Below are 110,859 nucleotides of genomic sequence, written 5' to 3'. Positions count from 1 at the left end.
AGAACGTACCGGTGCCTCCCTTGTACGACGCCCTTTTAGCACTTCCCGTGGAAAATGCTTCCCCAAACGGATTTGTCTGGGCTGTGAGCATGTTCACATAAAACTGCCGTTTGTTTTTATGTTCTAAAACCCTTTCTCCAATGAGGGGAGTTCTTTTCAAAACAGTCGGACATTATTAAAAGACTGAAGTCAGAAGCTAGCCAAATTAAGGAAACTCGTGACGGCATATCAGTTGTCATTACCTCCGCTGGTGTCTTTAGAGGTGACTACTACAGAGACTAATCAAGAACTGGCAGCAGCGTCCTCCGTGTTACTACTGCAATCTACAGAGATCATAGACCAGTCTTCTGCCCGGTGTGGTGGGCCATCTCTCCTGCAGGTAGTATTGATTGGTGAATCTACCACAATTGACCACAAAATACTGTTCATTACAATTGTATCAGCAAGGCTAGCATGGGCAGGAGACAATGATCTCTACCGGGAAAGGATACAAATCTTCTGCCACAGCTTTACGTTTGGCGCACAAGTGGAAATAATATCCAATTAATATTATATGTGTAATAATAAGCGGGGGTAAAATTCTCACATTCTATGTTCCCGTGCTTTAGTAGGTAGACATGTTTATTATATATAAAATTGATATCCCCTGTCAGGAGATATAAATTTTGTCTGCCGTCTGCCTGAAACACTGACGTTTACAGTAGATATTCAAGGCCTTGGCCTAAAGATATTTTTTATCACAAAATCTGAATCAATAATCTATAATCACTCTGAACCGGCTAATCTGAACCGATTTTGACTATTATTTTTCATTAAAAAGGCTATTATAATATCATTAGTTATGTTGATAGTTGATAGTTTGCAGAACCTTTCTTTATCTATCGGTTGAGTACCTATCCCACCGAAGATATTTTTCGGTAATTGAGAAACCCTTACGCAAAGAAAAGTGGATAGTACGTAGTGGGGAGTAAAATAAAAACAGTTCGCAAATTTATGTAATAGTTTATTTTCAAGTATTGTGTGCAGATATACTTAATTAATAATGTGGTAGTGTTAGATTTACATTGTTAAACGATATATTTCTTTTTAACATAATTTTTGACTGCTTATGTCGGAAGGTTCATGTGATAAAAAAAACAAAAATAATGAGTTACAATTTTATTTATTGAATAAAATCAAGAATCGCGTTATTAAAAATTGATTACAGATATTATATAGGTTATTAAATTATGTTAAAATTAGCTATCGCAAATAAAAGATGATAATAGTTTGCGAAACTGATCATATTAGGAGTACGATTAGCTAGCATGGCCAATAAAATAAACTGATTTATCTAAACTCATAAAAATAGCAGTTCCTATTAAAGATGTCTAAATTATAGCTTCATAATTTTTATTGCTTTTTATAAAAAAAAACATATTTTTAAATAAATATATATTATATATTTAACAATTTAGAGATGTTCGATAGTTAAGTCATAACGAATTACAAATAAGAGCTAAGATAGATATCTTAGCTCTTATTTGAGTGAGCATGTGATGATTGACTGATTCTATGTATTCATTTTAAAGAACGTAAAGACTTATTTTGTATATATGTTTATAAACATAACATTAATACATTAATAATGAAAAAACTTATTACTTATCATAGCGATGACACTTTATAGCCTTAGCAAGTCAACTCGCACGCAAATACTTTCCTTGACCTAATCCACACGCATTTCCATTTATTAAAACACGCATGATATGTAATGTGCGACCAGCTTAATAAATTCGGCAGAAAATGATTTTGGTTTACTAGCACCATCATCTCAATTGCTTTTCAACGACTATGCGGACGTAGTTCGCTTCATAGCTGTTCCTACCTCTATACTACCTAATATAAGTCGTTTTAAATATATATATTTATAGATTATAAAGCTGAAGTGTTTGTATGTCTGAACTAGCTTATCTCAGGAACATTGCTTTTGAGTATCGGTTTGGATACTACCCGCGGGGCAAAGATAGCAGGTACTTAAAAATAACATGACAATATTTTGACCCACTGGGGATTTAATTATTTTTATTGGATTATTTATGAGTTATGACAAACTATAGTGCATTGTAAAAAACATGCATGAAAAGAAGGGATCAGTTATGATTTTTTTTTTTATTTCTATGCTAATATAGACAAACCTATTTATTACAGATAGCATTTAAATATTTTTTAATTTTAAACAGTTATATGGTTATTGTTTTCCAACTTAAAAATGGAGGCAGTTCTGTTTTATTGAAGGTTTGATGGCTGTTTATGGATATTAACTGATGTCTTCCTCAGTTGTGGACTAATTTAGAAAATTATTTTATTGATTGAAAGGAATACACTTTTATTCTTCTTTTCGTATTTGACCAATCACCGTCCACAGACATATTAATGTCCCACAATGTTACTTTGTTCGCTTGCTGTGAGAATATTTAAATGAAATACTTGATAACTCGCAACTCTTAACCGGTACGATGTATCGATAGAGTAAGTAAGTAGTAATTTAACCTGTTACCGAAATTAAAACTTGTCAGTTTAAACGAAATTTTAACAGTGCAAATAAAACAGTATCTGGGTTTTAAAAAGATTATATTCATAGTCCGTAAAAAGTACTTGAACGAATGTATCAAAATTTACCGCGTAAAGGTTTTTCAATGAAGAAGAGAATTAGGTCTAGATATTTTCAAATCGTTTTAGTGTAGATTCAATTTTTTTTCTATAATTTTAAATTTCATCAGATTAACACACACAACCAAAATGAAACCATGAGCTAATTCGATGATATTTTATACATATTACATCATACACTTCACTAATCACCAATATAACTTTTTATGTTTTATTTAAATCCATAACTTGTAAACAGAGCTTATATCTATGCATACTTTAAACGCTGCCGGATAATACTGTAAAAGAAAATATCTCGCATATCCTACACTATAATTATGATTATGTTCTAAAGCGTAAAAAAGTCCCGTGAGAAACTATAGCAGGATACATGTGTAATTGAATACCTGTAGGTTATTTTACATATTATTTTATGTATTATGTTATAGACATGATGAAAGTTATTATGGGACAGTAAACCCGGGCAATTTTAATATGACAGATTGGTTATATGGTTACTAGTATAGAATTGTCTGAAAAATCGACAACGATGATACGCGGAAGACAAAACCGTGGTTAAAATCAAAAGTGTTATATCTAAAGACCGATCCTTCTTTAAGCCTTTGCAGTCCTCAGGCTACAGCGGGCAAAATTACCAGTAATATTTCCAATGCTTATTATCATATTTCCCGCATAGTTTCATTCATATTTTCTGGGCATAATTAATCATTTTCCTTCAATACCATCACCTTAATTCCTAATAAACATACATTACTACACAACCGATCATTATCGACAAAGGAAATATCATAAGAAATCTGTCAGTAGATTATTATTTCTTAAAAAGCTACGCGTTTAGTTACAAGTGAGGCACTGCACATATAAACATCTGTATCGACCGAAATCGAAAGATCACACAACTCTGATAAACATTTAAACCGCTGACCCTTTTAATAAGTTTTACGAATTTTAAGTTCGGTAATGTTATGTTCGATTTATTTTATGTACAAATCGATTTGATTCCAAGTTTGGTGTGTGTGGCATTTTACTAAGTGGGCGTTATCCATCAAAGAAGTACGCTGTTTCTAAAGCACATTTAACCGGCAACATTACCAAACTTAAAAGACGAACTGCCAAAATTGTCATCCTTAGTCTGACAAAGCGTCATATTAAAAATTTTGTATTCTGGACGTTAAAGGTTCACAACTGACAGCGCCAAAATGGCGCTAATCATATAGAATTACCACTACATCATTGTTTATATATTTGTAACTGTTATTCATTTTATATCAGTCTGTGAACGATGGTCTGATAATGACATAATAATTTACAGTTGTCTCGCAGTGATCCGGCTCCCGTCTTATACAGCCTGAAGTTAGTCTCAAATTATTAACGCAAATCTTTTTTAGCCTTCTGGTTCAACGCGAATTGTATTTTATATTACTTTGAATGAATGGCAGTATCTTATACATAGAACCTTACTTGGATTTGTAGTTGCTCAGTTTACAAGGTACACTATCATCAGCCTATTAACGTCCACACAACTCCGATGCGGGTAATGTAAATCAAATTTTAGTTAAAAAATCGGGACCGGGCTTAACCGTGCATGATACGAGTTGGACAAAATCAATTTCAAAACTTTGTTTTTTTTAGCAGAAAAACCTGATACCTAACAATTCCAAATTCTTTTCAATCCCAACCCGAAAACGGTCCCGTGGACGTCGCGAACCCAAGCTAAACAAAAGCCAATCACTAAGGAGGAAGGACGTTTACAAGGAAAAAAAATATTGCACGACTCATGATGCGAAGCATCAGAGAGTGCTTTACGATCGAAAAATTTTTTATTAAAATTTCGAGACTGCAGGCTTATTTGGCTATAATGGAGTAGATAGATTTTTTGGGGTGATAGCAGATCCCAAAAAAATATATCTGACGAGGCCTACAATTGGTAATCCGACCAAGATTACCCCCGCGGTAATCTTGGTCGCGGTAATCTTACAAGTGATTAATTTTTTTTCTTTTCATATATTTAGGAACTACAGATACTTCCATATCAAATAAATAAATATACACAATGGGCTAAATACGATATTGATATGAGCTAGTTGAGTATCATACGAAGTAATAAAGCGCATAGGTATATGTGATATTCGTAACTTTCATATTTTCATATCCTTAAAGCTATAAAATACACATATAATACAAATCGATCTACATAAACAGTACATACATAAATTTTTCTGTACTAGTTCTCAATGAAATAAATAGTTTACTAAAATCATATCTATCTTACCAATTCTACAATATTCGACTAATATGAGATCAAAAATAAAAGAAAAAGATCCTAGATTAAAATTGAAAGATGCAGCTTTTTAATTTGGCCTTACGGGAATAATATACTGCCCATAAAATTAGAAACAGCGAAAAATGAATCAAACCAATAAATATTGGTTTGATTCATTTTTCTTATACAATCTCTCGGTGGTAAGATACTAAATCACAGCAATACGGATATAACTAAACACAATCAGATATCACTGATGCTTATAGAATATAATTTATAGTTAAACGCAAAAATTCACGTATTCAGCACAGTATCAATAAGATTGCATCGAAGCACCAAATGAAATAGAGTTTGATCATCAGAACTGAATACCGCAAAAGCAATTGCTGAAACTTTTTATATTTCTATATTTTCCCTTACTTCACATACAAAATCAATTATAATGAGAAAAATCCTTCAAAATCTATTTATCCTAACAAATGAAGTGAACTCTATGGATAAATATGTTGAAATATGTCTAATATTTTGTATTAAGCTTCTATTTTTATGTTTCTGTTTTCTTGTATAATTCTTTTACTTCATGTGGTGTGTAAATAAAGAATAATAATGATGTGTCCAAACTAAACTTAGCAGCTTGATTGTAAACTAATCATGTAATGTCTATTGTCCATACTATGGATCTAGAGGAGATGAGTCAAAGCCTCAATGAATTCTGGCCTTTAAAAGGGAAATGGGACGGAACTGGCCCTTACACCCGCCAGTCAATCCGGAGGCAACAACGAAGGGATCTTGATTGAATGTTTATTTACTTTATTTGCCACCAATAAAAGGAGTATATAAAAAACGGAGTGCTTCAGAGTTCTTCACTCAGATATTTTCTAGTTATATTCGGGTTAGAGTAAGAAGTAGATTAATTAATCAATTGAGTCGGTCGTGGATATAAATTTGTATATCAAACTTACGTAGATGGCTCTACCACTGGTTCGGAAAGGCCTACCTCCGAGAAGAACCAGCAAGAAACTCGGCAATCTCTCATTTAAAATTGACTTTAGATATGGATTACGGACTTAGCCTATCTAGGATATAACCTCATGACTATATATTGTATAATTATATTGTTAATAATATTATGACATTCATTCTTAAGTAGCCAGACATCGAAGATTATACCTACGTTAACGTGAAAATATGTCACGTAATATCTAAGCAGCATAACTTAAGACCATATTATTTCAAGTGGCTTCGTTGTACGAAGCTCGTATAAACCATAAGAACTCTGAACTGAACTCTCTTTATTCGTTATTTTAATATAATAAATAATTATTAAATTAGACATTTCTTTCAACATGATTTCTTTAAACACGTTTAAAAACATTATACTCTTCGGCAAAAAAGTATTCGGTAAAGATGTAAAGATAACGTACGAAATAATAGTTCAGCTGGTCTTATTGGTAAGACTATTTTACGAACAGGTATTTATTTATACAAAGAAAAGACCGTTTTACACTTTAATTTTTAACAGACCATTTTAAATTCTTATAATACTCCTTAAGCGTTCCGTTTCACGGATTATTTACGCATACAGGATATAATTACTAAACCAAATAAAGCTAAACTATAGAAACTAATAGTAGTAATATTTTCTACGTAGATTATTGTGATGGTCACTAAAAATTAAAATAAACATATTTGAAACTTTACAGTTGTGGTAGTACTGTAATATAAAATAATTGGAATCGAAAGATCAATTCACAAAAACTGTGACGGACTTGATTTATGCCTCGGCTTCCAAAAATGGTTGATCCAATCGCCAGACAGTAAACTCCTTAGTAACAGCCGATTTAATGACCAAACATACATAGATCGTACTGTCTGACAGACGTCGCAGTTATACTTTACTAACACCGCCCAAGACTACCAAGTAGGCGTAATGGTAACTGTCAGAAAGATAGTTCTTATAATTCAAGATCAAACAAATAAATTAACGAAGAAGTATATTTGCTGTCTATACTTTTAGATAAGTAGGTATAATATATTCGTAGTCTATGCCATATTTCTAACGTTTACTGGTAAAAATTGATCGTCCTACAAGCGAAGCGTTCTATATCACTAACATTTTATATTTTTTCTGATATAATATGCTAAACATTAAATACATGTTTTGTAATAATATTAATAAACTTACATGACTGTTCATTTATCATAAGAGGTTATACTGAAAACGCCATGTAGATACAAGATAAGCGTAGAAACAAATTATGTAAGAAATAATACGTTATTTTGTGCGGGATTTTACCACAAATAATTTTATTCTTTCTTTCGAATAAATGAACAGTCCCAATATTTTAAAGCGTCTACGGAATTTTGTTGATAACTTTTTAATGAGATGGAAAAGTGACTCACCTTAAAATAAATAAATATACTAAGACACATCGCTATCTAGCCCCACAGTTAGGGTAGCTTGTGTTATGTGTACTAAAGACGGCGGATGAACATTTTTTTTGAATAATATACATAATACATACAATAATATTCGTAAATACTTATGTATATTATTATAATTACACCCAGTCACTGAAAAACATTCATGTTCATCAATCAAACATTTTCCAGTTGTGGGAATCGAACCCACGGCAGCGACCCTGATTTCTGAGTCTTGGACTCACTCTAGGGTCGCTGCCTACTGCGCCACTGCCGTAAAGTTACCTATAAATAAAATATAAATGACAGAAGTTAATGTCTTTTTTTTTACATTTGAATAAGTCAACATACAATAAATTAGTAAATCATAACATTTAAAGTAATAAATATTTATCAAAATGTCGTGAATATATGCACTGTCAGTATACAAAGTAAAAACAGTACATGTTAAAAACAGTTTGTCTTAAAACTTATGATTTTAATGTCTTTCTTTAGATCAAAAACACTTGAACCACACACAGTACGATCAAAATAAATAATTATGACCGGAAAATTTCAAACGATAAAAATACTTAAATAGGCTTTCAATAATCATTTAGAAACATGTTAACGCAATATTTCTTAACTTTAGAAAACAGAGGCAAAACAAGGAACATTAAAAAAAAATGTTTTTTGATGTTTAATAAATTATATTAGTTTCGAAAATAATTTTAACGGACGAATGTTTTCGATAACGTTTAAAAATGTTGACAAACAATAAACTTTTTGAGAGCTTCCGTGTTTTGCCTCTTTAATTGCTTTTTCGAATAATTATTCATCCAAACTGAGTGGACTATCTTCAACAAAAACTGCATGCGATTTCATGTGAATTAAGAAAGCAAGGAGGCGATCTTTGTCTGCATCACTGCCCCTGTAAGTAAAAAGAGGAATGAAATATTAATTTTAAAAAAAACTAACGAAGAAAAATCCCATCGGGTCAGATCGCAGTCAAGAACTCTCTAATAGAGGTATAAAAAAATTAAGCAAACAGAAATAATCTGGACATAGTTTCCTTATATGTTGAAGTTTAAATACGTACCTAAGTAATAAATAGTATATATAAATGTAACTAACAACGTTTAAGTCATCAAATACATACAAAAATATCAAACAATACAATATAAACAGATAAAGAAATATCTTTTGAAACTAGTTTTAATATTTTTCTTAATACGGCTAAATTATACAACGTGTAACGGAATTTCGTAATACTGTTGAAGGGTGCATAAAGTATGTTTCATAAGGAATCGCACTGTAAAATATTAAATCAAAAGGAGCATATTTGATTTTTCTATTAAAATAAAGTGAAAACATTCTATATGTTGAAGATCAAAGACCGACAAGTGTAAAGTACCTACGCTACGCGACGCGTAGCAAATTAAGTGACCGGAGTCACTTGATTTTACTTTTGCATTTGCTGTTAGGGCTGTATCTGGTTTACTCAAAAACTACTAGAGTTTCGGTTTCACAGATAACTATCAGAGACAATAAATAATGTAGCTAGCTCTACAGCCTCTGTAGAATTACCTCGGTGTTTATTTCGTCATTCTGTTACACGTTGTATAGGATTAAAATACTTTTTAATTAATACCAATTGGACCTTTAATTTAGAAGAAATTTAAAAGATTTAAAGACTACACATAAACAAAACAGCCATTTTTAGAGATACACTATTGGAAAAGTTCAACGTCCGTGTTTAAAAATAATCACTTATTACGGGATGCTTTTAAAAACAAATACAAACGCGGACGACTGCTATTTGTGTATATAATAAAAGGTTCATTGGAATCTATCGAAACAAAATTATACACAAGAACAAATAGTTGATTATACTCACTCGATGTCAATCTCAATCGCCAGTATTGTATGATGTGGCTTTCCTTCTTCATCTAGCCAACTGAAAAATAAATTATTTTTAATTATTAAAGAACTTTATTTTCATCTGTTGCCTAAATTTTTTAGGACGAGAATGAAAAGTTCATTAAGCTATTTTATTTCTTCGAAATTAACTTTAAAGTTATTTGCTGTGGAATTATGTAAAAATGAGAAGAAATAATGGCCCTCCATTATTTAAACAATTCTGGTGTACACAAATCTTTGAACTTATTAATGTTTTAAATAGTGTTACCCTTTTTCAGAGGATGCGGTGTAAGGATAGCACTACTTTTGAACCTTTTAACTGACTGACTCTTCGAACAAGCAAACCAGTACATCAATAAGGCAGTTGGAACCATATCATTACCCAACTTTACCTATGATTATAAATCAATCCTTACTAATATTATAAATACGAAATTGTGTTTGATTGATTGCCCTTCCTTTACGACCAAACTAATCAACAAATCAGCTTGATTTTTGCAAAGAGTAAATGAAAAGGACGGAGAGTGACATAGTCTTTTTGTCCCAGGATAGCAAAAGGTTCACGAGGGATATGTGAAAAACCGTAATAAAAGCGGACGTATCGCGAACAACAGCTAGAGTTTCCATAATTTCTTCTCATAATCTTTAATTTTTATATTATACTTTTGACAAATAACCCTGGGTAGTGGTTTAGTATTTAAAAATTTACTTACATATCTCCTAAAGAAATAGCGTTGGATGGTGAAGAGGCGAGAGATCGCGGACGCTTCGCTACGCCGGTTTCTCCGTTTACAGCCTGCGCGGCGCCCAGTGTTGACCGTGTCATGTGCCAGAAACCCCGTGAAGCCGCGCCAACGCCATCAATCCGCTCAATGCGCACCCACCCTAATACCAGATAATATATAACCACAGATAGTTAAATGCATAGGACCTTGCAAATAAGAGCCATATTGTAGGATGAGTGACAAAACTGTCATTTTAAGACGACGTTAAATTACGTTATTCCAGGTTCATTTTATTTGTGAGGCCCGAAATATTTACCTATAAAGGCACAGTCTTATACTACTTACAATACTGCATATCTACTGGATCTTTGAACGAACGAAATGGCAAGAGTTATGGTGCAAAAACGTTTAAAGAGCACCGTTGATAACGAGCTTCATTCGCGTTCTTCTTATTTAGGATTCATAAACCTTACTGAATACAACAAGCGCTTCTGCAAATTTCGGTATTCTCAAAATAACCGGTTATGATGAGAAAACTTAGTGACATTAATACGAGGTAATTAATTCGTTGTCAGTGATACGTTGCCATTTCCATGTTACCATAAGTTACATATGGTGCTATAAATGGTGTCTCCGCTATCTCAGTTACCTGCCAAAGGAGGTTGCGCTTCTGGTTGGCAATTGCTGCAGTAGCACCTAACTTGGCCCCAGGACACCGCCTGCCTCAATTCCGGATATGGCAGCACCAGATAGTTCCAGTACTTCAACACTAGATGCAAATGTTCACAGCCCTCTCCGAACGCTTCCCATTCGGCCTCCAAACTCTGTCCACCACATTCCTGATCCAAACACAGTATTCGATTTAAATAGTTCAAATTCTCAGCAGTTAACGGCTCCGAGCATAAATCATCGCGCCGCGTGGACTCATCTATGGACGAGGATTGCTCCTCGGTTAGATCTGGCAGATTTCCCATTTCGAAAGTCAATGCATCCATTATTTCATTGTCTAAATTGTCCACGTCGTTTGCCTCGGGATAGCGGTCGTTGTGCCGTATATTAGTGTCGCAGATCTCATCAAGGATTCGGGCATCGTCCCGGTACCCAACACTGTAAGTGAGTCGAAGCGCGTCTGACACTATGAATGAATCAGACATACGACAAAAATCTTGCGTGGAACGACTCCGCTGGACCGTGGGGAACGAAATGTCCCTGTTATCAGAAGGCTGCGTGAGAATTAAACTATGGTGCATGGTGCGACAAGGGCTATGAGTTTTAATTTCTTTGTTTTTCATTTCGTTATTAACAACAGGTCTTGAAGCCGAACTCGGGCCTGGTTGTGGAACCAAAGGCTCGAAGCTCTCCATTAGGTTGTCTTGACTGTACGCTTTGGTTTTCCTCAGTCTGGTCTCAACTCGCTCTATTGCAGGCTGATCTTCATCGTTGTCATCAAAATTAAATTCCATTAAAAATTCTTCCTCTCGGCGATTTTCAGCAATCACAGGCAAGTCTAGCGATGTACCAGTTACGACTGTGTAAGGATGGAGTAAAACTGATACCTGCAAGTTAGCAATGATTTAATTATCAAGGTCGTTGTGTTATCATCAGCTATTGTGATGCCTTACTGAATGTATGTATCATCGATCAAGTAATACATAAACGAGTAAAGACTGATATAAAAATGTGTACGATATAAATGTTCGTGAGTGTATGATGTGTTTGTGTGTGTGAGCGTGCGTGTGCGTTTGTGCAAGCGTGTGCGTTTATGCGTGCGTGTGTGTGAGGGCCTGTCCGTAGGCACGAGTGTGTGATTTCTGCAAAAAAAACAGTGGCAGTTGACGTTTTGGAATACGTCGTATATTTAACTTTTATTAGAAAATTCACTCATAAAACTTTACAAGTTTGACTAGTTAAAAGATTTCGACTACTGGAATAAGTTGATCGATGATATTATCAAGTTCACTGACGTCAACTACAGTAATATTCACTGAATGTACCTGACAAACCCTTCCATAAAGATCTACTAAGGGGTAAACGTGACTGTATGTCCGAGGCACGGATCCGATGACGCCCACCATTGTACCATCGATGTCGACGACGAGTTCACTGTTGAAGCGGAAGTGCAACGTCAACACAGACTGCTCCGATACCTCTTCCAGCTCCGCAGCGATGTGAGTGATTAACTAAAAAAGAAGACATGTCTCGTAATAAAATTAATATTTTTTAGTGACTTGGTCCGAAGGATATCAACGGAACCCTATTACTAAGTGTAATGGCCGGTACACGGCCGGTAGTATTTTAAATTCACTGGCTCACTACTACACAGTCACGAGTGTAGGCGCACGTCCAGTCCGTACCTTGTCCGTCACAAGACTATCCGATTGACAGCTACCCCCTCTGCTTGTGTAAGTGAGACAATGTATGTGTATCTATTTAATAGATGCACCTCATCTCTTCCTTTTAAACAAGTTTTATTTAGGTGTGCTACCTTACGAACTTATTTATTACTCTAACACAATATTAATACTTTATAAGATTGAATAATTTTATTTATCTATATACAAGCTAGCCCTTGCAACTTTGTCTGCAACAAATCGGTTATACCCTTCTTAATCTAAAAAAAATTTGAACCTAATTGCAGCGCCATCTTCCGGGTCAAGTTTTATGTCCAAACTATATTGTACGCGGGCTGCCCGCGGAGTTTTTCTTGCTTTAAGCATTTCTATATCCGTCGTAATTACTAAACGATAGGTCCAATTTGAGTAATTTAAAAAGAAAGAGAATTTGCAGGTACGTAATCAATCCTAATTATAAAACTAATTATGTGGATGAGGATTTATAACACGATAGGAATATCATCTTTCGATTGTTACCGTGTTTTGATTGACAAATTATAACAAAATGCGGTTATTGTGACTTAAGCGATAACAGTTATATCACATGCAGTATATTGCCTAGCGTATTTTATGTAGATAACAATGATTACTTTACACATGTAATAGGCACATTATTTGTATGTATCATTAATCATTTGCGCGACGTACGCCAGCAAAGCTCCAAGGTATGGCATCTTTAACAAAACTCGTTATATTTTTGAAAATTATACAGAAACCATAATAAAATATTAAAACCTACCGCACGAGTCACTCTGTTCATTACTGAAAACTATATGAAAATACGTTCGAGTTTTTCGAGCCCAGACAGACAGACAGATGTGGCTGGGGACTTAGTTTTTTAATGTTAAGATAGTCTGTTCCTTTTTCGACAGCCTTTCATCCTCTTTAATTTTCTAGAACAACTTCCAAAGATAAACGGTCTGACTTCGTTCCCCGAGCACGAACACCCGCTAGGAGGAAACGCTTTTTCAACACGCTTTATGTGAATCACAGTCCTTCGAAAAAGTTATCGCCTCCTGACGAAGTGTGGTGTTGGATTGAATTCAAAAATTCAAAATTCAAAATTAATTTATTTCAAGTAGACCTAATTTATAAACACTTTTGAAACGTCAAGTCAGTCTGTTTGTAGTGACTCTACCACCGGTTCGGAAGCCAGATTCCACTGAGAAGAGCCGGCAAGAAACTCAGCAGATTGCTTTTTTCCAACATCATTCTATAGTTTAACAATCTTTAGAATTTTTCTGTTTTGTGAGAGATGAGAGCGGAGTGGCCTGCTTCCAAGCAGCCTTGTCGTTTAGGAATTCATCAATCGTTTTAAATATATTGTTTAAACTTACGTAAAGGTAGTTCTAATATTACCTTCGGTATCATTTTATAAAAGCATATACCCATCCCCACAAAGCATTTCTGTACTTTTCTCAGACGATATGCAGATATCACTAATTTATGCCCGTTTCTAGTAAGTCGGCTGTTTATATCGACTCTTTGTTTATAATTACTTATGTTTTGTTTAATAAAGATAATATTATTATAAATATATTGCGAGGTTACTGTAAGTATACCTATTTCTTTAAATTTGGCGCAAAGGAATTCGCGTGAGTTTATGTATCGATCGCATAGCTCTTTTCTGTAGTATAAATATAGTTTCTATATCAGCAGCTCTGCCCCACAACAAGATCCCATACGACATTACAATATGGAAGTATGCAAAATAAACAAGCCTAGCAGTTTCAACATCTGTTAACTGTCTAATCTTTCTGACAGCATAAGCAGCTAAGCTGAGCTGAGCTTACCCGCTAGTGTCTCGATATGGGCACCCCACTGTAGCTTACAATCCAAGGTAACTCCTAGAAAAACTGTGGAATTCTCCATTTTTTATGATTCTCCATTTATCATTAGTTTTTTATCAACTTTCTTTACATTTGGTAACATAAATTCCACGCACTTTGTTTTTTTGCGTTCTAAACTAACTTAGTAGCAGTAAACCAGTGAGATACATGCGACATAGCACGGCTTACATCGTCAGAATTGTCTTTACTTCTGTCATTAAAGATGTATCATCTGCAAACAGTACAATGTCACAAGTGTTACTGACATGGTGTGGGAGATCATTTATATACACCAAAAATAGAAAGGACCCAAAATTGAGCCTTGTGGGACACCCATTAGGGTTGATGTACCCTGAGACTTTATGTCTTTTATGCATACCTTTGTGTGTTCGCTAAGATAAGAGGCAATTAAATTAAGTGCAACATTTTTGATGCCGTAGTGGCTTAGTTTAAGTAATAAGGTTTTATGTTGAACGCAATCGAATGCCTTGGATAGATCACAAAAAACACCAATGGAATTTTGCGAAGGTTATTAACATTGAAATGATTCAATAGTTGATGAAGTATAATTTTTCAAAGATTTGTAAGTGCTGGTAAAACTGTAATAGGCCTGTAATTATTTAAGTCATTTTTATTGCGCGATTTAAATACAGGAATAAGTTTTCCATGTTTTCGATTCGTTAAAAATTATGGGCCTACACTTTTCAATTTGTTTATTTTTATTTTTGATTTTTGATAGAAAGTTGTTTTCCATTTGTCCTATCTCAACCCGACTGATGCACTACCATCTTCCTTTTCTTTTGCATCGGCAGTAGCTGATTTGCCGTGTTTGGTTAAATACTTCCAATTGAATGAAAGACTAAATTACCTCTTATTTAAAAATAGTCCAAAACATGTGAATTCAATTAAATGTATTCTTATTAATCCCCCAATTACAAAGCCCCTTCCCATAGAAATCCATAAGTTATTTTCAATTTAATAGAAATCTTAAACTGAAATTTGAAAGATTCGCCCACTTCTAATTTAGTAGAAGTCGATAAGTTTATGTCTAATTTAATGAAAAACTCCAACTTAATATTTAACTCCAATTGAATGGAGCCCGAAACTGAGGCTTACTTCCAATTCGTTCAAACACTTCCAATTAAATGAAAATATATTTGTAATTTAATAGATATCTTAAAATTAAAATTTATCTAAAATTTAATGGGAAACTAAAGCTTATTTTCCATTAAATTAAAATCTGAATATCATAATATCTAATAAGTTAAATATTGAATGAATGAATCAAATTTTATTGTGCACCACATAAACATACGGAAAAATTGTAAATAAAATGTTTACACAGAGTAGTAGTAATAATTTGCCTGCCTTATTGCTACATAGCGATCTCTTCCAGGCAACCAATATAATAATGTTGAAATAAAATAAAAATATTTTTAACAGGATCAACATTAATTTCCATAAAATTCAATCTACTAGATTTAGAAAGATCATAGATATGCTCCACAGCTGCAGACCGCCGTTCAAATCACCATAAATATCGCTATTACCCAGCATATATACAACTTGTCCCAGAGCTAACCGCCCAGTTAGGTTAGCTAGGCGTTTATTGAATATTTAGACAAAAGATTAACAAATAACCTTAAATTAGAGGGCTAATCCATATAGGTTTTTTTACTGGGTTTCTGATTTTTTGTGTAGAGATTCCTGGCTTGGCTAAGCTATTTTAAAATTATTTTTTTTTACTGTTTTTTTCATTCAGTCTTTTTTATTTACTACTTGTTATCATAATTTATCAATTCAAAATATGAAATCTATCTAAAATGAAATGAAACAATTTAAAAAAAAAAAAATTAACTCAAAGTTTAAAGAAAAATCAAAGCCTTTTTTTGTTCGCCTCATAAAACCGAAAAATGTCCAATGAATATAAAATAAATAATGAATAAATGTTTTTTAAACTATTATAAAACTACATAATATTACCTAAAATTTAAATGAAAAAAAAAATGGATTTTCGGAAGCCCAAATGTGTAAATTGCGATAGTTAGTTAGTTAGTTAGTTATTCCAGCCCTGGTGAATGCGGCCCGTACAAAAACCAGTCTCGGTATATTGTCATCTTCTCTTAAAGTTTTGTGCGCGTCGAAAATTTTTTTTTTTTTTTTTTTTTTTTTTTATATTTATAGACGAGCGCTTGACTGCAATCACACCTGATGGTAAGCGATGATGCAGCCTAAGGTGGAGCGCGCTTGCCTAGAAGATGCCTATTCACTCTTGATTTGAAGGTACTAATGTTGTAAGAACTGGGGAAAATGGAAGCTGGAAGAGCATTCCAGATTCTAGCGGTGCGAATTAGAAACGAAGATGCGAAGCGCTTCGTACGCGTCCGCGGTATATCGACCACGTAGGGATGCAGATCCTTCCGGTGCCTCGCGGTTCGATGGTAAAAAGGCGAGGGGGGAACTAGATCAAATAGTTCTTGAGCACACTCTCCGAAATATATCCTATAGAATACCGAAAGGCAGGCAACCTTGCGACGATGTTCCAAACTCTTAAGTTTTTTATTGGCTAGGTCACCGATGAGCCTTCTAGCACGGCGATCAACCGAATCCAGGGCATCAAGCTGATACTTGGCAGAGCCATCCCATAAATGGGAACAGTACTCCATGCACGATCGAACTTGAGCTTGGTACAAGGTAAGAAGCTGTTCAGGCGTGAAGTACCGCTTGACCTTGGCATGGCAGGGGTGTAGTGCTTTCCTTTTTCAGTAAGCGCAACTGTCACTTTCGATGTACCCAGCCTAATTGCAATTCGGCGAATGCTTATCATAGTCAGGTCAGCTGCTACTAACCTTAACACTTCTTCATCAACGTCCTAAGCTGGACTGTGTTGTTCAGGTTTACTTCTTCTTCGATGTAATCCCATTTCACTAATTTTTGGCTGGAGAATGGTCACTTTTCAAGAGTTTGTATTTTGGTACATGTTTGAGACATTGTTCTAAGAAATTGTAGGTAATATTATGTAGTTTTATAATAGTTTAAAAACAATAATATTCATTGGAGTTAATTTGTAAATTTTAAATTGTTTCATTTTATTTTAGATAGATTTAATATCTTGAATTGATAAACTATAATAACAGTTACTAAATAAAATAGACAAATTGAAAAAAAACAGTAAAAACAAAAATAAAAATGCGCCGTAAGTTAGGAATCTCTCCAAAAAAAATCAAAAACCCAGTATATAACAAAAACTATATGGATTAGACCTCTAGTTTAGGGTTATGTGCTAATAATTTTATCCAAATATTCAATAAACGCCGGGCGGTCACTTAGCTCTGGGACACTTGGCCCTGAGAAATGTGTATTCCTGTAAAGAAAAATCACAATTGTTTAAAAACTTTGGTAATATAAGAAATCAGAATAACAGAAATAAACTTACGTTACGTGTTCCTATGTTAAAACTAACCGTGACCAGTAAAAGTGCACACTGTATGGATGCACTTATTAACAACCACTTTCCTAGTGCGCTAAAACTTTCACATGTTGCACAATTCAAAACAGTGTTATTTTAAACTCTTGTGGATAGGCTATCTAAATTAAAATTTCAATACTTATAAACATTGATTACCTCATTGCGTTATATCAATATTTATTTTGTGTGTAATCTGTGATTGTCACTATGGGTATGGTTTTACTGTTGTCATTTTTTTGAGTCGGTTACTTCTTATGGAAATGACTATAATAGCGTTTTCGACCGGAGGCACCGGTTGACCTGAAGTGAGCCTGTGACCGCGCGAAACGGAAACTCGAAAACGGTTCACCGTATTAAAAATTGTTTAAACAAAATTTGTAGAAAATTTTGTATTCTACAATATTGATAATAAATACAAATAGCAAAACCCCATAGGAAATGAGTTATTTACAAAAGAAGCGCAAAAAACCGATTTTTGTTTCCTTTGACCTTGAAATTTAAAAGTTGTTTAATAGTCAACTTTTAGGGTGTCAATATAGAAGTATTCACAGACTTACAGCTGGGTATCTCGAATTCCGAGATTCTTACCTAAATTAAGCTTAGATGACTGGACTATACCTTTCTCTCACGCTTACGGCAGCGATAGGTAGGCTCCTCCACTCTCACTCTAACTTACAGCGTTAGCCCTATATCGGAAGCTTTCTCCAGTAAAACAATTTCAATATTAAAATTTTTAACTATGATTAGTTTTCGTTAGCACTTATAACTTCTTCTTCTTTTGTTTATTTTTCATTCATTTTATTGCACTCTGATGTTGAGTTATTTCCCATTGCTACAATGTATTCAATGGTATCAAAAGATTGCTTGACTCGGTCGTATCTAATTCTACCCATGTCACAGTCGAAATGAATCTTAGCCCTATTACTACAGTTCACAATCATCATCCACTTATATATGTAAATCACAATATAGGTAAGTTAAACCGTTACCTAACATAAATGAAAGCACCGTTGAAAGATATATCTTTTACAATGCCGACTAAACGTAAAAGACTTAGACAATATTTCATACGTAGATTTACTTCAATCCGTGATAATGGTAATTCCATGCTCAGTATCATCATTGCAAAGCACGTCCCAAGGACAACACTTACAAATTTCCACATTTATACAGTAATAAACTTATTTGGATGCTAAAACTTTAAATGAGTAAAATCTAAAATCTACGAAACTCATTAGATATTCTAATTTTCGAATTAAGAACCGTCCTTAATTGCTTAATTAATGAGCACTATAACAGATACATCGAATCAATCGAAAATACCTTGTAAAATAAACCACATATATTTTTTGACTCTCTTAAAACCTTTCAATAATGTTGTTTACTAACCATACATGTGCCAGTGGTCCGCTGACAGGCTCGTGTATGTAGTAACTTCAAAACCCAAGAAATTCTCCAAACTTTACCAAGTAAAAATAATCTTTGAACTTATTGAGAGACATTTCAAGGATTTCATCTGGTAATTTGTTATAAAAAGATATACAATTAACCTTAAATGAATCACTTATTTTATGCATAGTAATAGCCATGTTATAGCCTATTTATAAAAAGGGTGGCTGTGCAAATATTACCAATTACATACCAATCTCTATACTATATAACTTCTCACGAAAAACATAAAGCCGGAGGTATTCGCTTTGTAATTAACTGTATCACCTCTTTTTGACAATTATAAAACATCATCTTAAACATAAAGTATTCAGATTATTATTAATAAAATAATAAATAATAAATAAATATACTACGACAATACACACATCGCCACCTAGCCCCAAAGTAAGCGTAGCTTGTGTTATGGGTACTAAGATGACTGATGAATATTTTTTTTATAAATTATATATACATAAATACTTAGAAAATACATATAAACACCCAGACACTGAAAAACACTTATTGCTCATCACACAAACATTTTCCAGTTGTGGGAATCGAACCCACGGCCTTGGACTCAGAAAGCAGGGTCGCTGCCCACTGGGCCAGTCGGCCGTATTAAAATTAATCACCTCCTCAAGAAGGCACAACTTTAATTTTAATTGTTGTCTATTTAATAATGCATAATTCAAATGATATTTTTATCGTTTATTTTAAATAAACTAAATGTTACTCGCGCAATTAAAAGGTAAACTAATCATCAAATCCAATAATTAGAATGTCTAAAAGAATTGCTATTCGCTTTTAGTATTCAAAATGGAAGCCATTCGCCACAACACCAAAAATTTATTATCATTTTTACAAGCTTTATATTAGCTTCACTTGTATGTTTATAACATTAATTAATCATGTTTACACGCTTTGTATAAGCTACACTTGTATGTTTGTAAGGAGTCCCTAAGGGCGCGATTTTGAACGGACAGATTTAATTCAAACTTTGTACACCTGCCAAAGACCGATTACAATGCAATAATTCAATCAAAATATAAGATTATCCTGATTTGATTCGCCGGGATTCATCGATTTCTTTCCGCATCCTTTGCATGAGAGTAAGGGATATAGAGCGAGTGCGCGAACTACGCATGCGTGCAGTTCCGGAGACTTAAATCTTTGATCGGGCACTCAGCTTAGCACAACCGCGAATGGACTCTTATGGTAGTTGCGTCTTGTACCCTATACATACATAAATGTAGTCACAAATCTAATTTTTGGGCAAGGATAGGTCCATTGATTAGTTTGGTGATAAATTATCAGATATTTAAATCATTTTTATCTCTGGTGCATGTTAAATGCCAAATTTAATTTAATTTTAAATTTGCTTATTTTCTATCTAGGTTTAAATTCAATCATTTTGTGTTCGTACGACTTTTCTATTCTGAAATTTTGCGGATCTCTGCGGAGCTTTAATGTGTGCAAATTCAAGCACACTTGTTCGATTAATTTTAATTAAGCTGCAAGCTAAGAAAGGAAGTAATCGTGGTATGCTTGGATTTTTTCGGTTTTTGACCAAGTACAAATTAATTTCATTTACACCCGCTGCAAAGAAATGAAACAATTCATCGAATTGGGAATTACTCGCTTATTAAATTACTTGGAATCACTTATAATAACGGCAATAGTAGCAGGTGGTAGGCAGGGTGAACAACATTAGAAGCTGGAGAGAAAACTTAACCAATTTCTACCTTACTTGCCTTTTTTATACATATGAATTGTTTGGTTTCTCGTTCGTAATGGCCGGTAATACTTACAATTCACTGGCTCACTACTGCACAGTCACAAGTGTTGGTACACGTCCTATCCGTACCTTGTCTGACACAAGACTAATCAATTCAAGACGGCTACCGCGTCTGCTTGTGAACGTAAGACACTGTGTTTATCTATTTGATAGATACAAAACCTACACTAAGTCCCCGCTGTCAGTCTCTATTCGTCCTTTTGTCTGCCAGCAGGCTTTACCTCATAAGCCGTTATAGCTAGAGAATTGAAATTTGCAAGGAATGTTTATTTTTAATGCCGCTTTATCGGTACATAATAAAAATAAAAAAGAAGATAATTCCATGAGGGTATACCTCATACAACTTACCTATTATAGTGAACGTTTTCACTCAAGTGTCTTCATTGGCAGCCTAGAGATCTCTTTCATAGAAGACGAGAATATTGAAAACAGCCCCACCAAGCAGCTCCTAAGCAAGTTGACTGCTTCCAACTCCTATCATCTTAATATGTGAGTGATAATAACTGGGATCGACGTCTCTAAGTACTCTCCAACGCATGGGCGGCGGAAACCACCAAGTTCCTAACACCGTCCACTGTTAGTGCTGAAACTTTCATGTCGGCAACCCGATACCTTTAAAGCCAAACCCGGAAATTCAAGCTAGCACCTCGCGATTCGCAGTCGAAGTAAATTTTTAGACAAAGTTGCGAAAAGAGTACATTCTATATCTTTTCGAGTATCTGACATACTTACATATTAAGTATGAAATACAAACAGTCCGCCAAATACTCTATTTTGTATGGTTTGCCACTTCGGATTACTTTCAATAGATGGCGTTTCTTTAGGTGGTACGAGGTTAATCGAATAATCTAGTCTTATTGTAATTAAATATAAGGGAAATTTACTAACATTAGTTCCATTGAACTGCAAATCGCTGGAAAGAATCCAGGCTGGTGGATCGAGCCGCATGGCACACTCTGGCACGGAGTCTGTAGGGAGGCATGGCACCCCACCTATGGACAGGCTGCCTTCCCAGCTGTCGTCTAATTTGTCCACTCGGAACTGCAAAATGAACAGTATACTGTAACGATAACACTTCTACACAGCAATGGTTCTTATGCGGTACAGTAGACTTATTTATTATATTTCGTCCAGAAAGCAATCTTACACTCGCGTTGTATCGATTGCCATCGTTCACACTCCGACTCGCAAGCAATCAGAAAAAGTAAAATATAAAACATATGATAAAGTTCAGTTGATTAAAATAATCACCCGTTCGTTTGTTCGTTTGATACCTATGTTTTGCTCAAGCGCTGAATCAATCTTGATAAGATTACAAAAGATGAAGTTTTGATAAAAATCAACCTATATAATATTTCTACGCATCGTAAGTTCAAGTTTACATCGCATCGACCTTCTTGTATTTTTACGGCATAAATACGAAACAAATGTAAATTTAAAAAAAAAAAACTTTATTTTTTAATGAATTTTTGTTCAACTACAGTTAGCGGTTGACACTTAGCGGTTGACTAATAACAATTTCATTCGAAGAGCTTACAACAATTGATCACTGTCTGATGTAAACTTGACTTTTTACATTTTCGCGTAGAGACTAAGAACACTTATACGTTAAACACTTTAAAATATGGAACGAATAATTTAACCCGCCACTTGTGACGTGAATGCCTGTAAGACCGGGTGGTTCAAAATTTCAAATATTTTTTTTGAGAATAGAGTGGTACTATCAACAATGCGCTTCCTCTCCGCGTGCATACGACTTACTGCGTAAGTCAAATAACATTCAAAAAGTCAATTTATCTTACATAGAGAGAAGATGCATGTCCGAAGATCTGTTTGGTGTGGAGTATATAGATTAAAGAAATTATTTTCTCCCGCTTTACGCGGATTATAGCAAATGTATATCAGCACAGTAACGCCTGCTTCTATTCGAGTATTTATGTATTTATTTTAAGTATGAATTTTTGTATTTATTTATCGGAAGCAGTCGTTTTTTACCGTCGTAAGACTGGCAAAGCCTGAATTAACCGTATTTTTTTATTATATTACGTTTACATTTTAATATTACAACCTTTAAGCCTTACAAAATTCTAACTGGTGTGCTATTCTTTTGGATTTATTCATTGAAAGGAGTTCTTTTCTTCTTTGATTTTTATAGTAACTAATGTCATAAGACTGGCTTAGTCTGAATTTGCTATATAAAAAAATATTATTTTGTTATTTAATTTTAACGTAAGCATTAGAAAATTCTTGATAATTTCTAATGATATAAATGCAAAAGAGTTAAGATAAATGCGACCGTCGTCACCAAAGATGTAGGTCTAAATCATGTCTTAAGTAGCGGGTTTTATTAACATTTTAAAACGAATACTTTTCCTTACGACTAAAGAAATGTATATAAATTAGTACTTACATTTGTTCCAAATGTACAAAACCTCATAAAACAGCAGCTCAAATTCACAGCGGCGTCATAAAAAAGCAACAGCAGCGTAATTTCGCACTGCTATATTATCGCAGTAGCAGGCAAATATAAAAATCAAAATTGAAATGCAAAATGACACAAATTGTCATAGACTTTGTACACGCTCAAAAAAATTAAATTTCATTAAAAATATGCATTAATTCAAGTGCACGTAGGCCACGGTTGATTATAATTCAAATATTGATTATTTTAAGTCTTATGATATTTTGGTCATTATTAGAAACAAATAATTATAAGTAATGATTATGCCAAAGAGCAGAAACGATATTCTTCCACTTACACACACAATACAAAGAATTAATTGATTACTTAATTAAAGACTAAGCGGTACAATGACGTTTGTCTTCGTCGTCATAATATCAACCTATATAAATAAATAAATATCAACCTATATAGGGACGTTTATATAAAATTTAAATTTGAAAACTTAACTCTGGGAAATTTGATTAAATCAATTCGAAAGTAAATTCTTTCTTATTGTCCATTGATCACCATTTTTATTAAGTAAATAGTTTACATGAATTAACCGTCATCATGGGAACATCTCACGGATTAGCTGGTCCCACTCTTAAAAAAACACAAGCTAATCCGTGAGTACATTTTAGTAAAAAGAAAAATTTCGCGGTAAGTTCATAAAATTTTGAATTTTTAATGTTACTTTTGTTTTTTAATTGTTTAACTTGTTTGTTTTATGTGACTTTTTATTTTATTTTGTTTTATTTATTAGGTTTACTTGCAAACACTTACACTAATACAAACGTTTTTTAAATTTAACTATTCTATTTAAGTGTAATGTTTCCTTAAAAGTAAAGTATATGAAAATATATAATACAGTTACAGTTATATTATAAATATATAATATTACCATATAATGAAAAGAAATGGTATCGTGAATGAGAATATAATATTAAAATATCTCACATACTATAAAAAAATAGATCAAGGAAACAGAAAGGAAGGCTTAAGTGGTCCATGATAAAAATATCAAGTTTATACGAGTTTAATATTTATTTAGCTCATCTTAACAATTTAATTTGTATAAATGCTCTTTTATAATAGTTTATAGTAGTAGACCTGAAATAATAGTTTTTTTACTCAACTACTGCCATACAACCCATACGTAAGCGCGAGGTTGTCTACGTAGAGGTTATCTTTCGTAGCTTCGGGACTTAGTAATGTTAGCCTTAAGGGAAAAAATATCGTTCTGCTTAATAGCAAGAATTACAACATTGGCAGTAAATGTACAATATTATATCAAAAACAGTGGCGTGCACTGCATACCCTAAAAGGTTTATTGTCGTTTTTATGCAATTTACTGCTGTATGCATGCATACCCTGGTAAGAAACCTAGTGCACGCCACTGATCAAAAACTGTTATGCTTATAAGCAGAGCTAATGTTCCTTCTTTAATTTGGAGTAGGGTTGCAATGTGCCGCGGTTGATAACCCCAAAAACAAACTTAAGCCATTGAATACATTATAAAACACCAAGAATCGAAAATATGGTCGACGCTGAGCTCGTCAACGTCTGCTTGCAAGCATTATCGCCCAGCAATATCATAATTCGGCAATCGCAATACTTATACCTATTTTTTCTTAAGGACTTTCGCAAGCAATAGGCATGATGACTGAATGATGAATTTATCTAATCATATATGATTAATGTATAGTACATTTAAAAACGTATTTTATTTATTTTGGAAGTTAAATAGGTATTATTTTCAGTTACAAAAAGCTAAATCTAGCTAAAGATCATCCAGCTGAGAAGCCGATTTCAAAATTAGTCACCATGCCTTTTATGTAATTTGAAGGTGTTAATGTTTAAAGCAAAATATAATGGAGTGTGTGTGACTCATCATTCGAGTAAGAAGTTTGACTATTTTATCTATTTTTAAATATCCAGTTAAATGCCATACAACTAATGAACCGAATTTTAAGTTACTGGTATTTAAGAACATTTCATTCTTGTAATTATGAACTTTTTTGTGAGGTGAAATATGCTCGAATGCTTGTTCACTTGTTTAAAAAATGTTTTTTTTTGTTATATGACTATTTAACTTATTAAACAGTGTTTGTTGGGCCATTAGCCATGGGCGCCGCCATCAAGTGTCGGCGGCGGCGCGGCTTAGATTTTGGTTTGGCGGCGGCGTGGATGTTTTTGATTATTATCTAACTGGCTAGTTTTTGCTCAATTTCATTCTTAATACACTCTGTATACGTGTCGCAAATCACGTGTCTTTTATTTAAAGTTAAAATAGATGTTTAGATAATAGTTCTTTCGACTATTAAGGATCAGAAGTCTTCCTCGTAAAAAGAAAGAAGAGAATTTCTGATCAAATTTGGGCTCTCTAAAAACACGCTAACGCCATTTTCTTTAGACAGTTGGCGCAAAAGCTGTCAGCAGCGTTGCTGCCGGTGCCTGCAGTATTCACAATTTCTGCATCTACCTTATTATTGTGGCCAATCCCGTTTTAATGTAATTTCATTAAAAAAAAAAATGTAAGAAGAAATAACAGAAGTCCTGAGAACGGTGGTCAAATTTTGGCTCCCTAAACGATCTTTTTCTTTGCGCTTTATTCGCGTCATTCACGTCGCATGACAAGAGGTGGCGGGGGGGCAAGATGGCGGCGCCCATGTCTAGTTGCGTGGCATGTGACAATCAACTTCGACGTATGTCTAGGAAAATAAGTAAAGAGACCTTTTGCTGATTTTCCTATACAGCCATCGAAGAAGAAAAAGTATCTATAAATACTAGACAACATGTATATAAAAAAATACGCCACTTCAACAATAACAAAGTACGGTTCTAATGATTCAATTAATAATAATAATAATGCTTATTTCAATTAACAGTTACACAGTTAATTAAAAATAGTACAAAATAAGGCAAACATAAGGTAATGTGTATCATGAAACCCAAATTCGATAATACTGTGCAAGACTGAGTCGCAGTCATTATCGCCCATTTCTGGAGCGAGAACCATACACTTCCATTAAATCTAGTGAGATGAATAAAAATAGAAACCAAAAAACCTTTTGAATTAAATTGAATTGAAAGCATTGATAAACTCAATTTTTTCTTTTTCTTCATTTACATAATACATCCATCAGATTATTTTTTTTAAATATAATTAATTGTTCTTTAAAAATTTAATATGAGTGTGTGCGTGCGCGTGTGTGTATGTTTATGTGAGTGTGGGTGAGGGTGTGATTGTATGTATTATTGAATTCAACAAAAATATCTTGATAATAAAACATAGTATTGAAATGTATACCACTGAAACTGTATTGATACTAGCCATTATACTTCGCTCTTAAAATACTTCGAACAGAAACGTAATCCACTTGAAGTTTGAGACCATGTGGAGACAGATATTCTGACTGAGACCGACGAAGAACTCGTCTTACACGATCGTTCACCAAACCTTACCTCTAACTCGGTCAAACGAAGCGAGACGCTAGATCGAGACTGATCTTAAACGCTTATGATAGACCGACGGTTAGTAAATAATTGAACGAATCCCTTTACCTAATATTATGTATCTGCAAATTTACAGCGTAAGACCACGCCGGTTATGGCTGCAAGGTCCAGAAGCTTGTGCATTTTACAACGTAACTGCTAAGCCAAAGTTCAACATAATATATTACAAAGTTTCTGCAGGAACGAGGTCTAATATCAATACCTAAGTGTTGTATGACTAAAGCCCTTTACATACTACAATGCAAGTACAAGCCCAAAGCGCCATACATATTAAAATGTTTTTGCAAGACTGCGGCCCAATACACTAAACATATTAAAGCCTGCCCTCAATCTTCTAAAAGATATTTCAGCTAATAAAACGTTAACAAACGTCAATAAAAGAATATTCCTTCAATCTCAAGGGTTAGGTCTGAAAACACCAGCAACTGTTCTAATACAAGTCGATAACACGAAGCAATGCACAATTAACACCCGGGGAAATTTCGGGTAAAACAAAGACACAGAAAGTCCTGATATGTGAAAACACAGACAACAACAAAAAACTCAAAATCAAAACGTTCGACAAATTACGGAATACTATGAAATAACGTGCTCACTAAAGACAGAATCCAGATCCAGACCTAGTAAGAAAAAGACAAAGATTAAGACACCTCTCCAACAGAGCATGAGAATCGGAAAAGGCCGGGACAATGCCAATCCAAGAAAGTCGTGAGGCAGAAAGTTACCAAATTGTGGCATCATTTCTGTCTGTAGGAACAACTCGTGTCTTACACAGCTCTGGTGATCGGAAAGGACAGAATAGGTTTAAATATAAACATAAACAATGACAGGCAGGCAGTACTGAAAGCCTTAGCCAATGGCGCGCGACCTCATTCAAACCATTACTGCACTGTCATAGAGCCTTACAAACTCTAACAAAATCAACCAAAGTAAACCTGAGATGTTATGGTAATGACGCATCCGACAAACTAACAGAGCTAGCCACATCACTGAAAGTGGTAGGATGGGAAATAATCATACAACCCTTCAGTGAATATAAAACAAGGCTGAATAAACACGCACAATCCACACACTCAAGAGCTCTGGACTTAGAGTGGCCCAACGAGAAGCCGTACCAGTGGTACTTTGTACAACGGACTGTTCCATAAAAACACACGTAATCCACACACTCAGAGCTACGGACTAACGCAAATAGGTGTTAACACACAAAAGGAGGCCATACTTGACCTCAATCTACGTCAGACATCTAAACTACTACGCCTAAACCTGGTCAAACTAAGCACAGCCGTAGGTATTGCCAATTTAACAAACACCTTTTTTTCTTTAGGTTTAACCGACCTTAAATAAGAGCTAAGCTTCTTGAGTGCGCTCGATTGGTCAGTGACCCAACGGGGAGCCTTACCTGTGGTAGTGGTGGTACATACAACGGACTGTTCCAGTCAACTAAGTACGGAAATATGTCCAGGAGCAGAAGAAAAAGAAGAACCAGATGCAAATATTATAAACATGAACTGCCTTTTATTTTGCTGGTATACATCAGAATTTATTAGTCTGATTCAAGTGACCCTTGAAATAAAATGTAATAAATCTCGACAGTATTTTGTATTGATCACTATTTGTTTGTACTCTAACCATAGGCGATCAACGTTTTGGCTGAAGCAGTAACGTGCTAATCGGAGCAATACAATCAGAAGAAGTGATGACGGATCCAGCAGCATTAATACTTTTAATGGAAATAAGAAACGCCTAATTAAGACAGCACAGAATAAAAGCTTAAGAAAATTAAGAAGAACAATTTAACAGTGAATTGAACCATCAAACGCAAGCATTATTTATATTAAGCTTGCACACATTTACATACATTCGTATCGCACAGTGGCGTGCATCTCATAGATGCAAATAAGCAGTGCATACCCTGACCTCAGGGCCTCTCAGACCATAAGGACGACTTAAAATTTAAAGATTGAAAAAAAATTCAACAATTTATAGAAAACTATAAAAGCGCCATCTAGTTAAAACCGGCCGCACTTCTATGTAAATCAATGGACAAGTCCCGTGTCATGGTTTAGAACTAAAATATACAAACTGCATAATATTTCGACTATATTTTAATTTTGAGTTGTAAACAGTATCCCTAAATAAAAAATAACGCTTTAAATATAATTTAAATCTCATAAAATTAGCTGGGGTTTTCTCGATTAAGTATCTATTGCCGGGCAAATCGTTTATTCGTCGCTCGAATTAATGCGCTGCGCCGCCGCGGTCTCCATAGAAGCACGGCGATTGAATGCATCTGTCGTTACTTGTGTGCACCAGCACACAAGGAAGTTCTGGTGTGTAGTGATATAATCGCGTGCGTGCTTACACAATATTTGGCTCTTTCTATGTGTGCGAGTTTTCTAGGTTTCCAGTATAGGGGTTTCGCTTGTGTGCAAATCTTAAAAGCACTGCTTACGGAAATTTGAAATCCAAATGTATGCTTTGTTTTTTTATAAGCACAAGTAATTTGCTTTGTTTGTTATTGTTTTAAACGGCAATAATTCTTTTTTGTAGTTAAAAAATTTATCAATGAATTTTATTACATTCAAGTTCTTTAGAAATTTATAAGTACCTAATTTGTTCAAAAAGTATATTAAAATAACCATATTAAAAGTTGCCGAATTATGTTAAATAAATTATTAACGTATACCAGGTGCCATTGGTAACTGATGAAGTAATATTCTTCAAATGACAACTTTTAATAGCATTTGTGTACTAAGAAAATATTACGGACATGTTTTGACTATGATATTCTCATTATCGCTGGCGATCGCTCAGCGCCATTATTGTTTACCTTTTACCTTCTGTCATAACAACTTATATTCACCGAATTAGAATTAATTACTGTTTTTTTCGTTTGCTGTACGGTTGTTTGTAAATAGTTACAATTATTATTGTTAACATTAACCTTTGTGACAGTGTACTGTTTGTAAATGATTGTGAGGAATATTCTTAGTGTAAGAAAGTTCTTATATTCGGCGTGTGATCTGATGGTTCAGTGTGCTTGGAAAATGTAGGTAAGTTTAGAGCTAATTCTTAACTAACGTTTAATTGAGATTATTCGTAAAGGAAGGAATGCACCTACAAGGAGCGGCACGTAAAATGAGCTCTGACTTACTTACAGAAACAGGCGAATAGCAGTGATCAAATGTTTTGTTTCATTATTTATTTATAATAATACCTATGTTTGTTTATTGTTTACACTAAAAAACATTATTTAATGTAATTGCCGCAATGGCAGACAATTTTAAAAACTCGCTAGTCGGTCGTCTCAGAGCTTACTATACCTATTGGAAATAGGAGATGATGAGAAGATCTACATGGGTATCACAAACAATGTTAGGTTAGGTACCTACTCACAAATAAAATTATACAGTAACATCAAAATAGCATGTTCAGTACCTATTTTTTTTATGCATACCCTGACCGAAAACCCTATGCACGCCACTGGTATCGCACTATCAAAATCGCACCGCACTTTCGCATAATGACATAAAATAAAGTACAATTAAGTTCTACCTAACCTAGAAAGAGCAGGGAATATAATATGTAAAAATAGTACAATAGCAAGCAAATACACTTCAGCAATAAATCATATTTCCGAGTAAATAATACAACAAGTAGCAGAAGCACAGGTATCACCAGTGTCATTAAAATGATACTCTGCTTGCGCTCAATCTAAATCAAGTCGTACTCGTAAATATTACAACTAGAGCATCGGAACGGTGTTCTAAAATAACAAAAAATATTCTGTTCTAGGATTTTCTAGACCTTGTCTTAAAACATGAAAACCCATGTTTTTTCGAGTGGCAACATATTCCTTATGTATCTCATGCCTCTGTTGACTTGTCAAAAGTGCTTATTTGTATATTAATACCGGGCAAACGAGCAAGTGGGTCACTTGATGTTAAGTGTTAATACAAAAATAATTATACTGTTCATTCTTTCGTAGTTGTATCAATTCATCTCCCTTCACTCTATATAAATATTATATGAAAAAACAATAACTGTAAGTAATCATTTCTTTTTCAGCACGGTTCTCATGCTGGACTGGTACTGGTATCATCATACCAGTACTTTAAAAATAAGTTCTCGATGCTCTAATTAGAACCATGAAAAAAAAAACTAAAATTAAAATATATATGTTTCACGTTAACTCTTGCTACAACATCAACATCATAATCTATATACAACGTGTAAATGAAAACCGAAATAATACTTCAGAGGCTTTAGCGGTACATTATTTACTGTCTCGGAGACTTATCGGTGAAACAGAAACGCTAAAAATTTTTGAGTAAACCATTGCCATAGTTTTTACTGGAAGAAATCAGATACAGCCCTAACATCACATGCAAAAGTAAAATCAAGTGACTCCTGTCACTTTATTAGGTACGCGTCGCGTAGCGTAGGTACTATGCACGTGTCGATAGGGTTCAATAGGGTTGCCATAAGTAAACACTTAAAATGTTTTAAATTAGTTTCTATGGAAAAATTAATATTCCTCTTTTGATTTCTTATTCTTAAAGGGTGATTCCTCATTAAATATACTGTCACCCTTGAAAAGTATTTCGTAATTCCGTTACACGTTGTATATGAAAACAAAAATCTGATTCATCATTCTGATAAGGGGTTGCATAGTATGTATGAAAGAGCTTCACTTTTTTAAATTAAAGGTACCAACATTCTTTTGATTTTTAAATTGCATGGGAAATCCAAAATTTATCGCGGAAAGTCCCAAAAGTTAGACAACGAATGGGAGATTTTTTTACGTTCAGAGTTTATTACGCCCGTGCGAAACACTCACTCAAAAGAAGGTTTGAACAATATAGTAATTATGTTTCGCTTGATGTTATCGTTACCATTGAATATCAATCCATAGTAAATACTTTCATTGAAAACTTACGCCCAGATAAATAGTCATTTGTTTAGCGTTATACAAAAGTATAACTCCGCGAGGAACTAGTTTGTCACTCATACCAACTTAAATAAACGGGATAAAGACAATAGTTTTGCTGAGCACAATTTTTATTTTCAATGATTATTACTGAATCTCATGTAAATATACAACACTCATCAACATTGTATTTAAAACTAGTGTAGTCTAGAATTTTTACAATATTTTAAAAACGACGTTACGTATGATATGACTTCAAGAAATTTGAAATGCGTTAATGTAACTGTGTGCTCTTATCGTTCTGTCCGATCAATGACCACTAGTACGTCTGTTGTTGTTGGGAGTTTGGATTTTTATAGTGAATTTTTTAATGATTATTTTGTGGGATTTTCTGAAATTCCTCGACTACGTTTGCCTAATCGATACCGCCGGAGTTGTGGCATAGGACATCGTGCATTCTGTCGTATAAAAGTGAAAACGTTTTGAAAGTTCTGAACAAGGTGGGAAATCTATGCTTAAAAGTCCACATAACTCTGTACTATTGCTAAGTTAAGCATTGGCTTAGTATTAGGTTGACTTTAGACGAAAGTAGATGCTAAAGTCAATCTATTTAAGGGAATGTAATGCTTACTTTGCTTAAGATATCGCTTAGCAAAGACAATTTATCTGGGCCTAATAAGCTATGAATTTACCATAAATTTGTATTCATATTATATTGTACAATATTTTACCATCAATGATCCGATCCGAAATAGACAGCAAATACAAACAGTTTTATGGCGATCGGTAAGTTGAGTGTTTCAACTTCGACCTACAACGCCCACTGAAATATAATGGAATTGCGAATTGATACTGAAAGGTATTTAAACACCTGTATGATAACTATTTGTATATAAATCAATAAGAAACGGATTATTGCTGCCAAAATAACTACATAAACTAGCCAAAAAATCGCAGTATTTCCAGATATGAGTTTGTATAATTCATTCCAATTAACTTTGGAGTAAACAGGACGGGAGAAAGCTTAAAGGGAACTTATTATCCGTGAACCAAAAAGATAATATACTCGGTTTTGAAGTGTAAAAACCATTCAACGACCTTAAACCCCACTAAGAACTCAGGCAGCTTTTAGTTTAGTTATAGATTGTATTTCTCACCATAACCATATAATCTTGTAAAGAGTAATCTGTGACAGGTATATTAAGTATTATTGTTTTGATTTGAGACGATTATTGCACCTAGCAGTGTTCTGCGTTTCACCTGCGTTATTTATGGGTAGTAGTGTGATGCATAAATAGCCGATTAGCAAGCTCAAACAAAATACGCGTGAGGGATCGATGGACCTTCCTCAAGAATCTGTCTGTAAGTTGGTGAAAATATGAAACACTGCACCCAGACAGACAGATTATATAGTGTAAGTATGTTCTTTTTATTAAAGCTCAAGTTCCCCTACAAGTCTTTAGCACGGGCTTATATGGAACATTTGTATAACAAAATCTGAAGTAAAAGAATCGCGGATCCTAATCCATTGACATTAGGTCCTTTATACTTTGACGATACACTCGTCGCGTTTGATATGCGAAAACGACTCGATCGCGAGCGGGCAAATTTTGTACCCAGGCTGCTTAGTGTGCAATACGGATTGTGAAACTTAATGTAAAAGCAATTAGTAACTAGCGATCCGCGGCCGCTGGATTATTTTTTCGGTTTCTATGTTTTATTCTATTTTAAGCGTGATATGATACTCGGCGTGATATTATACTTAAATTCCCATACCATCCCCCCTGGATGGTATGGGAATTGAAATACGACACGACACAACAACCGGCCAAAAAAATTGTTAAGCGAAATTACGTAATAAAAGTTCGCGTCCTGTTTGTTCTAAAGAATTTATGAATTTTACCTACAAATTACAAGATCTGTTCAAATCTCACCCTAAACCGATGACCACGTCGTAGAGGCTGGCTGACAATGGCGACTGCATCTTGATATCCCGACGTACGCATTGCCACTGTGTCTGAAAATTTATGTAACATCGAAATAATTACAACACATACTGTTACAACAGATAGTTTTCCTCCCTAACACTTTACAGTAAAATAGGTTATAAATTACATCCATTTTTTAAAATTTATGATTTTTTTATGGTATTAAATTAATTCTTATAAAAACATTAACATAAAAATAATAATGTACACAAACTTTGTCTTTTATACTAGCACTTTTGATTTATTTGAGTACTTTTAGTAATGTTAAACAGTTAAGAAAAGGGATATAATGCAAAAAAATACTATTTCCTGATGTTAAAAAGCTTCTGTTTGTTAATAAGTCAATCTTAATTTGTTTTATTTTTTATTTTTAGGATATTACTCATTTTGAAAAAAAAATAAGAAAACTTCAATTGGCTTTCTCCTTTATTTAGTAAAAGTTACAAACAATAACATCAAAAATTTATATCGAGTGTGATCTCCTCTGGCTGAAATAACTGCTGCAATTCTTCGTGGCATGCTTTGGGCGAGGTTTTTCATGAGTTCCTGGGGAATGCGTTCCCATTCGGCCGTAGTAGCAATTTAAAGCTCCAGCATGTTCTGTGGGGCTGGTTGTATAGATCTAACACGTCGTTTTAGGAAGTCCAATACATGCTCAATCGGATTGAGGTCGGTACTTCGTGCTTGCCAATCCCAACTTCTCTTAAGTAAGCATCTACGTCGCTTGGTTGGTGCGCTCAAGCATTTTGGCTGAGCATGATGAATTAAGAGTTCCATTATGTGGCGTTGTGCATTTGGAGAGCCATTTTCTACGAAAACTAACTCTGTACGATCTTCTGAAGTTATGCCAGCCCAAAACATGACAGGCTCCACGGTACGGCTTAATTTCTTTAAAAAAAGCTCTCCTGGTCTTCTTAACACTTTACAACGTCGGTCCTCACCAAATAAAGAGATTCTAGCTTCATCTGAAAATATAATCTTGCCCTATTCTACGGTCTCTCTATTTTAGAAGTCTTCTCCTGAAAGTGTTGGCGTATGGCAACACTCACATTTCTAACATCTTCAAGATTGTTTTTGATAAACTTCTAATTTCGTAAAGTTTGTCTCACAAGATATCCAGCTTCTCAGTTCAGTACATAGTTTTCTTCTTCGATGATCTCGGTCTTCTTTTCAAAGAACTGGTTTCTTGAAACCTAGTCCAGGTCGGCTGAACAGTGAAACGACCACGCCGAAACGTTCCGATACATATCATTGAGTACAGCATTCTTGGAGAAGAGTCACTACATTACCAGCGATAATTATCTTGTCTCGCATATTACAGCACAAAATTTGTCACGAAATAGCAATTTAGTCAACATTATTGAAATGAAAAAAATCCTTTTTTTTATTTATTTATAGCACAATACCACTTAAACCGCGAGCAATTGCTCTAATCGAGAAGAATATTTTTAAATCACTTGGAACATTTTATTTTACTTCCCAGTACTTTTTAATAAGAAGACAAGTGTTTCTAATTAATTGAATGCAAATAAAACCAATTTTGTTTAAGATTTCTATAGTTGTACAGAAAAGTTTTGGGTGACCGTTTTCTTGCATATGGGTTAGTTATCAACGAACATAGAGTACTGCGGCGCGCCGGTTGGCCATGCAGGGCACGACTCAAAAACTCTTGGTCACAAAAAATCAGAAATCCAACGCAGGCCTAGTCACAGGTATTCGCTAGCACTTTATATCCCAAAAAAACTACCTGTAGGATTTAAAATAAATAACAATAATCACGAATTAAGTTGCGAATAGCAGCTAGTAATGTAATAAACTATAAAGTTGTCTGCTCTATTGTACGGACCAAACGCTACCGGAGTTTATACTTACCAACTTAGTTAATTCAGGAGCTATTTATAAAGAACATGTCTTAAAACGACTTATTCCACAAAGCGTATCTTAGATTATTTTAATGGTATAAATAGCTGTTGCCCGCCTAGTTCGTCCGCGTTTGATTTTGTTTTTAAAGGATATTTTTGTAAAAAAAAACAAATCGGGTGTAGTGTTTAGCTTAGAAAAAGAAAATCAATTATAGCCTATGTTACTTCGTGATTGTTTAGCTTTCTTTTGGCTATATTTAGACTGACTTGACTTTCTTTTAGATATATAAATAAACTAATATATCTTATAGAATGTTTAAGTTATGAAACGAATGTGCTTTAAAGCAATTTCCTAAGGGCAAAGCAAAAATAAGTTTTAAAAAATGACAAAAAATGGACAATCTGTTTGCCTTCTTGCTACCTGTGCGCAAAAACATTTTAAACTAACCTTTAGTCGAGAATCTATGTTCAATGGTTATCACGGCTTGTTGTCGTGGTAAGTTGAAAGTTTCATTTGAAATTGCTTTCTGACAAAATGTCCAAGTAATTTAGTGTAGTGGTTGGGGCTGCATTCCTAAGAGTCCTCCATAATGTTCTCAAAGTTGTTTGAAGTCTGCCAAGGCGCACTTGCCCAGCGTGATGGATTACGGCCCAAACCCTTCTTAAGGCGACCCTTGCCCTATAGTGGGCCGGTAATCGGTTGATGATGATGATGATGGTTTGAGTGTCAAATAAAAAGAAAATACCTGAACTGCAAAGTTTGATGTTCCCTCCATGTATGTAGTGGAAGGTGTAAGGCAAGGCGGGCCTTCTTCGACGTGTCTCGCTGACAGGAACTACGGGAACCAACGAAGAACCCATTTCAGTTGAGTCCATGTTCGTAATTGCAACTTCACAAATCACCTCTTCCACTTCGACGTTCTGTATCAAGTCGTTTGGAACTGCAACATTTTATTATATTGAACGAGATGGTCCGGTGAACTTCATACGACCTGAAGAACGCCCAGCTATTGAAAGTAATCCGAAGTCTCAATTCCCATACAAAATTGCCAATTTAGATTTTTCGGCTATTTATTTGGGATAGTTATTTTTTTTTTTTAATCCAGTTTATTTAGTCCATTAAACAAATCGTAAAATATAATCTTTGTTACTCCATACTTCTAAACTTTGAAAATATTAATTTGGCCATTAGACATGGATAAGACCTAAGGGCAAAATTAACATTACTACCATGTGCCCTTCAAGGGAGATAAATATTATTTGAACAGCAGATTTATATTTTCTAAACTTATTTATTTCCAACAAGCTTTGCAAAGCTCGTCCTGTCTTATGGCCGTCCGTTGGTCAAGAGTTTTCTCCTTCCTTGCCTTTTTTTTGGATTCGATGTATTTTTAAATCGGGCCTCTTGACGTCAACCCTATTCGGGAATGTCCTCGCCGCTGCAACCAACACCTATCTTTTCGAAGCAGCACCGTTGTATTTACCTTTTTATCTGAAAGAACACACCTCCACCGACTAGTCCTGATCCAAACAGGACCTTAATTGGCTTCCAGTGCCTCGTGAGTTCTTACTTCCAACATTAATGGCGCCTGTTAACGAAGGCATCAGTGGCGACGAAGAGGACGACGCATTGAATTTGACACCCCACCCACAGGACCTAGCACCACGACGGGAAAGCAATCCTGGCAATAGCCCACACGAACCGACCATGAGGGTGGCACCGAACAGACGCGGCCTTTTCTGCCCTTTTAAATAAATCTGATCTTCATTTAAAAGGGCAGAAAAGGTCTAGATTGCAGAATCTTCCTGTGAGAGAAAGCTCGGGCAAGGAGACGTAACTTCCGAGGTTCTTACTCACTATTGGTCTAGGGAAAACTTAGAAGACCCGAATATGTATAGCAGAAATGGCTAACAATACATCACTTGTTCAGCTTCAATTTCCAATTTCTTTAATCCTCTTGCGACGTCCACGTGAATATATCGAGCATTCGTTATCTGAAACAGCCACCCAAAAAACTGATTCACTAATGGACACTCACTGGTTAGATATTACTTACTGGTTTGTGGCAAGACAGTAACAGGATTGCCCCTATTGACAGCTTGAATCTTATACACGGCCCCAAATATCTCCATAACAACATAAACTTTCTGCAACAAATGTATAGTATAGTATAGGCCTTACACAGGGTTAAATAAAATATACCAGAAAGCTGACAGCTTGTAGTTTTTTACATTAAATTTAGTAACTTTATTTCTACGTCTTTTTTCTAACTCGCTAGTTTGTGAAACATGAAATATTCATTATTTTACATAGACACTCTACTTTTTACTACACTGTAATGTAACACCAGCAATTTATTTTTGTATGAAACTAATTCATACTGAATGCTGATAAATCGTAGAACGAAAATTGTTAGTTTTAATGGTAAGAACTACAAGGCCGAGAGCTTTCTGGATTTTTTAAACCCTTTTTTTTACTGTATAATGGTAACCGATAATAATTTGATTACAAATGCAAAAGTGTGTTTGTTTATTCTTTTTTCACGCCCTAAATAACCAACCAAACAACTTATTCACTACAGATACCACCTCGGGGCGCAGCTAGTATTACGATAAATAAACTTCTTTAAAACTTACGTCTGGCACCCTTTCAAAGGCAGTGTCAAGCAATTCACAGTTGTAGTAAACCAACACTCGATTGTCTGTGGTCTTTTTTAAACCGACTCTGTCACCAGGCCGCAACCACTCAAAAGATGGCACGAAAGCCCTTAGATCTTGCTCCCTGGTGCCCGGTTTGGAGTAGCGCATGTATTTACCTGTAAAAAGGATTATTACTTATAGTTTAACAAAAAATACTAATTTCAACATAACCAAGGGGCACACTTCACTGACACTGTAATTTTAAATTACTATTAACTGTTTTCTAATTACTTATTACTATTAACTTGTGATGAACGAATTGAAGGTCGCGGTCAACAGCTTATAGTAAAATTATATTGTATATAGTGTAAATTATTGGCGTAAATAATAAATAAATCAGCGCACGTGTTACCCCAGTTAGCATTTTGAGTCCGGTCCCGGGCTCGCCTGTATTTGTATACAAGTCACGCCCACAGGCGCGAGCCCTGGACCGGGCTGGCCGGTCCAGACGATTATAAACTGGATTTTCGTTGTGATAGAGTTTATTTTTGTTTGAACAACTTATGACCATAGAGAAATATAATAACTATTCCTCTCTCAACTCTCAAGACACTCATAAAAAGTAACGAGCCAATGCCGTTATCGAAATTCAAATGCGAATTACGCGAATCGACACATAGGACTCTATCCGTAAGCTGTTAAGGTTCTTCATAAGGGTAAAAATTAGAGTCGCGATTGTTGATGCATTCTTTCCATTTTTATATAATTAATTGTAGACTTCAAGCTTCTGTAAATTACACTTTCACAATGTATCTACATTATTTAGAAAGAATAATTTTTAAACGTATTTCCCTGAAATAAAAAAAAATAAATGGTCAATATTTCTCATTTGTAACCTTATGGCAACTGTTGGTTAAATTAGTTTTGAATTAAATTTGCACTTATATGCACCCCCTGGTTGCACTCTAACACAAGGCACGTGGTCTACTCACCATCAATGTAAGCTGTGTAGTGCGGTAAACACGCAACAGAGGGCGGCAGGCTACGGTTGACGTGCGCGTTCAAAATATTAATATCCGTCACCCCCATACGGAAGCTGCCAGCGTAGTTGTATAAGCATTCGACTATCTTTATCTGGTAACATATAATTGAAGATTAGTCGAGTGTTTCAATTCCTGGCCTCTATTTTTGCCATAGTGTTCTTACTAATTACAATTAGTTATACCGTAATCTGATAGTTTAGCTAATCATAATACGCCTTCACAACTTACATCGCCAAAATGGCGTCATTCAAACATTATTAAACGGAAAAACGGTTTTAAGGTGTTTTGTCACGTTCGGACATTTGAAAGGTCATATTAGTTCAAGTATCACAAACCTCTGCCAACTATTCCGACGTGAGGCCGCTGTTTCACCAGAAACCACCACCAGAAGGGATAGTGTTTGTGTTTGTCTTTTCTTTTGATATTTTATGAATGAACCAGTAATGAATAAAAAATAATATGCAGAAATTTCCTATAAGCTTGCGAATATTTAAGAAAAAAAGTATATATTAACCTCGAATATTTCTCCAATCGCCAGATGAGCAGAACTGAAGGCCAACGCGGCCAGCGGGTCGGGCCTGAGACGCCTCGCGATAGAATAGTCGTGCATTAAGCACATATTGTCGCCACAATATTCAGAGAAGCTCCTGTTAACATTATCAATTGGTAAACACGGTCCTCAAGCAACAGAGAGCAATGCTGTTACCGACGTAGATCAAATAGTCGCGAAGTAGGGCTGGGCACATAGCTCTGAGAACCGATGGACGTTGGTGTTCCAAGGTGTAGGAATGACGACCTCTCAACGGTAAACGCAGCTTAACGTTGGTTACAAATTACTTTTTTCCACAACTCCCTCAATGTTGATATCAAATGAACTAATGACTTGACTATTAGAATAATGTACAGTAGACTGTCTGTTAGTCGGGGGCTTTTTAAATTTTAATTTTTTTTCATTAATTGTCTGTTAGTATTGTAATTAATTTAAAAAAAGAAACTGATTCAAACATATCTTTTTACACGACATTTTAAAAAGTGAATAACTAATATTATCAATTTGAATTTTTTGTGATCTTATCCAAAGCAAAATATTAGCAACCAATTTTGAAAATAAACGATGGCATTTGCAGTGATAACAATTTTGAAAAAAAATCCCGTCCAAATCGCATTGGATATGGGAGTTATTGAATTTTAAAACTTTGTAGTAGCGCTGCTTCCAACCTATTTTAAAGAGAATGTAAGTTAGTTACTTTATTTACAGGTCTTTTATATAATACATATATATATATGGAAAAGTGAGCCTTATGAGGAGTGACCTGGACATTACATACTCTTCGCAACTTTCTAACCACCTAACCCGCTTACCCTTCGTTAGCAACGCGACCATGTGTTGTACCGCCGGCGTTAAAACGGTATTGAAATGATGAGCGAAAGCCTTAAGGACGTGATGCCTTTTAATTCAGACTCACCAATATGGCGGTGGAGGCGAAGCCAAAGCCCTCGAGTTAATTAGCAAAGAGTTGTCAGAATTAGTGCAGCCATTGTAGTTAAATGCTCTTTCTTCGTTCTGCATGATTGTTACCTGTTTAGAGAAAATTTTATGTATCAAGTACTGCTTAAAATATTATGCATAAAAAGATGGAGTGGTAACTGCGTTACCAGAAAGCGCAGCGTCGATACAGCCCCACGGAGATGCTCGGTAACGACGGACAAGTAAATAATGCCTAATCAAAGATTACTCCTAGACATACATTTACCTTTCACCAATCGATTTTCACTAGGCAACTTAAATAAATTGTCTATAGTTCTTGATACCAGGAGTGATCCTTTGTTAGTATTATCATATTTTTCATTTTTCGCATGGATTTAAACAGGCAATTAATTGGTATGGATTTAAGGCATCAAATAAAGAGTTCGAGAATCGTTTTATTACCAGGAATCAACTAGGCATCCGATTATGGAGATTCCTAGGTTTAGTAAAAACGGGAAGGTAAAGAGTTGCATAGAGTCTTTGGTCACTAACAGCACAAGACCGTTTAATATTAAAATCCTAACAAAAAATTATGGCAGAAGACTTTCATTGGTTGATATAATGTTATTCATATCAGACTGCAATAAAGTAAATACTTTAATAAGTAAAGACAAGTAATTATTATAAAATAGGCTCAAATTCGAAGTCATAAGCCTTTAAATATGATTTAATAGACAGAATTTGCATTATAAACGAATCACTCCTGTTTAACGCAAATTGCTAGAGTAAATTATATAGTCAGATAATTTAGTTGTAATAAACATATATCGATAAGTTTCCAGTGGCTTAGCTTGCACTTTTATCAACTAAGTTTACAGCTTTCTATAGGTACAACATATTGGACAAAAATATTTATGATTCCATACACCATACAAATAAACATACTAAATTATTAATTTAACAAAAAAAAAACTAGATCTTTAAGCGAACTTGAATATATTATTGACGGCCGACTGGCGCAGTGGGCAGCGAACCTGCTTTCTGAGTCGTGGCCGTGGGTTCGATTCCCACAACTGGAAAATGTTTGTGTGATGAATATGAATGTTTTTCAGTGTCTGGGTGTTTATCTGTATATTATAAGTATTTATGTATATTATTCATATAATTATTCATCAGTCATCTTAGTACCCATAACACAAGCTATGCTTACTTTGGGGCTTGATGGCGATGTGTGTATTGTCGTAGTATATTTATATTTATATTTATTTATTATTTATAATCATTTCATTTTCTGCTTTAGGAAATATCTGAGTGTAAACTCAATCTTACCTGAGTGCACTGTCCATAAAGGTCAACCACTGCATATATGTTGAGGTGCGGGACATACCATGCTTTGCCCATATCCATGCCATCGAGATAATAGTGCAAACTGCGATCTGCGTGCCACATCATTCCTGTGTGGTGACAGTTTGTGTTTGTACATGGGGGGTGTATCTGAATACTAGTTTGCGACATAATACGCGCCTTCAAAAGTTAAAAAAAAAATTGACAACCTTCGGGTTAAAAATTATCCCATGTCATCACAGGACACTTTTAATACTTATTCGATTTCTTATATGAGCTTTCCTTTGTATGCCTCATATTAGATCGATATCAATTCGTAAAGTCAATCTTCTAATTCATACAAGCGTTTTTTTTTATCCTGCTGTATTGATTGCCGGTATACTGGATGCCAGGTATATATTTGAATCTATTATGTAAATTTATTTTATAAATTACGTAAATTTGTTAGCAAACGCGGACGAAGTCAAGGGGAACTAGGGTTATACTTGATCACATAAACTTGATTAAGACAATAAATGCGACTTACCAACTCGGCTCCCAACTGTAAGCGTGTCAAGATCCAACGGATATCCGCTGCGGACGCACTCGCCATCTTTCATCATCGCCGCACCGCTTAATATGTAGGTGTCCCAGTTCAAGTCTGTAGCCGTGCCCGCCAACCCGTTTGCTTCTAGATCATCGGGCCGGATAGCTGTTACACCTGATGATTACAAATATAATTTTTACTAGATTTGCACGCTTTTGCACGCTTTGCACGCTTGTACTGTTAGTGTACAGTGAATCCCAGCTTCCCTAGTAAGGTTATAAATGAATAAGGGCGACGAAGAACAGTCTCGTATTTATAATGTTAAACGAAATATCTTCTGCCTCCTCCTTAACTTTAAAAATACGTTACAGCATGGACCCACCACGCTACTCCACCGATGGTTGGCAGGATTTAACTATTAGTGATAAAAACCGAAGGTTTATCGTGCTCAGACGCATGATGGTGATCACCAATTTCCTATCTCCTCTGTCGATATGTGAAAGAAGAAGGAACAAAGAAGCAAACTCTCGTGTTTATAATATTAGAAAAGATTTCAACTTTACAGGATGTTCTGAAAAGTTAAGTGTAAATATTTGACGTGTCTTTAAACGCAGTTTTGTCCGGTGGGAGGCTCTGGCCGTGGCTAGCTACCACATTACCGACTGATGTTGCGTGGAAATCGTTTAGGGTTATGTTAGCGCGGGCTAACACTTCTTAGACTGCATCATCACTTACCACCATGTGGGATTGCAGTCAAGCGCTAACTTGTAGTGCAATAAATAAAATAAGAAAAAGTTCGGAATATAAAGAGCCGGCAAGCAACTGGGCAGTTTTCCTTTTTAAAGGCTCTCAATATAATCTCAATATAATTTTAAATTATACATGTACATAAAAACACTTAATGCATACCAATGTCTACTTACAAAAACCTAGCTCGTAGATACAAGTGTCCAGCAATTTCTATTGTAGTATCGTTTCATGTTATTGTTTGAAGTTGCCAACGTGTTAGTGTACCGTTGGGAGTACCCAATTGTGTTTTTTTTTGATTATTCACCATTTCCCGATGGCTTGGATGAGTTGAAATTCATTACGAAATAGTTACCTATTTCCAAACTGCCAATCCAGCAATCAACCATAGAATCAATCCGTAGCTCAAACATGTCACACTCCCGCAGAGCACGCGAGCTGAATAGTACGGCGTCATTGAATTCAGAGTACACTGCCGATCTGGATGCTGTCAGTCGGGTACGGCTTAGCCTTGCGTTTCGCCCGTGTACCCGATGGAAGCACATTTCACTAAAAATATAAAGATTTCTTGAGATGGAATTCTTGAGATTCTTGACATTTATCTATAAACCGTGTGGTGACGGCTGATCAGAATACAGTAGTCACTCCTCTATTTTCACGTAGGTATTGTACGACTAAGGGATTGTAACGGAGAACGGGCATCGAACTTTACGCTACTATTACCAGCTACTGCGATAATAATAATATTTATTTATTTGCCAAATTATGTGTACCTAACAAGTACACATTTCATTAAATAGACCCTTCGCAATCGACTGTCACAGACAGTGTGCAAATGTTTTTTAAAAATAAAATATAAATTACAATTACAAATGTTACAACTTACAAATGGTACGGTAACAAAAGTTAACTAAATATTAATATTACTGTCACTAAGGTATTCTTTTATACCATAATAGTTTTTTTGTAGAGAGTTTCATAAATTGTGACAGTCCGGAAGTTTGTTGTACAAAGTAATAGCCATACAGAAAGAATTGTTTGAGAAGACAGCCAACCTTTTTGCTGGTACCCTAAGTTTTTGAGGATATGGTCTGCCCCTCCTGTTTGGATAAATTTCATTTAATGTAGGAAATAAATTAGGATTTTTCCTCACAAATAGAAATGCTTCGTATATGTAAAGACCGATCATCAACCCATCATCTGCCCAGCGTAGTTATTATAGGCGAACGCTTCGTTAGGGAGAAGTCTTTAGTCCAGCAGTGGAATGGCTATTGATGATAGATGATTTTTTAAATAAATTCGACACTACATTCATCATTTTTATAATATCGTCATTAAATATTCATCTAAGTCAATTGAACTACATCTACGGTCATAGTTACGCCCTAATGTGATAACCTTGCTCGAAAAGCTACACGAGAATACCTCCAGACAGAGATAGCTTTTGTTCAATGTTGCTGGCCATTACAAGAATCTTATGCGAATTTGGTGCTCTTTCGACATTTTTGCACCAAAATGTCGGTGCCATTTTTTTAGTCCAATGGCCCATTACATACGCAGAAATATAATAAGTGTTTACTCACGGATAAATAGTTGTGTTTGATTCGGTGGAGAATGGTGATTCGGGGGAGTAAGCTGGCGGTGGAGAATATGAGTCCACTATAGTCGCTTGCGCCACACGTCCGTACAAATCTGCGTTGAATATCATAAAGTTGTAAAAACTTTTAAACCAATGGAATTAACTTTTTATTCATCTGAAGCGTAGCAATAATTAAGACCACTTTTTCTGCTGATGTAGTATATTTGTTTGTCGGTCGGTCCGTGTGTTCGTATGTCTAAGTGTCAGTTGGTCAGTGTATTTAGTTAGTAAGCTTGTTTCAGTATATCCGTGTTTGCAGTATGTTTGTTTGTCTTTCGGTACGTCTGTGCGGCGGTATGTCTAAGTGTCGGTTTGTTTAATATTTTTTACCTCAATATGACACAATTTAATATTCATATTACCATTTTTGTGATGACCTACAAGTCTTTTACATTGCAGTTCAGTGCATTACACAGGTCGCAACAGGTTGTTTGGTATGTTTAAAGGTTTAAAGGCAATGTTAAAATTTGTTTTATATTATCACCATAATCATATGCATTCCTTTACAGACAAACAAATTGACATCCACTGCTGGACATAGTTATTTTATAGGGAGTCAAAAATCTACGGTTCATGGCCGCATTTGTCCAGCCGTGAACGTCAATCGTTTAAAATCATGCTGATGACAATATTACTGGAGCAAACAATACATACAGCCCTACTCACCAATTATTCCAAAAACGTGTTCAGGGATATTAAAAGCGGCGGGACCCTGGTCCACTCCGTTCACAAAGAAGTGTAGGATACCCATATTCTTTCTCATCACACCGACAGTGTCGCCTTCCTTATAATTAAGAAGAAAAGACATTGTATAGAAGTTATAGCAAAATAAGTCTTCAAATCAGAATTTACAACACGGCTGTGTGCACGGATATACCTAATCGTACACTTTATTTTTCTTACTAGTCTTATAATGTAATACTAGATAGTTCAACAAGGGGTTACAGCCATGTCTTACGTTACGGGCGCTAGAATAAATCTCGAGCGTAGCAAGGGTTTTAGGGGCACCAGAAACGAAGGCAGCTTTAACCCTGATTTGAATACGCTACCTTTCACACCTCGCGAGGAAACGCTATCATACGTTAGAGCGAATAGCTACATTACAATGAACAGATTTTATTCAGATACACCTTGCGCGATGTTCCTTATTCAAATCATAAAAGCTCCTAGGGACTCCAGTACAACATTACTAACCCGCTAAGCCTATATCTTATTATATATGGTATGACTACTATTAATGAAAAGATAATTTACTTTATAAAACACGAAAAAATAAAGTTTAGACGGCCGCGCTGAAAAATTTTTTGCACGGTGTGCATTTTGCACCCTTAAGCCCTATTCAGATTAGACTAAGTTGTGTTCAGCTATCACTATACAACGTGTAAATGAAAACCGAAATAATACTTGTAATATTTATATAAAGCCTGCTGGTACATTATGTACTGTCTCTGGAGTTATCTGTTTTTGAGTTAACCACTGCCATAGTTTTTACTGAAAGAAATCAGATACAGCTCTAACATCACATGCAAAATTCACGCTATTCACGTTATTAGGTACGCGTCGCGTAGCGTAGGTACAATTCGTTTGTATGGAAAAAGAAATATGCTTCTTTTGATTTATTATTTTTACAGGGTGTTTCCATATTATATATACTTATGTATCCTTCAATATTATTTCGTAATTCTGTCACACGTTGTAGAAAAAAAACGCTTTTTCAACAATATGTTACCAATCAATTAACAAATAAATAAATGTAGCAACTTTTGAAGAATCAAATTAAATATAATCACATAATTCCCATTGAATGATAATAAAAATTTACCACTAATCTGGTGAGGTCTCTGACGTACTTTGGTATAATTATAGTCGCGTCTCTTATTATGTCTTCACCAGACATAAGCCAAGTGCCTGATCTGAAAACAATGAACAATATTCACATAAAATTTTTGGTAAAAACACCAACTGCCAGTAACGTAAGCAACAATTTTAATGCGTTATGTACGGGAAAATTAATATCATTTTCTCATCCTATTTCTATGAGATAAGACAAAAAGGCTAGACAAAATTTTATCGAGAAAAAAATTATCGGGGGGCCTCCTCTAAATGTGCGTTTTGAGTAATTAAAATATCACTTGCTTCAACGGTGAAGGAAAACATCGTGGGGAAACCTGCATGCCTGAGAGTTCTACATAATGTTCTCAAAGGTGTGTGGAGTTCACAAATCCACACTGGGCCAGCGTGTTACGGCCTTAACCCTTTCTCATTGTGAAAGGAGTCCCGTGCCCTGTAGTGGGCCGGTAGTGGGCCGGTAGTGGGTTGATATGATGATACAGAGGCATACTCACAATGAAGTGCTCAATTTGAATGGTAATTTTATGTCATTTGAAGTGTGCTGCGTGACTCCTATTTCAATGCTTCCAGCCCACTTGGGGATGACCAGATCGAGTCGCACTTGGAACAACTCGTTAGTACGCAGCGTTCGGTTGGTCATCACTACGCCGTTGTCGAAGTATTCGAAAGCACTGCAATATGCACGTCCATCAATACTTTAGTGGTTAATGTTCGGTCGCTTAGTGATACGCAAAATGCATCCCGTACTCTCGAGACACATACCCGTTTTCACTAACGATGTTTATCGTTAGAAAATGCCTAAGTAATTAACACCTAATCAATGGAGATTCTTAGGCATACAACTATATTTTATTTACTGCATGGTATACTGTTAAGTCTCATCTGAATGATTTGCCAACTTAGACCAGCTTGGCGACTGGCACCTTGAGGGATCAAGTTGGGTGATCCCAATTCACTTATCACCAATGGATTTTTACTGAACAACTCATATAACCTAACTTGTCTATGATTCTTTCTACAAGGTTTGGTATTTTGTATGTATCATATTTTTAATATTTAGTATGGATTTAAGATTATTTAAAAAAAAACTAATTTATGCAATCTCTTCTTTCTACAAGGTGTGGTATTTTGTAAGTATCATATTTTTAATATTTAGTATGGATATAAGGTTATTTAAAAAAAAACTAATTTATGCAATCTGTTCTAAGAGTTGGTGAAACGTTTTATTTCTCTACAGATCACCCAACAAGTAGGCACCGGACTTGCGTTTCCTAGGTTTAGTGAAAACGGGCAAAAATGTCTTTAGTGGGTGCAAGTCGAACATAACCACTCCCATACCCCCAAAAAAGTGGTATGAGCAAGGCAAAAACTGCGGCCCCCGTTTAGAGGGTACCAAGTTTGATCTCCCGCACGTACCTTAAACCTCGTCGCACATAACTCAAGCAAAGCCATTAAAATATAAATTGCTTTGGTAAAGGAAATCGTGAGGAATCCTGCACGCCCGAGATTTCTCCATAATATTCTTACATATATATTACTTATTATGACTAACTTGTCACAATAATAGTTAACGCCCTCCAATATGCATTGGTGCAACCTCCCATTAGATGTTTGTTCATATTAGTGGGACGTTAACGGATTAAGGATTAGAAGTAGAACATTTGTAAACAGCAGGTAAATTCCTATCAAATGAGAGGCATGCACTCTCGCCTATCCTCTCACATTTATAAGCTTACTTGTCAAAAATAGATAACGAGGTGTGTTAAGGCAAAACTTATAATAAACTTAAAAGAGGTAGATCAGTTTAATGAGCTTTTAAACTCGCACGTTGAATCTTTTATTGAAATAAACAAAATACGTCACACACCGTACAGTGGGGAAGACCTCTGTCAGTTAGTTCCGCATAGAGGGCGCCAAATGTTGTTGGTACAAACGCACAATGTTTTGTTGGTACAAACGAACTGCCAGTCTCCTCACCATTTCACCCCCAACTTTTCACTACTTTTTCGATTTATAACAAACAGTGGATCGTTCCGTACGTCACTACAATGCATCCTTTCTATTATTAAATAAATATACTTTGACGATACACTGCCCCAAAGTAAGCGTAGTTTGTGTGATGGGTACTAATGCGAATCTTAATATTTAGAAAGTTTGTTTGTTTTCCCTTCTTTCACGCCCTAATTAAATCAACCAATCGACATGAGTTAGTTGAAAGGACATTGGCTGATTTTTATCCCAAAAAAAGAACACGGGATTTGTATAAGACCGATATAAACGCGGATGAAGAAAAGCTAGTGTATTTAGTAACTATTAAATAACACAATAGTAATTAAATGCCACAGACTAATAACCCCAGACTAGTGACAACTGACTTTTATTGTTGTTTTTTTAAGACCATCAGAATGCCATTACAAGTTTCACATGACATAAAATAAATAAATAAAATATTTGACATCAACAAACTCGTTGATTTTACCAATCTACCTCTTTCTAAGTTTAAAAATCATTGTTCGTATAAAATAAAACGAATACTCACTTAGGCCTATGAGCAGTCTTACCATCGTTAATAATAATAACATACGAATCACGCAGCGTATGAAATAAAAGGCTATCTTCGTCTATCCTTGGCTTGAACCTGCCTAAAAAGGATTAACCTTTTAAAACTCGACTCAAACAATTCTTTAATCGAACTTTAACACTTACTCATAGACAATGTAGAGCTTAAACTTTAAGGTTTATAAGTAATGAGGAATTAAATTTTTACTATGATTCAGGTGTTTGAATTTAAGAATCAACTATGGAATTTGGTTGAATTATATTTGTTCACCATAATATACATATTCTTATTTGCTTTTAATTAATTTATAATTCCGTTGGTAAAATACTGGGAATAAATCACTAGATCCTGAGTCAAGATCGTCCAAGCTTTTGAAATGCATGAATACAGATAAAAAGAGCGAACACAGATTGTTTTTAATCTACTATATCTTATGTTATATGTACAAGAAAAGCAAGGAATTAATACTGTATAAGAAAACACCACTCTTATTGCAAGAGAGTGCACATTATATAGTTTTTAGATTATTTTAAAACAACTTGGTTAATAACACAGCAGTAAGCGTTACAAATGGACTTACTTGGAACAGGCAGTTCAAGTTCAGGTACTGTAGATACTGAGGGTAAAATATCGATGTTGTTATCAATATCCTCGCACAGATCCACAATAGATACCTGAATAAAATACGTATTTTGATAAAGAAGAAGAACACAGTTGTATGAAGGCATTCCGATCTAAAATTAATAGAATTTAACATTTCAAGACGCCTAAACACATCTATTTTTTCTATTGAATTCTATTAAAAAATGTGTTTGTGAATTAATAAATAACTACAGAAATACTGGAGGTCTGAATTATTTTGGCTGGAATGATTATGCAAGTTACAACAGGTCGACTTAGACTAGATGTACTTAGGAGTAGCTTTATCTTCATTTTGGGTGACTTGTGGATTACAACGTTTTTGCATAACTAAGTCCAGTTATACTCTTACAACACGGGGTAAAACCCGGATGTTTGGCAACCTAGGAGTTAGATTCTGTTTTAACGATTTTGTCTCAGTAGTTGGTCAGTAATAAAAATAGAAAATGTACAATATTACTATTAAAATATTATGTGAAAACAATAGTAAACAAGTTTGGTTAGAAATCCGCAGCGCACGCTTTTTTCGATAAATTGTTTGTTATTTCATAGTTTTTTTTTATTTATTAGAACTTTTTGTATCGATTGACCACGAGACACTACTGTAAAAGCAGACTTTGCTCCCTGGGGGGTTTAATTTAAAGGTAAATTTGGTAATTTTTAATTCTGTGACAGCCGCTCGTAACCTACCTGCATATTTATTGAATTAATTATTATTTATTTATTAAATTCAAAACGGAAAAATAAATATTTTCAAGGTTCTTCGCACACATTCGGTTTGTTGTACAATTGTGGTTCAAATATGAGTTTTTTATTTTTATTTTGGTGTATTATTTATAATAATTAATTAAATGAGTAATAAAAGTTGTTTGTTTATTTTGGATTTTATAACATTGCTAGTTCATTTATTAATCTTGGAAGTAATTAATCAATGCACAGCTTTTGTTCCGTTATAGACCTTGTCGTAATGTTATATTTAGAGTAATTATGATAGTTATCGAAATAGTTTTATGTAGTACTTCCATACTTTACAATATTCAAATACTGCTTCATCATAAATTTATCTTAAATTTTTTGAGGTAATAACATTTTAAAGTTCTTTTTTGAATGTTTTAAATTTTATCGAGGATGGATTTGTGATCTTCGTTGTTCGGCATTCTACATATCATATCCTAAACAAAATAATATCCAACACAATTTGCTTACCTTTACAGTCATTCCATACAAGTCAACGACACCCCACACTTGTTGTTCCACCTTGTCAGTGGCAACACCTTGGTCAATGCCATTTATATAGTAGTGCAGGCTTCCATTGGATTTACGAATCATACCCACTGTATCACCCTCCTACAACATGGATATTACATTTATATTTTGAAGTTAGAACAATCTTATGTTATTTAGAATTTTAATTTGAAATGTTTAATAATTAAAGATTTTAAACGATTTTCGTGGTTAATAAACATTTCTTAAATATAAATATAATAAATATAAATATATTACGACAATACACACATCGCCATCTAGCCCCAAAGTAAGCGTAGCTTGTGTTATGGGTACTAAGATGACTGTTGAATATTTTTATAAATAATATACATAAATACTTAGAATAATATACATAAACACCCAGACACTGAAAAACATTCATGCTCAACACACGAATATTTTCCAGTTGTGGGAATCGAACCCACGGCCTTGGACTCAGAAAGCAGGATCGCTGCAAACTGCGCCAATCGGCCGTCTAGATATAGTACAACGGGTACATACCACGATAATATTTTTTGACTTGTCGATATTTCGACACAGTTGCATGGATCGTGGTAACGACGGGACTACGTAGGTACGAAATGTCAAGTTGGATGTCACGGGCAGAATCTGACTACCCGCATTCGTGTTCTTCTTGTCGGTATTTCACGAACTGTTCGACACACTCCACTGACAAGGTAACTTTTAAATTGAGCAGCTGTACGATGCTTTCTTGGTTTGCATAATTCTACCACTGGATACCAACACACTTGTTAATTTAAAACCGTCCTCACGATTGAAGTTTTTGTGCTTCCGAATTTCAATCGCTTCACGAACTAGTCTTGGAATATAGTGACGGTCGGTGGAGAAAACTTTAGGGGCATGTAGTTCTTTCCAGTGCTGGATGCCCCCTTATAGAATATGCTCCGCTATAGCTGACTTCTGTGTTTCATTGTATCTAACCGCTTTTGTATGTTCGTTAACCCAAGTGCCTATGGATCTTTTTGTTTGCCCAATGTAAGAGCTTCCACAACTGCAGTCGATCTTGTGTACCGGTGTGTACAAGATCGTCTGCAGAGCGGTATGTACCCATTGAACTATATTTAAGAAACGTTTAATAGTATCTGTAAAGTCATATCTTCGTAAGTTTGTATTAGCAGCCCACTAGCAAACACGTGCCGCCAAACAATTCCGCGTTCCGGTACCGGGAATAATGTATCCGCTAACAGGTTATCCCGTTAACATCTAAAACTGCATCGTTACTTCCAGGTGAGATTTCAGTAAAGAGCAAAGATCAAATTTGTAAAAAAACAATATAAAATGTTGACAGCCATCCATCAAAATACAGACCCTCAATTCATCCAGATTGAAGTTTCCATACTCCATACAAGTGCCATGTCCGTTCAGGAGGACTTTGCATCCGGACATCATTATAGTACCAGTGTCCATATTGGTCATAGTAGACGGAAATCTCATCATTGCTGGGTTATGAGTTGTTACACCAACCTAAAATAAACAACTTGTCAAAGTTAAAAATTACCATATTTGTTTACAACTCCCTCAATATGTTTATCAAATGAAAGGACTTCAATGCACGCTTTTTTTAAACGAAATAAAGAATACTCTATTTTTTTCTATTTTAGACAGTTTTCATCCACCTGTTTCCAAACAAAAAAAAAAAAAGAGTTGTTTTATAATTTTCAAGTAATACCATTTCACGCGATACCCCATTCGACCTAGTTATCTGAATTTAAAGTAACAACGCCATGACTTCCCCCTCTTTCATATATTTTATTTTTATTTTAGTTATGTTGCTTCAACAACAAGGAAAACATCGTGAGGTGACAAGGGCTTGTGAAGTCCACCAACCCGCACTGCGCCAGCGTGGTCGTGGCAGCCTTAATATATGAAAATATTCCGAATTTAACATCGATGGCTACAGTAAACGAATCAAAGCACAAAATACCCAAACCCAAAATAAAAGCTTACCTCAATACTGCCACTCCATTTATCTACAAGTCTATCGATACGTATTTCGAAAAGTTCATTGTCATACAGTGGCCGGTGAGTCATTACAACACCATTATTGTAATCGTCCAATGGTCGAGCTCTTTCTGCACTCCTACAAATAGAAGTCACATGTTGAATGAATGATTGTATGATTGAATGAATGATTGAATGATTTATTTATTTCTCCACATTACTTACAAGTGTAAGTACAATATAATGTTGCTACACTGTTATAATGTGGGGACTGATGCTTGAACTAGGTAGAACCTGTGTCTCAAGCAACCAGGCCCAGTTAGTTTATTGGTTGCAACATCAAACATAATTGAAATAAATTATCTTAACTCACTTGTTATTAGACGATAGTTTGACTAGAATACCACATCTTGGGTGAAACCGTAAACGATCATGGGCAGCTGGAAACAGAAGCTATGTGTTAAAATGGGAGAGTTTTCAACCATCTCATCTCTCATCAGTAATTACAGTTTTACACGACATACCTCAACCTCGATAAAATTATAATTATAATTCTGAAATGAAACAATCCTACGTGCGATGCGATCTCTGTTCTTTTTTCTTTATCATTCTTTTCGCCCTAACATTAGTATCCCATTCTCGTCCCCAATGAGATAAATGAAAGACCGTTGCACGCGAATACTCGTTTATTATTGGCGACGCGTCAGTGTCGACGCACGTTGGTTAGGTACATTGTGGTAGGTATATTTATATACATCATAAACATTTTGATTTTATGCATAGAGTTTGTCAAAAGGACAGAAAGTTACAAAGGCTTCTTTTTATCCTAGGAAAACAAATGGTTACAAAAGCCAGTTATCAAATAATGCTGTAAGCTATCGTAAGCATGCACATAAGCCCTGTTGGTAAAACATTTGAATTAGATTTTAACAAAGATAGTGACATACCTATGGCACAGGCACCATCTTCTGGTGTCAAAGCAAAAACTTCTTGGTCATCCTTTGGATTTGAAGTGTCAGGGGCTGCATCTTCGCTTGAAGTCAATGTGTCATCGTTGTTAGGGTCGTCCTCAATCTGCATTAAGTTGAACAAATATATTTCAAACTATAAAAGCTATTAAGGAGAAATCTGCTCATCATTGAGAGCTGTTTGATGATGCTCCGTCTGCTGTCAAACACATACATATAAAAACTACAATATTCTCCGAATAAATTTCCACTTGAATTCCGAAAAACTATCCTGTCTTTTAACTATTTGTCTAGTCTTCGAAAGTGTGTTTAAAATAATAGGATTCATTCATGAGTCTGCCCTTTTCTCTTTTATTTATATTTAATGTCTGTGGCTCGCAACTGCGATGAAAATGCATCATTATATTACACTGACTTAGTAGTAGTAGAAGAGCTTTTGTAAGTACTACCGCCATTATTATTTCTCCCCTAAACATCATTGTTGCAATGTTGTGTTCCTGTCTGAAGAGCGGGGTTCCTGTGTTGCTCTGTTTTTAGCGGATGGTTTTCGAAATACCATCAAGTGGCCCACTGGTTTGGTCCTTCAATTATTACTATTAAAATGAAAATTCCAGATGACCTCCTCTTTTAAAAATAGTAAAGCATTCAATTTTAAAGTACAATAAAACAAAACTAACGCACCTGATCCAAACTACTCTCCATTATGGATCGCACACCATTCGTTTGAATGATTGACACCTGCACACACTGCCCATATAAATCAATTACAGCAAACAATCTTGTCGGCAGTTCCCGCGCTGCTGTACCCAAGCATCGGCCATTAACATAGAACATTAACTCCCCCTATCAAAGACATAATAAATTGTTGGGTAAGCCAGTTAAGTTAAACATAATTCTGTATAGTAAAAGTATTTATGTATATAAGGTTCAATATTTTCGCTTTTTGGTCTATTATTAATAATTTTAAATGTCTAGTTTAAATTGGAAAGTAGAACAATAGTAGATTTTACTTTCTAAAATTTGATTTTGCTTTCTAAAATCTAGAGAGCTGCCTACTTACGAAACTTACATACAGTAGAAAAACAGCAAAAAGGATCAGTTATTTTGTGAGAATGTATTTGAAAGTTTATTAGGTTTTTTTCCTCAAAAGTGTGATAAAAATCGTCTTATGAAACATGTATGGTACATTACTTAGTACACTCTTGGCTTCCTTAGCCTAACACCGCCTCTACTGTAAAATGCAATAAAACTTTACTTGACGCATAAACTACAAATGTAAACTAGTGGTCGCCATTACATTATTTACTATTTCAACAGTTTTTAAATAAATGGCAGTAAATTTGTGTTACAAAGCTGTTCTTCAGAATTAGTTATTTATAAACCATAGATCTAAGTAAATGTTATTATTATTTGACTGTAACCAAAAATGATTACCAACCTTGCAAGTTTTCATGACCCCAAGAGTATCGCCTTCCCGTAGGGTATCTAACTCTGGTCCATAGGAATTTATTAAAGTTACTCCATCTTTAACTATAGAACTGCCAGACATTATCTGTAAAAGAAGTATACAATATAATTTGACACATACTTGCTATTAAATACTATATATCACACATAATATTAAAATGTGCAAATAAATAAATTGAGGTCTTCTCTCTACCATGTTTTGCCATTGATTGTCATTTAACGACGAAATTGTGTATATATATATATATATATATATATATATATATCGTCTCAGTTTATTATATATATATATGATATGATTGGCTATAGAAATAGGTCACAAACGATGGAATTTTGTTAAACTGCTATTTGGGAATTATTCTAGAAAGTATACTGAAATTTGAAAATAAATAAAGAAAATACCCAGGCTGTATTCCGCAGTTTGGTGGCCGTTGCGGGAAGCTCCATATATTCGGGATCCAAAGTGGTAACGCCGATTTCGAGGCTGCCATTCCATACATTAACCTTAAAATGAAGAGTTTTTAAAGTAATACAGAATTAATTTAATTTACGACGCCATTACGTGACACCATGGACTACACTACAAAGTATACTAACAACGTCCTTCTACTATTAGTTTGATCTTTTCAATATAACTTAGCGTTTTATGGTCATCATTAATCACGTTGTTACAAACAGTTGCTCAAGAATATACGAAACGAAACGTTCATATTCAACAAAATGCAATCGAATGCTAAAATGGCGTCAAACACTCGATCAATAACTGACTGGAGTTTTCGTTTTCTGAGCAAATGCGTAGTTTTTGTGAATATCGAAAATGAAAATTTAATTTAATGAAGTTCAATAATAAAAAACAAATTTCAATAATCAATAACAAAAAATAATCAAAAACTTTGCGAAACTGAATTTTATTGTTTTGAGGTGTCGTATCGATAGAAAGGTGGTGACTTTTTACAGATTATTATTTTATTATTATTATCAAACTGCTTTTCTTTTTCAGTGGAAATGCGTAGTTTTTCTGAAAATCAACAATGACAAAAAAAAAAATTGAGGTTATTTTGGTTTTAAAAACGCTTAAGCTTAAAGTTTTAAATAAAGTTAAAGTCATTATCGAATCAAGAGGTCTAATAACCCTGCATACACGCCAAATTAATAATCAATTCATTATTATTATGTGTTTGTGCTACTAGGTACCTAAACTTAAAAAAACTAGGTTAGGTTATCTAGAAAGTTATAGAACCACTCAGAGCCGAGTGGAGTAGGGTGACCTCCCCCCGCCCTTCCACCCTCAAATTCAGGGCGCACGATTTAAAAATTTTACCTTGTTCTATAAACAGCTGGAAACTAACAAATGAAAATATGGAAAAACTAAATACTGTATTTAAGTTTATAACATTAAGGGCCAATTTCACCAATAAAGTCGCAACAACCCATCAGCCAACGGGGCCTCAAAACAGGGATGATATCATAATTTACGTTTTACGACATATGTTTGACAGCCCAACAATAAATTATTACTCCTTGGTTCACGGTCAAAAAATATTGGTTTGTTTTTTATTACACAAGTAGGTACTCCAGAAGTGTTTAGCTTACATAAACTTATTTCTTTTTTACATAAATTTCTACAAGGATGGCGGGAAAAATAAAGAATAGCAGATTTGTTTGCTTTTATTTTTTAATAATAAAGCCAGATATATTATTGGTAGGTACAGCTTTTCACGCAGCAACGTTCGCATTACAGTATACAAGTAAGGAAGGTACATGTAATAATCTGCAAGAGCGAAGCTGCGAGTGGGTTTTATTTATATGTGCATCTACGCAGCAACGTGCGCATTTATTTTAGTATGTGTGTAAGGAAAAGTATACAATAATAATTTACACGGACAAAGCAGCAAGTGTGTTTTAATTGGTTTGTCCTTCTTTCAGGCAGCAGAGTGGTCATTTAATCTAGTATAAGACTAAGGAGAAGCGAATACACGCTACACGCGAGCACACGTTAATTCGTTCGTTCGCAACGTTCGCAATTATTACATTAGTATGGAAACAGAGAACTGTACATACACAGCGAGCCGCGAGCAAGAATAGTTACAAAAATAATCAGCTATCTATTAGTAGTTAATAAAAATTCATCTTTTGTTTATTAATGTTCAAAAAACTCAATTAGTCAATGGATTAATTTGAACAACTTTATGAAACAGCAGTACCTAATCGTCTGTTATATATTTAATTGACCTTTATACCAGCAATTACCTTTAGCGGCCCGTCAGGACAGATAATCACTTGTTGGTGCATAGTTGGACACTCATTTACACCAACAGTCTGTTAAAGCACTTAACAAGTTGCTAAAGTAACAAACGTTGGTTGGTGAAATTGGCCCTTAGCATTTGAATATTCTAATAAAAGAAAATAACTGATGAAAATTTGAATATTTCATTTTGTCATTTACCTACCACCTTTTACAATTATCTTAACTGGTACCATAATAGATTATGGTAGATGACATAATTCTGCACATATTGAATAATTTGGGAGCAGAATTATGGGATCTTGTATCCAAAGATAAATAAAAAACCAGGACTAATATGGAGTACATACTAGCTACATATGTGTATATATTTTTTAGATGGGCAACTCCTCAATAGATGGTGTTGTACATAGAGAGGCAATGGATACAATTTAATGTTTTACCTATATTGTAATCTAAATTAATGTTTTATTCAATTATAAATCTGCCATTTTCTGCCATCACACAAGTAGCAGTAGTAAGCGATTATGTAATGCTTACTTTGACTTTGCTAAGACAGACAATTAATATTGAGTGCTATAAAGCATAAAATAAGAGAAAAAAAACTTGGAAGAGCATGTTTGCTAGTTTCACAGGGTTTCTCACCTTTGCCTTATAATATTTGTTATACCAGAGTCCGATCTGAGCTAATTAAGAATTGTAATATACTGAAGTAATTGGTGTTTGTGATTGAACCCAGGACCCTCTTAAATGCAATAGGTAATAAGATAAAAACTGGATGCATTGAATTAAATGTGTTTTAATACATTATTTAAACTGATGCCATGGTAGATTCAAAATTACCTCAAGAATCATATTATGAAAGCATACATACATTAAACCCCACAAATGACTTCTGTAGTCTGTTATTTTCGCAGATGATATGCAGATTATTATTATTATTATATAATAGACTAAACAGCTTTTGCTGATGCTATATAATTTCTTGTGCTCTTTGGTCTTTTTGATGAGTGAAGATGTCACTAATTTATATCTATCCCTTAAATCAGTTGTTTTATCAAGCGCAAGAGCAATATTTTGGCTAAGAGATACTAAATTGTGATAAATATATTATGAAGCTACAGTAAGTATACCTAGTTCTTAAATTTTTTACAGAGAGATTTGCATGATTTAAGTTTATACATTGACCGTACAGCTCTTTTCTTAATCAATATGAATATAGTAACAATATCAGCAACTGTGCCCCTTAATGTGATCCCGTAAGACATTGCACTATTAAAGTACACTAAGGAAACCAACCAACAAATCAAACTTTGACAACACTTTCCCCTTTTATGAGTCTATTTACAAAAACCAGTGTCAAAAAATTATAATGTTAAGTGAAAATTATGTTACAAATTTACTGATTTCCCGAAAATTTTGCCTGAATAGTTTTGGCTATATATTTCTAGTCATCTATAGTTACTATTGCTAAGGTGTTAAAGAAATTTTGTTAAAAAAAAAATCACTTGAGGTTTTCAAACTTTTTTATTTATCTGCTGCCCATTTTTATAAGCAAGCCACAAGGAAGCTATGTTAATAATTAATCATGGTATTGTTATTGTATAGATAGATAGATAGTAGGTATGCCACTTAAGTGATAGGTACAATTATTTGTATTCCACTACTATTTTTGCAAAACATACAGTTTACTGGAGTAGATACATGGAGTATACTGTTACACAGATAAGTGTGAATCTATCTGCTTGAAAAATTGTACTATCACTGTGATAATGTTTCATTATGAGGAATGTCTTATATAATTCCTCATCTTACAGAAAGTAGTTTAAATACTAGAACCACCAGGATTTACACCTGGTTGGGAAATTACTATATAAGCGATGAATGGAAGATAGATCTTTATAAAAGGGTTTTCAATTGGGGTAGGTTGATATTCGCAGCCTTTGACAGCCATGTTGTTAACTGTGCTTATTATGCACTGGGTCATCATTGATTTGATCATCTAACTACTTTCTACATCCATATTTATAAAATTCATAACAACCTATCAGTTCTCAGGGAATGTTTTAACCTTGGTTATCTAAATTCGGCTAGCCAGCTTTCAGCGCCCAATATCTTTAAAATTGGGGATTCTTTGGTCTAAGAAATGCACAAGACAAAACACAGATTTAAGAACATACAGAAACTGACTATACACCTAATATTGAAGCATCAAAAACCACTCCACTTAAGAAGTGTTTCTCAAACAAAAGGTTACTCTCCATTAAGCAGTTGACAGTAACTATTTTACCTCTAATGTTGTTAATGTTTACCATAAAATGGGAAAAAGTTTGTGAGCTTGCAACATTCTACGGATGTAAAGTGAGACTTTTTCTCTATTTTTGGCCACAATGCCCTGCATACAATAATGGCTGAATGAGGATGCTTTAAGTTTCTAATTCTGTGGAATAAAAAAAGGGATTTGCTGCATGGCGGCTGAATCGCGTCCTAGAATATCCCTATCTAGTCTATGAATACCAGTGTTATTCTATGTGAAACATTCTTTGAAATCTGTACAAAGTATTTTAAGGAGTTTAGCAAAGCTTTGTCCACGAGACTTCGCCATTATGATATAATTGAAAGAGCAGACTGCAACACAAAATGATACAACTTGACTCCATCTGAAATGAATTGTAATTAGTGATTCGGAGACTTACCTTTCTATCGATGCAGATTTCAAATAAAACATCATCTGCGATAGGTTCCGCACTCAAAATTAAACCGTGATTGAATTCAACAAAATTTCTAACAGCAGTCGTATTATCGTGCAAAAGTGTCACTCGGTCACCACACCGTCTATGGAACTTCATTTTGCGACCACTTTACAGTTCACGCCCACAAATATGTCTGATCAGATCAATAAAATGCAGTTATGTACAGTCTTGAAACCACTAAATCTAACTCCATTTTGCGACCACTTCACAGTTCACGCCCTCAAATATGTCTGGTCAGATCAATAAAACGCACTTATGTACAGTCTTGATACCTCTAAATCTATCTAAAATTCCTAATGCAATTTACAGGGCGCATTTTGCATTAGTCGAAGCTGTAAAGTGAAAATGTACTGTTGATTTTAACAACCCGTTTTGGTAATAAACTATAAAAGTAATAATACGGGGACATTTTCATTTAATTTAACTTTGAAATAGTGCAGCACGGAAAACGCGAAGTATTAAGTTCTATCTCAACGATTGATTTCACTATGACGATTCACGAATTCAGTCTGGTGCGCGTTATAACACATAACACATAATATAACACATACTAGTTTAATAACAGTATTTCGTTGGAAATTATTTTGGATAGAGCAACATTTTATTTTTCATAACTTTATAACAGCTGATATGAGTTTCGAGTTCAATGTGTGGATAAAAGCTGATAATTCTTTCGTTTGTTTGTTTCTTTTCGTTTTTTTGGAATTGCACATATATTATTAAATATATGTGCAATTTCCAATGAATAATTATTACCACTAGTATGATTTATCAATTGCATTAACAAAGAAATAGAAACATATATCGATCATTCTTGTCTTATCCTTGGCCGAAATTACAGAAAAGGACCATTTAATTATGAGCGTTTAGCATAAAATAAAGTTGAAATAGATTTTTTTGATATTAATAGTATAAAATACCTAATTGTCATGGACTAATGACATTTACAAAACTCGTCAAATGCGAGCAGTTTCATTTCACATAAGAAATCTGCATTTTCTAGGCACAGAATCCCATAAATTGATAATTCAGACAATTTTTAACTAAATCAAGTTCCCAAAATTTTAAAATAATTGGCACATTCAACCCTTGGAGCAATAAAAAATATCTTAATAGAAATGTTGTTCTGATAATACCGACCCTTTATTTCTATAGCAAGATAGATTTGTTATAATCAGGTCAGTAAATAAAAAGAAATGTCTATTTCATAACTTCGACCTGCAATAGTAGTTGTTAGTGAAATGAACAAAGTACGCATGAATTTAACAATCATTTGAAGGTAAAATAAAATTCAAAATTGATATTTAAAATATAAAAATCATAGTTTTAATTTGTTAATTTTAATAATTAGCGTAGATATTTAAGATAAATACTCGTAGATTATAACAGTTATAAATATTAACACAACAGTATCAATGACAAATTATAACAGTTAAGTTCATTTACAAATCACAGCATGCAAGCTGCAGCCTCTGATTTCATGCTGTGGCAGCCAAAGAGAATGTTATATGGCTGCCGGCTCAGTATAGACGTTCGAACAAATACCTACTTAGTACTTGTTTTTGTTTCGATACCTAGTAACTGTAGTATCAAATAAACTATTTACTATATTTATGATTCTTTGGTTAACCGCCTCAGTTAAAGAGGATATAAACACTTGATCGGCTCATAAGCCAATGCATTAAATATAAACAAAGCATACTGTTCGCAACAATTTGGTTATGCTAACATTTTTTTCACTGTTACTTTTAACAAATACAAGTCTTATTTCTGAAATAATAAATAATAGTTTAAAAAAAAACTAAAAAACACGCTTTTTATAGAAAACCGAACTAAAAAGTAGAAAATAAATTTTAATAAATTTAAATTAAGAATAGTGTTAAAAATTTCAATATATATAAATTAATAATGGTGTGCATGGTGTCAATAGTTATAAATATTTTATTGACAGATATGAGCAGAGTGATTATTATTTTGATAATGTCTTAAAAAGCACCCCACGCTTTTTTTTTTTTATTCACACTATTATTAATTTATATTTATTGAAATTTTTAGCACAAGAATAATTTAAACTTATTGAAATTTATTTACTATTTTTTAGTTCGGTTTTCTATAAAAAGCGTGTTTTTTAGTTTTTTTTAAACTATTGTTTATTTTTTACTTTTTAGTTTGGTTTATTTTAAACTGTTATTTGATCTAAAGTTCTAATTATTATTTAAAACAGCTCATTAAAAAGTAACAGCTAACGCCCTCTACCATCTAGTAGCTTAATGTTTTCTGTGGAATTTGTTAGGTACGCGAACGCCATCTGTTGGAAACGCCATAGGTTTTTTACATTTGGGTCTAGATGGCGCTGTCGTAATTGTAATTAATAGTTCGAAAAAAACTAAAAAATCTTATTTTTATATTGAAAATTGGAATAATCTTCTCAGATTAGTGTATTGTCATCGGTCCTCGATATGTCTACAAAGTTTGAATCAAATCTGATCGTTCAAAGTAGGACAAAATCGAGCTCAAAGGGGTCGGTTACAAACATACATACAGGTAAAGCTATTAAAAGCGTGTTAAAAACAATTACAGTTTATAATAAACAAAAAATTCAATCTAAATTAGTTTACGATAATTATTATATTATAAAAAAAACTGGTAATAATGCTGGTAATAATTGGAAAATAAGAACAGACTAGTCCCTAATTGGAGTTTGAAATATAAAAAAAGAATGAGTCCTTAGTGCTGTGAAATAAAGAGTGAATGACAGCAACCATCTTAGTAGATTGTAAAATCGTAAGTAGTTTTTATTCGTGATATGATATAATCTGATCGGAGATCTATGTATAGTGGCAAATGGCAACCGGTTGGCGGCTAATTAACAAAGTTACATAGAACTTTATATTTAGATTTGTTCTACCAATTTACCCAACATTTGTAAAGGAGAAATTTATTGTCCTTAAATCAAATAATACATGATTATTAAACACTGAAGACATGTCTGTACGGTAATAAACCATTGCCTTTTCTTGTATTAGTATAATTCAATGGTATGGCTCAAAGTTTGTTATTTAATCAACATATTTAATCTCGGTTTTTATATAAGCACAACATTCATATTGCAATAATTTTTTAAGTTAATGAAGTTATAGTACCATAATAAACTGTCGAGGTAGTAACCTACTTGAGGTCATTGATGGCAAATATTTGGTTCAATTGAATAATAGGCAGCCAACCACTGTTGGTTTGCTGACTTCACGTCCTAATGCTTTAGATTTGTCTTTTGTTACTCAATCCCTTGCTTTAGTCTGGGACTGGTCAGTACATGATGATTCTCTTTGTAGTTATCATTTCCTTGTAATTTAAAAAGTACTAGTAAGTAAAATTAGCACTGAAGATATAAATGTAGGAAGTAATTTATAAAAAAATCCAATTAACCCACTTAAAATTGGTATTTTTAAAAAAAAAAGTAGAACAATTGTTGTCAAGCTTTATTCTGGATAGAAAGTCATTATTAGAAACAAATAATGAATTCACTAAAGTGTCATATAAAACAGTGGAAAAATGAATCCCTTTTTAAAAACCTCATAGTAGAAATTTAAATAAAACTCAAAAAAAAAATCTTCTTCCCTGGTAGTACAGTAAATACCGATACCGATCAAAATCAAAACTGTAAGCAGACATGTATAAAATTTAAATAAAATCCATGTCAGGAAAATTATTTTACCTTTAAATAACTTCAAGCCCTCAAAAAGATACAGCAGTTGGTGTGAATTATGTCATTCATTTAACCGTAACACTCCTATGACTTTGATATAGACTTACACAAGACAATTTAATGAAACATATAATTTTGAAGAGAAATATAATAATAATAATTATGGGGAATGGATTAAGAAAATATACCCTAGACTATGTAAAGTTTAATAATAGGTTCTAGTTTATAGATAATTATACTAATCCTACTAATAAATTTATATTAAACTTCTTTACACTTATTGAGTTAAGAACAGCAATACACAGCAGAAAAAACATAGCATTTGGTTTAATTAGCAAACCAAATATTTGGTTCTGAAGAATTCGGGCGATAATGGTGCTTGCATTTATAATAACTTATGGACAGCCAAACACATTTGTCAGGAGTGGAAAGTTGACTGTTTGATACCAGTCTTAAAACCTGACAAAAAAGAGTTCCATGAAGACTCTTATTGTCCAATAACCTTAACTTGTTGTATGGATAATATATTTGAACAGCTTTTAAAGCAAAGACTTAATAAATCTTTAAACAAATTTCTTACCAGATAATCAATATGGCTTCAAAAAGGGAAAATCTGCTCAATGGCCCAAAAATCTCTTCTGGTTTCTGTCTTTTTTGATATAGAAGGTAAATTAAATAATGCAAATTTAGGAATACTCTGTAACATACTTTCCAGCATTGTATTACCTGAAAGATTTATTAAATGGATATTTATATTTATATACGTGAAGACAAGTACTTATAAAATGGTAAATAAGTCTGTACAGTCCCCAATATTCTTCCAAAGATGTTTGTCAGGGAGGAATATTGAGCCCTTGGATATATTTACTATACATACATCAATTAAATTTAAATACAGGGCCTTACAGAAATAATTTGATATATACTGGTGATTTAGTAATTTATTTGTCTGAAAATTGTACATATCAATTACCAAACAGAAATAACAAAGACTTAATTCTATATTTTTGTAAATAGTTTAAAGTTGATTATATATATATATATATATATATATACAGTGTAAACTCTTTATAACGTTATCCTTTATAACGATAAACTCCCTATAACGTTGGAGTGAGCCCAAGTTGGTTGGTTTGCGTTAAAACTCACATATTGAAACACTCTTTATAGCGATACGCCATTCTCTATTACGAAGAAATGTGTTCATATTTGTAGACAGTAAATATTTAGTATCGGTATTATTGTTTATGTTATGTTATCAGGTAACAAAAGACTTTGAAGCTCCGAAACATCCGAGGTCGGTCTAGCTTTTGTTATCCTTAATTGCCTTGTACACGTGCAGTATGACGCATTGTTTTCTCGGAAGTGATGGTCTTCGACCAAGCATACTGGGTACCTATCGTATTATCAGTCGTAAACCTACTTTGAAACTGTTAACATGGCCAGTAAACGGAAAGCGATTAGTGTTGACGAAAAAATTTGTGTGATACGTGCGATTGAAAAGGGAGAAAAGAAAAGTGACGTTGGAAGGCGTTTTGAACTAAGTCAATCCACTGTTGCTACCATTTGGAAAAACCAAAAAACAATTCAAGAGGCGGCGCTGGAAGGAAACTTGACTAAAAAATTAAGAAAGCCAAAATTCGAAGACTTAGATCAGGCAATGTTGTCGTGGTTTAACAATCAGCGCCAGAATAATGTACCCATCTCGGGGCCAATTGTAAAAGCTAAGGCTGAAAAGTTTGCCAACCAACTTGGCATAATTGACTTTAAAGCATCTGAAGGTTGGCTCGGATTTTTCAACAATTCAACAAGCCCTAGATGCCGCTAAGTTGGTAGAAATTTTTTTGTTGTTTAATCAAGACGATTCCACCACATATCTAGATATGAATAGGATACATAAAATAATACAAAACAAGTACTGGCATAGCAAAAAACGTCAGACGAAATTATCAGACTATATGTGTAAACAATAATTTATATGTATAAGCATTTATTATCTAAGACATACATACAATTAAAAATTCTTGTATTAAAAATTCTTATTAATATGGTTTTTTTTTGTTCACTCCATATAACGATAACTCTCTATAACGACAAAAAATGCTCAGTCCCTCGAGTTTCGTTATAAAGAGTTTACACTGTATATATATATATATATATATAATATATATATATTAATATTCAAATCTAGGTAGTTAATATATATATATATATATATTAACTACCTAGATTTGAATTTGAATTTGAAAATATCTAAAGTTGTTGTTTTCGGAAAAAGGAACCCTAAAAAAGTTCAAATCTATAATAAAACTTGTTTAACAGAGGCATCAGAGGCAACATTTTTGGGTGTATTATTTACTACTTATATTAGCAAGGGCTTTCAGAGCTTTAAATGTTTTGAAATCATTAGTTAAAACCTACTGGGGAGCTAATCCAAAAATTTTACTTTTAGTTTACAAGTCATTAATCCAAAGTCATTTTGAACATACACAGATCTATATGCTACACCTCTAATAAAACCTTTTTAAAAAAAACTTTGTTTTGTTTTAATTCTAGTTTACGCTTTATAGCAGGTGCCTTCAGAACAACTCCAATTAATATAATGCAAATGGAATATTCCTCCTTAAAGTGCAAGATTTAATTATTTGAAAAATATTTTTTTATATTTGACAAATACTAATGTGTTTTAAGCGGACTCATAAACTTAAACATCAATCTTATTAAAAATATTCTTGGTTCATGGTTTCTCTGAGTGTCTGCAGTTTCTCAAGTCTTTGAACATTAATAGTTTTGTACATTAACTGTTCTGAAGGAACTTATCAAAGCATATATTTTAATGTTAGTACAGAAATAGATCCTTGCATTACCACAAAGGAGTCATACTATGATAAGCTTTCGAAATGGCTTGGTTATAGAATTATATACACTGATTCAGCAAAGAACGCACACAGCACTTCTATCGCTATTTATGACAGATAAGTGAAGGGTTTTAGTGACGAAATTGATCCCAATGCAAGTATATTTTCGGCTGAAGCGCTAGCTATCCTGTAAGCGTTACAACACATTGAAAACCATGAAGATAACTGTTTAGAATGGGTGATTGCCAGCGATAGCATGAGTGTTCTTAAAGCTCTATCCCATATTAAACTAAAAATGAAAACGAATTATGTCATTTACGAAATTAAGAAGAAAACGCATCAACTATATATAAAAATTTAAAAAAAAATTTAAAATTTTTAATTTTTTTTAACTTGGCATACTTCAATTCATATACGCTACATTCATACCATACCCTGTGCATCCACCAGCGCCATTGTGGAGGATTTTTGAACTGTTATTTAGCGCATACAACTGGACACTTTTTCAACTTTTCTCCCATGTAAGATGACTCTCCTTACCTCTACCCTCCATACGATATTCATAAGAATTTGAAAAATGTTGGCAAGAGATACGAAAACTCGCAACATGCTATCAAGATATAATTTAGAAGATGTATATAAAAAGCAGTGGTTATGAAAAGACGAGATCTAGATCAGAAGATATTACTCTCTTTTTGATTACTGATTTGGACATTCCAAGAATGAAAATTATTGACTCTCCATCGTGTAATTTTTAATAGAAATGGAAATCAAACACTAGTCCATAATATATTCTTTTCTTGTACATCTTTCAGCATTTAGCGCCTTATGCTGGTTGATGATTTAATTAACATTTATGAGAAGTTTTCAGACGTTCCGCGTTCGTTATAAGAATTATTCATCGTCATCACTTCAACCGATTGAGATCCACTGCTGGACATAGGTTTTTTGTAGAGAGTTCCAAAATCCACGGTCCTGGGCCACTTGTTTCCTGGGTCTCCCAGCGACTCGCTTGATGTCGTCTGTCCACCTCGTTGGGGGCCGACCAACACTGCGTTTACCTGTGCGGGGTCGCCATTCATTGGTCGTTCCAACACCTTGGAACACCAACGTCCATCAGTTCTCCGAGCTATGTGCCCCGCCCATTACCACTTCAGCTTTGCAACTCGCTGAGCTATGTCGGTAACTCTGATTCTTCTACGGATCTCCTCATTTCTGATTTGATCACGTAGAGATACTCCCAACATTGCTTTCCATCGCCCGCTAAGTGATTCCGAGCCTTCTTATGAGACCCATAGTAAGCGACCATTATTATTATAAAATCCAAATTATAAATATTCGTACAAATTCATCGGTAGTACAGTTCAAAAAATCTACATTAATAAGGCTTTCCTGATCTTTGATTATGCATAGACAAAAAGCATGATGATAGTGAGATATATAAATAAAATACCATCATCTAACAATCTGCCATGACAGGCAGTGGCGTGCAGTTCATACATGCACAAAAGCACTGCCTACCCTAAAATTAAAATATAGCCCGTATAAGAGGAGGATTTTTTCCGTTCTATGCAATTTTCCTGCTGTATGCATACCCTGGTAAGAAACTCAGTGCACGCCACTGATGACAGGTAAACCGCCGAATGTTTTCACGTCGATTTAAACTATAAAGGTAATAAATACCACGTAAAATATAGAAAGTTATAGATCATATACTTCGTATTCATTTTCATATAGAAGCAAGGAAAGTGCCAGTAGTCTTCTGCATTTTAATTGGCACCGACTTAAAAATGCTGTTAAAAATATTTATTGCTTGCTTTTTAGTATTACAGTGGTTTGGTTGGCAAAAATATCTCAGTAATAATAGCCGAAAGTCACCTGCCCATTATCTTCTACATGACATTGCTTTTCCCTAGGCCAGGGCGTTAATACTCCCTGCACTTCACCATCTGCTCCTTTGTTGTAACGAGCATAATAGCTTACCTACGATTTACGACAATACTTATCACTTATTACTGGGTTATACTTATTATTGTGTAGTTCCGGTAGTCATCCGTGGTCTTCGTCATTAGTTTTGACCAAATGGTGCATTTCTATAGCAAACGGTCAAGTTACCTTAAAAAAAATCAACTCGCTATAGGTGTCAATATAATATTTGAAGAGCTTCCTCAATTTCTTCAGGATCCCTTCAGCCTATCTTGACCTGGTGAAAAAGGGACCAAATGGGAAGTAAACAGTCTCAAACATAGAATAATTTTTCAAATCGGTTTATAAATGACAGAGATCTAACAAACAAAAAACACCGAATTGAGAACCACCTCCTTTTTTATAAGTCGGGTAAAATAGCTACCTACTTTGAGCTCTCGAATTGTCACGGAACATTTGAAATTAAATAATTCCCAGGCTATAAAAATATTGTAAGCCTTATTTGCTTGTTATTTCAAATCTGATTTGAAAAATTATTTCGGTGTTGGATAGCCCATTTATCGAGAAATGCTATACACGCTAAGACTTTTATCGCACATCTTTTATATAGCAATACGCGGACTACATCGCGAGGGACAGCTAGTGTCTTATATTTTACTTAAGAATCTATTTTCATTTAATTTCATTTTCGACTTTGGATATCATAAGTTCTAAATTAAGAAATAACCTTCGGCTCTAGCAGAAGTACGGATGGACAAAATGGAATATCGTACTGCTATTGATTCCAGCTTTTGTTATACGCATATAACTATCCGTATAACAAAACGATAATATACAAAACAATTGTAAGCTAAGCTCCGGCGGTTATATTCAATTGATTAAAGTAAATTAGGTATATTTCTCTATACTATTTTGTGTGAATTTTATTTTTCTGTACTGGTTTTAGATTTAAAAAATAAGGGGTAACGAGTTGCAATAGACGGGGGTAAAAATGGAAATAACAATTTAATCTAAGAACAATAATTTATTTAAGGAATAATTTAATTTATTTTTAACTTCTGCACCATAAACTAGTTACTTACAACATCATTTAGTTAAAGTCTGTAATGGAGATCTATTACAGACCATAAACTAGTTACTTGCAAAAATATTTAGTTAAAGTCTGTAATAGAACTCCATTACACAGTGGCGCGCATAGAGGGTATGCACAGGGCATACAGATGATATAAAATGAAGAAAATCAGTACGTATACGAGTTACAAAAAACTAAAGGATAGACATTTTAAGAGTTATTAAAATTCTACCCGTAAGTAATTTATAACTCGTACCGGAGATTTTCTTCATTTTATATCATCTGCATACCCTGAGCTTACCCTCTATGCACGCCACTACTAATTACAGTCTTTAACTAAAAAATGTTGAAAGTTACTAGTTTATGGTCCAGAAGTTTAAAATGTTTTACAGCTAAAGTATATAACTATTTAACACGTTCCCTGTCAGCAATACAAATTTAAAATCGTCCTCTCCAGTGTGGGTGTAACATGCGTGCCGTCTTTGAAGTAGTCGACGCCCGCCTTTTGTCAACCTCCATTTTTAAAGCGAACAATCTATTTGAGATATTGAACTATATGAAGTTCTCTTTCTGTTCCTCATGTTTATATACCAGCGTTCACTAAAAGTCTTAACGCACCGAACAAGAAGATCAAAATGCAACAATCATAATAATCCTTTCTCTTTTTAATATTTGTATATAAGTATACAATAACCCATCTACGTAGCTCTGACCACTGAACTAAGGTAAGTTTGCTAAGTTGGCCACCACCACTAGGCAACCAACACATTAAATAAGTAAAACATAATTCAGGACAGTAGAGACCTCAGTCTTCGCGCGACGAACGCGTAGAGTTGTCGTTGCCTGTGTACTCGCGCGAAAAAAAGACGAATTTCGAAATGATTTTCATTATGGATGTTAGTTTACAATTTTTCCATATTGCTATAGCACCTGCATTGTTTGATTTGCGACTTATTTAAAAAGTATATAGTGGTATAATATTGAACGATGGTACGAAGTCCTTCGTTTGAGAGCCTGACTCTTGGCCGGATTTAATTTCGATTAGTTACTTTTTGTTGTTTAATATTTGATTATGGTGGCTTCTGTAATACGCATAGAATTCCCTCGAGGTTTGCTTTCAAACTAAGTTACTAGTTATGCAGACGAACGCACTAACAAGAGGTCAGAATACTGAGCGTTTAGCCTGCTCTCGTTTTGTTTTTTCTCCAATTTATTGACCTTATTATGGTGCTGTAAGTGGGACGCTGTAATGCGTGAGTCATTCATGAGAGTCATGTAGTGTATAATGGGTTTAAGTTATGGACAGGGAACGTGCTAAAACTTGATTATATTAGGTAGGTTTAAATCTACTTAAGCTGAATATTCTTTGGCAAGTTATAAGATGTAGGTAGGTAGGTACATAAAACTACACAGTGTATTTCGAAACGGTCCAGTCAGCTTACAGTCTGTTCACAAATATTTTTCTCTTCTAATGTTATGATGACATTCGTCATCATAACATACGCCAATCTTACAGCTAGAGGTAAATAACTGTGAAAGAACTGTAGACCAGGTTGAGGCAATTATTTAAGTCACGTACCTACGTAAAATGTTATTAAAATGTCAAATTCACCTATTAGAAAAGATATTAAATAGGTAGGCTCACCTTTTTTTCACGTAACTAGGTACCTATATCCTAAAAAGGTAAGTTGGTTGGTTTCACTAGATTTGGCGGCGTAGTAGCTTTAATTACTGGTATTGAAGTAACACGACAGACACTTTGTAAGTTACCAATGAGTATTATTATTACCTACTTTGATTATATTAGTCAAAGTAGGCGATATTGTTCAAATACCTGCACTTTCTACACCTAATATCACCATGGTAGGCATAATAAAGAGAAAAATATCGTTAATACCCAAGTAAACTTGATATTTTTCTCTATAAATCAACTCAGGTGATATAAATACTACATACGCCACTAGTTTATAACAACTCAACTCATCTATATAATATCAGAAGGAAGTATAGCTTATTGAAGCAAGAAGATAACTCATCCAATACTATGTCTTCCTTTGAAATAATCGCTAATAAAAATATCAAATCAGTTTAGGCCAAAGGACTTCTTATCCTAGAAATAAGAATAGTTAATCCTGATTCCTAGGATAATATTTCGAAACAAAACATCAAGAAATCAAAATAATACAGTTTTCAAGCGATCCTTTAGGCAATTATTTTAAATGTTATTAGCTTATGCAATATATACTTAGTTTAAGACTACTATCGGAATTAGCTATTAAGATTTCAAGAGAAGATTGAATTAAGCTATTTTCTTATAATTTTTTTTTGGTTTATTTTAAATTTTAATTTTTTTTTGTTTTTTTTATTTGCTTCGAAGAATACGTATCCTAAAGATACATATTCTGTAAATGAATAATTCTCTACTAGGTGGGTACACCTATAACTAACAAATATAAATACATAGGTAACCTTTTCATAATATACGTTATAATTGTTCACCTATGTACCTATATTTATATCCTTAACACGTAAGTTGTTTAACTAGATTTCGTGGCGTATTCATTTTACCTAGATATGTACCTTATAAGTGTATATAGGTGCTCTTAAGTCATGAATTATTATTGTTGGTTAGAATTCTTCAATCATGAATTCACGGGTAGTCAAGCTTCGATTGTCGGGTGGGGCGAAAATTGTTATTACCAGCCCCGGTTTAGGAATACATATATCTACCAACAATAATTATGCTTTAAGTTGGTACTGTTATTAAAATTATACGGTAGTTACATTTTAAGTGAAATCACTACACACGGACAGACTTGACGTTTCAAAAGTGCTTGTATTAGGCCTACTTGAAATAAATGAATTTTGAATTTTGAATTTTTTGAGTTATGATGGTATTGTTTCAATTCCTTCAGTTTTTATCATGTTTTTTTATATCTTCTAGTCAGGCACCTATATAAATCAAAAATTGTTTTTATCCCTAGATAATGAATACTCCATGCACAACTAGTTTATAACAACTCAACTTATCCTAATAATATCAGAATTATAGCTATGAATATTGAATTAAGATTATAGCCCACTAGACTTCATAAGCAAGTATTCAATGCGTGTTCGTTATTTTGGTATCGTAAATTCAGTAAAACTTCCCGTAATAGCGACTCTGAAATGTAAAGATTTTAATGGAATAAAAATTTTGGTTATAGCGAGCGATCTAACGAGCTTTTTACCTCTGCTTAATTCTTAGGTATTCGCAGCACCAACACTTCATACGTACCACTGACTTAGCGACACGGCACATAAAAATATACTGATTTGTTAGGTTACATTATCTTCCATAATAAATCAATAATATATAGATATACCAAAATAGGACGTTCATCACTTGACGTGTTAACTGTATTGCATACAGTACTCATAATATGAAATTACTACGCCGCGTTAATAATTGTAGGAGACGTTACCGCTTATCGCAACACTGATGCAGTTTCGATTTCACGATTTGGAGCGTGCAATTCTTCTACTGTTCTTCCATCAAGGCATGATGAACGTACGCTAAATCGAAATATTTTATAAATATTAATATTGCAAAAAAAAAACAAAATATCGAGACATGGTTACTATTTCAACGAGCCAATATTAAAAAAAGGAGTTTTCGTCCGGTCGTTAGTCGCACATATCGCTGAATCGCGACAAGGATGACATACAAAGAATGGATTTTTTAGCTTGTTATAAATATAAATACAGAAAAATAATCGTTTTAGCTACAATGAGAACAGTTCTCAAAGACGTAGGATAAAGGCAGGGGAGAAAATTTTATGTTATTCTCCCCGTTTTCAAAATATTTCACTTCAAAGTTGGAAAATGGTCTCTTGTAAAATTTGACTGTTTGAGAATATGTCATTATTGTCGCAAACAAGCGATGTATATAGGTATCTTATAAATTTAGGTTTCAAATGTAGTTTGACTTGAGCGCTGATTTAAGCCTCCGTGGCGGGGGGCTGTAGTCGGGGTCTGGGACTGCCGGCGTCGGAGGCCAAGCACTGCGTCGCCACTGGTGTTCGGTAGTTGCTGTTGTGGGAGGCTTCACTGGCAAAGGTCGCTTGGGGTCCTCTAGATACGAAAACGGGAGCGCGGCTCCGGAGTTGAACAGCCACGAAGGGGAACGATTGCAAATCCCGCTATAAAAACAGAACAATAATTTGAACATACGAAGCAGAAATTAACTTTTTAACAGTCATGATTGACATAATAAGCACCACCTGATATTAAGTTGAAAACCATCGACAATAAACAGAGCGACACGTCGCAGGGCATGTAGGGAACACGTCTTACAAAATGCCACCCTGTGCTTATCCACCTGAGGCGAGGTGTTAAGCCTCACGTGGATTCATTGGTATACATCTAAATCAATAAGACTCTTTATGCGAGTTACTGCTGCAAAAACAAATAAACTCTTAACCTTTAAAATTCGTCCAACTGCATACGAAAATCATAAATGCGTACCTATTCATTGTTCGAATGTTATATATTAAATTTCATAAATGACTAGCATAAGTAACTATAAACTTACATAATTACATTTTTAATTTAAGTCTCATAATATATAAAATCATTTATTTCTCTCCGTATTCATTCTCTTCTATTCTCTTCTCGAGCGGGTGAAGATCATTATCTACACCCATGTACACCCAACAATAGAATATCATCCTAGTAAATGAAAGCTGTATTTGACAGTTCAAAAATAGGAGTGCTCCGATCGTCACCAAACTTTACAGGATTACTCGCCAGGTCAATCCGGAGATTCCCTGAAAGTTTCATTGAAATCGGTCCAGCCGTTTCGGAGCCTATGCGGAACATACCCACACACTTTCTCTTTTATATATCTAAGATAAGATGACAGACCGTTATTGATCAGGAAATGTTAGAAAAATTATTTAATAGCATCACCGGTCATCTTCACCCACTAAGCTTGTCACATGCAGTTGAATACTGAATGGAGAGGTTTTTTTTATCAATATTGTTATTCTTCTGACTTCTGAGGTATATTATGCCGCCAAGCACATACCTTCTTGTATTTTGTAACTTTTATAACCCTCACTTGCTAACTGTTTGTTACGTAATACATAAAGTACACGAAGTACTGTCATTCTGAAAAAGAGTATGTAGCTTGAGGGTTTGGAAGAAGGGTGAGTAGCACGCATGGTATTAAAACGATAGGTGGGAGATGCTCAAACAAAAAATATTCAGAACGTCATCCAATTGGCAGTGAGCTGAAAATAGAAAAAAAGGCTTTACAAAATTTAATTTCTTGTCTACGTTGAAAAGTATAAAACTGTACTCTATGAACAGCAAACATCGAAATAGTGGATGTCGGTGTTCTGTATATTAAAATATATAACGAACTTACGTTATTAACTATCACATTTGGGCCGCATAGCTAAACGTTTTGCGATGCGTCTTTGCCGCTGTCGTTGTAGCCTGTAGCGGCCGTAGCCTGTAGTTCCAGACCAGACCGAATCTGATCAGGTTATAATGATAAAATTTAAAACCGCACCCAATCTTTTTATATATAAGCGGCCTGCAAATACTATTAACGATATTATCAACAATATTACTTACCGTTTACTGACAGTGTGGCCAGGCAAGACCTGTGTTTTTGAAAGAAATTTGTATACACGATAATACTTAATTACTACTAAAATAGCTAACTATACATATAAAACTATGTTAAATAGCTATATATATACGCATAAAATATAGGGTAGTAATTAAGTAAAATCATGCCTACCCTTAAAAATGTAAATCACATATAAATTATTTATCTGCACTTGGGTCAAAGTATTTTTTGTCAGAATCCAAAGCTTTGTCGAGATTTGGATCGAGGTAGAGCTGACCCTATAGTCGACCAAGCACCGGTTATTGACCACAGCTTTAAGAGTAAATATAAAGATTTCCCGCGATAATATTTTTCTTTTTATATTGCCAATGCCTTGTATCAACAAAGACAAATCATCCAACTACATAGCCGCTACGAAGATCCGAAAAGAAGAAGAAGAAGAAACACTTTATTGCACGTATAACATACAGGAAAAGAAACAGTAAGGAGTATTACAGTACACAATGTAGACATGCAAAGGCGGCCTTATTGCTGCAAGCAATCTCTTACAAAGAAAAGCATAGCTTACAATTGCGTTTAAGGCTTGTCAGTGTCACTAGCCTTTCGCCGCCATTGTAATAAGCAACGCGTTTGTTTAAGAAAATATTATTTTTGAATGCTTATTAGTATGATTTTATGTTTATTTATAGCAATTTGATTGGTAGGCAAATTAACCTTATTTACCTAGATGATCAGTGGCGTGCATAGAGGGTATGCATAGGGTATAAAGATTATTTGAAATGATAAAAATCTCCAGTACCTACGATATAAAATTCAAAATTCATTTATTTCAAGTAGGCCTAATATAAGCACTTTTGAAACGTCAAGACTGTGTGTAGTGACTCTAACACCGGTTCGGAAGGCTTAAGGATGGGCATTGTAAGAGTAAAACCTTTAAGTTTTTATAACTCGTACTGGATTAATATAATTCATTTTATATCATCTGCATACCCTGTGCATACCCTCTATGCACGCCACTGTAGATGATCATAAGTTTGGCCAATTTAACATTACAGGAATTTTGTAATTTACGATTCTCAAATTTATATATCCATCTTTGAAAAAGAGTCTTTGTCACTCTCCGACCTTTAAACTAAATGAGGAGTGCAAAATAAGCGGTTCTATTTCTAATCAAAAAGGCAAACAACGAACATACTTCCGCATTGAAAATATCAGTAGAGATTATTCTGGAATACCGAAATTTATTTTTAGTCTGTAATAATTATTTGTATGTCGGTACGGCACATAATTAAGGTGCGTAGGCGGAGACGTGACGCGGGCGCACTCATAAATATTCGTAGCGAGAATATGTAAATATTTTTCAATTTACACGGTGACTTTGTGATACTGATTATGTTAGCAGGATAGTGTAAAGGGCACTTTATTGCTTATTGATTCGGGACGTAATATATGTTTTTGTTATTGTCTTACACGTAGGTACATCATCATACGTAGGTACAGTTTCTGACGAATTATTCTTTCCCATACAAACCTTCATCCCCGATTCTGCACACTAAAGATCGTTACGTGACCGGATTCGATTTCGGTATCCAATGTTGCAATTTGCAATTGTTATTTAATTTCCACTTTACTTTTTTTTATGTACTACTAACTAGTACTTGACTGCAATCTCTGTTGGTAATAGGTGATGATGCAGTCTAAGATTGTAGCGGGTTACCTGTTCGAAAGTAGGTACGGCAGTAATGTTAAGCCCATATCAATAATTGGTTTCCACGCGACATCGTACCGGAACGGCATATGGCTTAGCTGCACGTCTTTGTTGGTAGGATGGTAACAAGCCACGGCCGGTCACCAATAATAATAATAATATGTGGACAAATCATCATAACTTACTCAGATGTAGATTCTTTCACCGAAACTTGAATGCGACTTGGTTCTTCTTCGCCATTGAAGACCAGATTTGATTGGCCACTGGAAAAGTTTTTTTTTTTATTTAACGACTAATAACAAACAAAATCGTAATCATAATTTTATATTTTTTAATTGTTCCACTAAGAATTAGCCCTTGATTGCAGTTGCAGTAATTATGCAGTCTAATATGGTAACGGGGTAACCTGTTAGGGGGGTATGACAGTTATGTTTCTACGCAACATAGGATTGGAAATCTATGGTGGGACTCTCGTTTCACCAACACAGTCCGTTAAAGCACTTAACGGGTCGCTAAAGTATTTGTTAATTTATTGTTTTTTATTGTCGCTAAATCGGTGCATTGGTTGGTGAAATCGGCCCTAAGAAAACAACAACTATAAAACTCAGTAGTTTGATAGTCCGTGCCATTCACAGATATAATAAATACATAAAAAATATTTGCAATATACAGATAAACACCCAGACACTGAAAAACATTCATGTCCATAACAGGAACAATTTCCAGTTGTGGGAATAAAACCCACAACCGTCGACTCAGAAAGCAGGGTTGCTACCCACTGCGTCAATCGGCCGTCAAATATCGTTTATCTATAATTTATCAGCTCCTAGGTCGGAATCTATAAGTAACATCAACCTATATAATTTATTTTCTGTAGGTGCCTTTGTCACCCAACTCGTCTTAAACAACTGAACCGATTTGGATGAAATTTTGTTACTGAACACTGGGTCTCCACATTTAGACAAATCGGGGATACGGGCCTCGAAGCTATACCTCCTTGCCCAGGCTTTTTCAATCAGGCAGACTCTGCTACCTGGTATTTTTTTCCTGCCCTTAAATGAGGCTGAGGCCGCGCTTGTTCGATGCCAGCCTTGTGGTGTTAATGAATTCCTAAATGGCTTGAGAACAAAAACACGCCCGATAGATGGCGCTGCTTTAACGGCTAGGACGACGTCTGCCGGGTCCACTAGTTATATAATATATATAATAGTTTTGTAAATATAACCTAAAATAAACTATTTCAAACTAAATAAAATCTAAAACGTCCTCGAAACCACCGCAGCGAGGCACAGTTCCTAAGACGCTGGCAGCATGGCCCCTTTGGATGGCCAAACTAATTCGTTGGCCAAGGTAACTGCCCGCTCTAGGATCATCGATAGACTCTATAACCCGTTTCGATAATTCTTTGAAAAGAGCTTAAAATTATATAATAATTTATGACAGCTAGTATAATTGGCACCGCCGTCGGCGGTACTAATTTGATTTACAATTAAATATGTAATGAAATACCTACCCTCTCGGATATCCACTTGCATCGGTACGGTACACCCATGGGTCTCGCAAGGGGCTGAGAATTATACAAAAATTTATATTTAGTAGCTTAATGCATATCTAGCTGATGGGCAGATGCTAGGAGAGGGGATATAGTCCCCGCTGATCCAATGCAGGTCGACGGGTTGCAAGAAGCTTTATTTGCTTAATCTGTGCCGTCTTGCTATACTTAAACTTAAATAGTTAGGTCAGATTTAGCAAGACAGCACTGATACAAGTAGGTATACCTAACTTGTAATTATTTTTATTCGCAACCACCCTTCCTACGAAATATCCTATTTAAGCATGTTTCAGTTTGATAACGTTTGGTTTTCAGTTTAGTTCAGCACATTATGAAGATTAAGCTTAATTTGCTGTAGTTCGCGGAAAGCAGGATAGTTTGTATGGTGTTATTTAAAATTTCTTCCATCTTTATATTACACACCATATTATTGGAAATGTACCCTCTACGCACTTTTCGCTTCGTAACCGCTAGTGAATAATTCTTAATAATTATTAATTGTCAAATCAACATCTCCTGAGGAGATTGAAGAAATTATAAATTACACAATACAGATTCTCCTGCTTTCGCGGAGTATCTACTAAAGCAAATTAAGCTTAATTTTCATAACATATCATGGAATTCCGCAAGTAACGCCTGCTTGTATCCAATAGTCGAGTTCACGTTGCAGGCTTAGGAAACAATATTTAACTTTAAGATTCTTAAGCGAGCTTCTTATTTTATTGTTTTATTTATCCTTATAAAATATAAGATTAAGTATCACTTACCTAGAAATATCAACGACTGATGGTTCTTTTGCAGGTCCAGGCTGTGGTTCATCTTCGCTCAGAATGTTCAGCGAGCGTCTGAAAATATTACCAACATCAATTATATCAATTGCCTATGGTATCCCAACAATGAAATCTTATAACCGTAAACCAAAGTGTATGCCAAATAATTCGATACAATCTTCGACGACGAGTCAAGTAGGTACGGTGTACCTAATAAATAATCTTAATTTTTTATACACCAAACTAACCAAATCCTATTAAATACGCTCTCTAAAAACGTTTCGCTTCTTGCAATTTTTTCACCAATACCACTGCATCATTATGGAATGCGTTCCGGAGGTGAGAGTAGAATGCTTCGGAATGATTACAAAAATAAGTAGCAAATTAAGCGTAGGTAGGTAATGTTTACTGTACCTATATTATAATAGGTAGATAGCTGAAGCTCAGTGAGATCAGCGAGATGACATCTCACCTGTATTACCTGGTATTAACATCGCGAATCACATTGCTGCGATGTCGGCTACCTGTTTAATCAACTTCAACATAAAAAGCCTAAGCGATTTAAACGGTAAGCGAGTCCCAAGTAACTGGCGTTTTACTACTACTACAGCTAGCTAACTACTAGTAACAAACAAACACATTTACTACAACTAGCTACTTAGTAAAAACTTCGAACTCTATCTAAACATAGCTTATGGAAAGGACAAGTCGTAGCGTTAAATCTTCATCCTAAGCGGCGTTCTTTCCATCCAGCGTACGACTATTACAAGAAGCCAGCGTTTCAACAATTCTATAATAACTAGCTATTGTCCATGAATACTTCCGCGATGAATTTTTATGTGTCCTGAAATTAGAAAAAAATCCCTGGACCGCATATCTAAAGAACCATCTCAAAATCAGTTCCGTGATTTATACGTTATCAGGTCACAATCAGACACAAATATAGACCTTCTAGTTCATACTATTAAATGTGATTTATAAAAGATAAAAAAAAAATACTGGTAATGAACTCCTACAAATAGGATATTCGTTGTGTGCACCTCCGGGTGATTTAGGCGGATGCCCGCGAATTTGTCATTGTGGAATTCTTGATTTTTTTATGTTCGTAAGAAGATCCCCTTGTCTGTGCCCTTGTTCAGAAAGAAAGATATCGGTCAATTTCCTCAAGAACTGTCCAACAGTTTATAAGGTAGCTATACCCAGGCGAAGTTCCATAGAATCCATTTATGCCGTATGCTGCTGTTCTTATTTAACCGGCTTAAGTCATACCTTTTTTTTTCTTTATCTACTGGTTCTGTTTCCGAATTTAAAGCTTTCGTCTGTTTTTCGTGCACTCCAGACCTTCTAGCCTTTTTATTCATAATTAACCTAAATGCAAATTTTAGTGCTTCTTCATTTCTAAAACATGGGACTTTCTTAAAAATTTCAACCCCTGTTTTACGCCTTTAGGGGTAAGAAACCTGTTTTCTTACTTTCAGATTTGTAGACTTAGTTATAAAAAAATCACCAGAATCTTTCGTCTCCTATTTTTAAACCCTAAAATAACATGCACTAGGTCGGTGGTTAAATGTATTCATATTTCGATTCAAACTAACCTTAATGCGAATTACTGTATTTCTAACTTTGAAAACATAAGAGTTTCATAAAAAACTTCCAATCTCTGTTTTACCCTTTTTAGGTTTGGATAAAATGTTTTCTGAACTGATCCTTTAAAAGGAACCAATATTCTAAATTTAGGCTTGGGAACTTAATAATATAAAAAGATCAGCAAATTCTTTAATCCCCTATTGTACCACTCTCAACGGGGGCTTTTCCAAAATAGTTTATATACATTTTTATAATTTATAGTTGTTAACTGAAAAGCCGATTTTTCACGTAACTACGAGTTAGTTTCTTCGAACCTTCTTAGGGGGTAATTCCTCAAAACTTAGGTGGCAAACCTGAATAGTTAAATCGCAATAAATATGTCAGAGAAATACAAATTTTATGATCCAACAATTAAACAATTAAACCATTATATGATCAATCAAAATAAAAAAAGACACAATACGTTAAATATTCATTAAGGTCGTAGTTGAATTTTTATAAGAGCCGTTTATTGAGCTTACTCTTAAACATATTTTATATTGTATCTGTGTCTCTCACACGCCTGTCACTGCGCACGCCTACGCACATTTCAAAGCTTTCTGGCGTATCTGAAGCCGTGTTTTTCATAGAAGTTGGTAAAATAAAAAAAAGAACTATACAAATTTCTTTAAGACCCATTTAAAAAAAAAAAGATTTTTATTTGACGCCAACCCTCGGCCAACCTCTTCAATAAAAGACGGTGACGCCTTTTTCTTATTTTCTGTTCCAATAATATTTGTTTAACAAGATCAACCAACCTCCTTTCTTCGAGAAGAGCTAGAATATTACTGAAGCCGCGTCCAGAGTCAGCAAACGCCGGGCTCGAAGTACGGCGTTTGTTTTTGTTGCACTTTATTACAGACCACCAAATTACGGACACGTTTTAGTTTACACGCACCGGCGCGGTCTGGCCTTCACCTCAGACGAGTGAGAGAGACTACATCGATGCATTTCCATAGTAAGCATTCAAAGACCTACAGACCGCGCCGCATTAGCAGCGTTCACGTTTTGTCCTGTAGCCATAGTATACGCTTGAATATGCTTGAACATTGGAGTAAAAAAAGTCTGTGTTAAAGCTCAAATTTGCCTACAATTCTTTAGCTCAGGCTATTGACAGAACATTTGTAAAATAAAGATCAGAATTACAGGATTTTCGACGCAAAAACGAATGGCATTAGCGCTCGCTTTCTTTTAAAATCATAAAGAACGCCGCATAGGATGAAGATGGAAAAAAAACACGGCATGTACTTCGAACAAATGTTAAAAGGTTGCATACCTTTTAACATTTGTTAACCAACAAAATATAACTGAAAAATTGCCGTGCGAGGCAACTAAAAGAATATAACGGAGCCCGCTCTCCGTTATATCCGTTATCCGTCACAGTAGCGTCCTCTGTGCTAATATACCATCGACTGAGATCACCAAACCGTCTACACAGCGGCATGGTGATTATGGGCAATACCACAGAATTAAGAACAGACAGAATCCTTATCAGCCATTATTGTATGCAGTGCATTGTGTCCAAAACACAGAAAACGCCCTGAGCACGACTCACTTCACACCCGCGGAATGTTGCTAGCTCACAAACTTTTGCCATTTTCCCCATTTTATGGTTATCGTTTAGAACTTTGGAGGTAAAATAATTACAGTCAACTGCTAAATGAATGATGTGACTAGCCGCCTGTTCGTGAAACACTTCTAAAGTGGAGTGGTTTTTGATACTTCAATATTAGTCGTGCACACGAACTCTTAATGTTTTTAATCTGTGGACAAAACCTCCCAAGCAGAACAGACGACTGTTCGGTATCTAACGGTAACGAAACAATAAATCGCTTATATTACAGTAACTATAATCACTTGGCGTCAATAGGGTGGTAATTAGCCAAGGCCGAAGTCGCTGAACAGACACCAAACTATTTGCTAAAAAGCAACAGGTTTCAAAATACTAAACAACGACATCAAAGTACAAAAAAAAATTAAATTTCTTCTTTGTTTGGAAGCGATACTACGAAAGAAACAGATATTTCTTTTTGTACACATTACATCACTTACCCTCTGGTGTAACGAACTGATGTGTCCAAACTGCGCGGTGGTCCCCATTCTTCTTCCATTATATTAATCGGAGTTCTGATTAAGAATGTGAAGGTGAATATTCATATAGTTAGGAGGGTACCTACTGTAGATATAGTAATTTTAACTGTTCTAGATGCTAAATAGATACTTACTCATAAGCATTTATCACTCCAAATCGCTGAATGGAATGCTGAAAAAAAAATGTTCTTGTTCTCACAAATGATATTAAAAAGTATAAATATACAATCTATACTTATAATAAAACTGTAACGGGTAGAATTCTGTACCTACATAGAAAATATTTTTTCGAATTTTTTTCAAGGACACTATAATCAATATTGCAGCCAACATTTTTATTGTTAAATTATAATTTTTAGTCATTTTTGTATGTTTGTCTGTCTGTCTTACTGTACCGCGGCCCTGCATCAAACTGAAACTATTGAACTGATTCAAATTAAACTTGACATTATTTGGGTTCATAATACGAGGTAGACATATGGATACTTTTAATCCCGGTATTCAGCACCGTAAAGTGTAGGCCAATTGACTGTGTTATATGATTATAGAAACATATCTAGCATGCAACAGGTAGCGGCGTCCGGCGGCGCTATATCACGTATTTAAAGATATAATATAGAAGTAAAGATGCAGTCAAAGGTGGACGCGCTCGCCTAGAAGATGCCTTTTAACACGCCTTTGAGATGCGTATTAGAAGGACGAAGCAAAGAGCGTCATACGTGTCCAATGGATATCAAATACGTAAACGTGCAGTTCCTTACGATACAATGCTCGAATGATCGTCGGGTCGAAGCTCAGAGAGGAACTAGAAATCTATATACATAAGTAACTCATACTTAGACTTTGTATATAAAGTACATGGGTACTTTATATACAAAGTAATTTACTGTACTTTAAACTTTGTATTTAAAGAAACACAAAATCTTTCTTCGTCTTTTATAATCTCGTGTAAGTGAACACTTCCTTGATAATTTCTTTATTTCGTATATACCTACTAAAATAAAATAGTAAAAATGTTGTGTGCGACTAGTCACTGCGCCAATCGACTATCAAATATCTTCAATGTCGAGAAATTCACAGGTTACAGTTTTATTATAGGTATAGATAAATTTATATATAAAAAAAAATTTACACTATAATGTAAAAAGTCAAAACCTGCGTGGTCTAATAATTACTAACAACAATGGCTCTTTGTTAACCTTTTTTTACACTGTTAGTTTTGGTTATGGTTAAGATAAAGTCTTAAACTGTTGGAGTTATGTTTCTACGTAACCTTTTACTACCGAGGATTTTCGATGTTGTCGTTGAAGAGAAAACTACTTTGTATATTCAAATAAAAGGAGTTAAAAAATAACTTACGTCATCTCCCACGGACTTCTTCCTGTGTTGGCGAATAACCAAGGTTCCGAGTAGAAGGAGAAGCATCAGGTTGACAAAATGGCCCATGTATCCTTTGAAAGCAATCGCCATTAACAGCATCGCCCCCAAGCGGATCATGTCATATTCGTAGTTGGATGGATGGCCAGCCGAATGTGAACCCTGAGGAAATTAATATAATATGAAAGTTACGGTTTGATATAGGTACGGATCGGGCCAAAAATTGTTCCGTGTGAAGTTTATCCGTCAAGAAATTCTCAGTGCAAGCCCAGAGTTAAGGATAACTTTTATCCAGCCCCATGCCTCGGAGATCAACTCGGAGGACTTTTGTGTCAAGTTCAACACAACATCGACACACAGACAACCATTGCACAACTCACCGGCGAAGACTAAGATCACTGGACCTACGTGACGTGACCCGGACTAATCTAAGTCAAACATGTCATCACTCCTAAAACAATTATTGGAGATACGCTGGTGTGGGCAATTGCTTGTAATGCTTTCACCCTTCATCCTCTAGTATCACACCATCAAATATTCTGGGATTTCTTGGGTTTGCAGTACCAGTGCCGGCCAGTCAAGATTGTGCGATGATGAGGTAAAATTTGTTGCCTAAACTCGAAGGTACATACCATCATAATCTTCATAGTTTGAGTGTCTATTCCGAAATGTACGCCGATGGTGAGGTCCACTACAAACATTGCCAGACTGGTGCCAAGGTACGCGTAAATAGTTATGTCGTAATTTTTCACGTTCATTGTCACTGAAATAAAATATAGGGTGGTGAACATCATCAAACCTGTACCCTGTAGACAAAATAATGATTCTACATTTACTAACAATAGAAAACAAAGTTCAAACCAGTTCAAACAAGTCAAAGTTATGTACCCCCAACATTCTTCTGTCATTCAGATCATTCCTCTTTATAATCATCATCATGATCATCATATCAACCCGTTACCGGCCCACCAAAGGGCACGGGTCTCCCACAATGAGAAGGGGTTAAGGCAATCCAATACGCTGGCCCAGTGCGGATTGGTGGACTCCACATACCTTTGAGAACATTATGTAGAACTCTCAGGTATGCAGGTTTCCTCGCGATTTTTCCTTTTTACAAAGTAAACTAATAATAGATTATTCAACATCGGGATAATGCAATGTCTTATGTTAAGGACGCGGGAATAAAGCCCAAGTATAACGAGGGATTTTAGAGTACCTGAGCGTAGTTGTTGCATCTATAATCCTCAGAGTAGCGAAGTTAATGAAGGGGTGTTACAGATATAGACCAAGCACCAACCCTGCGTTGGATTCTTTATTCAAAACAACAAACAAAAATAAATGCATTGTAACAATACAAGTACCTTTACTCCATGGCGAGATAAAGGAGAGTGATAAAATTATAATGTCCAATACGTGCAGTGGCGTGCATTTCATACATCCAAAAAAGCACTGCCTACCCTACATTTTTCATATAACTCGTATAGAAGGAGATTTTTATATAAACCGACATTTCGGCGGCGGCCGTCTTGCGCCAATTGTCATCAAACACAGCTAAGAACACTCAATTATTTCAACTTTGAAACAAAAAAAAACACTTAAAATCTGTTAATCCGTTTGGGAGCTAGGATGCCACAACACACACACACACACACACACACACACACACACACACACACACACACACACACACACACACACACACACACACACACACGCACATGCACCCACACATACACGTGAAACTTATAACCCCTTTCATTTTTGCGTCAGGTGTTAAAAATGGAATTCATACTTAAATACAGAAAGAACTACGAGTAAGTATATCGCGATGCGATTTTACAAACTATTTAATTTGTTTCGTATGTATGTCGTGATAACGCGAACTGTCGCTACGTCTCGATAAAGTAGCCCCACAAGTGACCCACCCAATCTCGCAATGTACATTTCACTATATTTTTCCATTTATACTTTGGTCAACGGAATCTGCGAGGTAACGAAACGATGTTGTAAACGATAATATAATACTTGCTCTTATTGCAGAACTATTCCGCTCGTAAATTTCATTTATTTTGCGGCTTCGAAACACCTTTTGAGAACATTTTTCTAACTTAGAAATTAAGTAATTACTTACTTCTAGGTATAAAACTTACCCGTATGAATCATTATGAACGCGGTCGCCAAGTTGATCAATGCAAAAACCAAGCAGATAACTGCCAGTACATAGACTGAGTCGGCCTTTGTTAGTTTATCATAATGCAGCGACCTGTCACACGTGTAACCTGAAATTATTATTTTTTATGACTTATAGCTAAACCATTCAATGAAAGTGCGGTCTAAATAGTTAATGTGAAATTTGAATTTACTTACGAATGATGTAAGTTCTTATGATGGTCAACACGAAGTACTGATCGCCTCTATGTTGTATGTTGGAAAGATCACATGAAAATCTAAACGTAAATACCAGTACACTTAGGAAAACATTTATCAATGACAGTATCTGAAAAAAGGAAAAAATTGCCGTTATTTATCTTAACTGGAAAACATGTTATTAAAACATTTTAACGCGGGTAGTAATTACAAAAAAAAACAAGTCGGAACAGCCTCTCTTCTAACATATAGTAGTTTATGCATAAAGTAGGGTTATATTGCAATTTACGGTCAAGGCAGAGAGCTAAAAGCGACCCGGAACACAGCAATGCAACAATGCTGACTATAGGCAGAAATAAGAATGGCTGTAGTTCTACCCCGGACAGGCTCTGTCATAGAAAGCTTTACTACTTCTACTAAGTCAGTATAATATAAAGCTGCCTTTGCACAGCGGATGTATGCCACAGACATAATATAAATACAGGAGTAAAGGGCAGACTTATGAATCAATCCTATTATTTTACACTGACATTCTTATCAAAAACTAGAGAATAGTTTAAGGCTATCTTAATTATTAGACTATCCTGGAAAATGAATGAATGAATCTTGGATTATGACCCTTATGCCGAGCCGATATGAGCAAGCGTGATGGTAACTATTATAATATAACTAACTTTATTGTGTTGTTGATTTTTAATTTGTCTCCGTTACACATTAATATTTTTTTTATATACGACGTGTATTGAATTGTACGAAATATTGAATCCTAGATATGATTCGTTAATTCTTTTTTTCAACTAAGCCTCGGAATCATTCGCTGCCTTGGTTTGCAATATAAATGAAAAACTACTCTCTCGAACTGAACAAACTCGAACTTATATTTGCGGTAGGTATGGTACGTATGGTTAAATCAATATTGTATTTCGCTTTGTCAATAATAAGCTTGTGACTTTGGTTAATATAATCCGATTGCACGACGATAATGCGAATTTTAATATGCTTAAAATGTAAAGCGGATTATTTCGGTTAATTAATGTAGTGTTTTGTGATGTCAAACGCTGAGCTCACGCGTTGAAAAAACGTTATACGGCCAACTCTGTGCTGCAAGCAAGAGCAAAGCAACTTTTATGTGTAGGTATACTCACAAATATATAAATATAAAACACATTTAACCACAAGAGGTTGGCAGTGCCTCTGGTACACTGGTCTATTAATGTCCCATTGCAGCAACGCTGATACACTGTGGGTTGGCGGGCATTTTATGGCTAACACCTATCCACGTGACGTCTTTTTTAGCTTTTATTTAGGTAAACTTAAAAAGTAAAACATTTACCATATATACTCGTAATATGTCATTTCAATCGTTACAGCTAAAACGCAAGAGATTTAAAGAAAATCCAAAAAATAATGTTCGGTCCGGGTATCGAAAGAATGTAAGGAATGGTTAGCAAATCACGGAACATGAGATCCTGTAATCCGTTCTCAACAAAACACTTTACAAAATTTAGTCGGAATAATTTTAACGTCAATATGCCGTCTATTTCTAACTTACATCAAAGCTCACATAAAGGACTTATAGATTCGCAACTGGCTTGGCTATATTATAGTCGGTAACGCTCGTTGTTACTATAAAAACTTATTTCATTTTTTTAGGAGATATAATGATTTTTTTTCGATAAAAAAAATCGTGAGCCCCAAGAAAAAACCTACTGAGCCTACTACTTCCTGAGCGCTTCCGGGAGGCCTATTTAATAGCTATGGTTCATTCTTAAAAAAATTCTATAATTATCGTTTTTATTAATACTACATTGCAATAAAATCATTTGTCGTAGGTAAATCTGTACGAATTATAAAGAGTTTGTTTGTTGTTTGAATGTTTCCTTGTTTGTTTGTTTAGGCGAGCTAATCTCTGAAACTACTAGCCGGATTAAAACTACGGATAGGAAGTTATACCAGCAGGAGTTGGCCAAGGGGCAAGCGATGTGCGCAGTGGATTTAGGAAGAAAGTTTGTAAAATACTTAAACGTTGCTTGCAACGGAGGAGAATATATTATATACTTTTATCACACATACCCGGAAATATTTAAATTAAATTCCACCACACCGGCCTGAGAAAATTATAACACAGGGCCTTTCCACAAATTCCACTTATAAGATCACACCAATTACCACCGCGCCAGGGAGGATGACATCGGAGTATATGAATCGAAGGTAAACAGTTACCAGCCAACTGTGAGGCTAATGTAAACATAGGTTCGAATATTTGTAATTTCAATTATTTTTGGACTGTGGTTCCTAAATCGGTATGTGGTAAAATAATATTCGATACAGATTACAGCGGACTAACTGAAAGCTTATGAGATGGATATCGATTGATATCAATAAGCGGTGGTTATTTCAACAGCCTAGTTGGTCTTGTGGTTAGTTTGTTCGTCAAATGTCAAATGGAAATGTAGATACGTTTCCGCCTGTTGGTTTGTTGTTCAACACTCCCGTTTTTGTTGTTTGCTTATCCTTTAGGTTTGGTAGTATTTTTTTTTTAATTCGTACCATAACCTGGTAGTTTATACCATGGTAGTTTTATTGACAGCCGATTGGTGCAGTGGGCAGTGACCCTGTTTAATGAGTCCAGGGCTGTGCGTTCGATTCCCACAACTGGAATAAGTTTGTGTGATGGTTTTCAGTGTATGGGTGCTTATCTGTATATTATAAGTATTTATGTATATTTTTCATAAAAACATTCATCAGTCATCTTAGTAGCCATAACACAAGCTACGCTTACTTTAGGGCTAGATTGCGATGTGTGTATTGTCGTAGTATGTTTATTTATTTATTATTACCTGAGTGAAAAGTGGCTTCATTACGGCCGATCAAAATAGGATTAATTCTGCATGAAAACGATATGAACCACATAGTGCGGGATGGTGTAGAGGCAGTTGAATTAAATATGTCCAGAACATCAAAGACAGCGAAATAGTAAATAACGATATCAGAAAATTTAAAATTATATGTTGAGGTATGAACATTATATACCATTTGCAGACTTTGTACTGGAAAATGGTAACTGTACAAATATTGTACCAATTACTAAATTGCCTTGTAAATCGCAAAAACATGCTTCGCGGAACTAAAGACAGACATTTGACAAACATGCAAAACAGTTTATTACCCACGACACTCTAAACCGAGTTATATTAATAAATCAATCAATCAGTATTTAGAATGGAGATCTTACTATAATTGTCGTGGCATTATATCCATTGATTTAATATCTGATTATATCCTTAAGTTAAAATATAACAAGACTTATCAGACTTTTTTAACTCACAGAGAATGTCCTGTATGAAATCCTTATTTACCATCAAGGCTTTCACTGTGCCCTTTGTAATGTTTCCCAATGTCTAATCGAGTTAATCGAGAGTATTAAGACAAAACTTCGCTCTGAACCCTGGTTTTTAAAATTTAAACGACCAAATAATAAATTAATGACCTGCATCAATTTTATGAAGGGGTATTTATATTTGGTCATGTACTTATGCACTCTGGTATTTCTGAATAAAATCAGTGCGAAATTGCTTGCTTTGTGAGTGTGGTATTGACAAAGGCACAATAGAGTATATAATATTCTTCAATCGCAGCAAATATTCAACACCTCTATGATATGCTACGGCGGTATCCCGCGTCCAAACTATTTTCCATTGTTCCCTATTTGCCGAAACTCTGAAATATGTTTTGTGTAATTATGTTAATTTGATATTATATTATGATATTAATATGTTTGCAGATTTAGGATCAAGAAAATATTTTTTTTGGTAAGGTGTGCCAATCTTGGGACCAGATACTCGTACATTTATGGAACATCTCTTTTCTAACCAAGGCAAGGTTTCAGACGTAAAATGGTTAAAATTGTACGGGCTTTTTATATATTGTGCATAGTATTTATGTCCGTCCATCTTTAACAGCCGTGCCTTTGTATCGGTTAGCTTTGTGTGTACAAGTTGATCTGACAAAAATTTATTGACGAGAAAAACCTACTTTGTTAAACATCTAAAAAGCACGAAATATTTCTTTAACATTTGTAAGTGAGTGCCAAGTAAAATGTAAATTACTAAGTATAAATATATTTATATTTATACAGTTTTGTTTTTTTACAAACTAGGAAATTACCTAGTAATTTTTTACATTAATATACAAAAAAAAAAACATACAGTCCAATTGAGAACGTCCTCCTTGTTTATATAAAATATGAAAATATTTGAACTGCATATTGAAAATATTACATTTATTATCGTTATTGAGGTATGCCTACCGGTGCTCGGTGTACCTTAATAGATCACATATTACAAAATAAACCGCAAATTCGTATATACCTAATGGTATGAGCGAATCTGTGGTTTGTTTATTTACATTAAAAGTTCTCTTGTTTGTATTTATTTAGTCAAATTGAAAATAAATTTTTGTCGAATAAAAATATACAAATATTTCAAGTTTGCTTTACTAACTGATATAAATTGAGCGATTGAGCATTTGGAATAAAATTAAATAAATAAAATATTCAAACAAACAAATTGTAATAAATAGTACTAATAATCAGTTAGGATCAAAGAACTTATATCGATACGACATCAGTTGTTGAGAATTCCCGATTCCTGAACGTGAACTGTAGGTCTTGGTAGGAGGAATGTCAATATCAGTGGTGATATAAATAGGGAATAAAATGATGATGGTGATAACCGGTGATGGTGGGAAAAACAAGCATAGGTAAAACTTAAAATTACAGTTGGTAGAAGTTTAAAAGGTGATTCTTTTCTCTTACACCTAATTATGAGAAGAAGTAATCGTTTATAAAGGAAAGTTAAACAAACAACCAGTATTATTGACGAGAGTCGTTGAAACGTGCTTTCTTACAAAGTATGTTTTTACTTGCATGATTCTAACCACAAGTTGCAAACGAGATGAGAATATTTCATTAAAATTAAACATAGTTGCTAGAAGCTGTGATAAGCACCATTAAAAGCAACAAATAATAACAGTTAAAGATTACGCATGAAAATTCTTTGCTGAAGCTTTAGAAATATCTATCTATTAGATCAATGAAATATGAATAAACCTATTTATATTTTCTTCTAGTGTAGGTAAATCACTATAAACTTTATAAAACTATACAAACCTATTACCCCATAGTAAAATTCCATATGACATAATGCTGTGAAAGAAACTTAAATAGACTAGCCTAGCAGTTTCTGTGTCTATCATGTAGCGTATCTGCTTCGATATATTATTTACATGAGGGCCCCATTGAAATTTAGCATCTAACGTTATTTCTAGAAATACTGTTGTATCCACCGGATTCAATTCCTCATTATTAGGTAGTATAGTGGTTTTCACATGTTTAACATTTGGTCACGTTAATTATGACAAATGCTTACCTAGTACAATAACTCACATAATACCTAGTAACTAACATAAATATCGAGGTTCAAAGTAAATAAATAACTTTGACATATATGCACTTTTTTTAATTAGGTGGGCCTAACCCAATCTTTCTAACATTAGTGCCGAGGGTCTAAAAACTCAGTGAGAAAACCCTATAAAAATAAGAAATAATTTCTTTAGTTTTATCGAGTTAAAGACGTTACGTTCCATCATCAGACTCAGCGACCAGAGTCTGATGATGGAACTGGGAAGTACCTACCTGTTACAGACATTCCGCAAAGGCTTCTAGTAATCCCCACGAATCTGCCCCTATGATGAGCGTTGGCGAGATTTAACAATTATTATCACAATTAAGTGATAATATCAGCGACCGATATGGTTAAGTGGCTTTTTGATGCACACTGGTGCACAATGCAAACTTCCCGTAAAGAGCTGTAACCACTGAAAATATAAATTCTAAGAACGTTTTGTCCGACACGAGAATTAAAACGCAAGAGAGAAAGACGCCATCATTCGTCGAAGCGAGATGGCTATTATAGAATGAATATAAACTTTTTCAGATGGGGAATGGGGATCGTTTCTTTATTCAAATTACATTTCAACCTATCGGGGTTATAGATCTATGTACAACATTACGACCCCACTAATTCTTATGAATGCCTACATCGATTCCTACATAAACCTTATAGGTATTGTGGGAATTATTGAGCAAGTGTCGAGTTGTGTGAAATATCTGTGATCCACAGTGTCATGTCTCACGCCGAACGGCCTACCTCAACCAATTTCACAGACAACTCGAGAATTATAAATGTGTTCATACGTCAATGTTTTGCATGAGCGCACCGCCATCTAAAGTCATTAATCCTACACCTAATGTTATCTTCCAAAATAATATAGCTATTTGCAAATAAACAACATTTATTTATGTACTTAATTACCATATTATAACCTAACCCTTTATGAACGCGTACCATTTTAAATGCTTTGCTAACTCTGTTTGAAGATGGATTGGTGATTTTTTTGCCATCCTTTGTTTCAAAAACTATGCAGTTTATAAATTATTTCTAAAACGTACAAACGTTAACGTAATACATATTAAACAGCAATCACTAAACACAAAAATTTTGTTATACGGTTCGGTTTTACGAATCGGTCGTATAGTAATTATCGATTCCACTATTTCTTTCAAAAAACCTCGGTGCGTGAATCCCTCTCGCACTTCCAAACGCAAATTACTCTCAGAGGGAAATCATTTTAGGTACAGAACTGATAACAGGCCACCTGTGAAATTCTTATTTGTCTTTGATTTTTGTCATTCTAACCCACGATCCCAAATTCGAACTTAAATGTAAACACAGCTGATATAGATTTGGAATTTCACCGAAATTTTTATACGAAAAATTTAGAAAACTAAGATGAAGAAGAAAACTTTGTACCTACTGATGATTTTCTAAAAGTATTGACGCCAGGAGAAAGTTATGGACCAAGAAATCTTTGATTATTTTAAAAAAAATCCCCCGCCACGTCCTTCTATCTATCTGGGCGCGAAACACTGAAAAACTACCGAACGGGTTTTCATATATTTTTCACTAATGAACAGTATAACTCATGCATAAGGTTTTAGTGTATATTTTTTTTTTATAAAGTGACAGAAATATAGCGATGTTTGTTAAAGATGTTATACCCACTAGGAACTTTACTGATGTACACCGCGAAAATGATTGATGGTACTTAAAAATAATCAATAATGTTTAAAGTAATCATGATTATCTTAAAAAATCTTCAAGGTTATATGTCTAACTGTTATGGTTAAGTCACAAAAACCGCTTTTGGTTCTAATTTGTCAATCAAAACAATCGAAATATGGTGACATCCTATTATGATATTTAGATAGATTATGTAGCAGCGAACCTTACACCTATCGTGTAGAAGTTACGACGAGTAAACAAATGCTAAGAGCAAGAAAAATGCCGCGGGCCGCACGGCCGCGTATAATATTGGAAATAAAACTGGACCCGGTGGCGCTGCAATTAGATTCTAGGTTTTTTAGGATATTAAAACCTGTAATAACCGATTTGGTGCAGACGAAGTTACGCAGGTCAGATAGTTGCAGGTTAGAAAAGTTTAAGTGACGTTAATTGTGATTGTTAACCGAGACGAAAAACAAACCAATCTCCATAAAAAATCTAGAAACAGAACAATATTTTTTTCATTTCTGGCCACAGTAGGTCACTAGTGTATATGCATTGTATATTAGATTATTTTGTATACTCGTAAATATTTATTTTCACTCCGTTAATTTGCTTAAAATTCACGACGATTGATTAAAATAAACGTAGCTATATTCAAGAGGGAATATTATGTGTTTCCCAATATTTTCCATTAACTATCCACTAAGAAGAACTGTAGAAATTCATTTCTTCTATTTTTTTTTCAGGCTATAATATTTGTTAATAAGCTTACCAAAAATTATTGCAAATTACAGTGAAAATTATTTTGATTTTAACTTTTAAGCGTTAACTTTAGAATTTAAAAGCACATCATCGCCATTCGTTTAAATCGTAAAAGTAGCGTATAAACGTACGTTCGCAACGTAACCAACCAGTGATCTTTGCCTGTCCTAAAAGATACAATTGAAATATATTTATAGTTAAAAAAATGAAAAACATGCTGGATATAAAAAAATCAAACTAATTTAATATAGTAATATAACCTATTAGTTTATTTAAAAATTTATAAAAGAATTTAAAAATATTATTTTTCAAATCGAAATTGGAACAATCTTATCAAATTTGCACGCTCTATTTTATTTTCTAAGTTTCATCTGTATTTGTGTTTAATTTGCATAAAATGTGTGTGTGCAATAAAGACTTCAAACAAACAACCAAACAACAAACAAATTATTATATTGTCATCGGTTTTCGATATATTCACAAAGTTTGAACGAAATTAGACCGTTTGAAGGGGGTCAAAATCAAGTTCAAAGTTGTCGGTTACAAACATACAAACAAACATAGACTTGAAGCTAATATAAAGCATGTAAAAACAACAACATAAAATAAAACAGTACAGTTTTGACTTCTTTTTTTGAATATTTTACCATGTAAAGTAATGAGGTGTTTTCCACCCGCAATTTAGATAAAGGACGCCAATTTTCTGAACATGAGATATGAAAAAAGACATACTCTTTAGTATATTGTTATTTTACTTTTATAGACTCACTATTTATAAAAATACTTGAATAAAATTCTCTCAGAAATTCCTCCTGCTTTTCGTGGTGCTGTTTACAATCGAATCTTTTAATAGCTTGTCGACTTTGATCCATTAGGCAACTCGTTTCTATAGGTACTAACCGTAATTGGACGCAAGGTGAGGATCATTTTGCGTAAGCCTTACAAAGGAGTTTGTTAGTGAGAAATAAATATATAAAAAATAAAATATTGCGGTGTTAAAAAAACACGCGTTTGAGAATAGCTTCTTGGTTCCACCATCAGATTCCTCTAAACTGATTTTACCTTATAACATTTTATTAGTCTAGAGTTTGCATGTTCAACTACGGATCACGGCACCTAGGGTTCCATTCCAGGTTTCAGCCAAGAATTGTTGTGTACTGGAGTTTTCTGTTAGAAATCCTGAGTAGTCACCACCCCAATAGTTAGGAATTAGTGAGACTCGAAGAGCACGGTAAGTTGACGTTGATCCAGCCAACCAACCTGCATAGAAGCAGCGTTGTGTGTCATTACTAAAACCCTCGCTCGGAGCTGATATGTAGGACTGAATAGGCAAGTAATGATGTTTATAGTGATGATAATGATGACTTTTGATGCATAGCATACCCACATTTACAATCATTGTGTATGATTGTGTGTTTGTGTGAGTGGCTTAAAATCATTATGATTGTCAGCTGTACCAAGTCTACCCTACTCGCTAAATAGACAATATTTTTTAAAGAACGTATATCGAGAGAAAATCGGACCTCATAATTTTATTTCGTAACCAAATCCGATCAAACCTTGCTCAATAATTAAGTTCAAAGACGTACATTTCATTATAAAATAAATACATTTTAACAATGCACAATCGAACTTGTTTCTAGTCCTAGCTCGGTATAATGGTACCATAAAGACTTCTTTCTTCACTAGGAGGAAGGAGTGTTACATAGTGAATCCACTATGCCGTTTATCGGAAATATGAATGCCTGAAGTAGGGAGATGAAGTTGAATATGCTATGATATATTGGATGATGAGGTGAAGGAGACATGATGTTGATAATAGGATCTAGTGGTTATCCAGATCCTATTTTTATGCCTTTTAAGGAAATCTATTCTTGTGAACTCGTTGCTTCTGAAACTTTAAAAGTCTTGAGTTATTATAATAGGACAACAAGGTTGGGGTCTTAGCCTCTGGATGATCGTGTGCCAGTATTATTTAAGAAATTATAAAACCTTACGGAGAGATCTTTGATAGGGCCCAGTTGGTTTAGTTAAACAGCATTAAACGTCAGTCGCGAATGCAATATTGGTTTTGAATATAATAAACCTCAGTAACTTGTTTGGTTATCCCTAATCCAGGTAGGTATATTCGGGTAGGGCATATTACTAGCGGCGAGTTCGATAAATAGCGGATAAGTTCACTGTGAAACTAAAGTATCTAGTAGAATTGGATGCTGAACATTGCCCACACATAAAGGCCGACATAAAGGCAGGCATGGAAAGATCCAGACTTATGAATACATCTTACAAAGTTCTGCAGTATGCCCATCAACCTGAGGCGTAGGTGTTAAGCCTATGCCTGCAATTATACCAGTAACTAAGCCGTTATGACAGTGGGTAGTACTTTCCCAGACGGACTTTGTCAAGTGATTCATGAAGCTCTACTACTGCTACAACAACTGCCTACGCTTAGTGCTTACTTTATAGATGTAACCTTCTGGTTTCTTCATCAGAGCAGCTGAATGAAACCAAATTTTTGAAGTTATACTTCTTTTGGCGCGTTAGGGAAAAATGCTGAGAGTAAGTTTTGATGATGCGCGCGAACACCGTCACAAAAAACCGACACCCTGATTTACCTATAAGGTTTGACAGTGTACACTTTTAATTGTCAAAGTCTGCGGGCTCATTCCGGTTATTTAATTTTACATAAATCGCAAATTTTAATGTTTGGTGAAACTTGGTAGTCCTATAACCTATAATGAGTCTATTAGTATTTCAAATTTAATTATATTTTATTTTAGTATTCCAAATTTTATTATTTTTTTAATTAATTTAATTATAGTATGTGCATTTCTTTTAATATGGAGAAATTTTTTTTTAGTGATATTTAAATAAACTTTATATAACGAAATAATGCGTTAGAATAAAACTTTCAATGTATTTAATACCTTTTTTCTGTTAGTGTCCTATTTTTCTACTAACGTAGAATAGGGCGAAAGATAAAATTCTTAAAAGATTTTTATCTTGTTACGCTCAAGAAGTATAACTTCTAACGCGTGTATATAAGTAGACACACGTTTTTTTTATTTTGTCAAATAGATGGCGATTTGTGTATTGTCGTAGAATATATTTATAATAGATATTTTAAGTTATATAAAACAAGTTCAAACAATTATTTTCAGTTCAATAGTCTTAAGAGCACACATTAGATGTCGAAGAGACTTAGTGTTACGCATCAGTTACCTGGTTGCATAGTATGCGCTGGTTCTTAGTTACTTATTGAGACTTATTTTGTTACTATACTGACTTTGTTGTTTACGGAGTTTTATTCCGAAGGCAAACAGCTTACAACTAATAATTTTCGCATGCACGTATCTCGTTCTTATTGATAGTGTATTTCATACAATGAAATCTAACAAGAACTTAGTTTCAAATAAACGATGTTTTACTGAGAAAGATTTCTTTATTTTATTTCCTGAGATTTTTTACATAGAGATCTTTATAGTTAAATTTCATTTGTCACTTTTATTTTCATAACAATATTGTTTATTTATAAACATTAAGTTAAAATAATAAATTTGGGTGTTGCACTATTCCGTTTTATGTCATGTTGCTTCAACCAAAGGAAGTCTGTAGGAAATAGCTAAGGCTGCCTTTGCGCATATTTTTTGTATTACTTATCGTTTGTTTTGTTAACCTAGCTTTCTATTTGTATGTGCAATAAACACTTCTTCTATTCTATTACTTCTATTAGTTAAGCACTGAGTTAATACAAAAATCTGTAAGGAACGGTAAAGGAATTCCTGCTTCAGAGGGTAGGGAAAAATCTGATGTCAAGAAATGAAATCATAAATACCTATTTGAGTATTATTATAATTATAGACTGCAATCTCACCTAGTGGTAATCATCAATCAATCAATCAAAGATAGAATAAAAAAAGCACAAAAGTAAAAGTCATTTTTAATGTATGTCACCCTAAAAACTAGCGATTCCCAGCAATTCCGTCTGCATCTGACTCGTAACATGTAATTCTTCCCCGTGCCGCGCCTACATACTCAAATCTATTGCATCGCATCGCCCACCTGTGAATTCAATTCGTTTTCTGGGCTCCTAAGAATCGTCGTTGCGTTATTCTAGCCTGTAACCTTCTTAATGTACCTATAAGCTAAACTAACAATACCGTTATAGTGATGCGCAGACGAAGTTGCGGGCATTGACTGCTACTTAATTAGATATAGTAAGAATGTAGTTAAATAGAAAATTCACTGTAACCACAGAATAATTAATATCCTCTGAAGTAGTAAAGTGATCGAAAGATAATTATTTTCTGCAGTATGATACCTATCTTAAACAGGAAGATAGTAAAGAAGGCGAGTAAATTAAAGAGGTACATACCTTTTCGCCAATTTCTATTAAATACATTTTAAGTAAATAAAGATTTTTTTTTTATTTTACTTCAACGTATTTTTTTTGGTTAGACATCAATGTGGCTCTTTGTTGGGAAGGTGGTAAGTAACCAGACCAGACCAGAGAAAATTTAGAAACTATAATTTTACAAATACCCGTGCGTGGGATCGAAACCGGGACATCCCACTGGGGTGTTATAAGTTTGACGTGTCTTTGTGTGTATGAGTGTTTATGTGGGTGCATGTGTATGATTGTGTGTGGAGGGGGTTGATATGTGTGGGTTTCATATTTTGTTGTTTGGGTTTGTGGCTGTGTAGGTGTGTGTCTGGGTGTGTGACAATTCCTTCAATATGGGTGTCAAATGAAAAGCCTTGAATAGTACAATACTGTACACTTTGATAAATTACAAATTCAAGAGCACCTCAACGTGGTTTAGCAGTATTTGTCTTTGTAGCGATGGTGGTAAGTAGATACTGAAGCCACCCACCCGACCAGACCAGAGAAAAGTTAAAACTATAAATTCACAAATACACGTGCGGGGGATCGAAACCGTGACCTCCCACTGGGGTGTTATAAGTTTGACGTGTCTTTCTGTGTGGTGTGTGTATATATTTGTGGCTATCTTTGTTTTAATGTGTGTTGATGTGTTTGTTTTTTATGTGTGTGGGTGTGTCTGTTTTTATGTGTGTGGGTGTGTCTGTTTTTATGTGTGTGGGTATGTCGGTCTATGTGTGTGAGTGCTTGTGGTTGGGAGTGGGAGTTGGTTTCTGACAACTCCCTCAATATGGGTGTGCAATGAAAGGGGTTGAGCTAGCAGAATCTTGTACACTGGAAAGTTTTGTGTTTGTATTTTTTTTAATTTTTAATATAGTTATAACAAAGTTAATGATCCTAAATTTTAAAAACAAACAACAATATTTTTTTATTCTGTAATAGTCTTTTACTGCATTCTCACTTGACGGTAAGTGATGATGCAGTCTAAGATGGTAGCGGGCTAACCTGTTTGGGTTACAGCATAAATTCAAATTCAAATTCAAATTCATTTATTTCAAGTAGGCCTACTTTATAAGCACTTTTGAAACGTCAAGTATGCATGTTTGTGTGACTCTACCACCGGTTCGGAAAGCAGATTCTACCGAGAAGAGCCGGCAAGAAACTCAGTAGTTGCTCTTTTCCAACATCAACATTTACAATCATTTTGCTATCTTGCGGGAGATGAGAGCGAGGCTGGCTGCTTCCATTCTACCTTGTCATTGAGGAATTCATCAAATGTATAGTAACCTCGCTGTACTAGATGCGTTTTTACACATTTTTTAAATGTATGCATTGGTAGGTCAAGAATTTCCTTAGAAATCATGTTGTAAAAGCGTATACTCAACCCCACAAAGGAGTTCTGCACCTTTCGCAGACGATATGCAGGTATCACTAATTTATGACCGTTTCTGGTAAGTCGATTGTTAATTTCAGCTTTTGATTTATAAAGAGTAATATTTTGCCTCACAAAGACTATATTATTATAAATGTATTGCGAAGCTACTGTAAGAATACCTATTTGTTTAAATTTTTCACGAAGCGATTCGCGTGATCCAAGTTTATATATTGATCGTACGGCTCTTTTCTGTAGTATAAATATACTTTCAATATCTGCAGCTTTTCCCCACAGCAAGATCCCATAGGACATAATACTGTGAAAGTATGCGAAATAAACAAGCCTAGCTGTTTCAACATCGGTAAGCTGTCTAATTTTCCTGATTGCATATGCAGCTGAGCTGAGTTTACTCGCTAGGCTTTCTATATGGGTACCCCACTGTAGCTTACAATCTAAGGTCACTCCTAGAAAAACAGTGGAGTTTTCTATTTCAAGTGTTTCTCCATTTATTATGATGTTTTTATCAATTTTTTTTAAATTAGGCAAAACAAATTCCAAACACTTGGTTTTTTTTGCATTTAAAAGTAAGTTATTAACAGTAAACCAGTCTGACACATGTGACAAAGCACGGTTTACGTCGTCAAAATTATCTTTGTTTCTATCAGTCTTAAAAATGAGAGATGTATCATCTGCGAACAGTACAATCTCACAAGTGCCCCTGACATGGTGTGGCAGATCATTTATATACACCAGAAACAATAAGGGACCCAAAATTGAGCCTTGTGGGACACCCATTAAGGCAGATGATCCCTTAGACTTTATGTCTTTTACGCATACCCTTTGAACTCTATCACTTAGATAAGAGGCAATTAAATTGAGTGCAACGTTTTTGATGCCATAGTGGCTTAGTTTTAATAACAACGTTTTGTGTTCAACGCAATCGAATGCTTTGGACAGATCACAGAAAACACCAATGGCATTCTGCGAACGTTCCCAGGCATCGTAAATATGCTTTATGAGTCTTGCGCCTGCATCCGTTGTACTACGACCTTTAGTGAAGCCGTACTGCTCCGGATGAAGTAAGTTATTTACATTAAAATGATTTAAAAGTTGATAAAGTATAATTTTTTCAAAGACCTTACTAAGAGTTGGCAAGATTGAAATAGGCCTGTAATTGTTAAGGTCATTTTTATGACCGGATTTAAAAAGGGGTATTAATTTACTACATTTCATTAGGTTCGGAAAAATACCCATATCAACACATTCATTAAAAACTACAGCTAGATAAGGGGCAATAACGTCAATAATGTTAGAAATGACCATCACCGACATACCCCACAGATCACCGGTTTTTTTCAACTTTAATAACCTGAAATTCTTTACAATATCTATTGCAGATATATGTTTAAAATTAAATAAAACATTGCACTCTTTAACATTATCTCTCAATATACGCTGAGCTGCTATTGGTGAAGAGCTTAGAGAATCCAAAAAAAAAGCATACCAAAAAAAAAAAAAAAAATTTACGACAATGTAGCCATCACACATCGCCATCTATCCCCATAGTAAGCGTAGCTTGTGTTATGGGTACTAAGATGACTATATTAAATACTTGTAATATACAGATAAACAGACACTGAGAAACATTCATGTTTATTCTCGGAAAGCAAGATCGCTGTCCACTGCGCAAGCCGACTGTCGTACAGGTAAATTTGTTCCTAGAAAAGTTTCCTCGCGGAATTGTAATGATACGTTTAATCGATTTACGGTACGTCTATGTCGACGACGTGGTAACTAGCCACGTTTATAGCCTACCACCAGGGAAGCCAGGGAAAATTTGAAGATTAAAAATTCCCAAATAACCCCCGCCGAGGATCGAATCACCACTGCGCCACAGAGATCATCAAAAATCGAGGATAGACAACGTCTCTCGCGCGAAAGTCCGAAGAAGTTGTTTAGCTACACGGAGCAATCGTGCTAAAGGGCGGGACGAGCACAGAACACTTAACGGCAACAGGTAAGACAGCTCCTTTATTTTATACTAGCTGTTGCCCGCGACTTCGTCTGCTTTTGTTTCTATTTTTCGAAAGACATGTGCCTCATAAATGTGGCAGCACTTTATGTATTTAGGATAGCTAAGCCTGGTTAAAAATCGTCAAACACTTTAGTCCCTTCTCCCAAGAGAACTGAGCTTAATATCGGGATAAAAATCATCCTATATTACTTCTAATACCTTCAGGAATATGTGTACAAAGTTTCGTGATGATCGGTTTAGTAGTTTTTGCATGAAAGCGTAACAAACAAACTTACATTGACATTTATAATATTAGTTGGGATAGGGACCAAGAAGGTAGCCCACCTGATAGTAAAACCGTCGCACATAAACAAAGCAACACGGGCATGCAAGAAAAGTCCTGCAAAGTGTTGCTCTGTGACCATCAACCTGAGAAATAGATGCGATGCCTCATGTTCAATGACATCGGCAACCACACCCTTCAGACCAGAAAACAGCATTGTAATGCTGCTAGGCAGCAGAAATAAGCATGGTAGTAGACTTGTAGTACTTCCCCGGACGAGCTCTGTCACAAAATGCTCGGATAATACTTTGCTCCGATGGATCAACTTTTTCTCCGAGGCGTGGTAGTGGAAAACAGCAATTTCGTAATTCCAGGCTGATAGGTAGGTATTGTACGCCAAGAAAAAAAAGTACTATATAATCGAACGAGCGTGTGGCTCGTGATCGCCACACAAACAAATTGTCAAACAAGCCAATCACTAACCCAAAAATACAGTAAAGCCTGCCTTACGAAGCTTCTATGCAGCCTTGGCTTTGCTTGTGTGCGATCTCCCTTAAATGAAAAACATACTGCCAGTAGTGTCAGACCGCGCCTTTGTTATCGAGTCATTTTTACAATAGAGAGAGGAGTCGTGTTACGGAATTTTTACACGGATCTTTTCAGGCCAAGTTTTACCCTGTTTTTCACTCAGAAGCTGGACATGAGGATAGACAGGTAACCTTTAATACACCGTGAAGCCATTGTTTTATCGGACGTTCTCTTTTCATAAAACTAGTACAGGCGCAAATATTATAAGAGCCACGAATAAAGGAGTATATCGGATTACCAGATAAGGCCGATTTCAGCACATATTTAACCAACCGAGAAATAAGAGGGTATTGTTTGACGCTTGATCTATGCTCACCTTGTCGATGTTAGGGGTTATTAACTAACAATCTAGGTAATTAAGTATACTTTATTTTGCACCGTGGGAGGAAGTCGACCGAGTCCCGGGAGTCGCGTTTTCTCTTTGGTAAAACAGTGCTTATTAGGTTTCGTACCTCAAAGGTACCCCACCGCTAAGCCTTCGCTATCCGTCGAACCTTCATTCAGACCGTTTGGCTGTCAGTGGGCTTTATGCCTGTTTTTAATGAGTCGCAACGGGTAGATAGCTAAATTTTTCTAAGAATCTTTATTATTACCGCATCATCATCATTCATCGTCATTATCCGTCCATCATTGGCCCACTACTGGGCACGGGTCTCATCTCAATATGAGAAAGGTTTAAGCCGTGGTATGTTCAATTGCGAATTTGTTGACCTCGCACGCCTTTGCTTACACTACGAAGAACTCTCAAACATGCAGGTTTCCTCACGATATTTTTATACACCGTTAAAACAAGTGATATTTAATTGCTTAAATTAAAAAAAAAGCATAATATAACTCCGAAAAATTAGAGGTGCGAACGGAGAAAGAACTCCGTCTCGCCTAAAGGAAAGGCTTTCACCGCTCACAGAAGATTTGATGACATCAATCACGACATTGATTCACATCATCAAATTGTCTGTATTTGCCATTGGAGAACCAAAAAAAGGACACGTAACCACATAAAATAATTTTTTTTTGTTTTTTTGTACAATAATGACATACTGTTTGCCCTGTTCCCAAAAAAAAATTCGCAGGTACTTTCTAAGCAGGTCTAGTACATATTAAGTTATCTAGGGCTAAAGCAATCGATATCGTCGTTCAAGTGTTGCAAATTGCGTGGCTGAATATTCATACAATATGATAATAAAACGATTCGTAAGGAAAATTGAGTGACAAACACAAAAACATGAAAATAAGCTATAATCTGTGTAGATAATTTATGATTCATCAACAAGGTGATATTTCAACAACAAAAGAAGCTACCAATTAATTCTAAACAATTGTGCCTGAACCATTGATTGAATTATCAATAGCTTGATTTGCGTAGTGTGTGATGTATGTAGTGTATATATAGCGCACCTATTTATAAAATCAAATTCAATTCATATCACTACATTTGTTTATTATTAATCTATAAAAAATCTAATTTCGCTTAGCAAAAAACAAACAATATTACTTCAAATTTGCAAATCATCAAATAACTAGCTGTGACTCGCGACTTCGTCCGCGTTTGTTTCTGTTTTTAAAGCTTCCCGTAGGAACAGTTTATTTGAGAGATGTGTGGCAGTAGCTGCAGCAAAAAATAGTTGCTTGCGCTTGGTATGTTAACTGGAGTCAGTTAACGAATAAGACCCAGAAGTTTGAAGGAGAATTTAGTGTAGGTATGTCGGTTTCAGCTTTTATCACTTACAACGTATATCAACTATTAAGTTTGGAGAGTAGATATTAAAATATTATATAGATATAGTCTTGTTATAGTTTTTAAAATAACTTTTTTCAACAGCAAGTGTAGCTCTAAAATAACTGTTTTGTTTAGCTGCTGTCCTTCAATTTTTTAAACTCGCAATAATTTCTAATTTAAATGATCGATTAGATTGAATTAAATAGTACTTTAATACTAAACAAATACACTTGATGCTAAAATGATTTATTTAAATTGGAATTACCACAGCAATACAAATGTAACCAACTTTTGTTTCTACCGGTTAATTAATACAATTTCAGAAAACAAAAGCTGCTGTTGTGACTTAACCATGATAGTTAGATATAGGTATGTCCTCGTGTACTTTTTTGTAGGTAATAATGAGTACTTTAATTATGTAGTATAAAAAAAAGTAATAAGAAAAGTAGTGGTAAAGTAGTAAGTAATTATGTAGTTTATTTTATTATCTTTGTGTCACCTATAGTTTTCTCAGAGCACCTGAAGTAACGAAATTTTTATAGACAAAATTTTGCTACTTTTTTTTACATTATTGCAATTTTATTAAGGATCTCCTTTTGTCTTCTTTAAGATCTCTTTTTAAGTTACTTTGTGATAATTAAGCTTTTATTTGGTGAAGAAATAGTTAAAATAGGTCTCGTACTTTCGGAGCCGATTTGGTACGAAAATCCAAATAAAAAATCTTTCTTTCCCTTAAAGAGGAAACTTACAAATGGGTGTGCCATTAAAATTTGCCTCAGATAAGGAAATATGGACATTGTTTTCATGGAAGGTGTCACATAATAATCACATAGAACGCTGAGCACGCGACTGTTTATTAAAATCTACTTGATTTGACGTTGATTATTCGGGCCTATCGATCTTACCTATTATAACCTATACCTATAAGTTTATTACTGTAAACTTATCGTATTTTGTTAAACCTATTTTCTTTTTAGGGCTAGACTCTTTATATCACAGAAGCTGTGTACTTATATGTGACATCATTTATGTTCTGAACTTATGAAATGTTAATATCAATATTTGTATAGCAAAGCTAACTTAGCTTACCATCTAGGTAAGTGTATCATCATCACCATATCCATCAGGCTGAGATGATATGTCTCACAATATATACAGTGGGCACTAAACTTCTCTTATAGAATATTATGGCATTATAGGTTCTCAAAATTTAGAATTTTTTAAGGAAATAGATTGTTTATCTCGAACTTCGAACAGTGATTGTTATCACATATTGAAATACAATTGTCGTATTTAGAGTATAAAATTAATCACCGGATTAAAATTCCCTGAAAGATAACAACGTATTGCTTAGCAAGTGTGAATTTCAATGTTCAAGAGTGAACTTATGTAACTGCTGCGTTGGTCTAGTAGTTAGCATACTAAGCGCCTTGGGTTCGATTCCGGGGTCGAATTTCAAATTGTTAATGTTATAATGTATGATATTGAATTTGATAATTCTCGAAAACTCTAGCAACCTGTTGTCCTTTTCTAACACACTGCATCCCCGTTTTTTACCTTTCAGACATATTGTTTAGTGACATTTCTTATCGGTTTGGTCAGATCCCAGCCGAACTACATTGTTCTTAGTGGCCGAAGGTAACCTCTATTTAGTTTCTCGTTCTTACCCAAATCCTGCGTAAAAATAATCATACAGGTACGCAGACGCAAATCAGTTTCGCTGAAACGTTCGCAAAGCAATGTATAGTTAATACATAATATAATTTGTTACTTGTAGCCATCGCCAAACCGGATCGCCATTTCTTAAATGAGAACATCAGTGGACACAGAATTGATTACGCATTGGTACTGTAAGCAGTTGTATCAATTTGATAAGGTAGCATTTTATGAATTATATCTATACTTATAATAAAACTGTAACTGGAAGATTTCTGTACATTTAATATATTTTGAAAAATTTGATCGGGGGATGCTTTATAATCGACTAGCTGTTGCCCGCGACTTCGTCTGCGTTTGATTTTGTTTTTGATGTGGCATTCAATTTAGTTGTTGTTCTAAAAAAATTAAAGTATTCAGTATCGCTAAGCCTTAAATGAGGGGTTTGCTGCAGTCCGCTTATGAGTTATGTCCTCTATCTCCAACCACATTCAGATCTACAAAAGTTTGGGCAAAATTAAACACATACTATAACCTCTATACTTAGTACAAAAATATTTATTTAAATCAGTTATAATTTGTCGGAGTAAAATGGTGTCTGTCTGTCTGTCTGTCTGTCTGTCTGTCTGTCTGTCTGTATGTCTGTATGTCTGTCCGGGCATCACGTGAAAACTACTGAACGGATTAAAATAAAATTTGGTTTAGGTAGTAGTAGCTGGTATTCCGGGCCAACAAATAGAATACTTTTTATCCGATAAACAATAAGTTTCCTCCGGGAAACGGGATGATTTTTTTTATCAATTGTACTTCATAGCTTCGGTTTTTTTTTAATATGTGTTGTTTTTAAAAAGTGTATACTATCAAGCATGTATTGTCGAATTTAAATGAAGATCTGATAAATATTGTCGGAGATAAAGGACATAACTCTTCGCAGATACCAACAAGTCGCAAGGCATATGGTTCAACAATCGAATGCATGCGTACCATCTTACTAATATTATAAATGCGAAAGTTTGTGAGGGTGGATGTATGGATGGATGTTTTTTGTGTATATTTTACTATGGCTTTCTGTTAATTGGCTGTTATATAACGATGATTTCTAAATATGTCATACCGACTTAGAGTGAGACCTGTAGGTAGCGCTGTAATTCGTTTCTATGTTTTTTTACATATTAAAACCTCTTATAACCGATTCGGTGCAGACGTAGTTTGCCCGGGTAAGCTATATATTATAAAAACGGTCTTTTTGTAGTTAATAATTGATGGGCCAAGCAGATAGCCATCACCTATAAACAGAACAAACTTCACAGGGCATGAAAGGAATATATCCTGCCCAGTGGCGTGCATAGAGGGTATGCACAGGGTATGCAGATGATATAAAATGAAGAAAATCCCCAGTACGAGTTATAAAAAACTTAAGGATAGGCATTGTAAGAGTTATAAAAATCCTACCCATAAGTATTTATAACTCGTACTGGGGATTTTCTTCATTTTATATCATCTGCATACCCTGTGCATACCCTCTATGTACGCCACTGATCCTGCCAACCTGCCCTGCGTAGATGTGAAGGACCCATGAGTAACGACAGCGACGACGTCGCTGTCGGTACTCATCGGTCGGTGTATATAATATATCGGTCGCATAATATATCGGCATATAGCGGCAGAAATAAGCACAGTGGTAGTACTTCCCCGGACGAGCTCTGTCACAAAAAGCTCTACTACTACCTTAAACATAAGGGTATAGGAGCGGTGATAACCTAGAGGGTGAGGCTTCGGCTTTCCTTACGGGGGCCGAGTTCAATCTCAGACAGAAATTTTTGGAGTTTATGAGCGTTTTAATTGCAATCCTTAGGAAACCTTCACGTCTTACTGTTCTCATAGTATTCTCAAAGGCGTGTGAAGTATACCAATCCGCAGCCAGCCATTGTCCAGCGTGGTGGGCAACGTGCTAAGCCCTTTTCATTCTGAGAGGTGACCCGTTAGGCACATCTTCGTTAATCGCAATTTTAATATTTCCGAATTTCAGATAAAGTTTAACTACTATAATACAATCCGCACTTGGCCAGCGATATTTCTATAAACTCGATACCTTATAATTTCAGAAATTAGACACTAAGCTGAATCTATCAAAAATGGGGGGGGGTGTGTAGACTCCCTCCCTGGCGCGTTGGTCTGTGAGAGAACCGGGAACGATAATTTATAATTTTTAAAATAGTTTCTCCTGGGCTGGTGGAAGGCTAGTTACCACCCTACCGACAAAAATGTACCACAGCGATTTAGCGTTCCGTTACGCTTTCGGCTGGAAACCGATTAAGGGTTTAATATAACTGCCATAACGTTACATCTTAAGGTTGATCGCGATTTGAATATTTCCGAATTTTAGATAAAGTTTTACTACTATATTACAATCCGCTCTTGTCCAGCAAATGTACTCAGCCCTCGTGGCACATTTTAGCGTTAATCACATTTTTATAATTTCGAAAGCTTAGATAAAAACTACCTTCTATAGATACCTTGTAAATACCACTGTCACTGTAGTTACAGTGCACCGATCAAATCAATCGAATCCATTCTTAAGACTGTTTTGTCAAAACGGATATGAGCGAGTGAACATTTAAACGCTTATTGCTAATAAGATGGATTTGATCAGTTTACAAAGCCTCAGAAAGCTGTTATTTCGATCGAATGAATTTGAAAAGTTTTGCGATGCAATATTTCACAAATATAATAAATGTTAATCGCACTTTAACTGTAAGTATATGAATTGGAAAATTAGCCTTATATATTTTATATTAAGTACTCCATATCCAGGATAGTATTTGTCCTGGGAGAATGTTAAATGTGTTTGAGGAGTGGAGATTATCCGTGCTTAGTTCAAGAAAAGAATTCTTCAGTAAAACTTTACTTAACTTACGTATATGAATAAAAGTGTTCCTCTGATTACTTATATTATAATAATATAATATTAATATTTTTTTTTAATCGGTGAGGATGTTATATGCTCATATGTCTTTTTCATGTTTAGCCTACTTATCACCTTTGTAATCCAAAAAAACACTACTCAATTACAAAAATCATTTTTTTATGACGAACCAAATAAAGTAATGTTACTTCGCATTTTAAAATATTTTAACATTATTTTAACCGATAATTAAAAACTTTCTGAAGTTCCGTGTAAATATATGAACTAACTTACCATCGACAGTATGCTGGAGATGCAAGCAATGCTCACCAAGCATTGCGGTGCCCGGTTTTCTTTCGCCATATTCACACTTTATTGTAATTTTTTTTTTTAATTTTACATCTGCACACTACAAGTCACACCTTACACTGTGCGTGAAGGGACTATATCATTTCTAATCGTATCGCGATAATTATTATCACCGTTAATAAAGTTTATTATCTTTTCGAGTGTGTATTGATTAATTTCGCATATGAATTATTGAAATTCTCTTCCACAAATTATTTTTCGTAACTTTTCCGATAAATAATTGTAGGAGGTTTGAACTCGCTCGGCTGAGGAGAGCGCTGCTCTACCTG

General features: G+C 34.6%; 2 protein-coding genes across 3 annotated transcripts; both read right to left on the bottom strand.

Annotated features, from left to right (window-relative positions):
* Nucleotides 1–8,056: 8,056 nt before the first annotated feature.
* On the bottom strand, nucleotides 8,057–61,192 carry LOC120636136 (neuralized-like protein 4). The gene is made up of 31 exons (XM_039907450.1): nucleotides 60,681–61,192; nucleotides 56,142–56,243; nucleotides 55,711–55,824; nucleotides 54,954–55,115; nucleotides 54,252–54,378; nucleotides 53,678–53,744; nucleotides 53,311–53,443; nucleotides 52,672–52,827; nucleotides 51,283–51,423; nucleotides 50,018–50,111; nucleotides 49,417–49,519; nucleotides 47,372–47,548; nucleotides 46,849–46,939; nucleotides 45,693–45,810; nucleotides 44,971–45,079; nucleotides 43,743–43,936; nucleotides 42,641–42,814; nucleotides 42,100–42,224; nucleotides 40,769–40,881; nucleotides 39,817–39,949; nucleotides 39,252–39,393; nucleotides 38,257–38,435; nucleotides 37,677–37,767; nucleotides 36,366–36,560; nucleotides 33,704–33,786; nucleotides 21,766–21,918; nucleotides 11,955–12,140; nucleotides 10,610–11,516; nucleotides 9,949–10,120; nucleotides 9,213–9,272; nucleotides 8,057–8,246 (listed from the first exon to the last, which is right to left on the bottom strand). The coding sequence occupies exons 1-31, from the start codon at nucleotides 60,831–60,833 to the stop codon at nucleotides 8,147–8,149; spliced, it is 4,854 nt and encodes a 1,617-aa protein (XP_039763384.1). The 5' UTR covers nucleotides 60,834–61,192; the 3' UTR covers nucleotides 8,057–8,146.
* An 11,453-nt stretch (nucleotides 61,193–72,645) lies between these two features.
* LOC120636691 lies at nucleotides 72,646–110,643 on the bottom strand. Of its 2 annotated transcripts, XM_039908261.1 has the most exons (11): nucleotides 110,516–110,643; nucleotides 87,411–87,540; nucleotides 87,194–87,322; nucleotides 85,676–85,806; nucleotides 85,026–85,205; nucleotides 83,801–83,838; nucleotides 83,628–83,702; nucleotides 79,947–80,024; nucleotides 79,141–79,194; nucleotides 77,813–77,890; nucleotides 72,646–74,480 (listed from the first exon to the last, which is right to left on the bottom strand). In XM_039908261.1, the coding sequence occupies exons 1-11, from the start codon at nucleotides 110,582–110,584 to the stop codon at nucleotides 74,252–74,254; spliced, it is 1,191 nt and encodes a 396-aa protein (XP_039764195.1). In that variant the 5' UTR covers nucleotides 110,585–110,643; the 3' UTR covers nucleotides 72,646–74,251. The 2 variants fall into 2 exon arrangements, with proteins under 2 accessions (XP_039764195.1, XP_039764196.1); XM_039908262.1 differs by lacking the exon at nucleotides 83,628–83,702.
* Between the last annotated feature and the right edge of the window lie 216 nt (nucleotides 110,644–110,859).

This window comes from Pararge aegeria, chromosome Z (assembly GCF_905163445.1).
Source record: "Pararge aegeria chromosome Z, ilParAegt1.1, whole genome shotgun sequence".
Lineage (NCBI taxonomy): Eukaryota > Metazoa > Arthropoda > Insecta > Lepidoptera > Nymphalidae > Pararge > Pararge aegeria.
The sequence above is the reverse complement of the archived record's forward strand: the minus strand, read 5'-3'. Positions and strand labels throughout refer to the sequence as shown.

Coding starts and splice junctions, on each gene's coding strand:
- LOC120636136 (XM_039907450.1), bottom strand. CDS start 60,833: ATGAAGTTCCATAGACGGTGTGGTGACCGAGTGACACTTTTGCACGAT. Junction 50,112..51,282: donor TGTATGGAATGACTGTAAAG/GTAAGCAAATTG, acceptor TATTTTATTCAG/GTATCTATTGTGGATCTGTG. Junction 38,436..39,251: donor CTACACAGCTTACATTGATG/GTGAGTAGACCA, acceptor TCCTTTTTACAG/GTAAATACATGCGCTACTCC.
- LOC120636691 (XM_039908261.1), bottom strand. CDS start 110,584: ATGGCGAAAGAAAACCGGGCACCGCAATGCTTGGTGAGCATTGCTTGC. Junction 83,839..85,025: donor AGAAGTCCGTGGGAGATGAC/GTAAGTTATTTT, acceptor TTTTTTTTTCAG/CATTCCATTCAGCGATTTGG. Junction 79,195..79,946: donor TCAGTCGTTGATATTTCTAG/GTAAGTGATACT, acceptor TATAATTCTCAG/CCCCTTGCGAGACCCATGGG.